Source organism: Lathamus discolor, chromosome 5 (genome assembly GCF_037157495.1).
Source record: "Lathamus discolor isolate bLatDis1 chromosome 5, bLatDis1.hap1, whole genome shotgun sequence".
Classification (NCBI taxonomy): Eukaryota; Metazoa; Chordata; class Aves; order Psittaciformes; family Psittacidae; genus Lathamus; species Lathamus discolor.
Genome location: NC_088888.1, coordinates 87099457 through 87225271, shown reverse-complemented (window position 1 = coordinate 87225271; position 125815 = coordinate 87099457). Strand labels below are relative to the sequence as shown.

The 125815-nt window shown below is 42.0% G+C and overlaps 3 protein-coding genes and 1 long non-coding RNA gene across 8 annotated transcripts; 2 read left to right on the top strand and 2 right to left on the bottom strand.

The window, feature by feature from the left end:
• Positions 1-6557: 6557 nt before the first annotated feature.
• Positions 6558-40966, bottom strand: GCLC (glutamate-cysteine ligase catalytic subunit). The gene is made up of 16 exons (XM_065681494.1): positions 40679-40966; positions 27354-27466; positions 25842-26024; positions 22963-23076; positions 22126-22184; positions 21906-22042; positions 18579-18653; positions 17587-17703; positions 16634-16772; positions 15983-16095; positions 15240-15332; positions 14407-14511; positions 12231-12312; positions 12031-12134; positions 11806-11926; positions 6558-8185 (listed from the first exon to the last, which is right to left on the bottom strand). The coding sequence occupies exons 1-16, from the start codon at positions 40826-40828 to the stop codon at positions 7980-7982; spliced, it is 1911 nt and encodes a 636-aa protein (XP_065537566.1). The 5' UTR covers positions 40829-40966; the 3' UTR covers positions 6558-7979.
• A 3366-nt stretch (positions 40967-44332) lies between these two features.
• Positions 44333-60294, top strand: LOC136015492 (uncharacterized). Of its 5 annotated transcripts, XR_010613239.1 has the most exons (6): positions 44333-44386; positions 44915-45031; positions 47961-48137; positions 49308-49363; positions 59142-59273; positions 60035-60294. It is a non-coding gene; the product is annotated as an uncharacterized LOC136015492 (long non-coding RNA). The 5 variants fall into 5 exon arrangements; XR_010613237.1 differs by lacking the exons at positions 59142-59273; positions 60035-60294 and adding an exon at positions 50478-52053; XR_010613235.1 differs by lacking the exons at positions 59142-59273; positions 60035-60294 and having other exon boundaries at positions 49308-52053.
• An 11585-nt stretch (positions 60295-71879) lies between these two features.
• On the bottom strand, positions 71880-78758 carry KLHL31 (kelch like family member 31). The gene is made up of 3 exons (XM_065681493.1): positions 78605-78758; positions 75083-76286; positions 71880-73414 (listed from the first exon to the last, which is right to left on the bottom strand). The coding sequence occupies exons 2-3, from the start codon at positions 76252-76254 to the stop codon at positions 72682-72684; spliced, it is 1905 nt and encodes a 634-aa protein (XP_065537565.1). The 5' UTR covers positions 76255-76286; positions 78605-78758; the 3' UTR covers positions 71880-72681.
• A 4972-nt stretch (positions 78759-83730) lies between these two features.
• Positions 83731-101861, top strand: LOC136014407 (elongin-A-like). The gene is made up of 11 exons (XM_065679168.1): positions 83731-83901; positions 91200-91256; positions 91999-92111; positions 93174-93873; positions 95280-95379; positions 96216-96389; positions 97017-97114; positions 97913-98093; positions 98585-98708; positions 101402-101517; positions 101642-101861. Exons 1-11 carry the CDS (start codon positions 83746-83748, stop codon positions 101701-101703), a joined length of 1881 nt encoding a protein of 626 aa, XP_065535240.1. The 5' UTR covers positions 83731-83745; the 3' UTR covers positions 101704-101861.
• The last annotated feature ends 23954 nt before the right edge of the window (positions 101862-125815 follow it).

The following is a 125815-nucleotide window of genomic DNA, read 5'->3' as shown; positions in this document are numbered from 1 at the left end:
TTTTTGATTTTACTGGTTAACCAAGAACAAAAACCCCACACACTTTTGTAGCTTGGGCACTCATTCCCCGTGTCCAAGCTGCCTAAGCCTTGTAGAGTCTTCTTTTGTAATGACAAGTAATGAGTCCTTTTAAGATGTCCATAGGGTGTCCCATGCCTGTGTCTGGCTCTTTACAGGTCTCTTCCACCCCTTAGGCAGTGGGAAGTAGGCACGGCCTCCCAGTTTGCATCCTTAGGGAGCAGGGTTGCTGGTGTGCAGCCGCAGAGGGGCAGGCAGCCTCCTTCCTCCAAGGCAGGCAGGGTAAAAGGAGACAGAGTTTATACAAGAGCAAAAGAAGCAGTTGATCAGGAGACTCAACCATGTCCTACCTGGGGAGCGAGGGGGAGAGTGGGGAGGTGTGCGTCCTGAAGGAGAAGGTAAGACTGGCAAAGAGGAAAGTAATGATGAAACTAGCTTTTTTTCCCTGAGAACCATCTTTGTGGCTCCTCTCAAATAGGTTTAGCTTTGCTTCTGGGAGCAAGCACAGCTTATGGGAGCAGTAGGACAGAGCAGCTGGGATTTGCTGGGCACACGTGTTTTTTTCTCCCATGCCTATCCCTAAGGAAATCGTCAGGCTGGTCACAAAACTGGGAATTTGGTGTTACTTCCCTCAGCCTTTCCTACCCCAACAAAAAGTTTTGGAAAGTAGCTGCTAAATCACCAGCCTCTGCTGTAGGACTTACTTATCACAGCAGCTGGTCTCCAACTGGAAGTATGCCATGAAGGCACAGCACTGGTATTTAGTGATTTCAGCACTGCCTGCAGTGTCCCCTGGGAGGGACATGCCACCTGTGGTGTCCCAGCACACAGCCCACTGCTGTCTTTTCATGGTAGGTATCATATAAACACACAAGTCTGGCTAATTACAGGTCCTCACTGCCAGTGGGCTCCACCAGTAAAAGTTGTTTAGAAGGAATTATCTAGTACAGGCAAATTTATTCATGCTCTGTGTTTGTCCATTACAAAAGCTGGGAAATGAGTGTGCAAGGCTGTCACTATGTCATCTCTGTCAAACCCTGGGCATGGCTGAGGAAATGTTCTAAAGACAGAGCAGTCTGAGAATAAAATTGATCATAATGCGTTTCACTTTAATTGTGATTAGAAAACCAGACTCAGCACAGCACATCAACCTGCGGGCTCTTCTAGGTCAGCATCATGCCTCTGATTGCCATACATCAACAGGAGGCTCTAACTGTGCAGTGTTGTGGCATGCCATTGCAGCAGCAAACACTCCTGACACCAACGTTTTCATACTAGAAAAGTCTGTTGGCTGCACTAGGACAAAAGGGAGATAAAACCTCCCTTTCAGGACGGAAGCTGAGCTGGAAGCAGAAACCAGCCCTGCTGATGTTCTGACTGGTGATGTGCCTGGCAAATCGTCCCCTTCAGGACACCATGGTCCTGGAGGATGTGCTCCTCTCCCCCAGAGAACAGCTTGCCCTGGTATATCTTGAACTGCATTACAGAGCTTTGTACGGTCGTGCGAGCACAGAAGGCAGCCACTGAAAAGCAGAGCAGCCTGCAGAGCTTTTTCCCTGTATACCCTTGTTGCACAGTTCGAATCTCCTGAGTTTCCTATTGTGCAGATTTTGCTTCCCTGAGGTATGATGAAAATTAAAGGCTTGTCCTAGTGCTGGGTTTGGATTCAGGGCAGCATCATTCTATGAGCTCATGGCAAGGCCAAAACACGCTGCATTGCTGGAAGCTGGAGTCACAGCCAGAGGACCCAGCCCACCCAGGCATGACACATCATCAAATCCTTGCAGCCTGCATGGGAATGGGCAGATAGCAATAACATCACATGTGCTGGGATGACTGCGAAGTGGGAAGTCAGAATGAGTTTCCAGAACACATGGACACTCCCTTCTGGAGCTTTGCTGTTCACCTGTGCCTCTGGAAATGCCCTATCCCTGTTCCGGCAGAAGCAACGGGATTCATGCCAGTCAAGCTGCAGCATAAGTAGAGGGGAAAGACAATCTGAAATGTGTTATTTTGTGCCATTCGCTGAGGAACCTGTTGTGGTTTAAGCCCACCTGGTAACTCAGAACCACGCAGCTGCTCGCTCACCCCCTCCTCTTTCCTCCATGGCCCCCCCCCCCCCCCCCCCCGCTCCCAGAGGGATTGCAAGGAGAATCAAGAGAATGTAACTCCCATGGGCTGAGATAGGAACAGCCCAGTAACTAAGGTATAACACAAATCACTGCTGCTGCCACCAATGATAATAATGATAAGGGAAATAACAAGGGGAGAGAATACAACCGCTCACCACCTGCCAACTGATACCTAGCCCGACCCTAGCACTGATCTCGCCCTTCCAGGTAACTGCCCCCAGTTTATATAGTAGGCCATGACGTGCTGTGGTATGGAATACCTCTTTGGTCAGTTTGGGTCAGCTGTCCTGTCTCTGCTTCCTCCCAGCTTCCCCTCCTCCCTGGCAGAGCATGAGGCTCAGAATGTCCTGGGTCAGAGTGAACATTACTAAGCAGCAACTAAAACCATCGGTGTTATCAGCGCTGTTCCCAGGCTGAAAGTCAAAAACACAGCACTGCACCAGCTACTGAGAAGGAGAAAAGTGACTGCTGCTGCTGAACCCAGGACAGAGACCCAGACAGATTTGGTTTTAAACAGTGAATGAAGTTTGTTGTCTAGAATCGGTTACTTTAAGAGCAAGACCTAACTGCATTTGAGAGGGGAATCCTCCTCTCCACCCCACATGGCTGCTCAGGATGTTTCATGTCTGACAGTGCCTGGATTTTGCACACTGTGATTCAGACAGTGGCAGTTTTGCTCCCAGCAGTGCAATTGTGCAGCTGAGCTGAACCTCTGCAAGGGACCGGCTGGCCTGTTTCCAGGCTGTGCTGTTGCATACCCGCTGAAGCACACGCCGGGTCTGCCATGCTCTGGGACGTTTGCACACCCCAGCACCCTGGAGGACTCTTGGCCAGGGTGTCTCTCCTCTCCCAGGGGGAAAGCAGCAGGGAGGGTGCATAGACACTGGGGCACCGGGACCTTCAGAGCTTTGCACCGGCCGCAGGGCCTGAAGCTAAGCCCAGGAGTAGGATCTTGGGCCAGAATGGGCAGAGGATTTGGACCTGAAATACTGCTGTGGCTCTGCCTCCTTTTTCTCATTACAACCCAGAGAACAGTTATTTTCCTTCTCCAGCTCGCTGCGCGGCTGCTTAACTTAGGAGGACACCTAGGGCTGGCCCTGGGCGTAGCAGTGAGCTTTTCCCTGCCTCATCCCTGCCTGTGCCACCGGCACGCCCCAGCGAGAGCCCTAGCTCGTTTTCCACTCTCCATTGCCGGGGTTATTGCTCTTTGCTGGCGATGTTAACACTGCTGCAGCTCATGGACCACATCAGAGTTTATATTGCACTGCTCTAGTTCACCCCGCAGCCGTGGGGAATTACAGACAGACGTCGTTTGTACCCAGGAGTCCAGTTTGTGTCCGAGACAAAGTACCACACAGACACATCTGCTCTCCAGCATCAGGGGGGTCTGGAGACCCAATTGCCAGCTTGCCCTCCTGCCAGTAACATCTGTCCTATTGGCATTTAAAATCAGATGTGCTGTAGCTGGTGCCAGAGGAATAAGTAACGCACAGGATCGCTGCAGGGTGGGGTGAAGGGATGAAATGTGGGTGATGCCAAGCCTTGCTCCCCGCAGTGGAAAGGGTTTCTTTCTGGGAGGTTTTCCTGTTTTTCATTAGGCAGCTGTGTGACAGACTCTGGGCAAGGAGTCCCAGTCCTCACACTGCCAAGGAGAATATTACAGGTTCTTGGCCTCTGAATGCCCATGCTGTGAGTCAACTGGCAGGGATTAGATGTCCAGCGCTGCCAGCTGGGAATGGATGGGAAGGCATATAGTCCAACCTAGTAAATGGTTAAAGGGAAAGAACAAACCTGAAGGTTTTAAAAGCTTGAGGTCATCTTGGCACAGCTGCTTCCCCAGCGCAAATCTGACAGTGGGGAGAAAGTGGGATAGGCTTCGCCCCTTTATGTGTTCTTCCCTGCTGCCCCCAGCCTCTTCTGAACATGACCTGCCAGAGAAACATACGCAGAGCAACTCCTTGCTTCCACACAGACTGGCTGTAGTCAGAGAGCAAGGCACTCTAAGATGCCTTCATCGAAGTCTGTACTCTTATAAAGAACTGCTTTGTTGTGATCTAATGCATTTAATAGGAGCTTGGACCTTCTCCAGGATAGTTGTTCTTGCTTACATATTTTATAAACTAGCAGTTTTCCAGCCAGAACACAAACTCTTGGAAGCCAGTGATGAGGAGCAGTCATGCACCAACACTTTCACTTGTGTTTTTTGAGCACAATGTGCCTCTGGGTATTACCCTCACTTTGCTTCACTGGGATCACTTTTAACCTTGTCGCTGCCATCCTGATTACAGCTTTCCCTTTAGGTCATGTAACAGGGGTAGCTGTAAGAGTACCTTTGAGATACATAACTAAAATCAATGGCTAAATTAACATACTGTATTCTAGGTTAGACTTAGAAAAGACTTCGTATCCATTTCTTGCTTAACATAAGCCATAGAATTTCACCCAGTTGTTTCATTTGTTGCCAGCACTTATGGACAGTCACACTTTTCTTCAGGAAAGGCATTGGATTGTTTAAAGGGCAATGAGATGCTGTCACTGCCATCTCGTAGCTCATGTGATAGGAACCACAAACTCGCTGTTCAGTCACCTGCCCACAGCAGAAGCCAGACTGTGCGCCTCTTCCATCAGGGTTTAAGTATGCTCATTGCAGAGGTCACAGTTCACAAATGTTGTTTCTCTACAAAGTGGCTTCAAGAAAGTTCCGAAGATGCATCAGGTCTTTCAGACCTTGGGAGCTTGGGTTTCTGCTGTAATGCTCAAAATGCATATTCTGGCTTCTGTTCTCTTGTAAAGCACAGGCTCTTGCACTGCTCAGCATTACAATCATCTTCCCATACCCCCTGCAGCAAGAGGAACTATTGTATTCCTGATCTCTATCTGCTCTTCTGGAATAGAGAACATCCACACTAGCCTGTTATTGCATGTTAATGTGCTGCTGTTTATCCTTAAGAGCCAGATAGAAGGTCCGGGGTCCTGGAAAGGGATTGCAGCAACCCTTTCCTGCTGAAATCCAGCTCACAACATACAGATAACTGCTGAAATAACCTCAGCTGTCACCTCTCCTCTGACCAGCTTCCCATGCAGGAGGAAGTCTCTCACAATTGGCTATCAGCACACCAAATATAATCCACTTCAAATACTAAACAAGGTTATTGCAAACAAAAGGTGAGGGAAAACCCAGTGCACCTCCTACAAGCTGTACGATGCTTGTTTCAGAGGTCAGACTGCTTTTGCAGGACGGAATTATCATACAAAGCTCTTGAAGCACCAGTCCCAGAAAGGCAAACCGCTCGCAGAGCTCTGCGCACACACAAAAAGAACCACATGTTCATGATTTAGGCCATGATAAAAGCATAGCTAAAATAATCCAGAAATAAAGGCACTCGTACTCAAGGAGTTTGACTCTCAGGGGAAACCCAGGTATCGGAGTACTGTTTATAGACCTCCGGAAATCCCAACAGGATCTTCTAGCTGAGAACTGAGTTGAAAGCATGAAGCAAATTACTGGCGTTGAGCTGGGGCCAACACATTCGTGATTACAGGAAGTGCCATGACTGACGCATTACTGAGGTCTTTGGGCAAGGAACAACCATGTTTCACCTCAGGTGCTCAGTGCTTCTTCCCTTCCCTTTGTTCAGGTGGCTGTTGGAAAGGTCACTTATTTCCGTGGAAAAACCTCATGACTGCAGGACCAGGAATCCTGAATTTACAACCCAAGGGAGCTTCTCATGCTCTCTGCAGAACGCTGTCCGGAGGCCCGGCCCAAGGCTTGCTGCTCCACCTCGGAGCAGGTGCTGATACCACACAGCCACTTCTAGGGCATATTCAGAACTAGTGGTAAAGCTTGCCCCTCCCTGCAGCAGCTCTGGTTTGCCCAGAGAGCCTTCACCATGCCAGACCATGGGGAACAGGCTGGAGCACATACCTTAACTCTTCACCTGGGGAATGTAAGCTCCTTAGACACTGCAACCACAGACACCTCAACAAATAAGCAGCAGCTTTGTGTTTGATCTTCCTCACCCTCTCCAAAATCACACATGCAAGAATTCACGAGGGAAACTTTCCAGCCACATCTCTCGGGCATTATGACAAAATTTGCCTTCACTTACAAGACACTTACTTGTAGCCACCTACTAGGTCAAGAAGGGTGACTTAATGTCAACTGAAAGGGAAACAGATTTGTTGATGCAGTAACAGCAGGAAGGCATTCAACTATTTTAGGGGTCTTCCAAGCACAGCAGCTAAGGCCATGCAATCAGACAGATGCTACCATGGCAATGGCAATGTTGCAGAGGTGGTAAACCATTTTAGTGTGAATGAAGTGAGTGTAGGTAAGATGAGCTGCACTTGCCAGGTACTGCAGTCCTCCTTCTTTCACTCTGAAAACATGGGCTCAAGTCATGCGAGTGACCAACACATACTGCAAATTTTATTTTTTATTTCCTTATTACAGAAACTAAATGAGCACAGGCCTACAGCTTGAGTAAAACAAATCCACCACAGCAGGAAAACAGCGCTCTTCTTATTCTCTAAAGCACACCTGTGAGCACAGAACAAAGGCTAATGTCAGTACATAAAAGCTTCTTAGTGCACCTCTCCATTGCAGCTTCTCCATTAGTTCTTTGTAAAAATTCATTACACCTTAGGCATTTCATGTGTGCTTGCATAAAGCTTTGCATTATCTACCCATAACGCAATTCACTTCTAGAAGTCAGTTAAGAAGCTAAATCAAAAAGGCCCCGTTAGGTTGCTTTATTTACAGTTGCAATGGCTAAATTTTAAATACTTTACAGTCACTCCCAGCACCGCCTCCCACTTCAAAGGAGTAGCTGTAATGTCTTTGTAACTATTTTCTAGAGGGGATTACATTGTCCATACCTACAGGACCTAAACATGCTGACAGAAGTATTTCTTATAATGAATGACAAATGAGAAACTCAACTTTCAGGAAGAATGAACAGATGTTTGGTTTTGGGCTGCACCACTGTTGCCTGTGGGAACAGCAGCAATGTGGGAGAATGAGCAGCGAAGGAGCGCTGAAGGCCAGAGCAGGGCTCTCTGGCTCCTCTGTAAGGAAAGCTTTATGTTCAGCTCTCATTTCCTCCTCTCTGCACCATGCCTGCGCTGTTACTGCTTTTTTGTTAAATCAGGCAAATTTCTGACCTGCAACAGTGTACACATTTACTTCAGCAGGGAGAAAAAATAACAATGCATCTGCAGGTTATTCAAATAAAGACAGATCTGCTCCTCTGAATTTTACAGTTGAAGGATGCAGGTCTTGTGGCAACTGAAAAAACTGCTGTAAAGATTAACAAATGAGATGCACGTGCATTTGTGTGTTCTTACATACTTTCAAAACCCAAATAGAAAGAAGAAGTATCTGCGATTCAGGTAGGTCCAGAAGATTTTTTCCTTTTTCTTACACAATAAGGTAGATTACTTAGCACATTCCAGGTTAAAAAAAATTACAGTAAACATTCAGTAACTGGAATGCATATAATATACAAGTACCATTACATTTACAAAGGACAATTTTTCTTTCTAGAATAGGCATAAAAAAGTTGCAAGCTAATTCACAATAACTTTAGATACAATGTTATTAAAATACATTGATGTTAATCATAAAAATATTTTACTATTTACATGTATATTGTATAAACCTTAAGAATATGCCCACTTTAGGATGCCTTAACGAATATTTAGGCAGATTGGCCCACTTTATAGTGCAGTATCCCTGTTTTGGTCTTCACACCATGAAACTGTACCAGATTCACAGTATCTTTGCTAGTGCTTTGCTAAAAGGCTTAAACTTTAAGAAACATAAATTCATTACAAAGAGCCGGTTTTGTTTCCACTTTGTTTCTTATTAAACCCTATCCCCAATAGTTCAGGGCACTCTGCCTGGCCTTGTGCGATTTGGTTGCATTTCCAAATAAGGCTGTAATTCATTTCATCTGTTATCACGCTGTCTTGCTTGTAGTCTGGATGCTGTGCGATAAATTCCCTCATCCATCGAGCAACTGTCATCAGTTCTCCTGTGGGCAAGGGGAAGTCAAATGTCACAGTTACACACTTCATTTAGCAGTATGACACCTCAAGTTCTATGCATTATGTACACAATTAATGAATGGAAATGCTTTAATGAAACACATTCCAGTAAGTATTTTTTTCCTGGATACAGCTAAACTGCAGTCATAAATAAGCTATTGCCGATATAGTCTAGAGCTCACTTATTTGGTGCGATCTTCAAATTTTCAGATGTTGTAATGAGAAAGTGCAGAGAAAAGTAGCAACAGGTGTTACCAACAGATTGTATAGCAAGAGGTTTTAAATATGCCATTTAACAATCTGGCTTAGATGAACAAGCAGACATCCCTACAAGAGCTACATATAAATATATATGTATATATAAAATAAGTTTGTAGTTGACCCATCTAACTCAGCTGCTAGTTTTGCTCTGTCTACCTTGACTTACTATTCTTTCTCCCTCTGGCAGCTCTCCTAGCAAAAACCAGGCAAGTTCACCGTTACACCAGCTCCTGGTTTGTTAACTGCGAGGTAAGAAGGGAGAGCAGCCCAGCTCTCACTAACACAGACACCTAGTGGTCAGGCAGACCAATCCCTCCCTATCCTTTGCAAAATCAGCCGTGTTGATGAGAAGTGAGTAGAGAAACATTATCCTACAATGTAGGAACTAGAAGGTATATCATGAAATAACTGTGAAGAGCATTTAAACACGCAAAACTACAGGAATTATTATATGCCCTTTGAAAAGATGGAAACTAGTATTTGTTGTTGTATGATGTTATGGTGACCAAAAGTGTAACTAACTGCTTGAAGAAGGGTAGGGCAACAATCACAGAATCACAGAATCACAGAATCCCAAGGGTTGGAAGGGACCTCAAAAGATCATCTAGTCCAACCCCCCTGCAAGAGCAGGGTAACCTACAGTACATCACACAGGAACTTGTCCAGGCGGGCCTTGAATATCTCCAGTGTAGGAGACTCCACAACCCCCCTGGGCAACCTGTTCCAGTGCTCTGTCACTCTTACAGTAAAGAAGTTCTTCCTGATGTTAACGTGGAACTTCCTATGTTCCAGTTTACACCCATTGCCCCTTGTCCTATCACTGGATATCACTGAAAAAAGCCTAGCTCCATCATCCTGACACCTACCCTTCACATATTTGTAAACATTGATGAGGTCACCCCTCAGTCTCCTCTTTTGCAGACTAAAGAGACCCAGCTCCCTCAGCCTCTCCTCATAAGGGAGATGTTCCACTCCCTTAATCATCTTTGTGGCTCTGCGCTGGACTCAGACCTCCTGATCAGGACGAAGGAGTTGATGAGGCTTTCTACAGGCAACTGGAAGTAGCCTCGCGACTACATGCCTTAGTTGTCGTGGGGGACTTTAATTACCCCGATATTTGCTGGAAGACTCACACAGCCAGTCATTCACAGTCTAGGAGGTTCCTCGAGTGCATTGATGATAACTTCTTAATGCAAATGGTGGACGTACCAACTAGGGGAGCAGCGCTGCTAGATTTAGTACTCGCCAACAAGGAGGGTTTGGTCGAAGTGGTGACGGTCAATGGCAGCCTTGGCTGCAGTGACCATGAGATGGTGGAGTTTAGGATCCTGTGTGGGAGGAATAGAATACCTAGCAAAGCCACAGTTCTGGATTTCCGAAGGGCCAACTTTGGCCTCTTCAGTCAACTGCTAAGGGAAGTCTCATGGGAAAGTGTACTAGGCGGTAAAGGGGCTCAAGATAGTTGGTTAGCATTCAAGGACCGCTTCTTCCAAGCTCAGGATCGGAGCGTCCCAATGAGTAGGAAGTCAAGTAAGGGATCTAGGAGACCGGCGTGGTTAAACAAGGAGCTGCTGGGCAAACTCAAGTGGAAAAGGAGAATCTATGGATTATGGAAGGAGGGGCTGGCCGCTTGGGAGGAATATCGGACAGTTGTTAGAGGATGTAGGGAGGCAATTAGGACAGCTAAGGCCTCCTTGGAACTCAATCTTGCTAGTCGGGTTAAAGACAATAGAAAGGGCTTCTTCAAATACATAGCAAATAAAACTAAAACAAGAGGCAATATAGGCCCACTGCTGAACGAACGAAGTCACATTTGTGAATGGTCAAACACTGCTATTATTGCACCATCTTTGGCCAAGAACACGCTGAAGATGTAGCCAGCCAGGAACCAGGAGAGCACATCAGGATTACTTGATGCTGCTGTCGTAATACTGCCTTCATTAATACTTAGTGGTGGTCAGCAGCTGCTGCCTGCCTACCAACCCACAGTATCACTGAGAGGTGTCAATCACGCACCAGCTAGACAAAGACCAAGAGGGCAATACCTAGCTGTGCTACAGGGGAAGATGCAACTGAAGAACAGATAAAACTGCATCAGAGCAATGTTAAAGCCACAGCAGCCAAGGTGCCAGTGTTTAACTCTGAGTGCTTTGTGTTCACCATGTGAGGAGAGAAATCTGAAAAATGGTCACTCTCGGTGGACATGTCTCATGCTAGAGACAGGCTGCAGTTCAGGAACATTTGATTTGAGATTGAGATTAAACTGGAATAATCCAAAACTCGTAACAGAGAAACATCAGCACAGTAATACAATACCTAATGCCTTTTGTTCTGGGAATTCTGGTTCTTAGAAGCATCATTTAAAAATCATTTCAGCTCACCAGAGTTAAGATACAGTAATTAAACCTTACTACCATTCTGAACTACTGCTGAAGTACTGAATTACCAGGCAAGAAAAGTCCTGATTTCTGCCTCAGCTTTAAAAAGGTCTTCTACAGCAATTTTCGAGAATTATAAAGGAATGCAACACTTTAGTTTAAGATTCGGGTGAGGTGTGGGAGGGAGTCCTGACTTATGAGGTAAAATCAATTGCCTAGCTAAATTTACAGCAAGGCAGGCACACACAGGATGTATACACAGAAAGGTACAAAGCTGCTGCAGACTTTGCTACATGCCCAGCTCTGAATTCCAGTTTAGCCTGCATCTTTTACTCATTACACTGCTGCACTTTAAAAAGGAGCATAAAGAGTCATTATACTGCCTGTCTTCAAAAACACTGCAGCATGTGGAAGAAGGGAGAAGCCTGGTTTGCTCTGCCTTGAAGGAATTTTGCTACTTATAGAAAGGCTTTCTTATCAGAGAGCTAAAGACAAGGTCCCATGCTCTACCATACCAGAATTTAGACTTATGAATGATTTGGAGTCATACCAGTAACATTAGGCTATTGGACCCAGTCCTACATACTCTTACAACATTCAAGTGACCAGCAAATAGGATTACTGTATGTGCAAACTACTACGCAGTGGAAAATACACTTGGAAAAGCAGCAGTAAGTGTTGAAAAGAGCAATCTTGGACTGGAGATACAATTACAGCTTAGAAGGTAATGTAACTGTACCAGCTACTCCTAATTTAAGTTCTAAAATGGATCACAAAACAATCGGAATTATACAGGACCAGATTTAAGCCAGAGAACACACTCCAGTCCTTTGCTCCTATAATTTAACACTAAACCAGACAGCCACAGCTGCTGCCAGGTTTACCCAACTGAAAACTATAAACCAGCCCAACTACCGTCCAAGTAGAAAAATGCCAGGAAAATCAATGTCCAACAGTGTCAAACATACCAGATGCTCTCTTTTTTATTAGCTTCAGGTAGTTTAGGATGGTGCACCTTGTGTCCACATCCACTTCCATGTTTTCAAGATAGGAATTCAAAATTGGGATCAAACCAGGAAACACTCCTTCCTGTGTAAGAGAACAGAGTCAGCATACAAAACATACTCAATCTGGTTTCTGGGAGAGCAGAACAGAGGGGAAAGTATTGTGCTCCAGGCAGAATTGGCTATGACCTTCCCATTGATAATTGTATCAATGCTCATTAAGGTGTACTCTTCAGCACTGGTGCCTGTCCCATTCTGTGCAGAGCTACATCCATCCACAACAGCGTTTCCACCTTCATGGATGACAAACAGAAAGGAAGAAATGGTTAGAAGGCAAGAGATGTACTTAACATCCACAAGAGTGTTAATCAGATTGCTTCTTTTCATACCTTTGCAGATATCTTTTCTAAAGTAAAACATTCCCTGACGGACAGCATCTCTTTTCTGGGCCACCTTCATGTTTTCATCCACCTGGCAAAAAGAAGTACTTCAGAGATTTGTGACATTTTTAGAATATCAGGATTCTCCCAAACCCTCCCATTTTGGTCTCATTAGTTGAAACATCTACTACTACTATTTCATCATACAAGGTTAAGCTGTGGAGGTAAGTTTTATTTCATTCTTCAGTGCTACTGGACAAAACCACAAAGAGATGACACTCTGTGTAACTGGGTCTCCAGCAGAAAAAGTAATGGTGCTACATTTCAACATGTTACACTAGTATTTTAAGTTTGGGTGAAAACACAGGAAAAGTTGTGATTAACAAATTGCATCCCACTTGGCAGACTTCTTGGCATATTTAGATGCCATCTGAATGAGTACAGGAGAAAATCGCCACTTCCCTAGCCACAGTTTGCTGCTTTTATTAACAATATCATTGAAGTCTTTAGAAGATCCATCACTGTATTAAACAAACTTACAGAAACAGAATTCCAGTGACTTTGTATGGGAATCGTATCTATTCCATACCCAAACAAACACAAACTTAGACTGCTAGTAAAGAATTCTAAATTGCAGGCTTCTCAAAAAGTCAAATTACAAAGCCCTGCTCATATGTTCTGCAAATAGCATAAGCACTGCTCTGTCTTTCTGAATAAAAGATTTTTGTCCAAATTCTTTGGTTGGTACGTTCTCATAGATTCAGCATCACACAGCTTTCAGACATTAGCTTTACTGTATTGTTTTCCAAAGAAGGGATATGATCTACTGAATTATTTGTCTGACCTTTTACTAAGGGCAATGCGAAACCTTCACTTCTTACCTTTCAAACCTTTGTTTGCAAAAGTGTTTTCATTCATTTGATATTATGAAACCTACTTACACAACAGGCTGTTTTGAAAGTTTGAAAGCACTGCAGTCCTAGTTGATGGGAGTACAACGCACTCAATCCGACAGCAAAGATTAGTGTGAGGTTAGCCCCATAAACCCATATTATTTACTTGAAAGAGGCAGGCTTACCAATGGTTGTACAATTCTGTGCTGCATTACCTGCCAAATTGCTTGGCAAGCTCAGTTCTATGCCCTCCCCAGCCCCCCGACTCTATTAATGTTTTCAGCACCTCATCTCTCTTTCAGCCTTACCAAGTATTCATTAGTTAAAAAATTTGTGCTTTTGAGGTACTCCAACTAACAACATAATTATACACTCTAAGTGCTAAATTGCTGCTCTGTTTATGAAGTCTGAACTTCCTGACATCAGGAAGAGAATTCCTCCTTTTAGAAATCATACCAACTGCATAGTATGATTACTGTTACTTTACAACTTCAGCATTTCTCCATTTTAATTAAAAACACTACGAAAAAACACAGGATATTATGGCTATGTGCTGGTAGTATTTTCTAGTATCTGGTCTGTTAAAAGCCTTCTCCACTGCAATTCTGCACTAATTTTACATATAACATTGCAGAGCTATCCATTTTAAAAGACATTTTCAGGTCAGGTGCCTCAGGAAGATGATGTGCAAGGACAGTTTCACACAAAACAGCTCAACAATTGTGAGAACAAGATTAAGGGAAAGGCACGTTTTGCATGGCTGATCTGCCTAAACACAAGACACAGCTCTGACCAGAATCAGTAGTATTTGTTTTCACTCAAATATACTGTAACACTAAGCACTGCTGAACTCCTCCTTTCCCTCTCCTTCTGATACAAGATAAATAAAGAGTAAGACATAGGCAACAGCCATGTTAAAATAAATACCTGAAGTTTTTATTTTGACCTCCACAGGGCATTTCCCCTCCCATGTGTAAAATGGTGGAAACATTCCCTTTCCCAGTCTCGTGACAATGGAATTTCTCAACATTTTTGCACTAGTCAGACACTGTTAGGCACCACAGAAATTCCAACAGTACTTGTCTGTAAGCTTAATTCCATGAGACAGCAGTAAAATATCCGTTTAACACTGCCGAGCTGAAATTGATTCGAAGTACTGGTACAGATAAAAACTCACTGAAAAATAAAATTGACTGTTCTGTAAGTACACAAGTGTTATTAGTTCCTAGCTTGCAGAGGATAAAAATCAGACCTTGCATTTAGCTCTAATAGATCTGATCTTTCACACCTACCTTGGACAAAGGAATGAGAAAATCCAGTTTGTATGACAGAATCACTCTGGTTAGCAACACCACAAACACAACATATGCAGAGTTTTCAAAGTCTGTTAACTGGACCTAGACGTGAAAGGATTAGAGATTAAATTAATTTAGTGAGAACACACTTATGGCAGTAAGTAAATACCTGGGAGAGTTTAAAACAATTTGACTTGAACATTCATGTTGGTACCTGTATTCACACACACTCTGCTAGCACAGATGGTGATGGACAAGCAGGAACCATCCAGTGACTTCAAATGCATAATACACATACACATCCATCAGCAATTAATCCAACACCAAAACACACTTGGGTTTCAAAAGACTAATAACTTCCATCTTCAGGTTCATTGTGTAATTACAAATGTACAATAGCTTTTAGATTTCATGTTTAAAAGGATTAAATTCGGAGAGCTCAGAAATAGACAGTTATAAAATAAAACCACTTGTGAAAAACAAAACAATGACAGTGGAATTATTCAGTACCAGGAAAAGTACTGGAGAAATACAGTCCCTGGAAGTTAAATGGGGATTTGTTTACTGTTGCTTTAATAAAAGCCTAATTCCTTTCCCCATTACTCAAAATCCATTAGCATGCTTTGCTGTGCTGCAGTGGATTCCCCTGTCAGTTACATTCCCACAGTCCATGTCTGATTAAACACTGCTGTCCATTTCACTTGCATCCAACAGTAAGAGGGGAGAAAACACTGCATAAGTAATAAGGGTTTGAGACTGGATAGCAAGATGCCTGGTACTTCTCCACTTAAAAGGAAATGTGCTTTTGTGTGTACTAGTGCCTTTCTTACCTCCATAGGTCTGAATTCCACTCTCCATCCAATATCTGAATTTGGAGGAGGTGGCTTAAACCTCATTGTCTGCCAGTTTGTAGACTGAATATTCTGCAAAGCACATGAAATAATCTGTCAGGATCAAGATATGCATCATTCTATAATATAATCAAAGAAAAAGCAGGTAACTAGAGCCCTAATATTTTCCCAGGAACAGCCAATCGAGTTAGAGAAGTGCTTCTAAACTAAGTGGCATGACTTCCTAAAAACCATAATATAACTACCCAACCTAGGAGCAAATACATTACACTTTCTCATGCTATTTTACTTGAGGATTACATATAAGATACTAGGGAGCTGAGATTCAGCTGACTTGATTAAATAAACTAAGGGTTGATGCATCCCAAACTAAAAATACCTAATATTACCATAGTAGTTATTTCATAAAGCTGTTCAAGAGACATTTATAGACAAATGTAATGCAAAACAGTTTTTAGGAAGCCATGAAAATAACATAGCTATAGTTTGGGCTCTTCATATTTTATTGGGTTTAAAGTATAAGCTACCACCTTCTCCTAAATAAATCATAAAACAAATAAATAAATAGTGATTATAACTGCAGTCCTATGCTAAAGAACTAGTTGAAGTGAAAAATCCAGGAGAAACCTTAGCTAATATAGCTATGCTCCAATTAAGCAGTACTATAAAGAATAAGCCATTTTATGTATATATGTATTAAATTCCTCTAAATCAGACACAACCTCAAAATGGTCGGATTCATTTGCATCATCTAGATGTATTTTCTCCTCAAACAAAGTCAATGGGTCTCGAATGAACAAGTGTGCAATATGCTGTGCCAAAAGGTGGTCAATACCTAAAAATGAAAATTCAAACAAACAATTCACACATAGCAAAGCAGGCTCTAGGAAATGGTTTGTTTTACAAGACTGAAAACATCCAACTCTGCAATGCTACCTCAACCCACCACATCCTGTTAAAGTTTAAACGATGACTTCGGGAAGGAAGGAAATGATTAAAGAGGAAAAAAGAAAAACCCAAAACAAAGCAGGTTCTTGTTTGGAAATGGCAGCTGAACGCTGGTGTGGCTGCCATTCTTCCTATTTTCCGATGCACCTCTGTGCCATGTTTCCTAAAGCAGTTCCACTCTCTCCACAAAGATAAAACATTAATGCTTCAAATACTGAGCTTCTCAAGCTGGAACTAGGGACAGTTTCTGTTACAAACGAATATTTTTTAAAGAACTCTCAAGACCATGCTACATAGATACTTCCTGAGTTGGAGTCACTGCGAGGGATGCACACGGATTGAAACAAACAAGAACAAAAACGTAAAATATCCCCGCACACTGCAAGCATAATTCTTAACCTGCTCATAATGAAGCAAACACTTACCTTCCTTTATTAGATGCTCGTAGATATCTTTGTCTATTGTCAAATCAATGTCATTGTATTTCTCACCACATTCAGATAGATAACTGTCTATGGAATCATATCTGGATTTACTGATTCTATAAAGGTTGTTCTTCAGTGGCTATATAATTTAAGAATACAATATTTTAACAGCTTGTTAGCAATGTTACCTAAGTTTTGCTCACTAATGACACTTATGTGAGATTTATTATCCTATTTAAAACCCTATAGCCTCAATTAAAATTATTCAAAGCACAAGTATTAAATAGGCTTACTAGAAAGCAATCCTGGAATTATGACTGTTTTGTTTGCAGATGTATGTATCTGAGCCAAAAAACAGTCATCACACAATGACTAGAGTTCTCTAGTGGAAAGCATTATTATACCTATTGCAAAACATATCAACACACAGTTTTACTATGCACATATTACTAGAGATGCTCTTCAAATTGGTAGTTCAAAAAATACTTCAAGTAGGTATTTTTATTATATTATTTTTTCTACAATTATGTAAGTTCCTTGAATCCCAATTCCTGCTTGGAGAGACTCCTTAAGTTCTGACAACTGATCTTCTCACATAGTTCTAGTTTCTATTACTGGGTTACTCATCAGCACATGCTATTTAATCCAAAGCAATTTTTGCTTTTTGAGCTCAAGCGCAGGCTGCAAAGTTTCATCACACGGGGACCTTTCCAGCAAGCTGTAGAGGAGTGAGTGGAATTCTACTGGGATTTCATACCTAACTAAAAATATATATTTGCTAATGTAAATTGTACAGCCAAGGCGAACGTTCATACCATCTCCTACATTTACCATGAAGACTGCCATGTTCCCTTGTTAGGGATTTTGATGAGCACAAGCAGAATTTGATACTAAAGGTGTTTTAACTTTGTTGACTGAAAGAAGTCAGACATCTGCTGCCTAACATTACTTACCTCTAGCCCCCTTTCTTCTCGTGTTCGATCATCTACAGATGCAGAGATTACTCCCCAGCGACAGTCAATATCAGACACATACCCTCTGTAGAATGGAGATGCAGCACTCAACGCCATCTAAAATAAAACAGCCTGATATGAAAACAAAGGACAAGCCAAAGAACCAAAAGCAAAATATAATCTCAGTGGAAGAGGAAACTTGGTGGTCCAGAAGCAATTCAAGCATGTACTTCAGTTCAACGCACAGCCAAAGCCATATAGCCACAAATCTCTTAACTGCTATCTCCAGAATATGCCCAGATGAAGGGTTAGTATTACTCAAAGAGCATTTGACTCTTCAAATTTATTATGTCCTCAGATCAGCATTTAAGAAATATGAAGATGATACAGGCAGAAGCAGTTTCACGATGAATCAGCAAGTATTCTGCTTGTGCACTTCCAAACTCCAAAAGCTCACCTGGCAACCATTTTGTTTATTTTTGTTTGGCCAAGGACCTTAGCAACAGTGCTGGAATACACCTTGCCTGGAGCACGATCTGCTCACCACTGAGCCCAGACCAGTACTTCATTTTCATAACACCTGTTTATGACCACATTCTTACAAAGGGAACAGATTTAAATGACTTAAGCTGAAAACCTTTGTAACGCCAGAGTTGACGCATTAAAAATTGTTTTAAGGAGTGAGTTTGTCTTATTCTTGTGAAAAACTGCCCCCAGTGTATTTCTAGAACTATTCAGCAAGAGTCTCATGCATGTGGGAAGGAGGGCAGAGGAGAGAAAAACCAGACATAATCCATTTTGTGGTGTCATTTGGACATTAAATAAGTCACACTGCTCTGGGGGAAGAGTCAGTCTCTTCCCCCAGGGTACCAAATTTGTGAGCAGCGTTCAAGTTTGGGGTTTTTTTTTTTTTACACTAGATTTTTTTTTCTTTTTACATGTAGCAGCTTTTGCACAATGCAGAGCTGATGTAATAGAAGTCCATTACTTACCACAATGGGACAGATCGTGGCCAGCTGATCATAGAGATACCTTGCTTCAGAAATGCTACAAGCTTGGAATGTTACCTGTTGGAAGAACAGCAACTCCTATCATAATGTCTACAATCATAGCACAAGCACGGTATTCCTAGATTCAGAATGTGTGATACAATAAAACAATTTAAATACCAAGACTTTTAAGGGGGTTTACATTTGGTTGGGTTTGGGTGTTGGTTTTGGGGTTTTCTGGGTTTTTTTTTTGTGGATTTCAAACCCCCAATTCCTGGACAAACTGTTTTCCCCATCTATCAGCAGCGTGTTTATCACAAACTTCTTCCTGCATCATTTCCATGTTCATTAGAAGTTTTCAGACCACACCACTTTGGCTGTGAGGCTAAACCACTTGTCAGAACCAAAGAAAACTGAGTTAACATCTACAATACATGTGGGTCAGTAACGTACCTTTAGGAACTAAGTCAGGAATCTACCTACTTCGAGCAACAGTCAGAAACTATTGTAAATGTGGTATTTATGTGATAGCTAATCCTGGTTTATAAGACATTTCAAAACTCCCTCTGATCTAGAAAAAATGCAAAAAATAAGCCTTAGTGTCTACTGCAACTTCTATTAAAAACCCCCAAAAGAGTTTTGCACGTTTTAGAGGCCAGGCCATAGCAAAAGATGGAATAAAAATTATTTGCAGAAGCCATTAATGATGTGGAAGCCCTACCACACGTGGGCCACTGCAAAATGTAACTCCTTTGCAACTTTTGGTGAAATTTGCTCAGAGGAGCATCGAACAGGAGATGCATTTCTAGTGGCAGGCCTTAGCTTCCAAGACTTCCCAAACCAACACTTCATGCAGTTTAAAAATGAAGAAGGGGATCAATCACCTCAAAACTGTTAAAAGATGCTAAACTGAAAGCCTTTCTCTCCTTCAGTTTACATATCCTAGATCAGATGATAACTTAGATAGGAGTGTACCCCTGTACCACTAGCATCCTATCATACTACAGGCTTCAGCTCTAAACCACTAAGCAATGCCTGCTGTCCAGAAGAATGCTAGCCAAACACACATTTTCCTTTTCCATGGACTGCAATTAGAGTCCCGCAAGACATACAGGTTCTTCTCAGTCTGCCACTGAAGCCAAATCTAACGCCCAGTAAGCCTTAAAAAAAACAACCCCAAAACAAAAAAAACCAACCCAACCACAAAACACCCAAACAACCCAAAACCTCCTGAGTTCACTGGTGGGCTCAGAGGTGGATTACTTTTGGGGGTGGGGTGGTGGTGAAGGAGGAGTATAGGATTTGTTTGAGTTTGTTTTGTTTGTCTTTTTAAATCTGCAGCCAACGTTCATTAAAACATCCTAAAAGGGTGGGTGGCCAAGAAAATATTTGTGTCTGTCCTTCAAGCAGCTATCAAAAAAGAAAACCTAACAAAACACACTTGGAAAAGACAAGATTATTTCTCTTGCAGAAAAGCAGCTAACTATGATTTCTCATCACTAATTTTGGATTTCCAGCACTAGGAAGCTTTCCTTGGGACGGAACGACAGGACACCTACACTCCTTCCCGACAGTGGTACGGAACTTTCCTTCCTATTTATGTTTATTTCAAATCACATTAAATCTGGGAATCAATCCAGTTCCTAGCCAAACACCCCATTACAGAGGAAAAGGGCGCAGCAGTCTTCTCCAAAGGAGGGCTGCAGGCAGCACAAGACTGCAGAGGCAGCACCTCGCACCCCACAGTTGCTGTGGGCTGTCCCAGGCCAGCTCATAAGGACATTATTTTTAACCTTGGAAGCGTATCAAAGTTGTAGCTTGGTGCATAGTGAGAAAAGAAAGTAAAAGGAAGTGCACATACTGCAAACTGCCTTACAGATAATAGGTGGGGAGCAGGTTTTCTTCTAGTCCTTTACCAAGAATTATTCATTGATACACAAGCAGTTGCTTATAACACCTGCCAGCCTTGTTTTCATTCTCCCTTTATGATAACAAGACTACAAAATTAGATCACTGATTACAAAAAGGGGAACAGTAAAACACTATTCCTTAAAAAGGATTGCAATATATTTTTAAGCGAGTTCTGAATAGTAAGGCTGTGTTTCTTTTATTGGTCTTAAAATAAGATAGTACAAAATACACCATACTAAACACCTTGTAAAACCACACTGTATTATGTATGCTTTACTACTACAACTACGTTTACTCTTAGCGACAAGAAATCGTACTCAAGGAGCTATCACGAACATTTCATCTATTCAGCTTTCGTAGTTTCTCAATCTCAAAGGGAAGCACTTTGAATGGAGTTATTTCTGCCACTGCTGTGAAACAAGAGATTGAAGAATTTCGTTTAATCCTCTAGAGACTTAGCACTAGCCACTTCCTAGCTCTGCTTCCAAGACCATGGTGGCAACAGACAGATTTTCTCAACAGTCAAATATACCACTACTACCTAAGGTATCAGCCCATAGCATCAGGTTACTATGGTAGGGAAACATTTAAAATAAACAGATATTGAAAGGATTAAAGCACAGCACTTCAACTTAAACAGAGGACACTATAAAACTGCAGTAACTCGGACAAATGAATGAAAACAATACAAAGCAGGCATGCAAAAATGGGAGAAAACAACCAAGAATGTCTCCCAGCACACAATAACAGAAGACAGCTACCCATGTGGATTTGGCAGCTTCATGGTACAAGCAGTGAGGAGACTTCTTAGCAGATTGCTAAATATATTTAAGAAGTTTTATACAGGAGTTACTGTGGTTTGTAAATAAAATGACACAAAAGAGAAAGCTCTCCTTCTGCAGGGGCACAGCCTGCCTCACTGTGGCTGCAGCAGAATCTCTGCTCTGGCACCTGGAGCACCTCCTGCATGGACCTTGGTGTCTGCAGAGCTGTTTCTGACACATACTCACTCCCCTTTCCAGCTGCAATTGCTCCTGGTGCAGTAACTTTTCCCCTTTCCCCTTTCTTAAATACATTATACCAGAGGTACATTTACCACCACCCCTAATGGGCTTGGCCACAGCCATCGGTGGGTCCATCTTGGAGCCGTCTGGTATTGGCTGTCCTGGACATTGACGAAACTTCTAGCAGCTTCTCATAGAAGCCATCGCTGTAGCCCTCCCACTACCAAATCCTTGCCATGCAAATCCTATACACCTGATTTTAAGACTAGATTACTAGGTGTAAGATTTAATTTGTTGTTTTATTCCCTATGTTGCCATTCTAAAAATGCGTCTGTTGAATTAAGCTGGAGGAATCAGACATAAGGCAAGCCTTTAGATGGGAAGAATTTAGGAAAGACACCTTGATGTATTTTACCTGAAGACAGCAGTTTCCCATTCCAAATCCCATAGCATCCATATATATGTAGTCTGGCTTAGCTGCCTTTGCTGCTTGCCCATCATCATCAGGAAATGTTTCGATAAATGGTGATGGCGTGTTCTTATCTTTAAAGACTGAGCAGAAAATGCAGGTACTCAGTTACCCAGAGCATTAGATTGACCAATTATTTTGAAAAAGAAGCAGACTGTTTACTTACTTGGCACATTTATCACAACCTTCTCTCCTCTTCGGTGCCGAATGTTTCTGGTCAGTGTACTACAACAAAAGCAGTTTGTTGAAATACCTGAAAGTTTCTCTTGCACTTAGTTTTTGCACTTAGTTTCTCAGCAATTCTCAAGGTTTCAGAATATCAACTTTCTACTTATTTTGAGCATTTCACTTTTGGACACATATTTTCCTAGTTTAAGATAGACCATAACAGATAAAATGCTGAATTTCTCTTCAGTAAAGCCAGTCTTACTTTAATGGACTTCACAGTACTATGCTGATAGAATAGGCAGAAGCAAAAGGCTACTGACATGAAGCATACAAAGGCAAGTGAAAACTGTATGTTTAGTTTCTAAATACAGTTTTCTTTCTCCAAAGTTTCACCTTACAATGAAAACTCCTCTCAGACTATAAAAGCAGCTTGACACCATGCTCCATTTCAGAGTTTCTAAGGCAAGTTAATGAGTACACTGAGATGTTGCTGTGACATACCTGAGTGAGAGCTGGATTAACTGTGATGGAAGCAGTTAGCAGTGGGATTTCAAAATGGAAACAGTTCTGCAGTAGCACAATCAATGTGAACTACTATACAATCAATGGCATCAACTGCTATGCAAAGTTACTTGAACTTAACAGTTTACTTTAAGTCACTTTGACAGCAAATACATGTCATCACAGCCATCTCTGTCCAAGTCCTTGTGGTATCTGCAGCAACAAGCCACATAGCTCTCTATTCCAGTAATGTAAAGAAGTTGCAGGTATGCTGATGATATTTAGGCACAGAAAAATATTCAGCTTCTCATTCTTACCCCCCAAACACTCTTACCTAAATCTAGGATGTTTATTGATGGCTTCATCTGGAAAAAACAGGGATTTTGAAGCTCCTCCTTCTACGGGTGTTGGCTTATATTCCGGCACTGTAAACCCAGGACACCCTAACCTATGTAACACAACAATGAGATCCAAACTGTAATGAAAACAGACTGCGATTCAAAAATGGTCAGATGATTGGAGATTAGGATTGTAGAAGACAAAGGCATCAAAATAGATTTTATCTTTTTTATTTTTTTAAACAATTACATGTACTGTATTTCTGAAGTGCTTTTCAAGACTGCTACCTATGCATGTGGAATTACCCGAAAGATATCTTAGAACGGTTCCCTTACAAGGTCTGTGTTTACCAACAACCTGCTTCCTGCTGGATGAAACGGACCCTATTCTTTTTTAACCACTTCCCTATTATCATTACACTGTAAACATGGACCTTTACAATAGCAGACGCAGGAAACTTCATAGTATTATGCAGAGTACACATGCATTCTTGTGTGTTAGCACCTGTTATTAATACTGACATGCAGCTGCATCCTAGAGGGTTCAGGCTAATGACTGCTGAAGTAATTTATCCCAACAATCTACCCCTGTTAAAAAAGATGTACCTAACCAACTTTGTAAGAATTAGAGATACTTTCAAAGTGATACACACATCCCAAGCCTCACATAGATTTGTGATTTTAGAACTCTGAAAAATCCCATGGGAGAAATGTAATAAGCAAAGAAAAAAGAAAGCTATTAGGTGTTAAATGCAGAGATATTTAATAAATTAGAATATAACCCTCCTCTCCGGAAACTCTGTTGTAAGTTTGAGAGTCATCGGAAACAAGAATAAGGAGGCTTTCAGTACAACTAAGACAAAGGAACACTAGAGAAGTTGGAGGTAGAGTTGTAGATTAATTCAGAAATATTAATTTCCCCATGCTGCACAGTATGAGGAGTGAGACTTGTGCCATTTCAAGAAGCTCTGGTACTTGGATGTATAAAAAGGGCTAGCTGATAAAACTACAATCAAACTATTCAAAATACCAGGAACATGCACATTTCTGGAAATACTATTTATGATCAACATATACTTCACTATTGTTTTCTTCTCCTTGGTTTAAGTATGCAAGCTGTCCTACAACATGTACACCCAACCTCATCACTTACATAAGAACATCGCAAACTTTATCACGCCTCAAGAAAGAAAATACCTTTCTGATCCAGTAGCAAGAGCTCACAAATTTAAGAACCTGGGATACTTGTTTAGCTCCTAAACTAACATTATTATTATTTTTTTAAATATTTAAGCATTTTCAGGTTTGTTCATTTTTAACTGAGTTACTCTAATTTGAATAAGCCTACCTCTTTACCTTTCTTCTATCAGCACTCTAACAAGTTTCTCATTTCAGATACACAGATTTGTTTTTATTATACACACATGTATATGCACAGATGCAGACAGGCATATGTACATACTGCTGCAGGGCGAAGGTAGCAAAAAAACCCGAACCCACAAAACTCCAGTCGAACCAACAGGGACTTGAGCAGCAAGACAGCAAAAGGCAGAAATAAAAAACTAAATAGGCTAGGGAGAGCAATCCCTGAAAGATGAAACTATGTTTGGGATGATCCACATGTAATAAGCTACCTTTTATTATTTACTGATTTTCACTTAAGTCCCATGTATTGCTCCTACAGTGATGCAGAAATTATTTATCTGTATTGACAAAGTGATGACCTCCTCCCTTTATTCCTTGTGAGACTAGGTCTGAAACATTTGTATACAGAATTTATTGACTGACAATCTATTTGTAAGGTTGTAGGGAGAAAAAAAACCCAACCCAATTCTGTAACACATTGAGAACTAATCATTAACCACTGGATTTTAAATAAGCTCTTATTAAAGATTTCTAGCACAGCTCTCATAAAGAGGAAGCGTATTTTGTCAAGACTGTTCTCAAAATAGCATTCATGGGACATAATGAAGGCATTTTGGTACCTGAACTTTGCTGCTAAGTCACATTTTGTACCACTCTTGCTCTCAGCAAGAATCTAGGGCCACTGTGTTCTGTACCATACAAGAAACCTGCTAGTAAGGCTGCTTCTCTTCTACTGCAGAGCAATTATTATTTTATTTTATTTTACTATTTTAAGCATAACTATCTTCATCCATTTGACTGACCAGGCTAGTGAGAGTGAACACAAATGCCTGCCTAGAATGACATTTGAAAGGAAGGTCACAGTACAGTTTCTCCCAGATAATGAAGCACATCCCAAATCTAACTTCAAGAGTCTCTTCACAACAGTAAAAATGAGGAAATCTATCCTTTGTAAGTGTGTTATGAAGCCAGGAGAGATGCTCTTCTTTCTAGATTCAGTAAGTACAGAATTATGGAAGTTTAAAGTCTTCATTTTGTAAGGATAATAACATTCCTGTTCTCCTGTGTGCTCCAAGCCACCAAAACAAGTTTGCATGTGCTTCAATGAAAAAGTAGTGTTAAAAAAAGAGACCGGGTTAGCCATGTTTTACAAAACTGCTATTTATAAAGATAAAAGCTTGCAAAACAGGTAAAAAGAAACCTTTAGTATATGATTTTTACGTATGAATTCAAGACGGCAGACTACTCTCTATACAGTACTTTTTACAAATATTCAGGTATTCCCTCCTAATACAAAATCACCACAGACCGCAAGTAACTTAAAAATATAAAAGATGCTTAACTGTTTGTCTTACTGCAGTAAAAATTTTAGGGAAAAATGACTGAAGCATTAAGTCAGCGTACTTTAATTGAATTGTGTTTTCCTCTGTTTCACTACACAGTGTGGCTATATACAATAAGGACAAGAAGAGTGTAAGAAGAATAGGAAACACTACAGCAAACATCTCACCTTGGAAACGATGTCACAGTGCAAATAGCCTCATTTTCTTTGAGAACAGAAGCGGCCTCTTGCCGTCTTTTCCTCATGTTGTCCTGCACAGTGTTGAATTCAGACATGGTTCCCCCATATGGCTGCCCAGGTGTCCCTTCAATCATATAGCTTCCATATTCTGGTCGCCAGAGTGTTGGGTGGCTATAATGAAAGAATAGCCTCGTTTAAATATTTCTGCAACTTCAAAAAAAAGAATGAATTATTTGTGAGAATTTCAGAAATGAATGCAACTTGCAAGAAAAATCTTCTAAATTTGATTATTCAATAGAGTAACACAATGCACTTTCTAATGTACCTCACTGCCAGGAGGTGGTGAAAAGAAATTAAAGCATAGTTTGGCAGTAGAAAGCATTGCTGTATAGTGTAGCAAGTAGGATTTGCTATGTCAGATTTCAGTCACTTTTAGTACCTGTCTCAAGCTTTGTTCCTCGGGGTCTTAACTGAAACTGGAAAATACAGAACGCTCAACTGCTTCCACAGTACAAAGCAAGGCAAAAGTTACGCCCAATTTATTCTTTCTACTGCCTGTGAATATCTGGTTTTGTTCCACAAATTTATGAGGTTAAGAAATTAAAAGAAGGTTGAGTGCACCTAGTCACCCCTGAAAAGTAATACCTTCCCATCCCCTTTGGGAAGCCATTCCACCTCTATGCAGTACACACTACAAAGAGAGTCACCTCTCCTCTGCTGTTTTTCTGGCAGTAGTAGTATTGAGCCTAAAAGCTAAGGGATTCCTTCTTGCAGGCAGTATCCCTCAATAGTACCCGTACTGAAGAAGACAGGGAAGCCTTACTGGAAGACAAGGCTAAGGCACATAGAAAGAAGCAGACAGGCCCACGGAACAAAAGCCTTTTGTTACTACAGCAGTTTCTATGCCCCTGTTAAGGTGTGACCTGCTTTGGCTTTCTTCAGCCAAAACACTTTGCTGCCTCTGGCTTTGTCTCTCTGTGGCTATCAGTTAAAAGGTAATTCACAGTTCTCTAGCTAGCTGAAATCTAACTATTCTCCACAGAAGAGGATGGGGAAGAATTGCCCTGCCATCCTTACATGTACCTTCCTAATTCTGCCAAAAATGAGCGAGTGCTCCTACAGACAACAGGCTTCCACACATAGCCCACACTTGCTTCTGTAGCCAAGGATATAGGGGCAAGTGCACACATGCATATGCTTTATGGGGCAGGGAAGGTCTAGTACCAAATTACTGTGTATACACAGACACTAAACCAGAGCAAGAAAAAACAAACACCAAACTGTAACTAACTTCTGTGGGTTCGCCATTACATCTTTCTTTCTTCCAAGGCATAACAAAACATGCACGGACTGCCTGCAAGTGTGATCAAATCTTTCACTTCCTGCACCCCAGATTTATGTAAAAATATAGTTTTAGTGACAGCAGACTTGAAAGTTAACACTTTATGTACAGTATCATAGCAAAAAAAGAAAAAGAAGAAACAGGAAGCAGGTACTCACTTGGGGTTTACCTTCTCCCCTTTGTCTTGCAGGGTTTGAAGAACTTCTTCACCACAGAGTGCCAAGCGCACTTTCTTATTCTCATGGTCAAATTTCACTAACATATATTCCACCTTGTAAATAATGAAAACAAAACCAATTAAATGGTCAGATTTTGTTCACAAACACGTTGGCACATAATTTTAAGGATTAAATAGAAAAACAAAATGGATGTCAGACTGAACCTTATGGAAGCTTGAAACCCATCATTAACTGAATGCAGTAAACAGTACTGGAGATGGCAGCAGCAGGCTTATTTTGTCTTGAATTAAGTACTACAATTCCTTGAAATCAGCCTTGAAATTTCCCCCCCCATTTCCAGTTGTGGATATTTTGCAAAAAGACTTCTGAATTTGTATTTGCCTCCATATTATTTTTCAGACAAAAAAAGAAATAAACCACCATGCAAGCCATGGGGGTTACCTACAAACACCTCTCTGTAACCCCGAGTTACAGTCTCTGCTACTGACAAAAAAACCCAGTCATTCTATAAACAAGACTCATTTACATTCATCACTTATTAGAGCTATTTAAGGCTAGCATGATGCCTCATGTACACCATGACTGTTACAGACAGCATCAGTCCTGCTATTAACACACTCCAGCTTTTATCACAGCATAGGGGGTTCCACCCCTTCTTGATTTCAGCTTTGCTGCCACCTTCTCTTTCCCTCCTGCCCAGCAGCACTCCTTGCCCCAGACCACTGCCTCCTTGTCCCTGTACCTGCTCCAGGGTACAAGCCACACTCAATCCAAGAAGTCACTAACAGCAGTGCTACGTCCCAGCATTGGCAAATAAGCTGTTTCCATAACAGCTTATCTGAAAGCAGCCAAACCTGGAACACCCTCATGTCAAACTTCCTAATCTCCATGCATACTTCCTATCAAAGCTCCCAAAAAGACTTTTAGAGTGCTACCCAGCATAGCAAGCCAACAGCTGCCTGCATCTTGTGACCTTTCAGTATTACCGATACCATCAATTTCCTAACACCTATTTGGCAGGGGATGCTTTGCACTGTTCTGGAAAATGTGAAAGACAAAACAGCCCCCAAGTGCAATGTGTTGCCTACCACGTGAAAGCAGAAGTCATACATGGAAATGCATCACAAGGGTACTGGTTTTGAAAACCCCTGGCTGGACCAGCAGTGATATACAGTGCCTTTTGTTGGAGGCTCTGAAACTGGTGCCTCCAAGACTTCCACAACTCATCTCTTACAAACAACTCCAAGACTTCCACAACTCATCTCTTGTTAAGAATTCGAGCTGCAGTTCCACAGCTAGAACCTGTCACAGATTTTGCACTGTGTTCCTCAGTTTGGTTTTCAGACACTGCCTAGAGCTGCATCCAGCAGTACTTAACCAAACACCACTGCTCCAGCCCCAGGAGCTCAGACTCGGGCAAGATGATGATGTTAAAGTTGCAGCATATCAACTCATGGCAACTTCTGTTTGGTACAGAAGTCTGATGCATACAGGGGAACAGCTTGCCAAAACACAGGGAACTTGTACGGTGCTTTCCAGCACACTGTAAGTGGATTTGTGGGCTTTGTGTTCTTTGGTTGCTTCCGTGTTCATGACAGAATTATTGCTTGCTACCGTGACAACAAATATAATCCTCTGTTGGGATTTGCGATTCAATCGCCAGCAGCATTATCCAAGAGTGTCTGTAATTCTACAGAATCTGAATAGACAGACACTCTGGAGGGACTCACTCAGCAGATACACTTGTTTTCTGTATTGTTTTAAGATCAAGTTTTAATCCCCTAAGGAAAAGCAGTGATTTCTAGTTTCTGTGCAAGACAGCATTTTGTGTGGTATTTTCTGGTTTGCATGTATTATTCCACAATAGTCTACTCGAAGTAAATACAGACTACAGTCAACCAGGACGCATTCCAGTACTGATTTAATTATTATCTATTACCAGTCTCTCCAGCCTGACCCATGATTATTGGAAAAAAATAGTGCTTACTCTCACACCTTCCAGTTTCCACCACGTTCAACATCATCTCTTCCTGCTTTGGAAAAGCACCCTCCTCACTCGGACCCAGCCTAAACTAGCGGAGGTACACAACCACACAGGCATCAAGCCCATCGCATGCCTGGCTTCGTACCATACCGTCCAACCGCACAACACCCACATGGATGGGCAGCAGAAGGGAAGGCAAAGGAACTGCAGCTGCCTTTGAGAGACCCCAAAGCTGAACATCTGTCCACCATTAGAGGAGTATGTTACTATGATTAGCCTCCTGTCTTAAAAAAACTCCCCAAATATAACTGCAATAAGCTGGTGGTGAGAACACTCTGCTTCTCTATAAACCGTCTTACAAGTTCCACAAAAGGAAATAAGCCAGAAGTGTAAAGAAGTATTAAGCCAAGAAGGTAAAACCAAAGAAATCAAGATGTTTCATAATCCAAGTGCCGTAGTGAATATATTGCATTTATGCATCTAGCTTTAGAAACAGCTACTACTCTTGCCTTCGGAAACACTGACTAATCTTCAAAGCTGTCTTAACACACAGAAGATCTGCCATTAATTTTAATGAGAAAAGAAAAAAAATCTTCAGACAGCTGCCAACAATTCCAAGCAACCCGCAGAGGACCTTGCCAACAGAGGGACTGCCTGAATGGACATCCTTAAAGAATTTAATTTAAGCTCATCAAAAGGTTTAGCCTGCAGCTAGAAAGAGAGAAACAAATTCAGAGTTCACACATTTTCACGTTTAACTTCAGCTCGTCATTCCCAGGCTTCTCACATGTTTTCTACCCACAATAAAGTTCTGAGGACTGCAGCCAAGTTGAAAGCATCAGCATGTCAGGCAGAGCTTCGAGTCTGAAAGCAAATATGTGGGGTTTCGCCTAGCATTTAGAATTCACCATTTTGTTCTTCTGAGTTAGCTTTTCTCCAATTTTAACTAGCCTCCCTAGCAAACATCCGCATACATGTCAGGTCAAATTATCGATGCAGACGGCTGACAAGCAGTCCTGCTGAGAGCCAGCTAGGAAAGCGCACCATACCATGGCAAGAAAGCTGGCCACTTTGGACCTGCATGCCCAGCCGGTGCTTGCACCCTGCAGCAAACCCTGTGCATCTCTGTCCTCTGGCTGGCACGTGCTGCAAGGCTGCTGACAAACCAGGAGGTGGACTCCCAGTTTCTCCTTGCAGACAGACATGCTCAGCACTGCTTCAGTGGGCCAACCTCTACAACCAGCCCAGAGAAGGAACATCAGTTTTGCCAGCAAGGTTGCAAAGCAAAAGCTGTAAATCCACATACCCACACAGAGCATGCCTGAAGAAATTGTTCAAAGTTAAATGCAGTAAAAAAAACAAATCTAAGTTAAAGCAAATAATAACAGTATAACAGACTGTGAGCCAACAAAAAAACCCTATTCTTTACAGGCTTCCTTCCTCTCAACTACCAACTTGCAATGTACCGCACCTTCAGAGTACTTCCACACCAGCTCTGCCCCACTGCCGTAAGAGTATGCACCATTAGTGCGCTCTGTCTTGCCAACAGGACAGCACCCCAAACAGCACTACTTCGCTTGTTATGATTACTTCTCACAGCCTGCTACCAAGGAAATTCTGGGCTTTTGGAAACTCTTCAGTGTTGCCTCTGTAAATACAACCACAAGTGAGTCCTTGAAGCCCCCCAGCTGGGGAGGATCCAAACCACTCTCCATGCATTAAGCCAAACAGTTGCGATGGACTTGCCCAGTGGCAAAGTGAAAGATGATTGTTCTCTGGAAATGGGTAAACATGCCTGAAATCGTACTTGAATGCCCAAGTTATTTGACCATAATTACACATATTGTTTCGCACTACTTAAAACTGAAGAAGTATCAGGTAAGTGACTCTTTAGTAGCAATTCTAAGGAACAAGGGGAACCAAAGTTGACACACATCCCACATAGTATCACTGTCCAAATCCTTGTCTTGGCAGTGGCCTGCTTTCTAGTATCAAAGCCCTTTCTCACATACTCAACACCATCATGCTAAGTACACTGGGAACAAAACCTATCTAATAGTTGAGAGTGAAGTCTCTGCTCTAGAGTTAATGTTAAAATCCTTTTGATGTTCCAAGTATTTGCCACAAGGTATTTCTGCCTATGCAAACACAAGCAAGCAGTCTGGACTTTGGTAAGCTCAGAAGGTGCTGAGATTACATAGCAGAGGAAAATATTTTAAGAATGATGATCCGTGATCTGAAGAGAAGTTTTCCTGAGAGGAAAGCAGCGCAAGTCTGTATGCTCTCTACATGTGAAAATCAGTTCCCCGAGTTTACCTGTTACCACACTCCTGGTCATCTATCTCAGCTGTGGATGGCCCATTACTGGAAGTGTTTAAGGCCACGTTGGATGGGGCTATTGAGCAGGGAAGTGGAAAATGTCACTGCCCACTGCAGGGGGCAGTCAGCTAGATGATCTTTAAGGTCTCTTACAACCCAAAGCATTCTGCAATTCCAAATGAGGCCTGATCACATGGGACTTATGTACCACTGTTGTTCCTCAAGGACAATCTTATTGACAGTTTCTCCTTCCACTGGACAACTATTGCCGCATATACCTGGGGCAATTATTAGCAGCCTCCTCATACGTACCCTTTTTCAGGAACTTCAAAAAGAAAGGAACTTTCTTCTTAACACCCAGTGAGGTCTCACAGCTTGTGTTTACTATTACCAAAAGTCACTACAACACTTAATATAAGTATTTTTATGCAGTATGCCTCATATTTATGTATATAGTAGAAAATGAGGTGAACTTTCTTCTCAAGAGCATCAAAGAAACAAAACCCTTTTCACTAGTTATTAAGCTTCATTATAGCAAAAATAAAACCCCTAGTTCCCACACACATTTATTGGTCAGCTAGTACACTATTAAAATATCCTATATCATTAAAATGATAGCCTACAGAAGAACAAAGTTTTAATAACCCAACTGTTCATTAAAGAACCTCTGCCACAAGTTTTGAGTGTTAAGATGGAGAAAGCGGTACACATAGGTACCTGTTCCACAGGTACACATAACTCTGATGAACATAAAGCATAACAGTAAAGATTTTTTTTTTTAAATACAGTTATTTTCTCACCACTGCTGTGTGAAATCATGGAGCCACAGGAATAACCAACTGGTACTGTACCTTTAATGACAGGTTTACTGGCCCACAAAGATGAGTGTAAGCCCTGAAGGAGCAGATTTTAGAGGAAAATAAGTCTGGAAGTGCCACAGAGGCCATTCCTATGCTTATAATGTGAGCTATTTCTATGCCTATGATGTGGCCATTCCTAGCCAGCACATCCCCAAACCACATACACTGGTGCATGGATGAGCCACTTTCATGCTCATAAGATTACTATGGGTGTTCTCTGCCACAAAACCAATTTAAAGTATCTGCCATAAACAGCAGAACCAAGGTTCAAATTTACTTCCCAAAGTTCTTAATTTTGATCAAGCAGATTGAACGGGGACAATCCAACGAACAAAGCGGCTTCCAGCTCCACATGAGAACGACTCCCAGAGACCATGCCCTAAAAACAAAACACAGCTGATGTTTCGTATTACATTGACAATAAGCAAAAAACTAAGAACTTCTATGCCACATTAAAGACAACCATAGATAAGGAAAAGGAGGAGGATGCAGGGGCTCTCATTGCAATGATGCACAGCCAGCCCCAGCTAAGTGCTCAGGCCTGCTCCCGCTCCCACTTGCCGATGTCAGGGTTGCAGATTTTCTTTTGCACATGACACAATGTGACTAGAGGATGTCCCGTGCCACGCATACCACAAACCAGGAAGCTGGATTATTAAAAGCTAGAATCTAGAGGTTATAACCATTTGCATGCATCTAAAGATGCGGCACATTAGAGAGCAGAGTGTCTCTGACTGCTGTACCATGTAACACCTAAGGTTAATAGTGTTTTTAAAAAAAAGATACTAGGGTAATGTTAACTTTAGATTTCTACAGCAAAGGCAACTTTGACACTCACTTATGAATGTTCATAGATTTAAAACAGAAAAGAACAGGAGTTTTTTGGCACAATGATATTTTCTGTTCCACACAGGCTAGATGTTCTTATGTACTATTAAAAGATCATTTGATCAACTGTGAAACAGGATGCTGCAAGCTTCCAAGCTGCCTCTTGCATCAGAAAGCAAGACCACAAAAACCATCCCAACACCAAACAAGCAACATCAACAACAATAAAAAACAAAAAAACACCACCAACAACAAAAAAATCATTCTTGCAACTCACCCCTTCTCACACTGTTAACTAAAATAAGGTGTCTGTACAGCAAGAACAGGAAGCCCTGTGGCAAAAGAAGAATTGCAATAGACAACAATGCCGTGACAAGACCATAGCAATTCACTTGACGTCCACAGAAAGATGTTCACTGTGAACAGAATATTTATCAGAAATATACAAACAGCAGATAATTTAAGCCTTGAGATCAGGAAGGAGGAAATCAATGCTTACAATGGGGATGGTTACTATTTACGACAAACTGCAACTTGTTTAGGAAAAAAACCCAACAACCAACCAAAGAAAAAACCCAAACAAACAAACAAAAAAATATCCTTTCTAAACTGCTTTCAACTGAATTACAAAACTAGCTTTTGAAAAAATCACCTCACTATAACTTACAGCAAGTCCTGCACTGTCATACACACAACACATCCATCAGCAAAGCTTACAGGTAGGTCAGGGGTGCTGCACTACAACCTCATCACCTGGCCATGGAAGAACAGAACTGAAGCAAAATAATCAGTTATTGGGGAGGTCACCACATCATGCACATTTTGAGAGCTAGAGGGTTTCGATGTAATTCAGTTTAGGTTTTCCCTGACACGAGGATTAAAGCCAGGGAGAAAAACTAGTTTCAGGATTGTCGGCCAAACCATCTAGTGAAGGAATAAACATGGAGACTCTTCAAGGGCACCCATCTTGTTCAAATCAAGATTTAAGGAGCTGCATTTGCATGCATGAGTGTACTCATTTGAGAGGTTGCATATATACACTCAAGGCTGTCAAGCAGCACGAGCTGACGCATTAACATCATACCTTCAGACCCTTCCCCAGAAATGCCACTATGATAAATAACAGGTGCAGCTACAAAACATTAAGAAAGCACTAAATCTATCTGTAAACAATCAATGCACTGTCCCTTTATTTAACCAAATAAAGCTCGGAGAGAGAGGGTGAACAGGCAGACATGCAACAATCAATCAGATGATTCATGAGTGCTGCTTCCCCACATGCGGTAAACAGGCGAGTACATCGATTAAGACAGCTCCCATTCAGATGCATCCACACATGCCATGTTTGGCAGGAGCCCTCACCAGGAATTTCTGCATGAAAGAAACTCAAAACTACATTCTGTTCAGGGAATTTTGCTGGGGGAGGAGGAGACTAAAAGTGATTGTCTTAAAATAACAAGAGCTCAGATGTAAAAAACAATTTTGGAAAGCATCAGGCTACGTTTGCTTTATTATAATTATGAGATTCCCATAAAAACCTTTAAAATACAACAATTTCTGCATTCCATATATTGCAGCAATTTGTACAAAGTGAGAACGCGAAATCACCAGAATACTGATGATGACTTTGTATAATGACTTGGCTGATATTTCTTTTCAATAAGATCTATTATCAACAGCCAGGAAAATACAACAACTATTTTTGGTGATTCTATTTTATAACACATACAGTAAAAAGCTAGTTAGAAAGTTTCAGATGAACATTAAAGAAACCCCATGAGTCACTTGACAATTATCTCAGTGGTTTGGATAGAGGGACATATATCTTGCAGCACGTGGAGTTTAAAGAAACCACAATAGGTTGTCTGTTCTTGTTTCCCATGTAAGTGTGTCTCTCTGCTTCAAAGCTATCATGCAGTATCTTGTCCCACAGAACATCTAAGCTTTGTAAAGTAAGAAATTATCTTAAAGGGACATCTGCTGCCTCTCTGTTCTATCAAGGTTAGCTAAATTTCTTGCAAAATGAGAAAAGGACATCACCTTTCCTGTACACCACAATGCTCCCTGAACCTACCGCTTCTCTTAACAGTCATGGCCCTTTCTTACCTCTGCTTGACCTTTTCCACATGCATACGTGTCTTTCACCAAGCCTCACTGTCGTATTTTAGCAGAGAGATGACCAAACCTTCACCTGTGTATATCAGGGACAGTAGCTGTACTTATTTTATGCTGCTGGTGAGCTAGATTCACCACTGTTATAAAATGCCCTAGACTTCATTCCTGGTTTTAAATGGCTAACAAAGAGGAGACTCAAACTGTGTGTATCTGAACCCAAACTCATTTCCTTAAGATGTAGCCTGTTATTTTGCCATTTTGAAGTTCTGCAGACTGTAACGCAACATCACTGACAATATTATTTACACATCGCTACTGCTCTGGAAAAAAAAGAAGGCAAAAAGCAAAACAAAACCATGCAGGCTGTAAAGTGCAGCAAGACATTAATACAATAGCTAGGTACCTGGCAAGAATCATTCAAAATGAAAAGCAGCTTTTTTCACAGCCCAGCCTTTCATTAGGAAAAAGGAAAAGGCTTGAAAGAGTCTTGCATCTTCTAATCAGAGGTCACACCTTCAGAACATTCTAGTAAAAAACCTCTGGCCTCTCGTAGAATCTGAGAGGGGCTGCTTTGCTTCTTGCGTGAGTAACGGCTGAACAGCTAATGTTCATTTTAGTTCTTATTTAACTTATTTATAAGGTATGATTAAAATACTAACGGATAAGGAAGGGAACGAACCTAAAGTAGAGAAGAAAGACCAAAAGAAGTTCTTAAAAAAAAAAATAAGAAAGCACTAACAGACAAGCAGTGCAGCGGCACATTTTTCATGCTCCCTCATACAATTTATTATCAAATCCATTTTAAAGGCCTCCAAATTTCACTTTAAGTTTCCATGAAGAGAACAACTTTCTAAAAGCTGAAGATGCTTATTACGTGCTATGTCCCAACACTGACAGGAACAGTCTGATACACAACAAAAGGGTCATTATGTTCAATTCCACTAAACAAGGCTGGGCAAGTCATTTACATATACTTTCAAATAAAACTGTCATGTTTTGCCCATGCTTGCTTTCTACACTCCCCCTTCTGAGCAGATCTCCCTCCAGCATCCCCTTCTCAACATTTTCCTCCTTATTCTTTATTGTTTCTTTGTCCCTGTCAATTTTCCTTTTTCAGCTCTTCTTGCTTTTATTGTTTCTTCCCAGTCCACGCAAGTGTCCAGCCCAGAAAACAACCAACCTGTCCCATTCAGCAGCAAAACAGACTGCAGAAGGCAAGCATTACATACACGTATGAACACATATGTATAGGTAGTTATGCATGAAGTGTCACAATTCATACACTTGTGTGCATGCTCAGCACAAAGCAATGACAGTGAGCCTAGCCAAGGGCCAATCATTCCACTTGTCTGAACCGAGCGTCCGCATTAGGCTGCGAAGTGAAATTTAAGCAACATCCGTCAGCTAGAGGAATGTAATCAGCAGACAAGAGGCACTGAACAGCACAGGAGACTGGTAATGTGCTGGCAGAGAAGAGGGGTTTTTGGGACAAAAGCTGGGAAGCAGCAGAATAGGCTCTGCCTTACTCTCAAAACCCCTTTAAACTCTTTTGGTTCCACTAACATCTGCCAAGCTGCACAAACAAATTGTTTCACATAATACCTACTAACTCTACTGGAGTTTTAAAAGCCAGTACAGAAAAAGTGCAGATTTTTGCATCTGCTGCACAAAATACTAGCAATGACCGCTACTCTGCAAATATAAACGTAAGCGTACATTGTTGGATGGGATAGGATGATGAAAACACAAGGAGACTGTGAGACCGTACTGGTTAGTGTGATGGGGTCTTATCAGCAGATCTAACTGTTGCCCAACTTTTGTAGGCATTAAGGCAAGGATAATAAGGAAGGGCTTGCTGAGGGATAATGAGACAGTTCCACGGTCAGGAGAAGCCAAGCATAAACAGGGAGGCCAACTGTCAGTTTTAAATGAGGCAGAAGTATGATTAAGATACAAAAGACCTTTACAGCAAATGCAGCTTCAAAGAGACCTTTAGAAAGATTTGATTTTTTTAACCAAGTCTTATTCTCTGCTACACTCACATCTGTAGGTTTTGGGTTTTGTTGTGTTTTTGGGTTTTTTACCATTGCAAAGGCTTCATGGTTGCGGAAAACAGAGTAAAAAAACTGCCCCCAGGAAAGGCAACAGCTCTTGGTTCTACTAACCCTGAAAGCAAGAAGACAGCTGACTTTTCAAGAGGCAACAGAACCACTGTTTTGACCTTTCCAGTTCTTAGTCAAGAGAATATGGGAGCACTAGGGAATGCTGCCCTGCTATGCAAGGTGTGATGCTGCCTTGCTTTCTTGAAAACAAATGCCACCATCCTGCTAACACTTTTAAGCCTCAACAATTTTGCCTAGCACCCAAGAAACAGAAAGTATATGATCATTCCCCACAGTTTCATTCCCTGGGACCACAGGGAAAGTTATAAGCACCCCAAAGGACCGTCACAGTTCTATAATGAGTCTTACAACACACACTGAAAAGTGGAGACCTGTTGAAAAACAGATCCAAAGAAAAAGCTTGGTTTATACTCTAAAGCAAACACAGGATTTCTTCTTCACAATGGCATCAGCTAGATGGGGACAATCTTTACAGATTCACACATGTGCCCTGAAAGACAAACTCAGGATGTGCTGAGAAATTTGAAGCAGTCCTTAAAGTTAAAAAAAAACCCAAAACAAAACCTTTCACCAGTGTCTCAGAAACATCTCTTGAACACAAAAGTAATTGTTAATTCTGATTTAATCTCTACCATTATACGAGGGCTATCATCTTCATTCTTGATGTCTATCTTCAAGAGGTTTTTAAAACAACAAAACACCCTCAGGCTGTGACTTCATACACGAAGGTCAAAGTACACAAAAGGCTTTTAATGAAAATTGTCCAATTAGTTGATCCGTCTAAGCTGCATGTAAATGTGGCGCCACTTTCTAATAACTAGGAATTTGAGAGGAAAAAACAGAAAACAACTTTACCTCTTTCCCCACTTGCCTGTCTACAGCACAGCTGAAATAAGTTACGGAGACAGGTATGCTTTTGTGTTTGCACAAAAAGAGCAGGCTGGCAGCAAGTATGTGATACACTAACACACTCCTAAACACTGTGTTACATAAAAAAAATAAAATTGCATAATACAGTATAATAAAAATAAGCAGCCATGCCTGAGTTTATTCCCATTTGCTAAAATCAGAGATAGGCGATAAACTGGGTTACCTCTCAATGTTCACAGGCATTTCAAATATGGCTCTTACCTTCTTATCAGAACTGTGGCTGTAATCATAGTAATCATACTGGTCTTAAAATTCTGCCTCTTGCCATACTGGGCATGACAGAAGAAAACTGAATCTCCTTAAACATAACACACCACCATTCACCAGCCAGTTCTGCTTACCCCTTTCCTCCACATACCCCTGCTACCATCTTCACATTAAGCAGAACTTGCTGAATCTCACAGTGAAGCAGAGGAAGCTCTGAGTAAACAAACCACCCTAGAAAACTGAATGGGAGAAGAGTCTTCTGCTGGGTTAAGTTCTTGAACTCACAGACAGTATCGATGCAAGGAAGGCAGAAGAAACACGAGCCTGGGGCAAGAAAAGGGAAGCTGAACCTGCTTGCTTGCGGATCAGCCCTAGCTATCTTGTGAAATCTCACCCTGAGAAAGCAAGGACAACTAGAAAGTAATGCCCATTGAAAAATGAGTATCCCATCTTAAAGATTAATGAGAAAACCCCCAAGCTAAGTCTCAGAGCAACAGGAAGGCTCTGCTCCATCTATATTCCTGACAAATAGGACTATTTGCGAGGCTCGTCTATCAGCATAACTTCAGTCATACAAGAGATGAAGGGACATAGAGAAGTCAGATATGGATTTAAACTTCCTGAGCGCACATCATTGACTGCAAAGCCCTCCAGTGCAGAATAGACATGCTGGCAGCATTAGTCCCTTTACAGGACACATTTTTAGTAGCCAAGGCCTTACTCAGTCCTCTTGAAAGCAGCTCCTGTGCTCCAATGCTTGCCTTGTTAAGTTGTGCGAGATATGACATCAGTTCCTTAAAAGAAGAACAAACTTTAATAATCAAGGTCTCTCAGGGTGCTCAATGGAACAGCATTTTTCTCTGGCAAAGAGCATCTGTGAAAACCTGTTGTTACCCCTGGATAAAGTTTTTTCAGAAATGCCTTTGCCATTCAGAAAGGAAATGGAGCACAAAACAGAGATGCACAGAGAAGCCCCCATGTTGTGCACTTCCCACTCTGCTCTGTGAACTCCCCTGCAGTCACATCACAAACACCTCAAAGTGACAAGCTGCACCACACCAGCACCATGATGAAGAAAGGCTACTAGTGCAGCACATCCAAAGCTACTCGCTGTCTCCAGGGAAAGCCGGGACCCTTGGGAAATCCTGATCAACAGAGGAGGGAGCTTCTGCTCCTCACTGAGTGCTGTCAGTCTGGGACGCAATTCAGTACAGGCTTGCATGGCTAAGACCTGCAGATAAAGTTACGGTCCTCGGGCACAAAGCACGTGCAACGAAGTTCAAGTCATGACCTGAGTGACTGTCCTCATCCTTGCTCCAAAGGCAGGCTTACTTGCGCCAGACGCCTGGAAGACTTAAGTAATACAAAGGTTTGGCAGATCCCTTTCCACAGGGGCAAGCCAGGACCACAGAGGAACCTGGTGTGCGGTGAGAGGGGTGGTGCTGCTGAGCCCACCTGCCCACCTCCTGTCCCTGCTTCCCTTGCTCCCCTTCCAAGACCAAGGCACTACCCTGAAGTTTAGACATACACATGCTTTAACCAGACCTCACTGCAGAGAAAACAAACAAGCGCACGGGAACGAGCAAGTGCTGGCAGACATCACCGCTCACAGCAATACACCTCCCGAGGTGTACCATCGGGTTTACCAGCGCCCGACGGCGGCGCTGGAAGTTGTGTGAACGTTCAGAAATCACCAGGTAGCACCGGGGCAGCCGTGCTGCGCAGCCAGAGGCGGCGAGCGAGCGACAGCGTGTGCGTTGGAAACAAAGCCCCGGCGGGCAGCCTCAGCGCTCCCTTTCCGCCGAGAGCCGCGGCCGAGCGGCCAGATCCCCTGCTCCCGGGCAGGGCCCGGGCCGCAGCCGCGGCGGCACCTGCACCCGGGCGGCGGAGGCCGCATCAGGCCGTGCGGGTCCGGTGCGGTGCGCGCCGGGGTCTCACCTCGTCACCCCACTTGAGGACGTCCTTGTGCCGGTCGCGCAGGGCGCGGTAGATGTGGAGGAACTGGAGGATGCCGTGCTTCCGCACGTGCTCCGCGTACCGCCGCGTCTCCTCCCAGCTCAGCGGAGAGCCCTGCGACAGCAGACCCATGCCGGCCCGCGGAGCGGCGGCGCACGGAGGGCGAGCGGAAGAGACGAGCGCAGCCTACGCAGCGCGGGGTGCGCTCTGCGCCCCGGCGGCAGCGGGAGCTGAGCCCGGCGCCACACGTGACGGCACAGCGCGTCAGGCCGTGACTCAGCACTTTCCGCTGCAGGCCCCGCCCCGGCCCGGCCGGGGCTGGCTGGGGGCAGGCTGAAGCGGTGCCCTGCGGCCGCGGCGCTGCTGCTGGCTTGGCGGCCGGGGGCGGCTCTATCGCAACGTGCCCGGGACTGGGGAAGAGGGAGGCGCCTCGGGGAAAGCAGCCGCCGGGGCAGCTGCCGGTTCGCCGCGCTCGTGTGCGTGTTGCTGCCCCGCTCGCTCCCCGGCGCACGCCCCGAGCGCAGGGGGAAGCGTCCCTTTGCCTCCTGCGGAGGGCCTGCTGAAATGGCGGCGGGGAGATGTCCGCTCCGGCGGGCCTGCCCGCGGCCAAGGGTGCAGGAGCGGCGGGTCAGGCCGGCTGGGCTGGCCTGGATGGGGTTCCTGGTAGAAAAGGGCCCAGGTGTGGCTAAAAGTGCCTAAATACAGGTCCTAAAATACGGACGGTGGAGTGAAGGGTGTTGTAGATTTATTATAGATCAGAGCGCACGTCTCAGAAAGAAAGGACAGGTTGACTGGGGCTGTGAGCAGCCTGGTCTGGTGGACTGCCCTTCACACGGCAGGGGGTTGGAACTAGATGAGCTTTAAGGGCCCTGCCTATCCATACTATTCAATGATTCTATGGATCCGGTGCCTACGGATGCTTCAGGTGGGTGGAGTGAGACTCCATGGAGACACCTCAAGAGAGACATGTCTGCTTTGGCTGTAAGGCCCACATCCTGCTCTGCCAACTAAGGAAGATGTCAGGGATGGGTTAGTTACCTCAGAATTGTCCTCAAGGGCATTGGAACAGCAGTCAGCTCAGGAAAGGGGAAGCAGGGGTATGTCAGAGTGTGTGATGTTTGATACAAGACAGAAGGAAGGCCTATCAGTGCTACTTGAAGTGTTTGCTAAGTGAGGAGAGAGAAATAAGGAATTAAACATTAAAATGAAGAGAAAGGCTCTCACTTCTGAGAAGCTGGACCCTTGGTTTTATTACACTCACTGAAGTCTTTCTTTACAGTCCTTGAAGACGAGCATAGCTGGTATGCAGTAGGATTGCATAGCTAAGGATTTAAGAATTAGTAGACTATTTAAATTGTGGTATAGCCCACTAATGGATGATCTGTATTATTAGATATTTCATTAACTGAATGACTGTATTGACAGGAACTGACTAATTGTCTTTCTTCCAGGATATGAGGTTCCTCAGGGGTAGGACAAGCTCCCAACACAGTAGAATAATAAATTTGAAATGCATTAGTGGAAGATACCAAACATTAAAATCATTCAAAAGTAAAAGGTTTTGAATCTTGGTTATTTTTTTAATTACCTAGGTTTGCACACAAAGGGCAGCGTTGACAGAATAAGAACAAACAGTGTATGTGCTGGTTTTAGGGGCTCATGACTTTTTCAGCGTAATGTTTTTCACTAAAATTATAATGGCTGATCTAACTGAAATCAGTGCTGAAGGGTTAGTTTGAGGAAGAAGAAAACAATCTTTAAGTTTAAATCTCTTTTAAAGGATTTAAAAGATTAAAATGTTTTTAATTTTTGAAAAATCAGGACATCAGAATATCTTGCACTTGGCAGTGGGAGTCAGATGAGGCGTATCCCTCATGTGAAAGCCAAGTTGTACTGTTATTTCAGATCTGAGAGGACAAAGAGACTTAATACACCACCCTGCATATTTGAGGACAGTTGCACCAAAAGATCAAGATTCAGCATTGCTGCCACCCAGCTTCAGGTTTTCCATGGCTTTAACTTCAAGCTGGAACACCTGAGGAACACCAGCAGTGACCAAGTGGCAGCTAATGTCTTTTCTGCCATCTGTTTTAGCCTCTTTTGTTCTCTTGGGGCAGTCGAGCTTGGATTTGGTTGGAGCAAACGCTGGTATATCAGAGCAAACTTAACATTGTCATCTTATGAATTTGGGCTAACCTTTTCGTGTTACTTAGGATCCATGCTCCCAGCTGACTTGGCTGATGTGAGAGCACTGTGGTGCTGAGAGATGTTTTTGAAAGAACTGGGTATTTGGTGTGATCCCAGCTGCTTGAGTGTGCTGCTGTTTATAACTGAGGGTAAACATTTCCAGCAACATACACAGCATTTCCAAGCTCAGATCAGCTTTATGATAATGCAGCCTGCTATTATGCAGTCCATACCACTGACCACTGATGCTACTCTTTGACCTGAAATTCAAGAGCACATTTTCAGTGTCTTTTTCCACGTTTAAACTCAGCTCATTGTTGCATTATGTCAGTTCCATTATCTGCTCTGTTTCCAGTCCTGTGTGCTTAATCATATCAACTATAGAGTGAGGACATTGTTTATAAGAGAAATCCAAGATATTTTCCTTCTGCACTAGTAAAACTGGTAAAAATGTAAACTGTTTTTTCACATTGTAATCTTTAGCATAACAGCATGGCAGGTCAGCTCTGTTTATGAGGTGTCTACTATCTTCACTTGCAGCCTTTTTCGCTTCAGTTCTAGTGTATGTGTTCTAGCAGTGCAGGGCTGTCTGTAGTCCTTTTCCTTTGCAGAGACTGTGGCATGGAGGAGGACTATAAAGCATCCTAAGGCTGACAGAATGCAGAAGCGTTCATATGCTGATCACAAAATATGACTTCAAGACAAACCACCATTGTATAATATCTGCCTACCTGCATAATGTTGTGTAATTATTTCCAGTACACTTAGTATCATGTATAATTACTTCCAGTACACTTAGCAGGAAAAAAAACCTTCTCTAAACATGCAGGCATTACTTCGGATGTTGTTATTTAGCTCTGTACCAATATTCCCAGCCCCAAGACTTAGCTAGTTTCTCTGGACAGTTCAAAGGAAAATCTTATGGAATAAACCTGGAAATAAAAAAAAAAGGAAAAGAAAAAAAGAAAGTTTGCTAGAAAAGCGTTCTGTGGAGAAGAAATACGTTCTCCTGAAAAACATCCTTTGCCTAAACTCAGCAACATGGAATTTTTTGTAAGAGTAGACCCAGCCCAAATTCCCCTTAAACCCTCCTTTAGCTCCAAGATCTGTTTTATAACACTTTGTTATTTCATTATCTCTTGAGTAGCTGATTTCAGTCCCAGATAGGGACTGGTCCTCATTCCTGAAGTATTGTCCTGGGTTCAGCTGTAACAGTCATTTTTTCTCCTTCTTAGTAGCTAGTGCAGTGCTATGTTTTCGTTTTTTGGCCTGGGAACAGTGCTGATAACGCTGATGTTTTCAGTTGCTGCTCAAATGTTTGGTCTGGCCAAGGACTTTCTGAGTCTCATGCTCTGCCAGGGAGGAGGGGAGGCCGGGAGGAAGCAGAGACAGGACACCTGACCCAAACTGACCAAAGAGGTATTCCATACCACAGCACGTCATGCCCAGGGAGGTAACTGGGAGTTACCCCGGAAAGGCTAGTGGACTGCAGGGTTGGACGAGGTATCTGTCGGTGCTCGGCTGGGGGGAGTGGGGCGAGTTATTGGTCGGCTGGTGTTGAGGTGTTGTATTCTTTCCTCTTGTTGTTTCCTTTATCATTATTATTATTGGTGGTAGCAGTAGTGGTTTGTGTTATACCTTAGTTACTAAACTGTTCTTATCTCAACCCGTGGGAGTTGCATTCTTTCCGATTCTCCTCTCCATCCCTCCAGGAGCAGGGGGAGGGCAAGAAGCGGGGGCAGGGGGCGGGAGTGAGTGAACGAGGTTTGTGGTTGGGTTTAAACCACGACAAGGATCCACTGATTACAGAGCAAATTAGCATTTATTTGGGGAATGTGACCAGGGAGTGTGACTTTAGTATATTTTCAATATGTTGTTTGGTTTTTTGTGTGTTTGGTTGTTTGGTATTTGTGTTTTAAAAAAACTGTGTGTTCAGCTGTAAGCAATTACAATAATTGCTTTAAGCAACTTGTATGTCAAGTTAACCACATACCAGCTTTTTGTTTTGTTCCTTTCCCTTCTCTGTTGTAGAACAGAAACTTACTGGAGGAGCCTTTGCTTGTATGAAAAGGAGCATGAGTTGTCTGCATCAAGTTGTAAAAAGGAAACTTTGTTTATTTTTTACAGAGATGGAAACTTTGTTTCCAGGTGAGATTCAGCTATTTGTTTATGATTGTGTTGATGCAGCATGACAACATTCATTCCCTTGTACAGATCCAGAAATGTCTGTACAAAGGAATGAACATATTTTAATGTCACCTGCAAGAGTGGGGAGCTGTCTTTAAGGTTCACATGTGCCTGCTTTCCTTCACAGAGGATAACTCACTTTGTGTTTTGTATATCTGCAAAGCTATTCAAATCAGCTAAATCTAAGTAGAGTTTAAACAGAGCTTGTCACTTTGAGAATATACCCGCTGGGAGAGATGAAAGATATGTAGACTCATGGGTGAGACCACTCCTACAGAATTCTTTCTTTTACTGGCTGTCATTAGAAGTAATAAGTAAAAAGTAGATGTCTTGTGATGAGGCTGTTATTACATGGAAGAACGAAAGTGTTATTTTTCTTCATGAATCATCTCTGAGAAGTTTTTAAGGTAGCATTATTTGAGGTGACTGTCGAGCTCACATTGCTGAATATTGTGTTATTCTCTGAATAAAGCGGAAAGACTTCAGATGGAACAGTCCACTTTGAACGTTTTGGAATGTTATGCTTGGTAGAAAAAAAGATAATTGTATTTTTTTTTTAATCAATTTTTTTATGCTTCCAAGTCTATAATTTATGATGTGCACCTCTGTCCAGTATAATTGACTTGAGGTGAGCACCAGATGTAATAACTGCTTCCTTTTGAGCAAGGAGGCCTCCAAGCATTTCCTGAGGCACTGGAGAGATCTGTGCTCAGGCAATTATTTCTTGATGCAGAAAGTCTTGCTGACTAGCAACTTGGATTAAATAAACTGTTTGAGGGGAAGAGGGGAGCCACAACATGGGAAAGATTCAAACAAAGGATTTTATGAAGGACCAACAAGTGAAGGTATTCCTGCTCTGCAGTGAGGAAGATGTCTCACAGACTTATTCCAGTCAAAGGCAGAATGCCTGAAGCTAATTTCTCAATTAGCGTATGAAGGCCATGGTTGTGACTTCTCAGTATTGCTTTAAAACTTCTTTTTCTTGCTGTCACCTGATGTGTGGAAATGACTGTAGTAGGATTAAGTTATATCATGAGTCTGAGTGGTGCCATTCTAGTTTTTTTTGTGGGATTTCTCATTCATACAATTGGTTTTGAGGGTTGAAGGTTTTTACTTCAGTAAGGATGAATTGTGTATTTCAATCTATAAAGTATCACGAGTTTATGTCAAAGTGAAAATCATCACATTTTTTCATCACTTTGGTCTGTATCAGCATGTTCCTTTTGCAAAGAACTTAAATTTCTCATTTCTCAGTAGCCCACATACTCTTTTGCTGTGACTGTGGTCCATACATGATTATGATGCCTTGATTGAGTCTGGCATATCTAGTCATGTCATGAATGCTGCTGATGGTAACAGCAGAGGTTGTAGTGTATGAGTTACTCTGTGTGCAAATTGCTGAGCCACTACCTGCTAGAGGAGTTTAGTGTGGTGACTGATGCCTGTTGCATCCTGTTCACCTTGGAGATTCTCTCTCCTACCAGTTTACCTGCCACTGTGTCCTAATCTCTTCTAAAGAGGCTTTTCTTTGGTAATGCCCACGAGATACAAAGTACTTCCAAAGAAAGTAGGAACTTCTGAATTTTTTTTTCCCCAGTTTATATTCTTTCCAGCATTTTCTAAGCTGGAGAATCTGTACTACAAAGTTATCTTTATACTCTTTACCACAGGCTGACCTAATAATTTCTTTTTTTCTGACTAGGTGACAACTGTTTACTTCCATGCATTCAGGTCAGGTCCAGCTCAAGATACTAAACTGCTACAGTATTAAATCTGCAAAGCTGGAAATACCACAAGTTTTCCAAGACAGAATCTGTCCTACCCCTCCCTGCCCACTGAGTCTTTGTTCATTGCGTGGCAGCTTTTTGTGCATTGTAGTTCTGTCTGCTTTCATCATTCAATATTGTTACTGCAGTATAAGTTATGGTGGATTGATTTCTGGTGGGAGTAGTCAATATTTACAGGATCGCTCATCCTGTAGGCTTTTAGTTGTATAACTGAACCAAATGGGAATAATCCTCTTGTGTTTTAGCTGGCTGAACATACAGGTGTTCATGTCTTAGGTAAAACAACAGCGGGAGATGACCTAACCTCCAGAAAGAAGATGAAATAGCAGAGTAGGTTTTGATAAGAGTTTTTAAAAAACTATAGCAAAAGTTTTCTAAGCCCCTAAGAAGTCCAGAGTCTCAAAAAAAATGATCTGATTTGAACACTTAATCTTTTTGTCAGTTCAAAGCAGGGATGGTTATACGGGATTACATGTAGCTTTTCTTCTACTGGTATTTATCCAAAATACTAAGTCCCAGACAGTAGCTTAGTATCAAGAACTGCATCTAGTTAGTTAAAGGCATAGGCAGTCAGCAAATACCTTTTGGTATTTTTCTAATAACCAGGAAATCATTTTCTGTAAACACTAATCCACTCTTCACATGGCAAGAAAAATAGATTTTTGTATAATAGTGCTACTTAGCAGCGGTCATTATAAAAGTATTGAATGGCAATCACAAACTTCTGTTGAGTGCCATACCTTATTCCTCTTGCTGTTGATGGCTAGTGGAGACTAATCTATTCTCAGGCATAATATTAGACTAAAGTATTTTTTTCAGGAACATAGTGAAAAAGAGGATACATTAAGTAGCAGGAATGGAGAAAATAATCCACTAGTAATCACACACTGAATAGTCTCTAGAGATCAATTATGCCTCCTCAATTGCAAGTTTATCTCCAAATCTTTAATTACAAAGGATTTTCATCTTGTCTACTTCATATTGTATACTGTGTAAAATCCACTTCATGTGAAGGATAAAGCCGTACTGAAAACTTGAAAATTATTGGAAATGCATTCTCCTTCTCTTTGATGAAATTGGGTTTTTTTTTTTTGATTTTCTAGATGGTTTAAACAGAGATGGGTGCCAAATCTAACTAGAAGAAGCAGCCTTGAAAAGGAGAACACTGGGAGAAAAACCTCAGTATTTCTTCTACATATTATTTGTAGGTAACTTACCACCATTCATACCTCCCACGTATTTCCATGAGACAAGTACCTCTCAAGGTCTCTCTTCCAGAGGTAAGTTAAAAATGTATTGGAGACTCTATTTCAAAGCGAAGTCAAACAGAAGGTGTTGAAAAATGCCCATTGTGAAATTTCTCCAAGTTGACTACTTGATGCAATTAAAGAAGTTGGCCTAGTAGTTAGATTTGTAGCACTTTTTAATATATTGTTGTTACTTATAGCACTTCTGAGGAACTGGCAAGTGGTCTAGTGGTAGACAAGCTGAAGAGCATAGAGGTCAAGCTGCTTTGGGTGAGATCCAGGATGCAGAAATACCTAGAATTGTTGTTTACCTTACTCATAGGCCCCCAGCTCTAGGGATTGATCCAGTTATCTTTGAGTAAGAGCCTCAGTTTCCCATAAAATCTGCCACAAAATTAGTGCATAAGAAAGAGTAGTGACAGCCTACCATCGGTGCTGGTAGTGGAGGGTGACAAGCCTGCCTGTGAGGAGGCAGCCTGCAGGATGCCAAGCGTTCAACAGCAGGGTGCACAGCTTCTTTCCGTGTCATGCTCCTCCACCATATCTCCCTTCCAGCAGGGACTCCCAGGCAGTGAACTGGGCAGTGGTTTGGCAGACACGGTTTCTCATCCTGCTCTCTCCCATCCTCTCTGCTTGTATCTGCATAGCTAACAGGAGTCAGGGACTGGCTAGTGGCATCCCTGCCCTGTGCCCTGTCCTTTAGCACTCATGAAACTGTGTCCTTGGTGGACTGTTGCTCAGAAAAGAGTTTAACACAGAAGTACTAGTGACTGGGAAGTGGAGGGGAGAGCACTGGGTCAGAGAGGACTGTTGAAAACATCAGGGCTACTGAGGCACCCGTTGGTCTGAGCTGTGTATTCCCTGCCAAACCTCTGATGTGGGACTTGAAGAGGGCTTGTGACCTACTAATCTCCCTGTGCAGAAGGTGGGAGGAGCAGGTAGGTGAAATGTGTACTGTCCTCACCCCTTCTCAGACTCACTCCCTTGGGAGGGTTGACAAACCATATTATTCTGGCCATTCAACAGCTGATACTAAAGCTATGATCATAAAATAATAAAGATATGCAAAAAGCTTTTAAGATAGTGGTACATCTTTATATAATCAAGTCTGTGTTTATAACCTGGCTTTGCACAAAGTTTAACTTCCAGTTGTTCTTATTCCCTGTTTCAGCTCAGGCTCTGTTATATATATATGCCTTTCAGGTGGTGTTCAGGAAGATTTTTCCTGAAAGTATGAAGAAACAGTTAAAGCTGATCAGGTGAGGTAAGAGTTGGAACCCAAGCCATGCTTCGCATTGCTAAATCTCCCAAGGCTCCTTTGTTCTAGTATTTGAGGTTTATAGAAAATAACTGCCTGGTTTCTCTCTTATGCCTGTAAATGATTATATGCCTCACATTTCTAACCCTTGCTTATACTGCCAGTAACAGTAATACAGCCTCCATGTGGTAACCCAGTTGCTCACATCCATATATTCTTTAATCTTTGTCCAAATCCCCATTTCTGCCAAAGAATGCATCAGACACCAAGATAAGACTAGAGGAAATATAACCCTTGCCCCAAATAACCTGTAATATACTGTAATGTTTTATTACAAGAACTGTACTTTGCACAGTTGTGTAAAAAAGCAACCACGTGCCTGCCAAACCTGCAGCGCTCCCACGCTCCGTCGCATTGACATCAGGATTCCCAGGTTTTGCCCATGGAATTAGCTGCTGCCATCTAGTTCTTTCCAAAACTAGGGTCATAGAGTAGCAGTGCCAGAGCAGTGCTGCAACCATGCATGGTGCAAAGGGGCAGAGAAGGCTGCAAGGTTTGTTCAGTGCAGGCTGTTCTAGTTGTATAGCAGCAGAGCTAGAAAGGAAGAACAACAGATATAGCCAAAAGACTGTATTTGAAATAATTCAGTTTAATGCTACTTATTTTCTTAATGGGCTTTGATACAGGAATTATGGTACCTCCCTTTCAGTGGATGCATGTGTGCAGTTTTTGGTCATATGGCTATGTCAGACCTTTGTTCATCTCCAGTTCCAGCAATCTGCTCTAATCTTCCTTTTCATAAGAGCTGTATACTTCTGTGGCACTCCACCAAGGAAAAGGCTTTAACTAAATCATGAAGCAATTGTTCAAAATCCTAAGTAGAAACCTGTTTATTTCTATATGTAGCTGAAGATTAAATTTGTTAATAAGCCTAAGCATGTTCAAGGCATCTCAAGAGTAAACCACAGTATTACCTAGCTCAGCAAATACTAACAAAGCTGAAATGCCAATCTGCAAATAGACCAACTGTATAAAAAATTGAGAACATTTGCCTCCCATTTAGTAGTTCAGCCACTCAAATAATTTTATGTACAACTTGTACCTTTCTTTGGCAGCTCGTATTCCTGGATAGAGCTGCAGGTCCTGAAGAATGGGTGTAATAGGAGCTCAATAGCTCTGCTTTCTCCCTGTGAGAAAACGTGTTGTGTGAGGGAGCAGCTTTACTGGCTGCTGTCTCACCACTGCTCCCATACTCTGCATAAACACTGCTGTCGGAAGCTGCCATGGACCATGGGCTGCATGGTCTTTGGTGGTGTTACCATACTTGTTTCTGGGACTGTGTTGTAGAGAGCAAGACACAGTCCTAAATGAAAAAGGAAGTCGTGTGGAAGTGAGGGCCAGGGTCTTGAAGACAAAGATGCTATAACTATAAAGACATGCACAGCTCTGCAGGGATAGCTCAGTCCTTTGGAAACTCAGTAGGTGGCCTCTAAACACATTTAATATCTGGTTTACAAGACAGTTTTCTTTTAGAGTTCTTTATGTTCACCATATATCACTTCATTGCTCAATCCTCTGAACTGGGCTATATAATTACTGACAGGCTGCGGATGGCTGTTAAGACAAGTCTACAGAGCACATAACAACAAATTAAAATGTCTGCAGTGAAGCTGCCACAGGTGGAGTTACACGTTTGGGCTTGAGATTGTCTTAACAGCTTATTTCCACATAAAGAAGTTTTGTGCCCTTCTCCCTGTTCTCCTCCTGTCTTGGCCCTCCTCCCCTCACATGCACTGACTTGTGTTTTCTGACCCCACACCAAGTCAATTCAGTTTATTGGAATCAAGAAGATATTAAATTGGAAAAAAGGTGAATCGTTTGTCATGTCATATGGAGTTGACTCAAAGTATGAACATACTGAAGAGCACCAAAGCTAATGCAAAGGCTGGGGTAGGATTGTGTGACCAGGTCTGTGTCTAAGGAAAGGAAGTGAAGGAAGAAGAAACAAGATCTTTATAGCAGTGGAAAGCTGGTTAATCCATTTTGTGGTAAAGTGCCACTACCCTTGAATAACAAATGACTAAGTTCTTTTTATGCACAGTCCACCTTCAGCACCATCCTGCATATACATATTATTTTTATTTGTCATTATGGGTTTGTCTTTCACAGAATGGGTATAAGTGGATAAAGCTGGGACTGCAATATGACAGATTAGCCAGTGAGATAGCAGCAACAAGCCTTTGCTCTAAGGAAGATGGTCAATAAAATCTGCATATTTTGTAAGCTTATCTCTCAGCTCCCTTCAAGAGATAACTGCAGTCTCCCATCTCCATAGGACCTAGGTAGGCTCTCTTTCTCTCTTTTTTGTTTGTTTGTTTAGCTGGGCTTTTTGCTATCATATATTCTGGAAACAGATCAGCTTTTCATCTTCCTCTCAAAAATCTGTAGAGAATCTATGAAGGTAGACAGCAAATAAATAAATGGTAATGAAATGTACTGCTCATAAAAGATTTAACGTAGTCGGATAAAAAGGAGGAAAAAATAGGATTGGCAGCAACTAGTAATCACTCTGGTGTTTCAGAGTTTTTGCAGATTAACTCAAGACATTTTCTGTTGTTGTTGAAGTCAAAGACAATATTTCCATTGGCTGCGGTTGGAGCAGTTTTGAACAGTTGTGTTTTTCAATCTAAAATAATAAAGTATGGTATTATTTTAAAACTGAGTCAGTTATCTGATGTGTGGATTCATCGTTCGTTTTAGCACTCATCTGACTGTTTGCTCATTCTTCTGCTGAGGTTAGTTTAAAACAAAAGGCACCTCCCAAGATATCCTCCCTTGAAAGTTAATCTGTAGCTTGCTTTTCCATGTTTGAAGCTCTGTGGGAAGTGCAGCTTTAGCCCCATTAAAAACAAACCACAGCCAGAACAACCCAGGTTCCTCATGCAACAGCGTCTTGGGGTGAATGCCGCAATGACTCACTGTTGCCTTTGGCACCCTGCTTTGGCTGGGCAGGTGCAGCTGGCAGGTATGTCGGAGGATTGGGTGCATGGCAGCAAACCAGCGATGCATGCCAGAACACTGACAACATCAGTTGTCAGGGAGACGGCTGATGCCTGGACATAAGCTACAGAGAGTAGCAAACACATCTACAAAGTGCTGCAGATATAGCATAGGACCTATTGGGCCCACATGCCCTCTGTGTTGGTGGCTGGAGGCTGAGCAGGGTATCCTAAAGTACTCAAAAGGGCATCTACATATGGAAACCTGCATTTTCCTTGAAGATCCCCTGGAGCTGGTATGTTAAGAAGTCAAGGGGTAAAAGCACTAACTCATACAGAGAGCATACTTACTAGTTTTCATGAACAGTTTCCCATCTGAAACCTTTAAATGGATTATGGGTTTCCACTTCAGTTTTTTTTTTTAAGAAACAGGCTATTTGTGCTGGTTTTTTTTCCATTGGCATATTGTATTAGACCTCTTGGCAGTCTGAAGGTGGAGGCTCCCATGGTGCAGTTGTCACTGCCTTAGAGGCAGCTCTAATCCCAGTGCTCCTGGTGCCACAAATGCTTTCCAGTGTTGTCTCCTGGGAAACAAGAGGGATGGATTTGCTTTATTCTGTGAGTGTTGGTCAGTCTGTCCACTTTGAGGATCCTTTGAAGAGAGGAGTCCATTCTTCTGTGTGTGTGCATGTAGGCATTGGATATAGTAGTCAGTTCTGGGAGAGGTGAGAAGGAATTCCAGGTTTTCCAACTACACATTTCCCTATGATATTTTCAAGTATTTTGTAAGGTTCTGTACTGTGCCAATGTATCTGTCAGTCAGTCAGCCTGAGGACATTGGTGTAACTGTGCAGCAAGAGTAAAAGATATATATTTTCTGGAGTTAGGCTGAAACATACTGCCTTCTGAAAGGTCCCTGTTGTTTGCTGCAGAATGTGGTGAGCTCTTGGGGTCGAGTGGGGAACTGTCAAGGAGAGTAGGAGTAGTGCCATAGTGAATGCAGCTGGACATGGCTGTGTCACACAAGCTGCGGGACACAAGACCTGAAAACTAGGTTTTCACAGCTTGCTTGGTCTGCATGTTTTAGTTCCCTATCTTAGACTACTGAGTCTTAGCGCTCAGCTACAGTTGAGCTGAACTTTCAGGATAATGACATAAAATAATACTTTTAAAATTTTCTATTCAGAGCTGTACTGGGAACAACTTCAGTAAGCAAAAGAGGGTGCAGAAGGACAGTGCTAATAAAAATCCTGCTTAGATTTCCATTAAGAAATCTCAGCTGTTGTGTATTGAATGAAGCAGGGATCTCTTGAAAGGAGCATGATGCAGTTGTATCATTAAAAAAGTGTATCATAATACATACAAAACAAGATGCTGCATCAAAGGCAAGCTTAATTCTGGCTTTTTGTGACATTAGAGGGACTAACTGTGCAAAACCAGAGTTCTTTCAGTACAAGCTCATTTTAACTGGGAGTGTGTGTGTGAATAACCTCCTAGGTTTACACAAGAGAAGATGAAAATGCAGACCTCCTATGTCTACACCATGCATGTTGACATTTACGCATTCATCAGCAAGTTAAGATGTTTTTGATTCACAACACTGACCTCTCCCCTTTGAACTTGTGCACTAAGAGATAGGCTGTCCTCCCCAGCGAGTCAGTCCCAAAAGGATGCTAGGACAAGTGTATTCCCACTGCCTTTCATAGATGATATACTGATGAAAAAACCTATTTATTCCTACCTCCAGAAAAGGAGGTTCATCTCAAGATGAACCGAACACAACACTGTCCAGCTATTTGCTTTTCATCATTTGTAGTGTGTATCTTCTGCTGGTCTGTTGGCTCCTTGGCTGATCCTTGCCTTGGAGCCTTGGATGCTGCATGGGGATGACACATCTGTCAGACCCCCCTGATTTCAGAAACCCTCTCCACAGACTGGAATAGCAGGATCTTCTGGGCACTTCCAACTTATATTTGTTGCGTGCTTGGAAGTTGAGGAGTTTCTCATATACTGCAACTCCACCTCTCCAAATGGGAAGTTCTCCATCAAATTCATAGGTACCAAAGAGCTTTCTGAAGGATCAACTATGGTTTTGTTAACCTAGAAAACATGGCATGTTTCCCACACATTCACATTCTCAACAGCGACTGAACCCCCCAGAAAGAAGGTGTATTTCATGTCTTGTCTTATTCTCAGCAAAGGCAACCATTTTTGTCAACATTTTGTAATGACGGGCACTCTTAGTGATACCAAGGGTGAAAACTTCAGCTGTATGAAAGTTTTGCATAGTCAAATGAGCACCTGCAGATGGGAACTCCTGGACACTGCTTCCTCTAAATGTGGTTGTCAGTTCTGTGTACAGTACCAGTTAGAAAACACTAAACAGAACTCAGAAATTGTTGGTTTCTGTCCTGATTTTATCATTGAAATGTTCCTTAAGGTATATCACTTCATTTTCTTCACTGTAAACTACAGATAATAGCTGCTATTCAATAGCATATTACACTTGTATTTGTAAAGGAAGCAAGTTTATGCATCTCAGATTTTAGTAACCTGCCCCACTTCCATACTGATTTCTCCAAGTCCCATAGAGCCAATCAGTAGTAGAATCTGAAATAGAATTAAAACTGAGAGAGGAATCAGAAGACAGAAACTGCCCTAGTTGATGGAGATGTGTTTGTTTGACTGCACTAAGGATGCAGTCTATTTAAAATATTCTCAATCCTTTTGAAATACTAAGAGTTCTACAAGAAGAAACTGCAACTTTGAAATGGGACATTTTTATTTGTGCCAAATCGGGTAATTGCCAAAAATCAACAGAAATATGCAGTTGTTTTCTGGCGAGCACTGACCAAATAGAGGAGCTCTCCTGAATCAAGCTGTGCTTTAATTACTGACCCATGAGAAGGAGCTTTGCTTCTGAAAGTTTTAACACCACTTTTCATAGCAATCCCATAAGCTGCTCTCTTTTAGTAAAGACTACTGACCATGCTCCCTGTTACTTCTGGCAACCTGACTAATGCTTCCATCTCAGACCACTTGGAGTTGAAAACAAAACTCTGGATGCATTCCTTTGTGGTAGTTGTTTGGACATACTATGTTTATATATAAGCAATATGATGTGTTCATCATAGTAAGCTACATCACTACGTGGTAGCTGTGCTGTGAAAATCAGGTCTCCATAGTAGTCAGAGGCCCAAAATGATGCCATTTGGAATTGCCTAAAGGGATCAAATCTTCTTTATGGAAACAAATGAGCAGACCCTTTTTACCAGTTCTTTTTGGTTTTCTACTGATGTATCACCAAATGATACCAGAAATATATGGACTTCTTTTGGGAGGAAATAGATCCATTTCTTATCTTTGTAAAACTTTGGCTGGTTTCCATCATTGAGCAATGCCATTTTATTTCTCTGAGCTACTAATAATGATTAGTGACTCAGCATCTGTAGTGTGTGATTCAATATCAGGTGAAAAGTTTGAACAGCATCCCAACATTTCATCCTGTGTTGATGTATTATCTTCAGGAGAGTCCAAAGAACAGCCTTCTGCAATACAAATAAATTAATACCTTTAGCCTTAATAATTTTTAAGCTCTCTGCTCATTTGGATTGATAGATAAAATTTGCCACTTTCTTTGCCACTTTCCTACCCAAGAGTGGTAGGAAACAATCTAAAACAGAAAAAAAGCATAATTGTGACAACTGATATTTTCTCTTCTGGCTGGTGAGTTGGTTTAGTTTAATCCTCTACACTATGAATTATTTCCTAAAGTTTCAAGTGGAAAATGCAGGTTTAAACAGGATCTTGGTACTTCCAGGAGTATAGCTTGCACGATAATTGTAGGAGAAAAAATGGCTGAGGAAATTGAACTCAGGTGTCTTTCTTTTAGTAGCCTGTCCCTCTGTGGGAAGAAGGGGTGGCAGCAGCTTTCGAAGTGCATGCAGAGAGATCAGTGTAGCAGGATCTTGAGTTCCCCAGCACAGGGCCAGGCTGGCCTGGGAGCCTTCTCAGGGAGAGAGCAGCTTCTCTGGGTCTCTCCTGCCCGTGTCAATGAGAAGCACACATGGAGGTGGCCTTTACATGTGTAATGGTAAGACACAACCCAAATTTACTAATTCATTTTGCAGGGGGGAAATGAGACTCTGTCAAGTTGCTTAGTCACTACCAATTTGAGGCATATTTAAAATACTGGAGCAAAAAGCTCTGTATGGTGTTATGCATGTAATAATAATCTTCTAAACAAATCAGGATAACTTAAATATGAAAACATAATTTGTTTGTAACATGATTCCAGATTTGCTGAATCTAGTCCCTGGTCTCAGGCTATGCTGTGTCTCATCTCTTCTATAATGTGAAAGGTCCCCATAGTTTCTGTCCAGTCATCCTCTGTTGGCCCTGTTTCACCTGAGCAAACCTGCTAGCAAACCAGTAACTTTGTGTTTACATGATACACTGAGTATGGGACGCCTGGAGCCACGTGGCGCTGGGACAGACCGTTGTTACCTAACTCTGCTGTGCTGTCAACAGAAGAAAGCTGACAGTCTCACAAGGCTAACAGGAAACAGTACCAAAGACATTGGAGAAAGTTAGTTTTATTAAACTGCATGTCTTTCTAACACAGTATAACGCATGCACATTCATTGTTTTACATTTTGTTTCAGTTTAAACTTCTTGGAATCCTTAATCTCAACTGCCACAAAATTGGCAGTTTTCTGCAACTCTGAGTGGACCCAGCAACTTGAACTGGATTTCTGTGGGCCAGTTCCTGGGGATTTAGAAGCTGCTCCTTTGGCAGTGTGATGCTGGAGAGTCACTGAAGGTTTTCCTCTCCTGTTCATCCCTCCATGAGCAGAAACCCTGGCCTCTGCCTGCCTGTCCCACCATAGAACAGCCCATGTGCACTGGGGCCTGCCAGGCAGCTACTTTGTTCAGCCTTTCAGACAACGAGTGGCTTTTCTGAAGCAGATCCTTTCAGGGTCTCCTCTCCTGGCATTTTCAGCTTGCATTCCAGTTCAAAACAGCCGCTGCTATTTGCAAACTGTGACTTGTGAGGCCCAGTTACAGAAGCAGTCATGTGCCCTCCACATTCATAGAGAAAAGGCTGCAAAGGACTGCTCTGATAGGGCTGAGAAGTTGGTTCACAGCTAGGAATTAAATGTTTAAGCTGACATTAGCCAGAGTCAGCGCTAAAAGATTTAGCTCTCCCCCACCTCAGCAGCTCATTCCTACCCTCTCAAGGCCTTGAGTTTGTACAAGCCTCGTCTGAATGGCAAAGGAAATGATCCAGCTGAGCTCTCAGCCAACAGGAACAAAACCAGAAGCTGTTATCTGGCTTGGGGTTGTGATACAGTTTTGGATCCCACCACGTGGACGAATGTGCCTATGGAGGCAGAGCTGGAGGGAAGGGAGAGAGCTACTTTGGGGGGGACCATGAAGAAAGACGGAAGGTTTCTTGTGCTGGCTCTGGGGGCTTGTGCTTCCTCACAGGGTGGGGTTATGTGAAGTGGCTGTTACCTGTGTTTAGTGACACCCAGCTCCACCAGAACTTCATGATCATCTCTTGTGGGGATGGCCCACACAGGAGCTCAGAGCCCCACCGCGCAGCGCGCTGCGGCAGGGTGCAGCACTGGAGCAGCAGCACGGTGCCCCTGAGCAAGAGCCCTCAGAGGGGACTTCCCAGGCAGTCACCAAACCTGAGGAGGTGGGCATGAGGCAACCTGGGCTGAGGATGAGAAAAGGTGTGTAGGAGGCACTGGAAGTGCCCTCGCCCCAGTTGTCCTGGGATTGCACTCACGAGGTAAGTGGTGAGCATTTACTGTACGTGGTGTGTTTCAGGGCGCTTTTTCACAATGAAATTGCACAAAACAGTTTTTTTTTTGTGTGTGTTGAGAAACCAGTTCAGAGTTGTGGAGCACTTCTGAATCTACACAGTAGCACATGGTGGGGATTTTGCAGCCTAGCTTCAGGCTTGGAGAAACAGAGGCATGTGGAAACTCGGGCTGTCCTCAAAAGGGGGCATGCAAGAGAATGTTTCAAAGTCCCTGATGAGTCAATAACTGTTTCTTCTGATTTCCAACGCAGAACAGCTAAATATTCTCATCTTGTCAGAACCCATACATTTTTTGTGTGCATTTTCTATCATCCTTCCTTCATCACCTTCCTTCTTTATGACTGGAAAAAATACATGTTAATTCCTCAAAAAGCTTGCAAATGAAAAAAGGTAACTAACTTCACCTTTGCAGAACAGGTCAACTTGTTGGTACTTGCTGTCAAACAATGTGTGGTGGTTTTAGCTGCTGGGAAGACGGTGGTGACATCAGCACTGGGCTGCCTGGCTGTAACCACTCACACGCATACAGGGGCTGTTGAGCAGATGGAGAGAGCTCAGAAAGTGGAAGAGAATGGCTTGAAGACTGAAAAACCTGGTATATAGAAGCTCTTATTTTTGTTTGGTTTTAAGCTGTTAAAGGGATAAATGTAATTTACTGTATTTTTTTTTTCCAAAGAAAAATGGTTTCCATTTGAGTTTTGCTGTCTTTTTATGTATATTCTCTGTTTTAGTGAACAGCTGTGGATTTCATGTAGGAACTATTCGGTGCTTCTTTATGAAGTTTATTAGGTGGGAGATCAGACCTTAGATATCAGCCATAAAATCTAGAACAGACTGGGTCATACAACAAATAAATTATTCACTGAATATAGCACCTTCCTCTGTGCAAATATGCATAGATATATTTTTATTTTCTCACTTTTCCCCAATACTTTTTGGTTTTTCAGCCCAGCACCCAGACAAAGGAAGGCTTCAGTGATCACCATATCCATCCGTCTGTTCCACTCTAATAACTTTTAAACCAACTGCCACACTTCAACATCATGCAGTACTGTGACATGCAGCTCAAAGGCATTAGGGTAGGATTCATTTCACCTAAGTTTAGACTTCTATGGTATCAGTGTCTTCATCTGCGATAGTCACCTTAGGTTGTCCTTACAGTTAGTGGAGACCAGTTGGCGCTTTTAACCAGAATTCAAGTGACCTGATTTAGATGACTATTTTGGGATGGGATGACTCAGGGACTAAGAGTGCCTTTCTTTCTTCACTGCTTAGTTAGGATGATCGGCTGAAGTGAAGAACAGTGGAATAGTGGAATTTTTCATGTGACTTCCAAAGGCCGGCTCTGTATCAGAAAAGAAATGTAATCAGTCAAAAGCTGAAGTGTGTGCTCACCAGCAGTGGTGGGCCAGTCAGTGTGGGTATCGGGCTGCCAGCCAGCACATGCCCCTTGTTGGGAAGCACAGGGAGTTCACATTGCCTTTCACCTAGCTGGTATGTAGAGGATGTGAGAAGATGAGTGTTCTGCTGGAATGAGGAGAAAGTCATACAGAGCTCTGGGTCAGGAGAGCTGCCAGCATTATTGTGTTGGGTGGGTAAGAAAATGAGACACTAGCTCAAAATAAACAAGCCTTCACTGGATTTACTGCTCAGAGAATTAATTGCTTATTCCCATGAACACAAGACAACTCTGCATGCTGTTACTGCTCAGATAAAACAACTTCTAAAGTAACCCTTTTGGCATTTGGAGGTCAAGCCCTATCTCTGATCAGTTTATGATGCAGATTTCCATTTCCAACTCGGTAATTTTCAAACAAGCACTTGTGGTGTTTTTCTCCAGAGCCACTCTCTGTTCTCTGAAGTCATTATAAACATCTCAAAACAACCTCCTCCTTTTTCCTGAGAGCCCTCTGACCTCCTAAAGCTCGGATGATGGGTGAGCAGCTGCTCTGCTGAGACTTCTGCCTAGGATGGATTGACTCTGTGTCCTGCTGCTTTCCACCTGATGGCTCCCAGTCCAAGTTCTTTGGTTCAGAGCATTTCTTTGTTGTGCACAGTAAACCTGAGTCTGTAAAATTTATGGTAATGCAAGTAAATAAAAGAGAATACGTTACTGGTTCTGTCCTGAACGTGTGAATGGTGGTATTCATTTTAAAATGAAGGGTCTGGGAGTTGTTATGACAATATCTCTAATATATACTCCCCACTAGAAGGTTGCCTAGTTAAGCTCAGTCACTTGGTTGTTTGTGGAAGGAGACTGAGAAGCAGGACGTAGCTGTACCTGCAGGAGGGGCAGCCACATACAACAATAGCAGGAGGATACAAAGACCCAGAAAGGGCCATGTGTTCTGCTGATTCCTGCGATATCATTGCATGAAAAGTCATCATCACCTTAATAACTGTGGTAACACTTTGTGCTTTGTCATGGTGACTCTCAGTGTTTCATAAGGTAGGGCATTATTCAAGACTGGCCTTAGTGAAAATGCGGTTACTCCCACAAGCATGTTCTCATCTTAGGATCACTTGTTAATGCATATTTATTTAGCAATTTACTTTCTGGGAACAATTCCATTCGTGTTCACTTTTTCATTATCAGCAAAGCGTAACTCATTGCCCTGTTTTTCAGAAGGCACAACTGAGATAACCAGTGAGCTAGTTGCTTGCTCAAAGCCGTGGAGTGGGGCAGTGACTCATCAGCAGAGCAGTGAAAAAGGCAAGCAGGTTTTGTTTGTGTTTCATTCCAGGAAAAACAAAACAAGTAATGCAGGCCGGGAGAAAAGCTTCGAAACAAATCAGCTGGAACAATCACTCCCAAGCTGATGCGTTTGGTTCACAGTTCTACACTGAATGACTTCATTTGAAAAGCTTCATTCTCCGTAAATCCCTAGCAAGTTTTCTGCCTTTTGTCCATGATTCCTCTTTTTGCGTATCTTTATCTTCCTGGAGAGAGAGCAGAAAGAAGCATGGCACATGTGACATCCTTGTTGCCATCTCCTGCTGAAGGAGCACAGGCCTTCTGGTCATAATGTAAATGAACAACTCATTCCTCAGAATCTTCCAGTCTGACTGCTTCTATTCATATCCTCAGTTATCAATACTGACCATTCCTTTGTCCTCACTTTTTTTTTCTGGTGCTTTTTCTGATGCTCTCACATACTTTAATTCCTGTTTCTCTCATAACTACCCAGCTATTTTCTGTCTCTGTACTCTGAAGGAGGGCCATAGGGCTGCTTTCCAGGGACTTTCTTGCAAAACACAAGTAAGCCAGAGTTAGGAAGGTTCGAAAGCAGTCTCTAAATGCTGAGCTACCTGCATGCACATGTATTTGTTCTGCACCAGCCTGCTAAGCCTTAAGAACATGAACTATTACTGAACAGTATCTCAGGTGAGGGAAACAAAGTATGACAACTTCTACAATTAAAAGACACAACAGCCTCAAAACAAAACTTCAAGCCAATGAAATCTTCAAGAGCACAGAAAGGTAACATCTAGAGTGGAATTCAATTTAAGGTGAAAGCCTCTAAATGAATGTGTCTACAGTAGGTATCTATGAAAGTATACTTGCTGTCTATGTGTTGACTATGTAGGTCAATGACCCAGTGGAGACCAGTGTCTTGATTCAGCTGCCTAAATGTTGGTGCCATCTGAAGGATTTCAGAAGTCTGATACATGTAGCTAGCACTTACAGCACAAGGGAAACCCATGTTCTTTTAAGATGGCTGGGTGCCAGACAGGGCACCTTCCCAGTGTTCAGGTAGTGCTGGACATCCATGTGTGACTCTTGTCTCTAGGCAATGCAGTCAGTAAAGCCTGAGGAGCAACACCAGTCATCCTGAAGCAGGATCTGGTGGGTGACTGAATAAATCACATTTGTATGCCTGTACTGGCCGATATTGTACCTTTGGCTGTATTGCCTATAACTAGAGGTTTAACATCTAGTGCATATGTAGATGCCTAAATTTATGCTTCCTGACCTTGAGTCACCCTTTGGTGTTTCAAAGGAGCAGGGTCAGACATGAAAACGTGTAGATTACCCAGCAGCTAATGCCTGCAACTACTCAGTTTCATGACTTGCATGACTGATCAGGCCTTTTTTAAGTGGTCTGCCCTTCCAAAGAGATATGTTCATAAGGGAATTCCTTGAACACTTATTTCTCATATGGATGGATCCAATTTCTGGTAGTGTAACCCAAACTGACATACCTTCCTTCTCTGCTTCTGCTGGGTGAACCAGTCTCTTTTATGTGATTCCCTGCAACAGTTTCAGTCCAGGAGATAGGCATGTCTTTGGTTTCAAAGGGTGGTTGATAAAGAAGTATTCGAGCTGCTGCTAACAGCTTGGGGTGTTATTTATGACTCACATAACACCACAAGAGAGCTCTACATGATTTATGATACCCACTTTCTTCTTTTCCCCCCATCTTTTGCTAAGATTCCTTTGCAGTGTAAGTGCTTTGCTGTTCACGTGGCCCAGCACATCTGTTTCTCCTGCAGAAGAGCCGATCTGTTACTTACGACATTGTGACCAAAGTGTCCTTTTGCCAGAACCTTAGACACCAGCAATGAAGCAAAAAGACCCTGAAATGTCACTGACAGCCGTGTCGGCTGCTTTGGTGCATTTGCTATTGTTCCAGCAACTGTGATCTAATGGAAAGGAGAATATTCTTATTATAGCAAGCTATAATTCACTGGCTGAACTCTCAAGGTATGCAGCGACCAGTGTAACAGCTTCAGAGCAGCAGCTGGGCCAGGAATCCGTTGGCTGCACCATTCTCTCAGCAACATAGGAAATAATTTGTTTTCCCATCTGCTAAAGTTCAGTAAAATGCTGCACTGAGATTAAAGCGAAAAGTGTTCTGGCAAGAGCTTGTACTGAGCTGAGATACCAGCATTTAGGACACTGGTTTGCAAGGCTGAAAAGAAATCTATTCACCATCCTTCTGCAAGGGTGGTAGATACTAAATCATTTATTCGAGCTGGAACAGCTCTGACAGAGGAGACTAAGACAGAAACTTTCAAAGAGGCTGGTGGTGAGATCACATGTCTGGAACATGCAAGCAAAGTTCCTGGTGCAAGCGGAAAAGATGAAAGACATCTGTCCTCCCCGGTCAAGGCCGAGTGTCCTTTCCACTGCGATTGCAGGGATGATGCTCTCTTGTGGTGATCATAGATTCATCCTGGATGTGAGGAGCCTCTTCCTCATGAAAATGGTGTCAAACCTCGTGTGCTGCTGTTCACCTTTTTTAGTGATCTGGAATTTTTCAGCTTCTCGTTGAATTACACCCTGCTTTTCTCAGATCACTGTACCAGCCTCTTAGGATGCTCCCAAAACCATGACAAGTGCAAGGTCCTACACCTGGGTCGGAGCAATCCCAGGCACAGCTACAGGTTGGGCAAAGAAGAGACTCAGAGTGGCCCTGCAGAGAAGGACTTGGGGGTGCTGGTCGATGAGAAAATGAACATGAGCCGGCTTCAGTGTGCGCTCGCAGCCCAGAAAGCCAACCGTATCCTGGGCTGCATCAAAAGGAGTGTGACCAGCAGGTCGAAGGAGGTGATCCTGCCCCTCTACTCTGCTCTTGTGAGACCTCACCTGGAGTATTGTGTGCAGTTCTGGTGTCCTCAACATAAAAAGGACATGGAACTGTTGGAACAAGTCCAGAGGAGGGCCACGAGGATGATCAGGGGACTGGAGCACCTCCCGTATGAAGACAGGCTGAGGAAGCTGGGTCTGTTCAGCCTGGAGAAGAGAAGGCTGCGTGGGGACTTCATAGCAGCCTTCCAGTGTCTGAAGGGGGCCTATAGGGACGCTGAGGAGGGACTCTTCATCAGGGACTGTAGTGACAGGACAAGGGGTAATGGGTTAAAACTTAAACAGGGGAAGTTTAGATTGGATATAAGGAGGAAATTCTTTCTTGTTAGGGTGGTGAGGCACTGGAGTGCTCCATCCCTGGAAGTGTTCAAGGCCAGGTTGGATGAAGCCTTGTGTGGGATGGTTTAGTGTGAGGTGTCCCTGCCCATGGCAGGGGGTTGGAACTAGATGATCTTGAGGTCCTTTCCAACCCTACCTATTCTATGATTCTAAAAGTTTGTGGTCAGTAGGTGCGCACAAGACGCAAGAAAGTGGGCGGATCACTGCTGAAATACACTTTTTTACATGTGTAACTGTTGCCTTTGATGTTCTTCCTCTCTTTCACCCCTTCACCTCTGCCACCAGCATTGCTGGCTGACATAAGTGATTTATGGCCTTCTCTCCGCCTTCCCCCGTTACTGCCCTTAGCTGCCCACCGGCACATGCTTCCCCCCACGGCCACGGCGCAGCGTGGCACCCTGCTCACGCCGTGGGACACGCTTTTACCGTGACTGCTTCCGCAGGGCACGGTCCCCGGCTGCCCGGAACCCGCCCCCCGCCCCGGCTGCCTGCTGCCCGTGTCCGGAGTCTGCCAGAGCCGTCCCTCTGGTGCCCTCCAGCGTCTCCTTCCCGAAACGACTCAGCAGAGCGAAGCCCTGCGCCGGTGATGCTCCACTGGGAGCGTGAGGGACAGGCGCCGAGTCTGAATGTAATTCACTGAGTGAACAGCGTGTGCCTGACTAAAGGCAAGAAACCAACCTCGGCTGAGAAAAACAAGCTTTGTTACGGTCAGGAAAGCAGCGCGGCGTTCATATCCGAGTAGCTGTTCAGAGCGCTGCCTAATCAAGAATGTTCCCTGTGGAACCATTTGCACCATAGTTAAAAGGTGGGATTACCAAACACAGAATGAAGAGTCCTGATTTATTCTGTTGCCAGTTTGATACAGACTACAATACTTTTATTCTGAATTCTTCTCTTTGTTTAGTGTCCTGGTCTCAGCTGGGATAGAGTTAATTTGCTTCCTAGTAGCTGGTGCAGTGCTGTGTTTTGGTTTCAGTCTGAGAACAATGCTGATAGCACACCAGTGTTTTAGTTGTTGCTCAGCAGAGTTTATCCTAAATCAAGGACTTTTCAGTCTCATGCTCTGCCACTGAGGAAGGGCACAAGAAGCCAGGAGGAAGCAGACAGGACACCTGAACCAAAGTAGCCAAAGGGTATTCCATAACAGAGCATGTCATGCCCAGTATGTAAACTGAGCGGAGTTACGTGGAAGGGCAAATCTCTGCTCGGGCTGGGCTGGGTATCAGTTGGTGTGAGGTGAGCAACTGTATTGTGCATCACTTGTGTTTTCTGAATTTTATTCCTCCTTCTCTCTCTCTTTTTTTTTTTAATTATTATTATTGTTACTTTTATTTCTATTGTTATTATATTTTACTTAATTTCAATTATTAAACTGTTCTTACATCAACCCACAGGTTTTACCTTCTTTTGATTCTTCTCCCCATCCCACCAGGGGTTAAGGTAGTGAGTGCACGGCTGTGTGGTACTTAGTTGCCGGCTGGGGTTAAACCATGACATTTGGATAAGTAACTTCAACAGATTCACTGTTTGGCTCAGAATAATCCCATACATAAATAACACAAAAATAACATAGACTGTTCTTGTACATAGCTCTTTCTACAGTTTGTGCCTCCATGCAGATTTCTTTGTGCCAAGCAAAGCAACACTGTCTTTTTTTTTCTGGCAACAGCATTAGCCACATGAAAGGACACGTCTGAGACAATGAAATTTTCAAGTCCAGAGTTTGAGGATTGCTGGGAAATGATTTACTGATACACCTCAACACTTCGTGCTTGCTGGGCGGAAGTTCGGAACCCATGTTCCCGAAATAGTTTGCTTTCTGAGTCACGCCTCTACCAGGTGAAATACAAGCTGCAGTCTCTAGAGATACATTTGTTCCCCAAGAACTGTTTTCACCACTGTCTTTGCAGTGGTAAATTACCAACTAGCAATCACAGAACGGCTGAGGTCAGCAGGGCCCTCCAGGACATCTCGTCCAAACCTCGTGCTCAAACACTGCCACCTAAAGCCGGTTGCCCAGAACCGTGTCCAAATGGGTTTTGAATATCTCCAAGGGTGGAGTCACTTTGTTAACCTTTACAGTAGCTTTATTACCCACGGGTGTATGTGCTAGAGGTGATTTCTGCGGTTGCATACTTGCTAGGGGTGATTTCTGTGGTATTTGTGTTAATCTGTAATAGGGAAGTTTAGAGGATAAAGCCTCTGTGTCCTACGTGTTACAGGATCCTAGGAACCCATGGTCATTATCCATGATTTCTGCACAGCAGGTTTGTGCTGTTTTCTGCATGTTGTGACATTTGCAAATACCAAATCACCCTCTGAACCAAGACCTTGATGTCAAAACACAGGGAATGCTTTTTGGCACCTCAGACCTTCTCATCTATGGCACAACTTAATTACTCTTCAGAATTCAGATTATTTTTTTCCTTGAAATGTCGATGTTTTTATTTCCAATACTGTTACTCATACAATCCAAAATAAAACATGTTCAATTGCTCATCAGACATCTGATTTGACATAATTTCTTGTTAGGCATTTTGATTGCAACAAATGACTGTGAAATCCATCATTAAAAAGCAAGTCGTTGTCCTTGTACTAAAATGAAAAAGATAAAAGCGGCTCCAGTGTCACACGGTGTAGCTTATTGTGAAGGTGGTTTGACAGCCTGGCTGCCACAAACATTCCAGTTGGCTGATATGAAAACAAAGATCAGCACGGGGCTCAGAAAACAAAGCATATTTCAACTGCAACCAGGCGTTTGTCAGAAGAGAGTCTCGCAGTTTCCAACTGCTTTTACATTAAGAATAATTTGTTTGCAGTGTGTGTCAACACTTTCATTTAAAGCATACAATGAAAAATACCGGCATGCTGTTACTCCTCTCAATGACAACTGCTGCACTGTAGATTTTAACTTTTAAGAAGTGACATTCTCACATTACACTTACAGACTTTTTTTTTTCTGTTGAAATATGTTCCCTTGTGTTATCACAGTCCATCCTTAAAGTGTATGACTAGAAAACCTATCTGTATAAGTAATACGTCTAACGCTTACAAGCCAGGGAAATGCTTTATACAAGTAAGTTATGTCCTTAACTTTTCCCTTTGACAAAAAAAACTGCCAAGGCAGCAACTAGTGTAACAACCAATGTATCTAAATGTGCGTGTTCCCGTTCTTACAGACAGAAATTGACTATGTATTCCTCAGAAGTTTACTAACTGCCTATTTTTTTTATTGAAAATGTATTTTTCATTGAGACAACAATGAACTCGTACTAGTCTTTTGCATGGCAAAACTCATCTGGTATTAACTGAATCTCTCACACAAGCTATACAGAATTGCATGTATTTTTCTTTATTCTTTAGGGAGCTTCTGGGAACAGAGCTCTGAGTAGCGTCACACTTGCAAATGAGCAGCAGCAACTCATTTTTCAACTCTTTTTTTCCCAGCAGGCATTCCAGAATGTCCCATTTTCCTTATTGTGGCCACCAATGATGAGATTTTTTGAATTATATTCACAGATGAGCCGTGATACACTGTTCACATCTGTGCATCTTCTTTGGTGCCCTGTAAGTCAATCAGTTATAGGTAAGAAAATCAATTAAAGGAACAAGAGATCTTCCTCTTGCATTGACGAGTCAAAGTATAAATCTGTGCATTACAGTGTTTTTGATTACTTATACAGAGTGGGTCTTTAACGAAAGGGTGAGATTTATTGCAGAAGGGCCAAGAGACCATGGTAGGACTATTGGTTTCAATTGCATTCTCCAAGAAGGTAGATTCAGACTTCAAAAAAGGTCTCCCAGCTTGGTAAGCCCAGGTTAAAACAGATTGAAAATTCAGTTCAACTGAGAATTTAACTTAGAGGCAATTTAAAATTGAGCCTTGCTTTTCGTAAGAAAGGCTGGCCCATCTCAGTTATGGAATGTAAGCAAAGCTGCTTATGGAAAGGTGTGTGTTGCAGTGTAGAAGCAGGTGCTTCTTTCCAGCACATACTTCTCAAACATCCTTGAGAACTAGGAACAAAATCTCAAGTCTACTGACTGTTCTAAGGGGCTCCATCTTCCCCTTTCTGCTATCTGGGGGACTCTACCATGTGTGCTGCACAGAATCCCTTGGATCATACACAGGATTTCACTGAGCATCTGTCACCAAGGAAATAATACTTAGAGGGAAATCAGGTCTTAAAAAAATTTCATATGCCTGCATGGTAAGTGGGTAGTTGAATGGTGATATTGGGGATCAATCTAATACCTTGATGTTGGCTTTCATTAGATGTTTGTCTATTCATGGATTTAGTTCCTGTATTTTAATTTTCCAAACTTAAACCCGTGAGAGCATATAGGAGAAGTCCCACTGAATTCAAGAAGGTATGCAAGCTCATACAACTATTTGTGTGACTGTGGGGTTTGCAACCAGAATTACCAAACCCAGCTGCTACTAGGGAAAAACTATTCCTAAACCCAGCAGAGTTAAAACTGTAAGATCAACTAATCTAGGTTTCAGGATAATATAAACCATAGCCTTATTCAGTCATTTCAGTCGTTTATCATGTACTTTTTCCCACAAGGCTTTAAAATCTCAACACAGAGCACTTTTCAACACCTCATAGCTTTGGTTGAAGCTAAGTTTGCCCTCTTCCTCCTCTGACCAGCTAGAAGTTAGCACTTACGCTTACTGGATTCTTCACTGATCCACGGATCATTTTGTGGGTTAACTGCAGGAAGAGACTAAATGATCATAATTTCACCTTGATTAAGAGCTAAGCACAACATCTTCCTTTCAGTGTAACTTTCCAACAGGAAATTCCTCCCTCACAACCTTGTAACACACTCTCCCATACACCTACACAAGCATGAATAAACAAGAAAACAAAACGTTATCAAATGCTCTCACTCACAGACTGAAGAAAGCTTATTTTCAGATCTGAATTCCCTGCTGACTATAAAATACATGGACATAAGGAACTTCAAAGACAACAGCATATCTATCTATCTATCTATCTATCTATCTATCTATCTATCTATCTATCTATCTATCTATCTTTTTTACTATTAGTATAGCATTAAAGAAGATCCCTGTAGTATTTTAACAATCTGCATCTTGTACAGTTGGAAGCCCTTTATTATACTTGATATTACCATATCCAGAACTTCCTAAACTGCATTTCAAAATTTATTTTTGGGATACACAATGTTTCAAGTTCAACTGAGATGTTGTTATTCAAACACCCGGAGATTGCAAATACTGTACCGGACAATAAAACACAACACACAAACCATTTTTCACAGTTCTAACAAAACAAGATTGTACATAAAAATGTCACAAATAGCTGAATACATTGGTATGATCAAAATAATACTAAGTCCAGCTCATATTGTCACATATTGAGGGCCAAATCCTGGCTCAATGTGCAGCTGAAGCCTAAACAGGTGTTTAGAGAAAATAATAAAAAGTCACCCTAAAGTGCTGTACTGATAACAATACCATTTATTAACCTACGTACAATTTTTGGCCTGAAGTGTGTGCCTAATTTGTGCTATGGAAAGAGCACATAGCCAGTGTTAGTTGGCTCCTGTCCTAGGACAAGTCTTTATGGATTTGTCATGGCCAAGGGCAGTAGAGGCTGTACAGCAGTCTTCCTTCTGCGTATGACACTTTTGGCAGGCATCTATACCTACTGTTCTGCCAGAATTTGGCCAAGAGTTTGAAATCCTGTACACCTTATTCAGTAGTCCCACTGAAGTCAATGGAACTTTTTTCTGAGTGAGATGAAAAGGATTTGGCCCCCAATGCTTTTAACCCTTTAAGTAGTAAGAGAGTAGTTTCATTGCACTTAGCCTATCACTCACAAATAACTTTCTACTTAAAACCAGAAGATGGTTGTTGATGCATAGGAAGTGTTGGCTCACAAAGAAGAGAGTGTACAGCACTGTTTGACTACTCATATAATTTTGGAACTGAATTCCTAAAGGGAAAAAGAGACACTTGTGTATGACAAATTCATCCAAGGATATTTGAGGCCAAAATAATTGTTTCTTCAGTTCCTAAATACCATCTCATGGGTACCTTGAAACACTAAATAGCTGGAGTATGTATACAGTTATAATTGGATATGTGTATAGGTGTCTACATTGGACTGACTGGATAAGCTACTTCATGTAATAGTATTAAAATTTCACAAAAGAAGAAAAGGAGCAGATGGATTTTTCAAAGAGCTTCCTAAATATTTTTATATGGAACACATGGGCACAGCTTTGGGAAAAGAGAGGTTTTGTTCTCATCCACAGGAAGCTTTTGGTGACTGGAATGGGGAAGAACAGCATATTCATATTAACCCCAAAGTAATCTTACTCTGTTACATAATTCCATGTTTTCTTCTCTGATTGTGGGTTTGAATTATTATTCATTTGAATTCAATGGGATAAAGGATAACTGTATGCTAATTAAAATAAACAAAACTATATGCCAGTGCCACTCTGACCAAAAGTCATTGCTTTGCATTATATTGTAATAACATGCAGCACTCAAAAACAGAATGTAGGATTTAAAATTGTGTAGTCAGGATGCAGATATGAACACTAAGTTAAAACTGGAAAACAGGATCGTGTACCATGGAGTTTAATCTCAACTGACAGAGTGAATTACTTCATCTCTAATGCTGTGTCACGCTCATGCTGATGCTCAATATGTAGCTGTGACAAAGCTACAAAGAGCAGACCATGAGTCCTGAAGATGCTTGCCTCAACAACATCTGTGTTTACAGACAATTTTATAGCATTCCCCTCTTGCAAATGAGATAAAAATTTGGCTGCCTTATAAATATTGCTAAAAGCATGCCTTCTCATTGACACCAGGGCCTGGAGGAATCAATGATAATATGATGAAACTGCATGTGAAGCCTCTATGAATAAATTAAGGACAGTGAACTTCTACCCTTTTACTTATATTAAATCATTATAGTTCCTTGTATTGCTTCTTTCCTTCCCAAACAGAAGGATGTAGGCATTTTGTGCTGAGAGCAGTCCTTCGGTATCAGATTCTCAAGGGACATTACAAGTTGCGTATCTCTTTGGCTAAGGGAATAGGATTAGGTTTCATGCTTAATTCCCCCACTACATGCTGAATGTAGGAAGAAAAGTTCTTGGAAAGTAATCTAAGTTGAGCAAAGACTTCTCTGTACTCCCTGGGAGAACTTCACAGACTTTAACAGGCATAGAATTAGTCTAGCCTTTGGATAAATGTGAATAAAACCTGAAGGCTTCAAAAGGAGATACATACTGGTATGCTTAGGAGGAGGTTACTTTGGGTGATGTAGTGCCTACACCTGGTAAGAAAGGTGTTAAGGTATCTCTTTGCTCCTGTTAAGGAAAGTCTATTTAACTTAATCCAGTTTTCACATGATTTTCTGTTTCCCACACATATCCTATTCTTAAAGGCAAACCCTGCAGTCTTTATTCCATCTTTGTTCTTCATTCTACTGTTATTTGCCAGAATAACACTGGCTATTTGTGCATCTGCTCTAAGCCCAGACACCATTAACCCTTGGTGCCTACTGGTATGAACTCAGCTTCCAGGTTTTGCCTCTGCTGTGGCAGCTCCTAGCTCCTTGCATTGGTGAGGACCTCCCCAGAGGAGAAGAAAAGCCACAGGTACATTCCTACATAGATGAGAAGAGTAGGAACGGGAGAAGACATACTGAACACATACTGACATGCCTTCCACCTGTAATGACAGGAAAGTCTGCCTGGCATGAGGAGAAGGTGATCTGTTCCTTGATGTACACATGGAGGTCAAGAGAGCAGTCTGGCACCTAAGGCAGCTGTTGGGGCTGGCCCATAGCGCTTTCATGAGCTAAGGTGGATTTTGTTAGATTCAGATCTTGAAAGTCATGACACAGTATTAGATATGAGAATTAAATGCTTTCGTGGCAGAATCTCATGGGATCTAACTTTCGAAAGAGAAAATGTTTTGAGAAATTTCTTGTGAATACCACTGGCCAGGGAGGAAAGTAGGCACATGCCATATGCTATTTTTTTTCCTTCCATTTGTCAAAATAGAAGATGTCTGGAAAAGAACAAACCTGATCAATTTCATGAAGACATGGCACATTTCTGATGTATGTTGAGATTTATTACTAGTAATATTTGACTTCCATTTGGGGTTCTGAAAGCACTGAAAACTCAGTATTAAAAAAGCCTCGCAGCAATTCTCTGAAGCAAGTTTATCTCTATTTTACAAGTGAGGAAACCAAGGCACAAAGAAATTAAATGATTTGCCACAGATAGTACAGTAAGTCAGTGGTAAAGTCAGGAAGAGAATGAAAATCTGCACTTATGGGCTTATAGGTTAACTCTCTCTTCCTGATAAGAAATTAATCTTAACCCTAATATGCTGTTTCATACCACCTGCATGATCACGAAGACTTGTCAATTTGCACTGTTAAAACTTTTGCAAAGCCAATTATTCTTTTCCATGTAAGCATAAAAAAGCTACTTAAAGGGTTAATTATACTGCTGTGCTGGTAAACATTGTTACATATTGCTGGTTAGACCCGTATTTAAATACTGACTGGGACAGAAGAGACTGAGCTGGCCCTGGACTCCCTGGTCTTGGTGCTGGGCATGGATATGGTACAACAGGATACACCCACAGTGGCCTCGGGCAGCTCATCTTCCTCTGTCCATTCATTGAGATCTGGGTTATAGCACTGAATGCACTTCTTATATTTTTTCTCAATTTCATTCCAGCCACCCACTAAGTAAATTTTCCCGTTAAGGATGGAGGCGCCAGCCGTACTAACTCCAGTTTGAAGTGGCGCCACATAACTCCACTGCCCTGTGTAAGGACTGTAACACTCCACAGGGAGTACATCGACCCTTTCAGCTCGGCCCCCCAGCTGAGACCCTCCCATGACATAGACCCTCTCCAGAAGGGACACTGCGCAGTGCCACCCCCTTGGGGTGCTGAGGCTGGACTTATCCTGCCAGCTATCTTTGCTGGGGTCATACATGCACACCGAGCGAGAGTAAGCATTATTAATGTAACCTCCTGTGACCAGGATCCGACCATCCACCACTGCACTGGCATGGCAGCACCTGGGCACCTCCAGGGGTGCCTTCATCTGCCACTGGTTAGTTGCAGGCACGTAGCACTCAATCGAGAAGAGGCACCCCTCAGAGTTGCGGCCACCTACTGCATAAAGGAGGCCATTGAACACATTCAGGCTAAAGTGGGTGCGTCGCTGATTCATGTTTGCCAGGTGAATCCAGGTGTTGAAACGAGGGTCATATCTGAAAGCATTAAAAAAAGAAGATAACTGTCTCTTACACATGCTCTGCTAAATTCTCCAGCCCCATCTCGGCCCCAGTACTGCTGCAAATGCAAAGTTGCTAAAATAGTATTTAGTTATTCAACCTATTAGAAGCCAGTGGAATGAAACAGGTATTCCTAGTTAAATTTCCAAATACATTAATTTTTTTTAATTGGGGGAAAAAATCTGTATAATTCAAACCTGTTATTATTTCAGTTAAGTAAATCTGACTCTTCTGTAATTTGATTTTGTACAATAACCTCATCAGAATACTGGGAAGAGATACTTTCAACATACAACAGAGATTTTAGAGGGTTTTTTTTGCAGTTGAAACTTGCAGCAAAAATGACAAATTTAAGTCAAAGAGTTATAAAAAAAAGTTAGATATTAGGGCAACCTGATCTAGTTGAAGATGTCTCTGCTTACTGTGGCAGGGTAGGACTAGACGACCTTTGAGGGTCTCTTTCAATCTAAACTATTCTATGAGCCTATGATTTATACTTGAATCTTTTTAGTACTTTCTAAATGGTAAGTGTTCTTTCCTTGCCACTCATATGGAATAAGATTTAAGTAGAAAGAACATCTTTGCTTTCTAACACCATTCCTACCTGAAATAACATTCTCTGACCTTGACATTTACATAAGCAATTAGCTTATTTAATAAGAAATAGCAAATTATAACTCCTGAAAAAGCTGAGTGACGTACATTAGTAGGCCAGTATATTTCTCCTGTTGCATACTGAGAGGACCAGAGAATCACACAAGAAAAAGACTATGAGAAAGTAAATTCTAATTGTTAGCTGTCATTCAGCATAGTCATCTGCAGCTCTGAAAGCGAATCCACAGACATACTGATGTGTCTTGACATGCTCGAGGTTAATGGCAGAACAGGGAGCAGAACCCACTCAGCCATGGACCATGAGGATTCCCCCACCTCCTCTCCATAACCAAGGCGTGCACCAAGCCACATCTCTTTCTGAGATTGTGACAGATTAAACACAGAGGATGGGGAAAGCAACAGCATAATCTCCTTTATGTGACATATTTTTCTGATAAAGTAGATGACATGGTAAATTTCATCTAGAGAAGGTTCTTAATTCATTACCTTTGTATGACTATAGATAGGAACTGCAATATTTCAGATGTGTGCTATTATTTGGAGTACACTTTAGAAAAGAAACATAGCCTTCAAGAGACAATGACATTGTTTCTAATCTCTTGATAAATAAAAAGGATAGAGGATATAAAATGCATTATAAAAGCTGTTCATAATATAGTGGATAGTGCATAGGAAGGCAGGATTACAACACCTAAAAGTTGTTTTTCAGAATTTTCTGTGAGGCATCAGAAGAACTTGACATTTAAAATGTCCCACCTTGTCTGATTAGGTACCTTAGAACATCCCAGAACTTCCTATTTATGTTCCTATTTACTTCCTCCACTCAGAGTAAGTTTTCTTGGTTTTCCTCACTTCTCACTGTGCATGTGCAACCATAGTTTTTGCATAACTTCAGCTGAGTATTTCTGTCCATTCAAACTTTAATATAGAATAGCATACATACCTCCCCCAAACAACCCCATCTCGATCTGTCTACCTGCATTGTGTGGAATAGATCTCTCCATCCCTTTTAAAGAAATAACCAGTTACCTGCAGAAATTGCTGACTGCATGCTTGGCTTGGTTCCTGGCATCATTCTGGTCTTCCCCACCAGCCACATAAAGAAATCCGTCCATCACTGTGACACACTGATTAAAACTTTTAGCTGGCATTTCACTCAGCTTCTTCCATCCATTTTCAGGATCTCTGTATAAGATGTCTCTGCTAAGAGACTTTTCTGTTAGAGCAGGACGCCCCCCAACAGTAACTAAGACTCTGAAACCTCCACGGATCCTTGTTCTTCTGGACTGAAGTGTATTCTGGTGATAGGGAAGCAAATGATAGTTCATGGCATCCACTAGGAGCTTATGGCAGTCTGCATCTTGCATCATTCTTGGCACAGTTTGAACATAGTTGACAAGATCTTGGGCTGAGATGGTACCAAAACGGATGTTACTTAAGAGATCGGCAGCATACTTTACTCTTTTTTGGTCAAATTCCAGCCATTTTATTGCAATCTGGAATGCAACAATTTCAGAAGGCAACTGCAAGTCATCATCTGCAAGAAGTTCGTTAATCTGATCAAAGGTGAGCTTTAAGAACTGATCCGTTTCTGAAAATTCAATGAAGTTGTCTCTAATGAATTTGTGCGCAGCTTCCTTGGTTGCTTTTAGTCCGTATGTTTCTGCAATATTGGCAACGTACATACAATTCTCAACACTGATTTCTTGAATTAGAAAATCACAGCACATCTTTACAAGGGTGTGAATCTGCAGATAAATTGCTGTGGAAATAATACTACCTATTGTATAAAGTGAGAGAGTAAGCTTTCCTGTGTAAGCATAGGTGATAACAGTAGCTAGACCCAATGGGGATACATCATTGAGGTCCACTCTTTGAGTGGATGGATCTTTCTTTAAGATGTTGTGAAAGTAGTCACTGCTTGAAGCCATCACGACCTTATGAACGCTGAAGGATTTTGTTTTGGTACTGATAGTCAAGTCACAAAGAAAATTTTCTTGTCTCATTCTGCTTAGACCTTCCAAGAGATTTGGGCTATATAATGGGTCAGAAACTTCAGATGAAATGCAGCTGAAACCATTTCCTCCATCTAAGAGTCCATTCAAGCCATTTAGTTTACTGAGGGGGCCATCTTCCACAATGATAGTCATTTCATTGATATCTGCTTTGTTCTTTTTCACATTCTTCTTCTTAGGGGCCATGACTGCAATGAAATATTACAGCCAAGAGCTTGCTAAAAATAAAGTTAAAACGTTTAGGGCTCCACTGCAGTTGTGAAATTTAATAGCTATCCGATTATGCAACAAATCTAACCTTTGTCAATACATATAAACCAAAACACACAGGATAATCTCTTACTAAAAACTATTACACTGTCCTAGATTGTAGTGTGGCTACTTCTTCCTAACAATCAATACTCACATTGTGAAGGATGCACCTACAAGTAATTTATTTTTAAAAAAAAAAACAAGGTCATAAATTAACATTCACCTGTTATCACCACATCCAAAGAGTTAAATACTAAAAATGAGCTTGCCAGAGGGTAAAATGATGTAAATATATGTCTAAATCAGCCAGGTTCATTCATTTAACAGGGCTGAATTCTTTAGTCTGAAACACAGGAAAGATAGGGACCCCCGACTTTGTTCGGCCTTACTCCAGGGCCAGTACTGACTTACAGCCGAGTTCAGAATTTGACCTGAAAATATTAAAAGTGTGAGACATGCTTAAAGAAAAAAAAAGAAAAAAGAAAAGCAAGATAAGACAGGAAGAGAAAGCAAATTTCAGTATGATGTCCCCTTGATTTTAGATATAGGATCTGCTCCACATCGCTTCCAGCTTTTTGTGAGTTTTTATTATGTAGACTGATGATATTCTGTTTCCCACGTCAGATTCACAAATACTTTCTGCTTATAGAGCACTTTGTTTGCTTTTCAGTATCAGTAATTTGAAATTATTAGTCTTACTTTAGGATTTTGCGGAGGCCTAGGGAGATGTCTAACTTGTATTTAAAAAATGCCATGCAAACTCTAGCAGGACGTCCTATGTTAAACAAGTTCCTTATGTGTGAAGATAAGAATTACTCTTCTACAGTTATGTTAGAACAGATACTTGAATTACATGTATCAACTCTAGGCAAGTTCCAACTCTTGCTGAAATGAAAAGCCACATTTTTGTCAAATGCAATCTGAGGTGGCCCCTCAGTAGTTTTCAAAGGTGCTATTTCTAACAAATAAATGTATATGGAAATATACACTGATCTTCAATAACACAGTTACAACAAAATTGCTGAGATCAGTATTCAAATAGTTTCAAGTATAGCATTTATTCCAGTATACGCATTGGTTTTAAAACAATTTATACATGCTAATTTTCTTCGTTATCTTTGCACTCACAAAAATGAGAATGTGAAGGAATGCTACTTGATGATAAAACAAATGTCAGGATGATTTTAGATGACTTAATAAAAAGACTTCAGTAATATGTCAGTCTAGAAGCTCAGCACATCGTTTTTTTCTTTAAGCACACAACACATAACAAAATGATAATTTAATTTTAGAAAGGAATGGTTGCTGCCTATGAGCACCAGGACTTTTTTTTTGCTGCTGCTGCTGGGTGATGACCATGTGCAGAGCAGGCTGGGGAGAAGGCCATGTGTGCCATAAGTGTCAGTGTCAACCCGCGCTGACGTGAGCTGTGATCCCCGAAATGTCTGTATGCCAGAGTAGGGGTCAGCTGCTGCCTGGCTCCCCCCACTCCGGCTGCATTCCAGGAGCTGCATCTGTTGAGACCTATCAGAGTCACCTCCCAGAATAGCAACCTCCTAGCAGCTTGCCATTTTAAGACAGGTTCAATTGAAGATACAGCTGGTGTTTTAGTATACTTCGGTGTTTAACACAACATTTGTTGAAAAAAACCTATGCTACTGCAAGTGTGGTGTATATTTGTTGGCACAGAATAAAGCAAAACATCAGCTTTTGGGGTGTCTTTGCATGCTATCCACACAGTTACAGCTTTGCATATTAATAGCCACAACTTTATAGCTGGCAAAGACATATTTTTTTGGCAGTCATATTTGTGGTTCTAAATAGTTTTAGAGACCCATAACTTAAAAAGTTTAATACATGCGGCACTTAATGTTTATTGGCTCACTGTGTCATTGCATAGCTCGTTTCAATACATGACATTTTAAGCTCTCTGTTCAAAAGTGTCCACTCTCCACAGTTTTTTCCTGAAATGCACTTTTCCATCAGCAGAAATGTCACCAGCTAGTTTAGTGTACAAGCACACAAGTGACAGGACATGCAAAAACTGTGAAACAAATCAAATGACCCTGTAATAAATTCAAGTTACTGAACTTCGAAAACCCTAGATGATTTGGTTTTCTATAGCAGTTTGTTTTCATCTAATTTATTTTAGCTTAAGCACAACCCAAGACAAAGGACACTCGAGGTCCCAAACCAGTATATTGAAATGATTAACCTCTCCCCCCTCCCTTAAAATGTTATGTCTTCTAAACACTAGCAAAGTGAGGAGTTAAAAACCCCTTACCCTCCTCAGAAAAATGTTGTCCCAGAGCTGTTCAAGAAGCTGTCAGTGAAAATGCCTCCTCCTTGGAAAATGATAAGACAAAAAGAGAGGAAATGTGGTAAAAAAAGACCAGAGGCCACTTGGTAAGTCCCAGCGTGTGGTTTCCAGTGTCACGCTTTGCTGTCACAGTGAGCAAAAGAGACCGGAGCCTGCACTTGGGTGCTCTTTAAAATGACCCCTCCTCTCTGTGCCTCACTCCGTGTCTCTGCCCCGCTAGAGGAGCTCAGCTTCCCTGGGCTGCCTGGCCTCTGAAAACCGGGGAAACAAGCTTGGACCCTCCAAATGCACAGGTATGGGGGAGGAAAGGGAAGGTGAAGAACATAGATCCACAGCAGGTAATAACTGTCCCAGGTAAGTGCAGGGTGGACTACTGGCTTCCCGGCCTCAAAGCTGGGTGCCTGGGTGAAAGCCAGTATTTTCAAGGAGGGGGACAGGTTTAGATTGGACATAAGGTAGACATTTTTTACGGTGAGGGTGGTGAGACACTGCCACAAGTTGCCCAGAGAAGTTGTGGCTGCCCCATCCCTGGAAGGGTTCAAAGTCAGAATGGATGGGGCTTTGAGCAATGTAGTCTAGTGGAAGGTGTCCTGTGGCAAGAGGGTTGGACTGGATGATCTCTGAAGATCCCTTCCAACCCAAGATATTCTGTGATTATACTATTCTATGATGTAAAATAACCAGCAGGAAATACCAATGAAAAGCTGGCACTTTAGTTTCACTTTTCTAGGATTTCAGTGCTTAACTCTGGGCAGAGGGAAGGAGACCAGCTGATGGGGATTCACAGCCATGTCCTATTTATTGGATTTAGGTCACTGCTTCCATAAAGACTTGCGCTGGCTTTCAAGGATACTGACTCACATCCCCTGATGTATTTGCAGAGAGATGTGAACTCCAATCTTCTGTCTTGCAAGAATACCCTAACTTGTGAGTTATATCATACACCAGAATAACCACCACCTCTTGCCTGTGAACCTCAGGAATAATATAAAGCCAAACTTCCACATCACAGGAGAATTTCACCCTATGGGAGAGATAAAAGGGGTGTGAGTGACTGCACGGGAAGGGAAGGATATTGGAAATGAATGAAGGAGAGGAATGTAAAGCCAAGCCTTCCCAAAAGCATGAAAAATAGGGTCACAGCTGTGAAAAATTAAGGACAAAGCCTTAGAAACCAGGGAGGTTGTGAGTGCTCCATCCCTGGCAGTGTTCAAGGCCAGGTTGGACGAAGCCTTGGGTGGGATGGTTTAGTGTGAGGTGTCCCTGCCCATGGTGGGGGGGTTGGAACTAGATGATCTTGAGGTCCTTTCCAACCCTAACTATTCTATGATTCTATGATAAACTTCTCCTGAATATACAATGTATTTTTTTTTCTCATGTGCAGATTCCTACTGCCTAAAATATACAACTCAATACACTACCAATTTGATACGTAGAATGGCATCTATCGTCATCTTAACACATTTCAATATATTTCAATTTAACAGTTCAACCTAATTGTAAAATTCCTTGCATGGGACACTTAACTTTTTTTGAAGCTGCAGTGATTTTTACACAAAGAATATTCGCTGCTGTGCTTCATGAGTTTTAAGAACTTGCAAAAACTACTTTTTGTAGATAGATCAGACATATTTCTAATACAGGACTCCCAAACACACACATACCAGTGAACCCGAGTTACTCAGTGTTCCCTTTTCATGCCTGAAATAAATTACTATAAAACATTTTGATATTGAAGTTCTTAGGATTGCTTTTATGAATTTTTATAATTTTAAGATGTCCTAAAAAGCCAACATTTTTCGGAAAAAGATTTATTTTCTTTTCTTAATAAAGGGGACACTAGTTCTACAGAATGAATATACTTCCATGATCTGTAAAAAATAAAAGATTATTCTAAGTCTCATATCATACCTTTAAGATTTACTAGCACACTGTAAAATAAATGTAAGTTGTAGGCAGTTTCTACAAAGCTGTTTCAACATCCGTATATGATTCATTGTTGAAAAAACCCACACAAATGACAATGAGAATATATCCCCACTGAAAATACAAAACTAGTATCTAATTTCCAGAAACCACTGAACATGCTTTGAGCTACGCAGTATAGCGATGACGATCTTGTGGGGCACGTCCCAACATCTCAATGCACTAACACTGACGCAACCTCTGCCATAGTTCTCAAACATCTGCCATAATTCTCAAATTTTGTCTGTATGCTAGGGAAAAAACCCATTGAACCTTTAGTTACTTCATCTTCAAGATCAGAGGAAAACTGATAGCGCACTTGGCATTATGTGGCATGCAAGCTGATCTTGGAACTAGTCATACCATTTTCCATTAATTTGTACACAACAAAGTCTTTCAGAAAATAACCAGTACCAGGATTAGCTGCATATCATGACACATTTTTAGAAATCAAATGTTGATTTAATACGTTTTTTAATTTTCAGATTTTCTTAACATTGCTTCCGTTATATTTTGAAAATAAACTCTTGCATTTCTGCTTATTTCTTTTCCAATTTAATTGAAATTAATTACTATAAAACATTTTGATATCGATTTAAGTTCTTGGAATGACATTATGAATTATCCTCTCTGTTACAAGAGGGAATAGTACTTTTTGCCTCTCTGGCTGTATTGTTTTTGGTATGAGTGAATCTTGGGGAAAAAATATGTAATTTGCTCCATAATCAACTGGTCTATGTGAGTGACTAAGCACAATATGATCAATCCATGCAGCAGTAGCAGGTCATGCAGTAATGTTTTAACATTTTTAGGGGGAAAAAGTCAGAATGAGCAATAGGAAAAGTTCTCATATCAGCACAGACAGGCTTTAAGGCAATTGTGACCACGTTTTACAATCCATGCACAATAGTTACTGCACTTTTTCTGGAAAATGTAAAGACTTTTTTTTTAAGCCAGCATGCTTCGAATTGCTGGTGGAATGCAAGCATCACAGCATGGCCACATGGAGACCTTACCTTGGTCAACTGAAAATGTTTACAAAACTCATGCTCAGCTTTAGATCATGACTACTTTGTTTGCTCTAAGCCCTTTGTGTACACTCAGCCAAAGACTATGCAGTAGTGCATGTCAAAGACCCTAGGATAGTCCTGACAGGAGTCCCACATTGATGCCAAACAAATTCTAAAAATCAGCATTGGACAGCACTTTTGAAGAACAAGTAAACTTGGAGTTCTTTCCTCTGCCAGTTATGATAGACAAGAAGAAAAATACTGCAGTTAGATCTGGGCTAGAAACACTTTTCTTGTAGGAAAGTTTTTCAGACTTTTTTTTCTTCACTAGCAAGAAATCATGGTATTTCAGAAAAACTGGGCAGAATTGCAGCAAAGAGATTTTTCTCATCTCAGAAAACCCAGTAACTTTATAATTAAGGCTTTCAAACAATTTATGGGAAACCCAGCTTCAATTACATAATCCATATGACAGTCTAAGCCTCAACTTCCCTACTCAAAGCTTACTTTAACCATAATGATGGTGTGGGCTTCTCCACTAGCAGTGAAATCTTCCAAGATTTCTTCTGCATAAATGCCACTCTGTGGAAGTAATTTCACGCTATTAGGGACAGAAAACTAAAGAAAACGTAACTGGTTGTGGATGGCTGATTTTAGGATAGGGTTGATGAAGTCTTTACACACTGTGAAGATGAGTTAATTACTTCTGTAAAATCGAAAGACGAGCATGAAAACTGGAGAACCAGTCTGCAACAAGGACCTGGATTTGTTTTTTCTATATCCAGCCTGAGCGCTCTACCTACTGTATTGCCCTACCAGCTATTTTGGTTTCTCTACTGATAAATTTGCTATACACCGTGCCAAACTGTAATAAGATCTATTTTGCAAGGGTAGTAACTCTAACATGCAAACACCAGAATTTGGCCTACTTAAAAGTCCCCTGTAATTCAGACTGGATAGGTTCTTTTTAATGCTTCCCCCAAACACTGCTTTAGAGAGTGAAAGGTGTCTATATACCTATTTTAATTGTATCTACACTAACTTCCAAAGAAATACTAAAAACCGCATGGATTTCTTCTAGGAGGGACTCAATGATCTTGGAGTCCTTGACACGCTCACCCTCAGCAACCTCCATGGCAGAGATCCTGTTTCAGTTGAGCAGTTCACACAGCACCAAAGACCAATTCCCTGTCTTACATTTTTTGTGACCTTAAGAAATGACAGAGAAGCCATGCTGGAAGTTGCAGGGCCTGAAAGTGCTTTCGCCATCAGACTCTAAATAAGGTAGAACAAACACAAAACAAATGATGTCCTCTTCAGCCTGAGTGCTGCTTTCACCTGCATGTTAGGACTGCAGTAGGGTGCCTGCCAGCCATGTCTTCAGAGGCTTGGCCTCGCTATTGCTATGCAAGCCATAGTGCTTACGCGCCACTAAGCAGCCTTACAGCCACGCACAGACAACAGAAGCGCCACAGACCTTACCCGTAACTGAACAAGTTTGCACACGCAAACGCGTATGACTGGTGCTAACGGTGTGCCACCTACCACCTGCACCACTCGGTGCACCCCGGGTGCAAAGACCTTTCATGGCAGCTTCTCCTGAGGCTGGCAAGTCTGTAGCGATGGACATGCCTTGCTGCTCTTGCAGGGCAAAGAGTATGTGCCGCGCCATGCCATCCCTTGGTGCAGCCTGCTGTTGCCCACCTCCGCACCCCCGACTCATCTCCATGGTGCTACTTCAACTATAGCTGTGCTTGGTCAGTACCACACTGCGTATTATTAAGTCGACAGAGGCAGAACGAAGAAAATCCTGCAGCCTTTATCAGTGCAGTTTGGTAGCGAACACCAGGTCAGCCGCAGCTCCCTGCGAACAGCCCAGCAGCGCTGAGCCACCTCGGACCGCTGCCTGCCGCCGGAGCCTGCCTCCGCGAGACCTGCCCAGAGCCCCGGCCCGCACCGCCTCTCGGCTGGGCCTGACCCCCGCCCGTAAGCCCCAGGGGAAGCTCGGGCGTAGGCACGGGGCGGCTCGGAGGGCCCGGCCGGGCGCACAGGGCACAGCGGGGAGCTGAGGAAAAGGTGGGCACCGCCGACCCCCTCGAGGGCACGGCCGGGCGAGCCTCCAGACCGCCAATGGCGCGGCGGCCGCTCCTACAAGAGGGGCGAGGCCGGGCAGAGAGAGCCGGCCGCGGCAGGGAGGGCGCCGTTGCCATGGCCGAGGGGCGGAGCGCCGCGCGGCGGGTGCTGGAGCTGAAGCGGCGGCTGGGGGGCGCGCGGGAGCCCAGCCAGGTACCCGCGGCTGCGGCCGGGGTGCGCGCACGGGGCGCCGGGGCTGCCCCGCTTTCCGCGTGCCCGCTCAACGCGAGCGGCGGCGGGCGCGGCGCTGCCGCTGGCGGACGGAGCCCCGGCGGGGGGGGCGGCCCGAGGCCGCTGGCAGGCGCCGCGCTGAGACGCGGGGGCCCGGCCCGGCCCGCTTCGGCGTTGGCTGCTGGCCCTGCCGAGCAAGGAGAGGGGTGGGCGCGCCCAGCGCGGCGGCCCGGGCCACCGCGGGGGGGTCCCTGCGTGAGTCATGGCCCGGGGCGCCGTTTTGTTTCCGTCCCCCGTTGTGACGAGGAGGGGCTGAAGGAGGGCAGGTGGCTGTCGGGTCGTGCGTGGTTATTTCCTGGGTGAGGGCTGAGGCTGGCTGTGGGTGGTCAAGAGGCCATGCGTGCAGTCAGGGGATGAAGGAAAATGAGGCTGCGTTCTTGTATCTAACCTCTTAGATGTTCTTACATCTAACAGCACTGGCTGCGTGAAGTCTTGTCGGCTTGGCCAGAAGGTGAAAATGCAACAGCAAAGGTGCTAACTTTTGCGTTCATAAGGGCTTTTCTTGGCGAAATAGGTATCTCTGCTTTGTTCTAATGGTGTGCAGCAAGAGGAGTGGGAGCTGTAACGCCCTGCGTTCTTATTCCTGGTGCTCAAGACCAAAGCTGCTCTTATCTCTGGGGAAAAAAAATAAGATCAAGTAATCTCTGTAGGGTAGTAGTAGCTGCAAGGACTAGATAAGGAGTACTTGAAGCAAGCACACATCAGTGGGGAGATGGATCAGAGCAGCCTGTGGAAGTTGTGCTTGACACTCTTGAAGTACAGAGGCAGATGGGGAGATAAGCGCAGGCTACAGGGCAGCTGAGGTGGGAAGAAGACGCCCTCATTCTCTGAGCTGCAGCCTGGACCCTGAAGGGAATGGAAGCAGAGTGGTATGTGCCAGATTGGCCTCAATGTATTGCGAAGTAATTAATCACATTTGACTGAAGAAGGTGTATTTAAAAGGGTGGGTTTTCTTTGAGGATTGAATTCCATTTGAAAGTACAGAATGCATTTGCTGTGATAGATTTCTAAGACACTAAAATTGGATACAAGTTTGTAGAAGTATTTGGATCTGAAGGATGGCAGCGAAATGTAATCTGTGATGCATTTGGTAGTTAATGAATTTGAGAAGAAGCTTAGTTATTAAACATACCTACTGTGTCTTTTCAAAGTGTGTGTATGTATGCATATATAGAAAATACTGATTCTCCTAGCCAGTAGTGGCTTATCTTTCTGAATGACAATGCTGTAGGTTTTATCTGTGCAAAATGCAAATATCTGTGCAGGTGCTGCTTCTGATGTTTCAATTTGCAGTTCAGTAGACTTAAAATCCCTTGTGCAACAGAAGTTATCAGATGTTACAGTCTTTGACTTTTTTTAATGCCTGGGGTTGGTGTTGATACACTGTTTTGAACAAGAGATTGAAAGGGAAAAGACAAACAGTTCTAGAAGCAATTAATTTTTAAGTGATCCCAAGCCGATAAGCTTCAAAACACATTCAACTCAAGTGAAAAAATGTGAATAGCCCCATAGATGGGTTCCGTTAAGGAAGGAGATGCGCAGTTTTTGTAGCATGACTTCAAGCAGGTGCTGCATAAAATGAGACTAATGGTGGTGCTGCAGCACTTCTGCTGTCCCTGGAGAAGCTGTCTACTGAAACAGAAATACTTGCAAATAACAGGGACTAAGGAGTCGCTGGGGAAGTGAGAAACTCATAGCCATGTATTGGCACTCATGAATTGCACTGCTTGTAGAAGGTAAATCTAGTAATAGAAAATGTGATTATCATGTTTAAAGGCAAAGAGGAAAATTTTAGGTATGTGTGTCAGCATTACCTATGTGTGTGTCCAAGTGTTGGTGGTGTCAGATATTTCTGTACTGGAGAATAATATTTCTTGGCACTTCTTAATACTTGCTGAATACTTATTGATCTGATAGTGATCAGAGAAGATGCAGAACATCAATTGTTCATGTCAAAGGCTTCTTAATGTGTGAGGTTTTATAGCTACCCCAGTGAGTTTTCAGAGAATTGACCAAAGAATGAACAAAACAAATGATTTAGGTATTGAATGATGCTCAAGGTGCTACACAATTTCAGCAGGAGAGGAAAAAAAAGTACTGTGCTTTTGTTTATACAGGTAAATGAAATCATCTTCATTGAGATTGATCATGGAGGAACGAGAACAGCTGCATGATGGTGCATATAAGATGTACCTTACATAGAATTAAAGGATGGTGCCATGATCCATGCCACTTTATGAGACTTTATGTAGATATGTCCTGCCAAATTTATCTCAAATTATATTCAACTGACACCAGCTGTCATAAATATATGCAAATCTCTTAAGGCATTTGACTTGCTTCTGTATGGTGCTGATTACAGTAGCAGTGATATGGACCTGATGTAATACATAAAATGGATTTCAGTTGTACTTACCAAAAATAAGTGCTAGACCTCATGAAAAAACAATATGCATTGGGGTGAGAGCTGTTTATGCATCTGTTCTGGACATGCTGCTACTCAAATCTGTCTTAATTTAGAAGACAGCACGTGGAGTCAGGAAATGCTACAAATACTGGAGTAATTTGTGGTGAATGAAGGGAGACCCTTCTAGAAACCAGCTCTGGTCATGTGCTAGGCTACATTCGTTTGAACAGCATGCATTTTAACATGGCTCAGTAGAAAGTCACAGCTAGGAGCTATGAATGTAGGTCACTCGGGATAGGAAACTGTATTTTGGAAAGCATTGACTCATAAAATGATTCGGAGCTCTGATGTATTACCAGTTGAGCATGAAATTGCAGCACAATGCAGTGGCTTATGGAGTAAATGCTATCTTTGGGTAGCTTAGCAGGGTTATGTTATTACGGCTATATAGTATTAGAGGGACAATTACAGGAATATTATGTCCTGTTCTGGGGACTGTTTTTAAAAACAACACTGCCAAGCTGGAAAGATAGGCAGCCAGAGAATGGCTATAGGTCTGGCTAGCATAACTTGCTGAAACTGAAAAACCAAGGTAAAGTATGTGATTAGTGTTTACGTTTGTATTGTATAAGATGTTTGAAAGAAACATTTCATTAGCAGAAAGAGATCATTAGATTCAGTAGCTGGAAACAAAACTAGACACATTTTTTTAGCAAACAGTTGTGGTGCTGTGTTTTGGTGGGGGGTGTGTGGATTTGATGGAGGGCAGAGAAATAACTTGGGAATGTGCTGGGTTTCCTAGCGTGTTGTCTTCAAAGTCTTGGTGACCTTTCACATGAGGGGTCTAGCTCAGCCAGACGTTATGGACTTGATGAAATTCCATGGGCTATGTTACAGATCAGCATGAGCTAATCATGGGGGTTCTTCAGAGAGAGAGAGATGCAGCTAGTGGGCAAGGAGGGAAGGAGAGGAAGCAGGAAAAAGCTACTGGGGTGAAATGTTGAGCCAGTCCCTTGACCACAGAAGGTCTGGGGGTCTGTTAGTTCGTCCCATCCTTTCTGAGGGTCCAGGCTCATGTAGAAAAAAAAAAAATGAGGAGATTGTACAACACTTGTATAAGGGATAATGGCACAACACTGGTGCAGTGGGAAGAGGTCAAACTTGGCACAGTTGGGATCTGCTGTTATCATCACTTTCAGTTTTGACTCTGAAAAATTTTGTTTGCTCACATGCTTCTTACCCACTGCTCATTACCATTGCTCTCTGTTTTCCAGTGTCTTCCTGCTTTCCCTCCTTCCCTTCATTTTTAGCTTCCTCTTGCTCCTGTTGTCACCTTTGTTTTTGTCTCAGAGCAGTATGAGTGTGCCAACTCTTGTTTGTCCACGAGGCTCTGCTTCTGTTGTTTGTTGCATGAAGATCTGTGTCTTGGGCTTGCTTAGAATGCTGTTTATTGTAAAAACAACAATCCTAGAAGCTTTGGATCATTCTTTAGAAATCAGTATTTAGGAATTACATCGAATAGTTCAGGAATTGTATGTAGAGATAACATCTATGTTCTTTGTAATTTATGATTTTTTAATAAACTTTACCTTCCGTGAAGTTTACCATCTCTTTTAAAGTCAATAGAGTTTTTCCATAAGGGTGTAGCTGGTAGTGGTATGAAAGGTAAAATAGTCTGAAAACCAGTGTAAGGTTACTTATGTGTTGTGTACATATGGAAGAACTTGGAGGAAGAGAAGTTACTGAGTACAGTCCAGTGAGGTGAGAGCCAGATGGGCTACAAATGCTTCAGTGAAAGGTATGGTTAGAGCAAGGCACTTGAATGGTCAATCTTCATCTTGTTCTTGAAGGCCTGCTCAGAACAAACTTAAGATAAATGCTTTCTCTTTTTGTCTTATTTTCATAGAATCATAGAATGGTTTGCATGGAAGCTACCTTAAAGATGATCAAGTTCAATCCCCATGCCATGAGCAGGGATGCCTTCTACTAGACCATGTTGCTCAAAGCACCATCATACAATAATTGTAATGTTCTACCATATAAATATAATGACACCAAAGTTTGTTTCTAACAAACTTTAGTTTCAGTTACAGGCTTTACTCTGTCCTGTGCATCACAGTATATGTTTCTGTGGCCTTCGCTAAAGTCTGATAGATATTGGAGCTTGGCGTATTTGCTTTAAAAAGCAAACATCCATGCTTAGTCTGATAAATAAATTGGAGCTCTTTAGCAAACAGGATAAATATACACAAAGTTTCTCTGCCATACTAATGTTCTCCACAAATTAAATTTGCTGATTGTGTTTGTAAATATGTTTGGTTTTAAGTGCCAACAGCTTGGAGATGGGTAATGCCCACTGGCAGGCTGGAAGCTGCCATTTACATTGCCAAGTTACAGTACAAGGCAAATGGCGCTCTCTTTCCTTTGGTGGTTCTGTGCCTATATAGCTGCTGATGTCACTGTGTCTTGAGTAGTTCCCTGCTTTCAAGAGATCAGGATCACTTCTAAAAGGCTTGTCAGAATGTTTGATCAATGCTTTCTGTTTTCTTCTTAATGAAACCCTTTTGTGTGTCTTAATTTGCCAAATGTGAAACACATTTCAAGTAAGCAAAATGAACAGTGTGGTCTTTGGTTTAGAAAACATAGAAGGTTTTGTCTTTCATTAAAATGTGTTGACTGCTTTTGGACATACATGTCATCTAGGTGCTTTTGTAATTTAACCTGCTGGATTGAAGTTGTATGAATAGGAATTGCCTTCTTCCTGAATCTGTTCTTCTGAAATAAATTCTCTTTATGAATTAACATAGCCCGAAGCCCATCCAAGAGGGAACAGTCAAACCCCCTGTGCTTTTTTTGTAACTTGATGGAAAAATATCTTCCAGTGTTCTTCCATGTGCAGATGTGTCTCTTGTCTGTGGGATTTATTCCCAGGGGTTTACACTGCTTCAGTCATCCTGTATAGCACAATATAACCTGTCAGCAATGGGTTACTGCAAAATTAATAAATAGGGATATATTTTTAAATTAAATTAAACCAAACAAAACACCAACCTAATTTGACACTGATAACACAGTTTGTAATGCTTGTAATTAACATTGCAAGCGATTACTATGTGGTTTTTTTTTTTCTACTTAAGCATCTTTGCCACACATTTTTTCCCTTGTGGGACTATTTAGATGTCTTCAGGTCTTTAAATGTGTAGCCTATACCTGTGATGCATCTGGAAACAAGTTCAATGTTAAGCTTGTATTCTTCTCAGAAGGAAGAATAGCTCTCTTGCGATGCAAAATTCTTTTTAACTTCATTATATGTAGTCTTAAACACAACTTGCTGGCTCATGGAGTGTCTTAAACAGGAGGTAATCAAAGCTTCACATGGCTTTTGTACCAGTTCTGAAGTCTTGCTCAGCAAGCTTTTTTTTGTAGGTGTCCTGCCATTTTCTACTTAAGTGGGAGAGGGTTGATTTGCTGCCTCTGGTTTTAGGTGTATGTCTTACCATTACAGCTTCTCTCATGTTTTCCTGGGCTATGAAGCATTTCTCCTGTATTTCTCTAGGTCTCAAACACTGTTAACAAGGTGGATGATTTGCAGTAAGAACTGCATATCAGGCATGTGGATAGAGCCCACAGTACACAGTGAAATTCAGTGTCAAATGTATGATTACATTACTAATGCATTATAGGAACAATGGAACTTAAAAGAGTAGAGAAAAATATCCCCCATTGCAATTTGTAAATTGCTGCTTCAAGTTAGCTACTTGCTTATTGTAGTACCTCTTTTGCCTCCTGCAGCACCATTTCAGAAGCAATGTCTGATATGATAAATGACAGCTCATTGGTTATTTAAGTTAGCATAGCTATTACTGTCATTAAAGGTTTCTGGTAGTTTTCTGGGTAGTCTGTTTTGCATTCCTGCAAGTTCCTGCCATTGCATTTAAAAGGCAATGATCTGAACAACTTCAGGCTTTGTGAAAGCCCTAAGAAATGCTGTTAGTGCAATTGCACATTAATTCTGTCATCTACATAACATAGCTCCATGGAAGATTGTGCAAGATAAGGCAAGTTGAATCTGACTCTGGGGGTGCTGTATACCCATTGCCCAAGGAATTGATTATATTGCCAAAGAAATTTATACTCTGCTTATGAATGAGACTTTTGTGTTATTAAAACACTTCTCATAGGAATATGAGCGTTTTGTATTTAAAAAATTCTTTTTTGTTTTGATGGAAAACACTGAACTTTGTAGCAGGTGCGCATTTTATCAGTGTGAAACAAAACAGCTGTTGTAGCTTGAGCTTGGTTTTTTAATGTACAAAGTGCAGTTAAGCTTTCAAAACCTTATTTTTTGCCAAATGGGCTCCCACCTACTCCATAGGCGTTTCTTGGCCTGGGTGGGTGGAAAAGTGGTGCTACTGACTGGGAGACTTGCTGATTTTTGCGTGGTGGTTCTGCATAATGCAGCTTTTCTATTGGTTCTGTGGCAGATAAGGGTCACTGCTACCCAAGGAGTGTGGGCATGTGTAGGTAGCCTGTTCTACAGGTGTACTACTGTATTATTGATCTTTTAATATGATCTATGGTAAATTCATACCTACTGGATTTTCTGCTGTTACTGAAATTGAGGGGTTGGCAGAACTATCTTGGTTCATAGTTCAGACTTCAGACACAGCCCTGCTGTGCAGTAAAGGAGTACTTACATGTTCCTGGAGTTCCTTGGTATTCCTTTTAACACTATTGAGTAGTTTTGGATTAAATGTGTGAGTCAGAATGAGAAAAATAGAATAGAATTTATGAATCTGATGCTTTCTTCCAGATTATAGAAACACTTGAGGCACTACACAATTTGGATATATCACTGGATATTCTAGTGGTAAGTGACCAATAATACATTACTCTTCCATAGTGACTTACAGTGTGAATGTCAGCAGTCTGCAATCGTAGAAGCAGAGAATGTGTTACATTCTGTAATTTGAAAGCCTTCAAGTCAGTTAGGGGAAAGAGATGTTTTACAGCTGGGGACTCCACATATTTTTAATGCATTTGAAGAACATAAATAGGCTAAATGCTAATGTGAAAATAATTGTACTGGGGAAAACAGAAAATGACAGGTTTTAAATATCCTTTTTTATTTCCCCTGTGGCTGAAACTGAGACTGAGATAGTCATATGAACTCTGCTTCTCTAACTCCTCTACTACTGTTGTGGTTAAGATGCATTTTGCATTATAATACATCTGTCATATGGCCTCTCTAGTATGTTAAAAGGTACCTGCATAAGCCTAAAGGGAATTTGAATTGATAAACCTAATTCACTGGAGCAGTATGGATTTTGTGGGCATAAGCATTTGAACCAAGTGTAATTACTGAAATAAATACAGTTAATGGAAGAAAATGACTTCTTAGTTTTATGTATTAAACCTGCATTTTGTTCCCCATATTTATAAAATATCTACCTTCAGTTCTGTTTGTGGCATAAAAAGTGTGTTTATTTTTCAGCTTCCATAAGACTACTCTGACTACTATGTTGATACTGTTTGTAGTGGTTTTAGAGAAGATTTTTTTGGGGATGTTGTTTGCTTTATTCTGACCATCTTTCTTGCACTATCTTCAACAGGAAACTGGCATAGGCAAAACAGTTAACAGTTTTAGGAAACATGCCACTGCTGGGAATATAGCTAAAACCCTGGTGAAACAATGGAAGAAACTTATTCCTTCTGAAAAGAAAAGGTAGGTGAGCTAACTTTTTTCTGAAAATTAATTATACTGTAGTGTAACTTTATAAAATGCAGCTTGGAAAGCTTAGGAAAGTGTTTGAAATGACAAGTAAGCATTAGGACAAATGCATAAATTGAGTGGAAGAAATGAATTTTGCTTTTATAAAAAATCAGCAGACAAATCAGAGTAACCAGTATTGGTTAAGTAGCCATCCAGCACTCTCAGTTCAACTTCTTCTTTTGACTGGCACAAGTTAAGTCCCAGCTGATGCAAGTGGGACTAAGACAGTGGTGGGCACTGCTCTTCAGTGCAGTAGGAAGCTTGCTCTTTCTTCCCACAGGTGGTGGTTAAATGAAGTAGCTCTCCAGTGGTTTGGCTCTGTAGAGGGCTTTCCTATAATGCTGTTAAAGTGGACTGAGAGAGGCTTCCAGTACTGGAGGAGTCACACTGAAGAGGTGTTACTACTTCAGAATGAAGCAGCCACCACCATCATGTCCAGACTAACTATGCTTCAGATGTTTTGCAGACCTGACATTTTGAGGCAGTTGAGCTGAGAAAGCCAGAGGTTTAGATTAAATAGTGCATTTTAAGTCTGAAGTTGTTCAAACAATGGGAAAGTGGAATACCAGAAACTGTGATAAGCAGGCTGACCTGTTGTAATCTTTATTGCCTCCAGAGTATGTCATAAATTCTGTCTCTTCTTTATTTCAAGTACCATGTCTGTGTTATAAAGCATGCAGCAAAGCTTGTGTAAAAAGTGGTATCCAACACCCTGTAAGCATTTCAGGCATGTTTTCCTACTGACAGTTATTATTGTACCCCCAGCTTGTCTTGCTGTCAATTCGTGTTGCAGTATTAGTGGTGCTGGACCCAGGAGCTGCTGCTTTGGGGTTCTATACTGATAACAGAAGAATAAGAGCACAGCAGAGCACAGGTCTGGGGCTTCTAAAATTATGATGCATGGTGTGATTTTAATGCTTCTAGTTTTATTAATATAGGTGAAAAGATTGGTTGTTCAGGAATTTAGCATCTGGTGTAGCATGGAATGTGTTTGTTTTTTTTTTAATGTTTCAGCACTCACAGAGAAAGAAAACAAAATACTGAAAAAGATGAGACAAAATCTTCTGTTTCCAAGGAGGCTACACCTTCAGAGAAGTTCAGAGCATCTGTACCGACCTCCAGAAGTTCTGACAGTGCTCCCAATTCAAAAAAGTTGAATAAGCATCATACTTGTAGTGAAAAGATCCACCAAGGTAGAGATTCTGAGTCTCAAAAAGAATGTGATAATAAAGAATGTAGCAACGGTGATTATGACCATGCGTCTCAGGGTACCAGTCCTCAAGCTAAAGAAAGTGACTTCAAAGAGAGAACCTCTACAGAGAGCAAGAATTTTTCAAAAGAGCAGCATTCCTCTGTAGCCAATAAAGACTTACCGCAGCTGAAGGAAAAGCCTAGAAGGGATGCTTCCAAAAAGAGGAATCCTAAGCATGTGAAGAAACCAAAACAAAAACTTGTCCTAAAAAGCAAAGCCAAATTATCTAGTGATGAGGAATTTGAGCCCCCTACTATGTCTTTTGAATCTTACCTTACTTATGATCAGGTTACAAAGAAAAGAAAGAGGAAGGCTTATTCTACAGGTGCACAGCCAAAAAAGTGCTCTGAACAGAAAGACAGCTTATTACTACAAAAGACTTCAAACTTTTCCTCTGTGAAAGAGGGAGGGGAAGATGTAAAAAAATGTGAGGATGCTCAATTGGAAACTCCCAATAAAAAGGTAAACCATTGCATGATTGAGATAATAGTAAATAAACTGAAGATGAGTAATGCTTTGGACCCCTTTTCAGTGAAATTCAGCTGTATCTATTTTCAGCAACAGCTTGCTTGGCTCTGACATGATGGTTGTATTGCAGTTGCTAATAATTGCAATAATTGGGGTGTACCCCTCTCCCTCCCCCTCCTGATTTATTGCATACTGGCAGTTTACAATTGACTTGTCTTGTATTTTTAAGATGATTTCCAATGTGGCAATAGTCTTTGATCTCCATAAGCTAATCTTCTGTTTACCTGCAAAGTAAAGGTGCTTACTTTTGGAAAGATATCCCCTTCTTCCGTTCTTGACCAGCCTGGCTTGTGACTACAGCAGTCATTTGTGTATAGCACAGTCATTTTGTCAGATGCTGTAGTTTGTAATAGTGAATGTTAAGATACATGGTAAAATTGATCTTTCTTTTAAGGCATTGAAGTAAACCACAATACAGCATCTAAAAATAGCTTATATGTTTGTAAATTGAAATATCCTAGTCCTTGCGGGAGATGAGGCTTAAACAGCTCCTCTGAGACAAAGTAGATCTAAATTGTGTATTGGACCTTTTAAATGAAGCCCTTTTGTGCACTGGGAATTAAGAGATACCTTCAGTCTTTACTGTGATGTGAAAGCTCCAGGCTTTACCTGTTGTGGTAGATCTGCAATCTGAATGTGATATCTTCTGTCCAAATAGAGAAATACTAATGTTGAGGCTTGTGTATGATACTCTAGCATAAACTGAGGAAAAATCTTGTATGTTCAAGCAGTTGTGAAAAGTTATTAAAGATACTGAGATGAAGTTCAGGGTGATGTAAGTTTTGGGCTGTGCCTAGTTTACAATTGGAGTACACCTAAAACCCCATTTAGATGTTCATATGATGCCAAGCATTTGTAGGGACCTGTACTTGCCAGATTGCAGTATCTTTAAACTCCTTTTTAAGGGGTTATCTGTGGAAAACAAATAGGCTAATCAGTTTATCCAGTGCAATATAGGAGACTTAGTTTGCCTTTAAACATTTAATTGTGGTTTTGTCATCTTGTGGTTTTGTCTCATTCACTGCATGCCTCTAACCTCAATAGTGATTTATCTGAAACCCTGTTAGCTGAACATATATTCTCTGTTCTTTAATCCTTTTTTTATGCACTAATTGCAAATATCCCCCTAAGATCCTTTTGTGATGTAGTCTTGGTAAGTAAGATATGAAAGGGTGTGCTGAAAAGTAATCCGGTGACTAGATTTTAGTGCAGAAAAGCAGTTATTCTAGTTATCATAGTTAACTTAATGATTTGCTTAAGGGCTGTTTTTGTAGCTTATTTTAAGCCTCAGTAAACCCAGATTTGTAATATTGAAGCAATGTTTCCTTGTCTGTGCACAGGCCAAGGTGGCATCCCTCCAAGATCTTCTTAATACTCCACTGCCTAAATTTCTGACAGACATCTCAATCTCATCTCCCCCATATGCTGAAGACTTTAAAGGTAAGTGATATGCAAGGCTGATAAATGTGAAATAGTGGAGGTTTTTACAGCTCTATGTGGAGACATTTTTATCCCTTTTTCTAATTAAACTATATTAGATCATCTGTCCATGGCAAAGAAATGCCGTGCCTTCACTTTCTCATCTGTAGAAATCATGTTGAAGCTGAAGGGAGTTATAAAGGCTCTTACGGCTTGCTGAATAAAGAAATACTGTTGAAGGTTATCACAGATGTAGAGGAGGCATTGATCAGGTGGTAGTTCTACAGGCTCCATTTGTCTTTACTCCTGTCCATACCTTACAATAGGCAAAGCCTTAGTAGGTACTACCTAAGATAAAACAAATATAAGAAACTCTAGGTCCACCTTCAGCACAGGAACTTTCTAAGACCTTTATAGGTCAGTGACACAAAGTGCTGGTGGTTCCCCTAGCATCTTTTGTGAGATTTCAGTGGTTTCGTATCCATCTGGTCTTGAAACATCACTGCTACTGCAGCTTCTGGGTTCTGTAGGGTAGCTCAGGAAGATCAGTAATGTGCTGCTGACTGATAACAGAGTAATCTAGATGTGAATACAGCTCACATAAACCTGGGCTAAATTACATAAGGCTGGTTTGAGTTGATGCAGCTCACTTGCAATGTGCATGCTGGGTTGGTGTTAGACTTCTGTAACACGTAATAATACATGTAAGGGCCCCAAAACTAGTGTGGTAGTGTTGTATTTCAAGAAAAATGAATATGTGTGTATCCTACCAGCTGTGTTTCTCTCAGAGCTGAATGTTTAAAGTATTTTAAAATGTCAGGAGATAAAGGAATCCCTGTCTGATGTTTTGTTTGCAGCTTCCATAGCACCTGTTGTAGAAGCACCCCAGCAAGTCAGTGAAACAGTTCAATTCACAGGACGGAGACTGAACTCTAAAATGCAAGTTTACTCTGGCTCTAAACCAGCCTGTCTTTCAAAGATGCTTACGCTGTATGAACAGTGCATTCGTGTGCTTCAAAATAATATTGATTGTGAGTACTTTTAGGGATTTGTAGCAGACTGTGCCTGAAAGTGTATCAGATTTCTTATTTCTCCATTGCTTATATCTCCAGCAACTGGCCTGCTAAAAGATACTGCCTCTCCCTGTAAATGGTGCCTTGGAGCAGGTTGAAAGGCGTGTAAATAAAGTGGATTTACAGCGATGCTAAAATGTACCTTTGTTTTGAAAGCTTACCTTCTCTTAAAGCTCCGTTTTTTTTTGGGTTTTTTTTTTTTTAGTTAAAATATAATGTCCTGTGGGTTATAAGCCAGAAAGCCTGCTGATATTTTTTTTTTTTTTCTCCTCAGAGACGGTTGCTTACATAAATAAGAATGGGTGATCAAGAAATTGTTTATTCCCTTGTGTAGGCAGAGAGCAGTGATGCACATAGGTAAAGACAGGGCAATAGCTATTCAAAGATGCTTCCTCCATCCTCAAATACAACTGCCAGTTGGTATGGATCTGCTGATTTATAAGTGTTTTCATAGCCTGACTTCAAAACATGTGTTCTGTCAGTGCATGCTATAATTAACCTGTATTCTTATTTTTTAAGTGTTTGAGTGGTGTTACCCACTGAGTAAAATAAATGAGATACTAAAAGTACTGTCCTCTTTTGTAGCACTGCATGAAGTAGGAGGTGTGCCCTTTGAAATTCTTGAGCCTGTGCTAACACGTTGCACACCAGAGCAGTTGCTTCGAATAGAGGAATGTAATCCGGTAATTTCTGCCTTGTTAAAATCAGGGGACCATGGAGGACATGAGGCATCTGTTTCTGCCTTCCTTGTACCTTTTGTGATAAAGTTTCTCCATGGGTTATACTGGTTTTCTTTTTTCAGTACTAATGTCTTTGAATTTAGCTGTCATTATCAAGCTTTCCTTTCTCAAGTGTTAGGATTTAAAGCATTTTGTAGAATTATTATTCATGACTAAGTGAAAGCCAGTGTGGGTAGAGAAGTGGTTTTGTTTCCAAGAATAAGGAAAAAGAGAATTCTGTGTTTACTGCTGATGTAGCTGCGAAAGTTGTTATAGAACCAGCTGTTTCCAAGTTAAACTGTTAAGGCTGAAAAGCATGCCAATTGGGAATTATCTGGGATGAGACTTCATGTGTGGTAGATTTATCTACACTGTTAGGACTTTGGCTCTGTGGTGCATTTGGACATGGAGTGTTCAGCACTGCATAGCGTAAGTTGGCCATTTTTCTGCATGGCTGAAGTTGAGATCTGAGGTGGCCTGAGCCTGTGCTGGAAACACAACTGTGGCTTGTGAGCATAACTCACTAACTCAAGTGTAGAGATCTACTTTATGAAGCTATGTGATTTCTAGACTGAAGTCAGTATCTCAGCATGGTGTTTTCACTCTCCATCTTGGGGATACCTGTGGCAGCATGTGTGGTGGGATTTGTTCTGCATCTTTCTCCACCAGGGGATTGGAATTTGTCTACAGGCTCAGCTAACAGGTATTCTTAAAAATACTATTTTTAAGTCTTTGACTTAAGATACCTTGTGTTCAAATTAGACATTTACAGAAGAATGTGACCACTTGTGGAAGAAACACTGCCAGAGAGATTTTAAAAGCAAGAGCCTCCTGGAGTATGAGTCTTGGCGTGAAATGTACTTGAGACTGTTTAATCAGAGAGAAGAAAAACTGAAGACACTTACAAAAAATATTATTTCAGCTCAGTCTGAGAAACCAAAAGGTAAAATCTGTGGCTAGCTTTTACACTTAAAAAACTCGGTTTCTTCTGCTATCCTTGACGCTTTATATATAGGTTTTAGTGATTTGTTTTCACTGAGCACTAGTGCTGTACCTCTAAGAGAAGACATCAAGGAAGAACTGTTCCTTTTATCTTACAAGTTACTCTAAAAATATGCATGCAATAATACAATACATAACTGCATAATACTTGCAGCATGCAGTAGACAATCTTGCCTTACTGGTTAGAATGTGGATTCTAAGCAGCAATGCAAAGATTGCAAATGTAATTACAAATAGCAATGTTAAAAAGAAGTACTGCATGCAGTCTATATATGATTTGCCATGGGTCAGTTACTACTTTGATACCAGATTCTGCTTTCCTGAATTAGTTTTTCCTAAATTTAAACCTAGAAATTGCCACACAACTATATTATCAACTGAACTTTGACCATAAAGGGCAAAAGAAGTCACATATCCTCTTTTCTGTATTAGGCAGGCAAGTAAAAATGGCTTATATGACCAGTGCAGCAAAACCACCAAGGAACATTCGCAGGCAGCAAGAAATCCATGGGACAGCAGGACCTGTCACCCAACTTCATCCCATAGAGAAGTGCAAGTAAGTGTTCTGTACTATGCTTTTAATTTTAGATGTCTTTTGTCAGTGCAAAAGCTTGCTGGCAAAATATTTTTGAAGTTATAAATGGCTTTCCACTTTCTTTTTTTAAGCAGCTAGTGAATAGAAACTAACTTGCTTTTTAAGCCTTTTACACTCCTGCTGCATATGTGTTGCCATCACATGTTTCTCCAAAGTGCCGATGATGAATTCACCATTCCAATGGGAGAGTGAGTGGATGCTCCTGTTTTTCTCCACATTACACTAATGCTGTTTGACATCCTGGGGGGATTTCAGTGTTGATGTTCTGTGTTTATAAACCTGTCCAGTAGCCTCACATGTTCTCTTGCTTTCATAAAATCCCAGTCAGCTGCCTGGAGTGATATAGCTGACTCAGTGAATCTCTGCAGCTTTTAATAGTCCTGATGGCAAGTTTCTGCTTTGGCGGCTTAAAGGAATGTTTGGAACAGTCAGGCTGTACTAGTAGTAAACACTAGTCACTGGTGGAACAAAGAACTGGGATTCCACAAATGTTTCCTTTGCACAGCACAAAGCCAACATTTCTTTGTGACACTTTGCTTCAGAGTAGTTCAACAGCCACAGAAGCCAAAGCCGAGATGTGGTGTTTGTCCTACTGTTCCTGCCAGCCTAATGAACCCTCTCATATCCGAGAGTATGGCTGCAACAGGGAGATAAAACCTGTAGTACCAGCATCTACTTCTTAACTATGTGGAGACAGACTACTGTCTTTTACTGCTTAAATATCTGTTCTTGTATGGAAGAAAAAATCAACAGTTTGATTCTGAAGCACCCCATGAGTTGACGAGTCCATGTACCAGCAGCTGGACCATAAAAGCTATGAAGAGTGTTCATACTGTCTGAATGTGGGTATCTTAAGCTGTGGTCACTCACTGCTGTTGCTGCTGGTGAGCATGGTGCACTCCCTTGTCCTCACTGCCTGTGGTTTTTCTCATGTCAGCATAACTGCTCTTCAGCTAGCTCTTTCAAAAAAGTTGTCCCTTTTGGAACTGACAGGTGGAACACTTCTTATTAACCTGAATATGGGAACAGTTATGCAGGTTGATAAATAAATTAGTCATAGATATCTGGGAACAGGGAGGATAAAACTCAAGCTGCTGCAGATGTGATGCAAGACTGACTTATAGCTGAACACATCAGGAGAGTGATTTTAAGTTGTTGCTGTTATGATACTGCAGTGCCTGTGGTTGTGCTGAGTAATTGACTGTTCTTGGGCACATGAACAAGATAACTGAACTGTGCTGAGCTTAAGGAGCATGGGTGGGGGGATGACCTAAAAAACCATGGGAAAGTGTGCTTTTTGTGAATTTCAGGAACTTGGCTTAGCGGAGCAGCCTTGACTTTACTGCTCAAGACGGTGGTGGTATGGAGCAGGATTGACAGCTTGGATATAGAAATTTCTTAAAATCAGCTTTTGCACCAGATACAATGTTTTTATAGCTGCACCTTTAGCTGATGAGCTTGGAAACCTTTTTTTCCATAATGTTGCTGTTTTCAAGGGAAAGATAGCTCTCCACCAAGGCAGTAGGCTAAGGCACTTCAAGCTAGGTGTTTGCTTTCAGCTGCACTGTGTGATGTTGTCTCTCTATTGTGACAGACCAGCCTTCCAATTTAGGTGCTTCAAGTGCAGTAGTGTAAATGTCCTTTTTGCTCCAGTAATCTCTGGAGCAGTAGCTGAATGATGTACTCAAAGTCCTACACGCTTTTTTTACTCAGGCAGGATAAATTAGGAAGACCTGCTGTTGTGTGAAAGAAACTGTAAGAGTGTCATTGCTTTGTCGTCTTCAGAAAACAAGACCTTGTTTAGGCACAATAAGTTTGACTTTATTGCTTTGACCATGTCCTCTGAACACCTATTGGTTTTGCAAGTTGTAGAATTTTTACAGATGAAATCTTCACTTAAGAAGCTGATCTTGCAGGACATAAAAAGGTCCTGTGGCAGACATGCAGATCCCTAGCAAGCCGCTGTTTGCGGTTCAGTGTGCAGTGGTGTATATGTGTGTGTGTGTGTGTGTGTGTATATATATATAACTGGCAGCAGATGTCAGTGACTGGCTCTGAGGTGCACAAGGCTGCACAGATTGGTGACGTCATGCTGACACTTGCTTTAATACTGCATTGGCTTGACTGTCTTAAGAGTAGACATCAGCTCTGTATCTGTGTCTGCCTCAGTTCTTGTCCTGTTGAGGATCCTAACATAATATTTAGGGTGAGTTACTGTGCCTTTTGCTAGACATTCCTACTTGTAGGGGAAAAAAAAAAGGAAAGGCTGTGTAAATTTGCCCTCATTTTCTGTCAGAGAGGTAGTTAGCAGTTCACCTGTGTTCCAAGAGAAAAATTAACACAGAGAGCAAACCGTAACACAGGGTATTATGAATCACAATGGCATTGCTAAATGTTTTAATCTGTCACAAAGTCCAATAATTTAATTTTAAAGATTAGTAAGATGCATCAAATCTAATAAATGGAAAATTTGTGCAAGAATGGAAATGGACTAGGTGACCAGTGAGATCCCTTTTAATTTAAAATATCCTGATTTTTACATGTCTTAAATGTTTCTGATCAGTTGTTTGCTTTTTGTTTTCCTTCTTTTCCCAAAATGAGCCAAAGCAAATAGTAGTTTGATATCAAACACTTTTTTTTTTTTTCTTTTAAAGAACAAAGATTCCAGAAAGCAGAAATAGAAGGAACACATCAGATCCAATCCCTGCTGGCAGCAATGGAAGCTGTAGCTCAAGTGTAATGACTCAGGATGGAAAGAAGCCTATCAAAAGTAAATGGAATTTACTAAGATCATAAAGCTGTCTGTTAATATATGCTTAATATTATGCTAGTATAACTTTAAGTCTCTTACAGCTGTAATCCTAACTGGTCTCTTTGTTTTGCTGTTATTGAAGAAATCGCACCAATCATGAAGAAAACTTTGAAAGCATTGAAGAGTAGAGCTGGACGACGATAAAATGAGGCTACATATTTGAAGTCTGAGTGACTATTTGTATATCATGCTACAGCTAATGCAAGTAATGTTAATGCAAACATTCTTCACTTCGCCTTAGTTAAAATAGGTATGAAATACTGCAGGGGCAAATGATTTGCAATAAAAATTGAAACATCTGAGTTCCTTCATCTGCTGCTTTCTTATTCATAAATGAGGAAGACTGAACTGAAATAAGGTCAGTACATGCTAATGACAAATAAGTTTATGTGGACTTTTATAGATGCTGTTTTTGTCAGTTTATGTACACATTGGATAAGCTTTTCATGGAAGCAGTTAAGCTGTAGGTATATTTTGCCAGGTCTAAAGCTAGCTTGTAGTGTACTTAATTACAATTGCAAAGAGGTCTTGTCAGCTCTTGCACAAAAGGGTATTACAAATATTGCTTGTCTCACTAAAGCTTTCCTAAAGAGACTTTCATATTTTTCTTATGAAAACAACATTATTTGACTGGATTTTAGTTTCTCCTCTTCCAGAAACAGAAGACTGATTATAAGACAGTCCTGGAGCTGACCTTCTGACCTGCTGGAATGGGGCTGTGAGACATCCTCAGGGCACCACATGTTTTTCAGCCCTTTTTACTTAAGCAATGACCTTTTAAAGGAGAGGTAGAAGACAATGTTTAAATTTAAATTGCCTTTTTTTTTTTTAAAGCAGGATTTATATACTACTAGGGTAAATAGGGCAGGCCATGACAGTAAGTTAATGAAAAAGAATGTTACTTATGAGCTCTGTCTAGTTGGGACATTTTTGGTACAATAATTAAAACCAGACCTGTCATTGTGTGATACAGTCTAAAGGCATTAAGCTCTTGTATGGGAGATAGCATTTTAGGAACAAGCAGAACAAAGAGAAACCAAGAATGTAATCAGTTTTATGCTATGGTCATCTTTCAGAGCTTGTGAAGAGCACTTCATTTAAGTTTGGAGATGAGGGAAAACTTGCGTTATACTCTGATCTGCTGCTCTCAGCCTGTCATGAAGAGGCCTAGCTCACAACCTTGAATGAGCCTTGTGTGTTCAAAGTGAAAAAGCCATTTGGTATTGAATAGCTATCCTTTCAAGAGTTGTGCTGCTGCAGTTTGGGGTTGGTCTGTGAATGGGTTTGCTTTTAGAAATTAGATATTTCTTTGTAGTTGCTTCATCTAAACCAGTTCACTTGCACAAATTGTGAGTCTGACTTTCCCTTGAAGGCATGGCTTACAAATGGAGGAACTCTTTCTATAGACTGCAGTCAGTACCTGCAAATAGGTCTTGTGTTGTACTTCTATGGGATTTAGCATCCTAGAGTTCCTCCTGAAGCACAGGGTAAGATCATCATGGAAATGGTTGCTGTCTCTTACTCCAGACACCTTATGTGTGAATTTTCTCACCATCCTATAAATATTCAGGTAGACTACAAAAATACTGCTACTAAAAATGGCTTTTACAGTCAGTTAACATAGTTGCCTATACATAACAGCTTGTGCAAATGCCCTATTTATAGAAGGATTTTAAGTCAGCAGGTGTGCTACTGTGTTTTTTCTTTTTTTCTACATCCATTATAGTTACGCTAAAAAGAATGAAAGAAGAAAACAAGGGTGTTGACCTGGAAATTCTGTAGGGAGCTTTCTCCATCTCTGGGATCAAAACAAGCATTAACTAGTAGGAGAGTTAAGAGCAGTGTCTGTCGTACACATGTGACAAATCCTTCTGGGAGGAGCTATTCAAGACTGAAACCTAGCTGAATGGCCAGAGTACCACACCACCCTTTATCCATTAATCAGCTCTGGTCATCATCTAGTTGCTCATCAGTTTAATTCGGCTGGAGGTTTATATGAACTGTAGTATGAATGGTTCAAGAATTCTATTTGGCTTTTTTTGATAGATTACTTTTATTTGCACTAGCTGTTGATGGTATCCTTTTATGTAAGGAAAGACAATGCCATAACTAAACCTTTTGATGGACTCTGGCATTAAGCAAACACAGCTGTAACCATTCAGAGCTGCTATTCATGACAGGAGTGTCCCCTTGGGAGATTAAAAAATAAATAGTTGTATTAACTAGTAGACTTTCATTGTTAATTGGAGTAGGAAAACTCTTTTCCTGTCCTTGACATTGATGGCAGAGCTGTGTGAAGGGTAAATTTGACTTCAAGATTGTGACTCTTCTTGCTTTTTCTCACTTCAAAGGCTGTCAATGTTTCTGATAGGAGGTATGTAGAGAGTACCCATGGGATCAGATTGTTTACCTGATGGTTTCTACATTGGAAAATACTGTGACAAGCAAATCTATTTACAAGAAAGTAGTTGGTGCTACACACACTTTTGGCTAGGGTTCTTCTTTCACTTCAGATGTGCTGTGGTGTGTTCCTGTGGACTGAATGCCCACCTGAGGCTGCATTGGATAAGGGATGTTCTGGAAATGCATCTCCCAGCTCAGTTATGAGGAATGTGGTTTTGTTGTTTGACACTGCTTCATGACACAATTCAAAGCATATGTGGAAGTAAATTTGAAGCTTGCTTTAAAATCGCACCCTTTTAATCTGAATGAGAACACTAATATAGATGCTTCTGCAGTCTCCTGCCTTCCATCCCTGTGTGCAGTTACTCTGGTAAAGAGGGGTTCTTGCTAGGCCTGTATGTTCTTGGCATCTGACTTACCTAATAATACATGGTATTGGAGTATATTATCATAGAATCAACTAGGTTGGAAAAGACCTTTTAAGATAAAGTCCAGGCTTTACCTGAGGATTTCCAAGTCCAACACTAAACCATGTGTCATGGTTTAAACTCAGTCAGCCACACAGTCCTGCTCACTCACTCGAACCCCCCCCCCCCACTTTCTCACCCCTGGCCCCTGAAAGGATGGGGAAGAGAATTGAAAGCATGTATCTTCCACGGGTTGAGATAAGAGCAGTCCAGTAACTAAGTATAACACAAACCACTGCTGCTACTACCAATAATAATAATGATAAGGGAAATAAGGAAAGAGAATACAATACCACCTGCTGACTGATAATACCCAGCCCAACCGAGCAGTGAACTAGCCCTTCTGGGTAATTCTCAGTTTTACATCCTGGGCATGATGTGCTGTGGTATGGAATGCCTCTTTGGTCAGTTTGGGACAGCTGTCCTGCCTCTGCTTCCTCCCAGCTTCCCCTTCTCCCTGGCAGAGCATGAGGTTCAGAAAGTCCTTGGTCGGACTAAACATTTGAGCAGTAACCAGGTTGAAAGTTCCCAGGTTGAAAGTCAAAACCACAACACTGCACCAGCTACTAAGAAGGAGAAGAATGACTGCTACTGCTGAATCCAGGATACCATGTCATGAAGGGCCTCATCTATGTTTTTCGAACACTTCCAGGGATGGTGATTCCACCACTTCCTTGGCAAACCTGTTCCAATACTTGATCACCCTTTCTCTGGTAGTTGCAGAGAGCAGTAACATCCTCCCCTGAGCCTTCTTTTCTCCAAACTAAACAACTCCAGTTCCCTCAGCTGTTCTTCATCAGACTTGTGCTCCAGACCCTTCACCAGCTTTGTTGCCCTTTTCTGGGCCTTCTCCAGCAATTCAATGCTCCTGTTATAGTGAGGGGCCCAGAACTGAACACAGGATTTGAGGTGTGACCTCACCAGCCCTGAGTACATACTGACCTGAGGCAGATTCCTTTCCTTCTGGTGGATATGTGGAAAGGCTGTTGGTTGGTTTTGTTACGTACTCCCCAGACTGGTTGCCACATCCCTCTTCTTGATACATCCTGTATCTCCCTCTTGTGTTTGACCAGTTCTGTGTTCTAGCTGGCTGTCTCTGAGCTCCCTGGAGGATTGCTGAGCCTGACTTGGGGCAGCTTGGAGAAAACCTGTGATACTTCTCAAGTAAATGGGTATTTTCACACAAAAAGCCTTCTTTTCCTTAGAAACACATTGCAGCCCCTACTCCTCCTGCTCTATCTCTGGAGCCTTTCATTCCAGCAGCACAATTCTTTTCCTTCTAGTTGATGAGCAAGTTTGTTTATTTCCAGCAAATCGAATAAGTAATGGGAGAAAAATATGCCCACAAAAGGAAAACCTTGCTGTTGTGGAAAAGACCACAAATGGAGAATATTTCTCTTCTTGAACTGTCCATTTCGTGCATAGAAACCACTTTCCACTTCCTGCTAGTGTTTGTTTTGTAGCATTCAGGAACATTTTCCATCCTGTTAGTGACTGAGCCCAAGAAAGCTCAGCCAGACTGCTATTCCACTTAAAGATGTATGATCTTGCACATTTAAACAGTCCCTGTGGCAGGAGAAGAAAACATTGTTTTGAGGTGATGCGTTTGTCCTTAGGATACTATGCTCAGAAGGCATGCGAGGTTCCAGGAGCTAAGCGCTTCCTGGGGACCATGTAGGCGTTCAAATGCTAGGTTAAGTCATGGGCTAAAGCCAGGAAGGGGTTTTGGGTTTGGCATGATCCTTCTGGAAGTATTTGGAGACCTCGGTGAACTGTCCTATGCATGCTGTTGCCAGTTATTGCTGTTCCAGGCATCAGTATTGAAGCTGCTGCCAAAGCAAGGCACAACTGGGAACCCTGTCAGCAGGGAGGATGCTACAGCTCTGAGCCTGATGCTGTTGGCTGCCTGGTACCTGGGGATTTCTGAGGATTTCTGGTAGTCATAGCATAATCCCAGCAGAGGGAAAAGAAATCCCTTCACACAGTGTGACTCCCAGACTTTCCATCTGTGGATGGCAAATCCTGGCCTGTGTGTGCCAGGATTTAAAAAGTGTTAATGGGATGAGTAAGAAGGCATTCCTGAATGTACTGCTTTTTGGATGGGAAAAAAAACGCATACAAAATACCATCCATGGAAAAACCAGAGCAACTGATGAGGGTTGCCCCATACTTTTACTTGTATTTTTTTCCTTCTCTGCCCTTCCTGTAAAGATAGGAAAGATCTTTGAGTGGGTGATTGAAGGCTTTGGTCAGTCTACTGTCTGCCCTCGTAGCCATCCAGCCACAGAGCAGAGGTTTTCCTCCTCCCACAGACCTGCTAAAAGCAGTGTCCACAGCAGAATTTATCAAGATCCTCTTCCTGCAGTTGTAACTACTTATTGCCACCAGACAAACAAGTCTAGTTCTCTCCAGATTTGTAATGTCTGCTTGTGGTGAGCTTAATCCCACCCGGAAAGGGAGGAAGGAGGAGTATCTTGAAGGAGTAGTTTGCTCTCCTGGTTCACCATCTTGGGAGAAATGGCTTTTCATGTTTCTTTACAGGCTGAACATACTGTGATTTATTTTTTTTTCTTTTTTAGCAATTTCCATGTGAGCAATTCTTCCCTCCAGTTCCCAAAGCATTTCCTTTCTAATCTGCTGAATCAGTCTGCGGTGGGTGGGGTGGAGGGAAGAAGGGTGATGTGTCCTCATGACCTCATGATCAGTCAGATTTGGCCTACTGTAGGGGCTGGGTTCAGCATTTCGTGGTAAGATCATTTGCCTCCAGTTTTCAATGTGTTTCTGTTTTGGGTACCGTTGTTTAGCACTGAAACTCTCCGGGAAAGTGGTAAAATCACTCTGTGCAGTTGTGCTGCTTGGCATGGGGATGGAAATCCTGCTTAATGGAAGTGATGTGCATGGGATAATAGAGGTTTATTATCCTCCTCCTCTCAAAATTTCTAGTAAACATTTTTTAATGTGTTCTTTTAACTCTGTTTTGCTCACTTGAACTGCATTCTTACACAACTATTGGGCCTTCTCCCTCAATTTCTTCACAGACCTGAACAATGCTTTATTCTGTGGTATAGTCATTTCCTATGGTTACATGTCTTGGGTTGTTTTTAAAACTTTAGCAAAAAGGGGCTTCTGTGACTACACATGGCAGAATTGCAGGCTTTTTTAGAAAATGAATATAATTCGTGGAGAGGTGGGATCAAAAACATTTAAAAAAATAAAAATCCCAGATGAAAACCAAGCATTCCAAATGTGCAGGGGAATGTACTAATCTCAGGAAACTTAAGACTGTTTCTGGAGATGGGCATATCAAGTCAAAGTCTCTCATGGTCTAGAACCATAAAGGTAAGGAGAATCTGTGTTCTCAAGGATGGAGCATCCTGGAATCTGAGATCTAATGGTCCTGTGCATTGAACCCTCCTCAACTTCCTCACCAGTGTGGCCCTAGACAAAAATGATAATTAAAAATGGAGCTTGGGATTGCCAGGATTGTAGAATTAAATACATGATGAAGCTGTCACAGTTTTTTCAGAAATGAAGTATCAATTATTTGGGAAATGAACAAGTATTTGAATGTATAGAAATTGGGTTTCAGAGTCCAAGTGTCTCTATCAGATTCAGAAGAACCTAAGAGATATTCAGGTCAAGATAGTGAGGAAGGTTGGGGCTTTTTTGTGTTTGTGTGGGGTTTTGGTTTGTGTGTCTTCTGTGTCTTTCCCCTCAGATTGCAAGACTCTAAATCCCTGCTTTAAATGGGAAACTACAAAGTCACAAATGTCATCTTTATAGCTTAAGGCCTGCAATGTGCGCTTCCTGTGGGAAGTGCTGCTGGAAGCCTCTAGCAGTGTATGTTTTGTGAACTCCGTTTACGGAGAAGTTGCCTCTTCTTATTCCTGGTGACAGACCTAAAAATGGCACTTGTTCAGGGAGAGGGCTGAATAGCTCTGGAGAATCTTTAGTATCTGTCCTCCTACAGAACTGCAAGTGGGTACCAAGCAGTAGACAAAGCTCTTTACCTCTCCTGCAGCCCCCATCCCTTAATGTTTGTGGAATTGTTGAGGCTGCAGAAGAAGGGGTGCTGCTTGCTGAAGCCTTTGGAAGCCGGAAAACAAGCTGTTCAGACAGGAATGAGGATGAGTGAGTTGCTGCTTGCCTCTGGAAGAAGGGAAGTCTACTCTGCGAGAGGGAGGAAAGCTACTGAGAGCTGACTGGGGGGAAAAAAATTCCTCTTGTCAAGATGCTGACACCTCTGAGGGGAAAGTCAAAGAACTGTCCTCCTGCCACCTTGTTCCTTGTATTTCGTAAGTTTCTTTCACCAGACAAGGCACTTTCTCTACTACAAGGCACTTCACAATGCTCAGCTTTTCTCTCCCATGGATGTGCTATAGCCAGCTCTCTGCAAAATGCATTTTCCCAGTTACCTGTGTTGATGTGCTTTTCAATGCTTTCAGGCCTTTCAGCCTGAAAGTTAGATAATTAGTCTGTCTGAAATTTAGATAAGCACTAAAGTGGCACATTAAAGTATGACTCCTCAGAGCATTAGTAGTATTCTTGGAGCAGTGCTAACAGCTGAGTTCTGGGCTTAGGCATTTAGAAAAGCATGGAGTGAATGACATGTTGTAGAGAAGTCCCAAAAGTTGATGCATGAAATGGCTTCTCTTGGTTTCTAGAAAATCTGAGATCTGAGTTTCTTTCTGCAACTGAGGGATGAACACTACAGTCCCTGAGCAGAGGTGCTGATATCTCTACCTTTCCAGGGAAGGAGAGAAATTCTCTATGTGGCTCTGAATGCCAAATCAAGATGTTGGGGACCTTACTGTAACAAGGAGCTCTCTGCCCTGAGCTGCAAGGTTTTGTTGTGATCTGGATGTTGATCACTGGCTGATTAATTGACTGGCATTGTTTCAAATTCCTTTGGTAAGGGGGCACTGCATCATGAGGAGGCTGACAGCCTCCCTGACCGCTGTTACCATAGCAAAAATTATTTAGTGTGTTAACAAGGGGAGAAACACATGAGGAAATAAGGCTTATGTTGCCTCTTGGACTTCATCTACTCTTCTCTTTGGGCCTAATAAACTGGGGAAGAGTGTGTTTTTCTGAAATCTGTTTTCCCAGTGACTACTTGGACAGCAGTTTTAGAACCTTTTAGAACAGACAGAAACTGGAAAGAGTAAGACATTGCTTTATTCTAGAAGTCACAGTAGGTTCTTAATGGCCTTTAGAAGATGCTAACGTTCTCAGAAAGGTATGGGTCCCTAAAAAGGAAAATGTCCCCAGACTCTACTGAATGTCTTGCCCAGAAGTTTCCTGATCTGGAGAGATGCATAAGCTGTATTTGTGTTTTCTCTGCTGCTTGGTACAGTGTGTTTTTCATTACTGGTGGCTCAGATTTCTTTGGCCTGCCTAGCAAGAGAGGCTTAGGGAAGAGTTTCCTCAAGAAAACCTTGCTGGAGGTCTACTATGAAGTAATTTAATCATTCAGTGTTATCAAAACTTTCAACACTAAGATGACAGCATATCTTGATTTTTCTATAATCTGTGAAAAGAGCTTTGTGGAAGAGCTCATGCATAATGTATGAAGCATTTGTCTCAGTTGTTTCAGTAAGACTGAGCTATATTTTGCACTTAAGTCAGTGTTAAACATTGAAAACACAGTATAATTTCCTCAAATATGGCACTTACAGGGCAGCAAGAGTTTTTCTGAGCATTTGGGGGAAAAACCAAGGATGTGACAGACTGAGTTTTTGGTGCTTCTCTGACTAGCATAGTGGTTTACATTCTTCTTAGCTCTCAAGTAGTTAAAACTCACTGAGATCCTGAGCTTGTAGGGCACAAGACAGCCATTCTTCCTACCAATATTCTTCTCTTTGCTCTGAAACAGGAAGCTTCATCTCTTGTCTGTCATTTATAATAATTTGAATTATATTAAAAATAATGCCTTCTGAGGATGAATTGCTGTAATTCTCAGAGAGTGACAGTTTCCAATGGCACTACTGTTTCCATAGAAAAGAAGACACATTTGCTTGGGTGCTGATCCTCCTACTGATGCCTATCCATTATTCCCTGCCTCCTCCCAGCAGTGCCTGGCTCCCATCTCACTGAGGAGACAGCAGTGGGCAGGTACCTCCTGCTTACCAAAATTTAAAGGTTATTTGTCTTTAAAATGGTTATAGTGTGGTTTCCAGGTAAGGGAATTTGTCAAGAATTTTGAGAGCAGAAAGATAAGTGTCACCGTAAGAATGCAGTCTTGAGAGTAATAGGGAGTCAGGCAGGTGCTGGGCATCCTGCCTCCTGCCCTTCTTGAAGCATAGTGCCTGCCTCTGCTCATCCATCCTTCCTGGCAGCTGCTCTGTGGCCCAGGAGGGATTGTAACAGAGGGGTTCAAGTGCTCCAAGAAGTGGCTGTGAGAACTAGGTCCCTGTTTCCTCCTGGAAAGTTACTCCTAACTCCTCCAGGCAATTATGAAAATTATGGTCTAGGTCATTTCCTCTTAACAGCCCCTTTCCAAGCACACTGGCTTGCAGCTTAGAGGCTTTTTTTTCTTTCTCAAGGTAGATGCCAAACCAAAAGCATGGGCAGCCTTAAAAAATCGGAGAAAAGTCAGGCTAATCCCCAACTGCAAGAAGGATAGACCTTTTTCTTCTTTTTTTTTTTTCTTTTTTTTCTCTTCAGTCTGTCATCCAAAATGCTAATGTAACTTTTGCTAGTTGCTTTTTGCTAACGTCTGCCTTGCCAGCTCTCCCAGTAATGTTGTGTAGGGTGATTCTTAGTTCTATCTCTCTTCTGCCCAAAGCCTGCTGGCATTTCCAGCCTCTCAGAAATGAAATGCGGTGTCCTTATCTCCACCCCAGCACCTCCTCTGTCAGCCCAGCTCTTGCAGTCTGTCTGCCTCTCCTTTTTATCTCAACCCTTCTTCCTTCAGCTCCTGATGCAATACAAAGCAATACGACACAAAGGAACACCTCTGTGAGATGCCCTGGTGTATATTCTGCCTTCCTAATGTTGCACAAGTGTGCTTTTCTTTTCTCTCATTTTCAAGGGTGTAATAATTCAGAATGTTGTTGATGTGCTCAAAAATGAGGATGTATTTGCTGTCTTTAACTGTTTGTTCATACTTTTTCAGGCTGCTAAAGTTGTTTTCTTCACTTTGGGTTGCCAATTTGTTGCTAAGTGTGAAATAGGTGCTTGTGTTCCTGAAAGCAGATGCTTCAAATTCAGGTTTAGAAAATCCAGTTTTTATGCCATGTGTTTGAAAATGTGACTTTTAAAAAACAAAACTTTCTCTGTACCAGAAAACTGCCTTACTCTTGGTGTTGCTCATCCGCAGCTCTGCTTTCAGCCTCACATGACAAGTGGCCTGTACCTGTTTGAAAGTGAGTAGAGAAACACCCTGCCATCTGCTCACCTGACTCTGGCTCTAGTGTCTTTTGGCAGCTTTTTGAAAAGACTGTTGGGGGTGGGTTTTGTGTGTGTGTTTGTGTGGGGGTTTTTGTTTTGTTTCGTTTTTGTTGTGTTTTGGGGTTTTTTTTTTTGTCTTTTCACAGGAAAAGCTCTGTGCTATTTTATCTAGGGGAGACAAGATAGGTTGGAGCAGCAGTATCTGTGCTGCTCTCTATGCAAGACTACACATGGCTCAGTTGTTTGGAGGCCTGGTGGCCTTGGCATCTCAGCCTATGAAGACCAGAGATCAGTGTCCGAGCTTGCATCGTTAATCAAATGTCACTTCTTGTCATCATTAAATAAGAGGGGGATTTGCTAGAGGGAAGACTTCAAGTGCCTTCCAAAAGCTCTATTGTTTTACATCTGGGCTAGGTAAAATACATCTCCTTGTCACATCTGCCCCTGTTGTACAGCCTGGTGGCTAGCAGCATAGCTGCAGCAGGCAGCAAACCTCTGGGTTTCATCTGGGGTGAGTTAGCAATTCTCATGAATGTGCTGCTAATGGCCTGCCACTTCTCACTATGGAAAATTAAGTGCAAAAGGATGAAGGAGAGTGACATTTCTTTCAAGATATGCCTCAGCGCATTTGTGTACAGACTATGAAGCTTGCTGCTGCTCTTTGTGGGAAGTGCCATCAGCTCTCTATACTCATCCTCTGTTTACCTGCAGACATCATTTAAAAATCTCTTGCTTGCATGAAACAATTAATACGACAAAATAGGTGATTCATAAAGTTAGAGAAACCCAGTGCTGCCATGGCAAAGAGGTGGTAATGCTTACTTCATGGAATTTGAGTGGGGATGTTGACTCTATTGCAGTGGATGGGTGGGAAGGGCATGCTGGATTGAAGTCAGAAAGACTAATTTTCCATTGGTTGGATAATCCCTTCAAAGTCTGTTTTCTGAGCAGCAGGGTGAGATCCTGTCTTTATTAATGCCTTTGTAGCGCCTGTGTTTGAGCAGGATAGGTATCAGCGGATGAGTAGCCATGGCAAATGCAAAGGTTGTTTCCATACCCAGTCACTGATCGATAGCTGTGAAGTGGAACCATTTAAATCTGTGCTAATATTCAACACTTGGGATTTATTCTAGAAGATTTGTGATGGAACTTTAGAAATACAGAAATACAGTGGCAATATTCACTCAAACTATCAGACAAATTGCAGTATTCACAGTCCATTAAGTCCACCAGTAAAAATTCACTATCACCAGAGTGGAAAAACAAAGCCCTGCAATATACAGCTGTTACTTTTCAATACAGTAAGCAAAGCTGTATTCAGGACGTAAAAATTGCAAGCCACTCTGGTTCGATGAATCTCTTCCAAATGCAGTATATGTTGCCTCACTGTTTTCAAATCTCAGCAAGAAACAGCTAGCAATTCTCTGCCTTAAATTTTCTGTCTTGTTACAGACAGCTGGGTTTGATCCAGATCACTGGCTCAGGCTGAAGCAGAGAAAATGATGATGTTGTAGCATCTAGCTTTTTGAAAAGGGAGAATATGGATTTTCAGGTTTTTTAATCTGTGGAGGATGCAGTATAGGTACTACGGAACTTTTTGAGTGTTTTTAACTGAACAGTTTTGATGCCATACAAAGTGAAGGGAGGGGGAGTATTTAGTCATCTCCATAGACATCTGAGGCTGATTCAACTGTCAATAATGGCTATGTAAATTTTGTCCTATTGGAAAATCAAAATACGTATTTGCTGTTGTTTTTTCACTTGCAGTGCTTACGCACACAATTTTTCCCCCTTAAAAGTGAAGTAGAAAGGAGGGGAATATTTTTGCCTTTATGCCTCTCAGCCGAAAACAGGCATTGGAAAGCGAATGAGACATAAGAAGGAACTAATGCGGTTGTTTTGTCATTTTCAGCCTGCATACAGTGGGGTTTCTGTCTTTGATGGGCTGGTGAAAGGAACAGAAGGATGAATTGCTTGTCACCATATAATCTGTCAATATATAATTTGTCAACATATAATCTGAGGCAGCCTCTGGAGAAATAAGTACACGCTTTGTGGTAGCTTTCATAATGAATTCAATGAAATGCACATACCTTGTATAAAGGCAGGACAATTTAGCCATAAGACTAAGCTAATTGAAAAGATCTCAGTAATTTCAGGATGAAGTTCTCATGAGCTGATAGGGGCTCTATGTCAAAAACATATCACATTTCTGTTGTAGAAAGCCCTGAAGCCCCTGGTATTGGTGATACTCTCAGTTGCTTTGCCAATTCTCTTGTGTTACAGCACAGGTTGCAACACCCCTTGGAGCTCCAAGCCACTTTTCCCCACCTGTCCCTGCCTGCTGTCTGTAATTTAGCTGCTCCTCATGAAGTTTATGTAATTAAAATCACATTTGCGGAGGAACAAAGAGGGAAGTCAGGTAATGCAGTTTGACTGGCAACCTTGACTGGACTTTGCTTAGCGCGATGATTTAAACATCTGTTCCTAAAACATTGTAACCTTTACCAATAAATAAAATCAAAAAAGTAGCTAAGTATGACACATATGATACTAGAGAAGCAGAGACATCAGGGGTAATGGGGAGGGGGGAACCAACCTGAATTTCTCACACACTCTGCTTCTACATTGCAACATGCAACACATGGCAGGAATTTATATGCTGTTGGCCAACAGGCATGGGCACTCCAGACACTGCCTATCATACAAGAGCTTTTAATATAAGGGTGCAGAGATCCATGATGGGATTCTCATTCTGCTCTTCATAAACCCCAAGCCAGAGCAGAAAAACATGTTTTAATCCTAGAAGAGTCAGTTCTTGAAAACTACAGCTCTTCAAAGACAGTAGGTTCCTGGAACTGCTCAGCATGCTCTTTGCTCACCATGGTTTTGGTTTGGTTTGGTTTTGGTTGGGTTTTTTTGTGGGATTTTTTTTGGTTGGTTTGTTTGTTTGGTTTTTGGTTGTTTTTTGTTTTTTTTTTTTGTTTAGCTTTAGATATAGTTCCCAAATGATAAAGTTGAAAATTCTTCAAGTATGATACATCAATGTCAGCTGATCAAAACTGCCCTTGACACAGTCTCTCTCTCTTCTCTTGCTATATGTTCCCAGCCTGTTCTTTGCAGCAATATGAGTGTTGTTCTGACTTAGCAGTGAGCCAGATTGGCAAAAATAGACTCCTAAACTGCTGACCATGCATCCTTTCTTGTAGTATATGCTGTGTTTATTCAGCATTCAAAGCCCCTGAAATGAAAACCTTGTCTCTGTGTTTTTCATACTGGCTTGGTTTCCCACAGGATCAAGCTTGGTCTTACTCCACTGCTGCAACCAATGCACAGGAGAGCTTGCAGAAGAAGAGGCAAAAAGCCAGCAGTACTTATGGTTTTGGTTTTTTTCAGTAGAAGCCCACGACTTCAGCGGTTTAGGCTGAAGAGTGGCTTAGGGTAGCCAAAAGTGACATGAAGCTTTCTGAAAGGTGGTCCAGCTTGTGCTCAGCTGCAAAAGCTCTGGCAAAGCAAGAGAGAATTGTCTTGCAGGGGAGTTTCAGGGCTACACAGTCTCCTTTACTGATTGCAATGGCGTTGGATTCTGTTTCTGACACAGTGGTATAAGTCTAATTTAACTTACTGTCTAGTGGTTTAAGCTTAAACTGAGAGCGTAGCCTCAGAGTCTAAAGCCATTAGGGTGCGTAGGTGCAGTCCTAAGTAACACTAGTTCAAATCAACTTTTGACGAAGGTAAGGGCTTTTCTACTCAACGGTGTACGTGGCACAGTTCTCCAATTCTCAGCTGCCAATTTCAGTGCCTAACATTGTGTGGGATATAATTTATTGCAGACAGTGATATTTGTATGGCCATTCTCCAGGGGAAATTATGGCCTGTAAACATGCAAAAGCTGCAGTGGCCCGTTTCCTTTAGATGTGACTCTTGATTTTTACGTATTTTCCATTCTGTTTCTGCTGTGGCTCACGGCACAATATTCTTGTCCTGGCATGTTACATTGTTGAGTTATCACGTGCTGCAGTTTCGTGGCAGGAAAGCATGAGGTTTGATCTCTTAAGATTTTAGTTCCTCTCCTACAGTGTGTGTCTGGAAATGTGATTTATTGCTGCAGTTGGTCTTAAAATATTATAGTAGTACAGGAGATAGGTGTAAATATTCAAACTGATGCATCTAAGGCTAAATTACTAAAAGCATGGTATGCAGTGCTTGCTGTACTGATTTGTTCCAGAGGGACTGATTAGGTGGTAAGGGTTTTTGAAGTACGCAACCGTGTTTACTCTCTGTAACTAAATAAGAGACTTAGAAGCGAAACTTGAAATGTGATGGGATTTGAAAGCTTTTTTATATAGATATATAAATAAAAGCATGAGCCTATGATCACAGGGAAGCAGAGAAAGAAAGGTGAAGCAATATTCTAGGTATTACTGGGTGATACTTACTGAGCCTGCCTTAAACAGTCTGTTACAACCATGAGCCCTTTAATTAAGTGGAGTTTATCCCAGCGCTGAGGGCTTCTGTAAAAGCCTTTACTCCACACGTGACCTATTTCAGGTTTCTGTGAAAGGCAGAAATTTGGCATAACTGGTGAGGTTCTGCCCCAGACACAAGTCCTTGATGAAAATCCCAGTTATAACTTTCAGCCACTGGATGTCCTCAGTTTCAAAGGTCTGCAAAGGTTGATCAGCTGGAAAGCCACGTTGTTGACAGTTTGCAGAGCATTGCGTAAAAATATTGTGTGTATTGGGTATTGCCAAACTCCAAGCTTACCACCCATAAAGCAGTGGAATCAGTTTCACCTCTCAGGGTAATTAAACTCCTCCTAGATGCAGAACGTGTATTTAATCCGCTCCTTTCTTAATCTCTCTTTTTTTGATGACTTAGCTTTAATTTATGTAAGAGCTTGCTTTGCAGGACTCCCGCATTCCTAAACGCAGGGAAGTTCACTACATTTCTTTCTTTTTTCCAGTGCTTGTTTTGCTGGAGTTTATGGCAGTTTTTACTGTTGATTCCGCCTGCAGCTTGGTTTTTCAAAGTTCCTATGAATTCCCAAGGACGCATCCTTCTGCTCACAGGAGTCCTGATCTGGTCCCACAAAGACTTTGTCAGTGATAGGTAATCACATCGTGTGCATAGCTACACCTGCCCAGAGAGCTTCACTTTGGTTTTCCTCGGAAGGCCTGCTTTTTCCTGCCGCTCATGAGCCATTGCCACCCACCTTTCCTTTGCTGCAGGCTGCCCTGACTGCACCATCATGGAGGGCATTTCTCAGCCCAGTCTTCCCCTGGAGCTAAAGCTCTCATCCAGCCTCCTTGCTGTTGCAGCTCTAATGGCATCATCCTCATTGCTAAACATTCCTGTCTGATTATGATTTGACATTGCTTTTCAGATGCTCTCCAACAACTTATAAAAATCTGAGCTGGCAGAGAGAATGGCAAAGGGCTTTCTGTAGCTGCACGTGGATTTCATGTTTGTTCACACAATGTGGAAAACATGTTTATGAAAATGTGTTGTGCTTTTTTGGGTGTTTTTTGTTTTTTACAGTCTGAACTTTCAAGGAAAACAAATTCTCTTCTAGCTTTCTGCCTTTTGATTTCTCTAATTTAAGCTGCTGCTAAGCCACTTTGTCTTTCCAACAAGGGGCAGCTTGTGCTTTGTAAACACTTGTTGGAAATTGTGAAATCAGGTTTTGCCAGAGGACAAATTCAGTAGAAAAATGAAGGCTAGACTTCTTTCCTTCATAAAGCAAACTCATCTTCTGGTGTAAATAGGCATACTTACACTAGATATGTGTACTTCATGTACCAGTATGGTACTTTCATCCCTACCATGCTGATGCATGAGGCATATCTCCAGCAGGAATCAGCCTCTGTAGCTGATGAAGTCTCCTAAGACAACTGGGGACAGGTATGTGTTTATTTATCTGCTTGCTAACGTCTCTTTTCAGTGGCTCAGCATTGGCTAAGTGCTTCAGGAAGAGAGGAACATGTTATCTTTCCACACACAGCTCTGCAGGATTAGTAGATACTCATGGAAACTCACTTACCCCCTGTGCATCCCATTGTGCCTGCTATGGAATGGGAGGCATGCCCAGGTGGGCAGAAACCTGGGATGCTCCTGTTAGGACTCTGAATCCTGGGATTTGCTCCTAGCTCAGTAACCATGCTGTTTTGCAGACTCTGAACCAAACCTAACATTCATTCAAGTGAGTTGGGAGAAAGATTTGGAAGATGGGAGAACAGTTAGAATCACCATGGGTTGATATGGATGATATGATGCTTGTCACCCTGTTGTTATCTTAACCTCAAGTATGTACTGATATTTCTGTAACAGGGAAAGTAGCAGGATGTGATGGAGCAGACTGCTTTGCAGTCACAGGGAGAAGCTAAGAGAGGCTTCAGAAGAGGACATCTGTTGCAGGAATCCTCCCATCCTGGAGGTGCTGTCAGCCCAGAAGCCAGCCATGGACTGGTAATGAACTCTCTCTGCTCCTTGTGCAAGACTAACCAGGCTGTGGGAGCACATTAAATACAGTGTTCCTGCCCTAGAAACTGTGATACTGCTGTAAAAGTTGCTTGCCTTAGGGTGATGACGCTGATGGTGGATCTAAACTATCATCTCTCAGAAAATTCAGCTTCTAAACTGCTTAGGAACTGGTGACAGCCTGTGGTTTGCCCAGCCTTTGCTGTCTTGGAGGAAAAGACTTACCCTTTTCTGTCACTCTGAAGGGTGGGTATTGTGGTCCACACTAACAGTGATGGCAAATAGAGATGAGGAAGAAATGGGGCTGGAGTCCAACATCTATGTTCTGAATTTGGATGCTGCAGCTTCCCGCTGGTGTTCATGGTCATCCCTGGAGAGCTGGAATTCATTGAGATTTTGGGGGGGGTTTACCTATTCTTTCTTCTCATGGCTTTTAAAGAGCCCTTTAGAAAATGTGGGGTGCTGCTTTTAGTTATTGCAAAACTGGAGATAGGACTTGGAATGCTGAAAAGAGTTTAAAGGTTTTGCAAGCAGCAGACCTGGGATTTACAGCAAACAGGATTTTGCTTTCTTGGTACAAAAGCCCAAATGCAGCTCAAATTAAAATCAATAATTGATCTGCATCCATTTACAGATACATCTGCATTCATGTAGGCTGGGAAACCATATCCCTGTGAGCACATTTTCCTTTGAAGCAGCTTGTACTCAGGCTCGCTGCAAATAATTTGCTCATCCACTGGGCAATGCTTGGCCCCTTCTAGGAATGAGCTGGGGCCATTTTTTTGTTGCTGGGTGCCAAGAGGAGGACTGACAAGATAGATGGAAGCTGCTGAACTGTTGCACAGCTTGTTAGAGAAGTACAGAGCCCTTTAAAACTCAGGGTGCAGCCAGGATTTACCTCTTGAGAAATGGCAGCAGTCCCCGCAGTAAATAGCATATATGGGCAACAAATCTGACCCAAAATAAGCAGCGTGGATGCAGCCTGTAAGGCTGAACTGAAAATAAACTGTTTTTTTTGGCTTATAATATGGAACAAGCTGAGCAAACATATTGTGATTCTCTCCTGTTTGATGCTCTGTGTCCCAGATCACTGCCTGCAGCCTCTCCAGGCTACAAGTCATATGCCTTTATTCCCTATATAGAGAAAATTCCTGCTATGTTAGCAACAGACCTGTGAGGAATTTCGGTTTTGCCTCAGCTGGTTAATGAGCTGGAGTCTTGCTCTAGCCAGTGCTTGCAGGCAGCCCACTGGAAGGGCTTTTTTGCTCCAGCACTCTGCTGGTGAGATGTCCCTGCAGCAGAGGGTATCCCATAACCTGGGGCATGGCCCAGCTGCAGTATCATGCTTGGACCCTGCTGTTGAGAAGGGCCCTGGGATGTGCCCCAGCATGTCATCTGCTGCTGGAAACCTGGTTCTCAGGGTGGCAGCCCCCACTGCCGTCAGCAGACCCAGGTCATCCCCTCCCCCAGGGAGGAATTGCTGATGTCCACCTTGGGGTGCAGCTTTGGAGGGTGCTTTGGGGTCTGTGCCACTGGAGACTGCTGCCATCTTTCACTGCCCTCCTGTCTTTCACTCCTCTGCTGCTGCCTCCTCTGGTGTGTGTTCCTTGCTTCACCTTGCATCGTGCCCAACCCTCAGCAGAAGCAGCCCATTTCTCCCACTGCACCAGCATGGACAGCCAGGGCCTCCAGCTACTCTTGGGGGACACGTGGGCAGCATGAGGCAGATCTGACTGAGTCCATGGAGGATTTGGGGGATTTTTAGCTGCTAAACCTTAGGGCTGTTAGGTGCATGTGCTGCTGAGCCCATGTGAACTGAGTTTATTTTTTCAGAGGAATCTTGGACAAGTTTCATGGCTGTGGCAGCAAAAGGCACACTGGTGACAAGAGGCTGAGCTCTCTGCTTAGTGGCCCTTTCTGCTAAAAGGACTCTTCTTGTTTCTTCCAAAGAAAATGATCAGAGTAACAAAATTCCTGTGTGTCTTTCCATGGTACAGCAGAGAATGCTTTCTGGTGTGTTCTTAAAACCAGCTGGTTGTTTTAGCTGAAACTCTCTTAAAAATCCCTGAACCTAAGTCAGATGTGTTAAGTAGAAAATTATCCTGACAGTTGGAGTCTGGGGAAGTTGCAAGCAAGTAGAAACTAGATCTCACAAAAGGAAGTACTGGGCCAGCAAACGATGGAGATTATCAGCTCTTCCCATCACTCCTGATGACAGAAGGAGAATAGGTGCCCTTCTGCTTCCTAGGGAGGTTTCCAAATGTAAAGAAAAGGGCTTTGTTTGTGGTCTGGGGGGGATTTCAGCTGAGGAAAGTTAGCAGGGAAACAAAGATAGGAAACCTGCAGCAGTTGGGCATTGTGTGTGAGAAGAGCTGCCCATTTGCTATTTACAGTGTGTTTCCAGGAGCTAAAATGGGCAAAATGCTTTTATTTTTCACTTAATTTGTAGCTGTTGCGTTCTCGCAACTTCCCTTCTTTTCAGCTTGTAGCCACAAGATTAATCCAGAATATAACATAGAGCTTTCCGCCTTCTAGAAAATAAATCTCATGATCTCATGTGAGTCTCGTGAGGAGACAGGGAGATCCAGCCAGATCTGCATTAGGCCCAACTTCTTTATTGTGGTATCAGATTTCTGATGAGATTTTGCTTGAGGGCAGCTTGTCCTTCCTGCTGGAAGAGACTTTGCCATAGGATGAGCATGGCTGTGTTGAGGAAGTTGAGGGAAAAGCAATATGTAAGAAAGGGGATCCGGGGTGGGCTCTGTTTCTGCAGGGGAGCCCATGTCCCAGCAGCATTTCCACCTGAGAGCAGCTCCATCTCTATGGATCCTAAACCTGAAAGCAGTGATGTATCTCAGTGGCCTAAACCAAGTGAGTTCATGACAAGGACTGGGATTTCAGGTGGATGAGAAGTCAAACCTGTGTCATGAGCCTGTGCGCAGCAGGAGGTATGGATGCAGGAGGCTGCAGAATTACAAGCTGCTTCTTTCCAACTGTGTGGCTGCAATGAGCATGCTGAAGCAAACTGGGATTCCCTTTTGCCCTTGTCTGGCCTCCTGTTAGGTTGGACCACTGCAGGGTGTCTGGATGAAGTGCTAAAAACTGGAAATAATGAAAAATGTGAATAACACATCCAGGCTCAGGATCTGTTTTTGTATGCTGGCTGAAGAATTAGAGGGCATTCATAATGAAAGCCAAGCAGTATCCACAGAGGGTGATGGTACTTCCATGTGAGGATTCCCACAGATGGGCAGGACCAGATATATATTGCACAACTGGTGTCAGGTGGAAGAAGCCTGTTTTGGGAGTTTGTGTCCAACAGAATCACCACACCACATTGCTTTCTGATCCACACATTTTCCAGTGTTTGCAGACATCTCAGATCTTTGCATAATCAAATTACTTTCAATAGTCTCTTCAAATACCAAACAATCTTAACTGAGCACATTGGCACCTGGTGAGACCTCTTCTCATAAAAAGACCAAAGATAGGATAATGTAGACTAGTTCAGTTGGAAGAGACCTTGGCTGGTCGTTAGTCTGAGTGCTGGACTGGTAGAAGTTCCTTACAGTTGGGAGTTCACTAAAGTCATGCCAGAGTCATGCTCCAGCCCATTTTGCTTTCCATTCACTCCTTCTGTGGGCGTGCAGAGCTTCAGAGGTGCCTGCATGAACATCCCTGTTCACCGCAGTATGTCTGTTTGCCAGGTGTTTACTTGACCTAAATTCTTTTGAAAACCATCATCTGTGACAAGTAGTGCAGCCTTTACAGAACTGGGTAGCTGGTTAATAAATGTTGTGACCTGGACACGGAGGCTCTGCCATTTTGTTATCAACAGGATAGGCAGTTATTTTTCAATTTCATTTATTTCATAGTGTTAGCTGCTTTCTTAAACTATGTATTTTTTTTTTCTAACTAGAAGATTGAGCTGTTGCATGAATGTCCTGGATTGGTAGTTTACATTTTGGTCCTCAGCATAGCATCTCTTCAGAAAGGTATTTAATTCTAAAGACGGCGGTGCTTCTCACCTAATAGTTATATCACACTTGGTAACCCACTGGGTTCAGGTGTCTGCTTTTAATACCAATTGTTACTGTGACACAAAGGCAGAAAAAAAGTTTTACCTGATGCAGCTGCTGGCTGCCATTATTATTATAATAATTATATATTAATATAATAACTATTATACATTCCAGTTCTATTTCCTTTAATAAGTAACTTTCACAGTTTATCAGCTCCTCTTGCTCAAAGGAGAAATATCTGAAATTTTCTCATTCTTTTTCCTGAAGATCAGTATTAATTTTCCAACATGGTATTTTATAACTTAAGGGAAAACATCACTGAAGTACAATTAATGTGCATTATATGAACTAGATAAATAAATCGGTGGAAAATAGACTCAACATTCAACTTGCATGGAACAAGAAGTGTGGGATTGCATGTGTATGTAATTGTAGGTAAGACCTCATTTGACTAAGGGCATTAAGGTTCCCTTCCAGCTAAGATGAAAGAAAGAAGGAAATTAGGAGTCACATGGGAAAAAAAAAAAAAAAAAGGAAAAAATTATGAGCTAGTCAAAATATTTTTCGCTGTTGCCAAATTCATGCTAGCACCAGTGCTAGCTGCTTTAATTTCCCAATGCTAAAACATTCTCCAGGTCCATCAATCAGTACATGAAATGACAGACCGTAAGGATGCTCCTGATGCAAGCTCTTGACATGCAGAGTGATGCTCCTCACTGCTGCCCTTGCACTGGTGCAACCCTGCACCAGCCCAGCTTCCTGAACAAAGATAGTGTCTTCTGCGCCTTGTGATGCTGAATGCAACCTGGCTCAGAATCTGCCGGAAGCTTGGGGTCTCTCATCAGCTGGACTATAAAGATCATGAAACGGCATGAAATGAAGGTGTGGCTTAATACCTACCAGAATCCCCAGTCTGGGCTGAGGCAGGGTGACCTGCCTTGTGCCGGTATCTGCCTTTTCATTTCATGCCAAATCCAGCAGCATGGCTGTCTGTTGGCCATGGGAAATAGAGCACGCAGTCAAGTGGTGTTTAGCTACATCGTGATGCTGATTTGAAAAAATAAACACAGACCTGAATTCATGTATCTGCTTGTTCTCTTCACAGTGGCTGGAGAAGCAAAATTTGCTATGAGAGGTTGCATCTGGTTGTACTGGACCAGCTGAAACCAGCAAAAACCTGGACAAATTGTTGGGGCTCAGAATCTATGCACTAGCTGTGATGGCCAGCCCAGCAATTGGGAGGGAAAGAAGGGAAAAACCCCATCCCAACCACCAGAATATCTCTTCTTCTTGTCTGCCAGAACCTGCAGCTTTGTTCTTCTGGCCAAAGATGAGGGGTGTCAGCCCTTGAAAGTTGGTGCGAAATAAGAAACCATTGGACACAGTGCAACCAGATATTACTGGCCACTCCTTGCAAGCCAAACTGAAGCAAATAGGATTAAATCGGAGTAATACTTCACATGATTACAGCTCATTGTGTTTGAATAAAAGCTGACGTTATTGCGAGTGATTTGTTTGGGGATGGGGGTGGAGAGGAGAAGAGATGCTACAGCTTTTGCTCACAGTGATTGCTATTTATAGCACTAAAACCACAGTGAATGTGTTAAATGCACATGCCACTCAAGTTTTGTGTTATGGCCATAATAATTCATTGTGACTCTTAGATGTGCCTTTATATTAATCATATGTTAATATTGTGTCACTTATTTCAGATGGAAAAAAAACCAACCAAGCCAACTTTGTAGATGTGGCACTTGTGACAATGTAACCATAATTTGTAACAGCATTTGCAGCTCTGCAATCAATATGGGAACAGTTTATAGTCACATCTACCTGCTGCTTTTACAACCCCCTTCTGAACAATTTGAATAGTGAGTGTGACCGGAGTCCTCAGCCTGCAGAACTGAGAGAAGTATGTCAGTGCTAATTAATCCAGCACCCTGCCTGGCCTGGCTCTCAGCACCTCTGCAGGCTGCACTATGGTTGCTGCGGGTTCAGTACTATTCCCATTTAATTTGTTCAGAGGGGTTGAGTAACTACTCTTACAGCAGCAATCAAGTGCTGGTTAGATTATTATCCCCAAAGCTGGTCCTATTGCCTCTAGTACTCTTTGTACCTTGCTTGTTTTGCCTCGGCTTCCCTGTGCTCTGTAACTGCATCTCTTTGTCTCTAATGAGGCTGAGGAAATCTGACTGGGGGAGGGAAGAAGTCCCAAACGCAGAAGAGGCTTCAGGAACTTGGCCTGCTTTGCTTCTATTATTATTTACTGTATTTTTCCTAGAGTAAATTTAAGTGGGTTTTGCACTATGAGCTTTACGAACTACTTAAACTATGCTGATTCAAAATGTTTTTCCATCCATTCGTTTTTTCTCTCCCCCACACTGTACTTTTACACTTAAGTTCTGATTATTCTGAATGTTACTTCTTCCTTTGTAGCAGCACTAACCTCCTCCTCACTCACCCAAACCCATGTATATTCTTGCTTTGGGGCTTTTAATAAGAATCTCAACTTAAAACTTGTTGGTGTTTGCTTGAACTGCATTTTGACAAGCCAGAAAGCAATTGTGTCTGAGCTGCGCTGAGGAGGGAGAGCTGCAGACTGACCTTGCTTGTGCTTTTTTCAAGCAATAACTTCCATGAATACTCCTGAGATCACCCCTGCTTTATCTGTAATTTACATTTCATTGTCTGGGTTCCTTAAAAGTCACATAAACCTAATTTGTTGTTCAGGATCACACAGATGATGGTATCTAGAAAGAGAAATTCAAGATTGGTAGTGACTGAAGGATGGCTGTTTGTTTGATAGACTATAAGACATTATTTTTTAGGCCACCACCTGCCTCATGAATTTCAGCTATGATGTGACTGTATGGGGAACTGGTACCGTCATTGTTGTTCCCAACAGAAAGCCCTGGAAGGACTGACTGGTTCATCAAGGCAAACCCTTGCACGCAACACATCCGTGCTGGCAATCCCGTGCAGGAGGGCTTCTCCAGCTGTATATGAGCTGTGAATTACTGGGGGTGCAACCTTTGCTTATATACGCCTTAACACTGTTTAACAGGACAACAGTGACTGCCACAAAACCTGATGTGGGTGGCCTGATTGCAGTGTGAATGGCTGAAAGAAATGGGAACTGTGGTACCACAGTTGAGAGCAGACTTCATCTCTTTCCTGCCAAAGCAGAGTTGGTAGAAGTCTGACCTTGTCCCGAAGAAAGTGGCCTATCAGGAAAGAAGCACAAGGCTACTCTCTACACTCCTTCACTGCTCACTCCTCGCAAAAGAGGTAGTGGCATTACTCTTTTTACAGATTTCATACAGCTCAAAGGCTTCTGGCATCGCTGGGAGAGACTTAAACATAATATTAATTTGTCCCAAGGAACGAAAATTCAGCCAATCAATATATAAAAGTACTAAAGTACTGAAATAATTTTAGAAGTACTAAAAGGGGAGGAGGGGCAGTAGAAATTGAAAGATCTAAATAACAAAG

Bases quoted from the DNA above. Each gene is read 5' to 3' on its own strand.
- GCLC (XM_065681494.1), bottom strand. From the start codon at position 40,828: ATGGGTCTGCTGTCGCAGGGCTCTCCGCTGAGCTGGGAGGAGACGCGG. The intron at 22,043-22,125 runs GTAAGTAAACAG...TTTTCTGCTCAG, and splicing joins GGTTGTGATAAATGTGCCAA to TCTTTAAAGATAAGAACACG. The intron at 12,135-12,230 runs GTATGAAAAGAA...TCATCCATGAAG, and splicing joins TAGAAAAGATATCTGCAAAG to GTGGAAACGCTGTTGTGGAT.
- KLHL31 (XM_065681493.1), bottom strand. From the start codon at position 76,254: ATGGCCCCTAAGAAGAAGAATGTGAAAAAGAACAAAGCAGATATCAAT. The intron at 73,415-75,082 runs GTAACTGGTTAT...TAATGCTTTCAG, and splicing joins GCAGTCAGCAATTTCTGCAG to ATATGACCCTCGTTTCAACA.
- LOC136014407 (XM_065679168.1), top strand. From the start codon at position 83,746: ATGGCGCGGCGGCCGCTCCTACAAGAGGGGCGAGGCCGGGCAGAGAGA. The intron at 95,380-96,215 runs GTAAGTGATATG...TTTTGTTTGCAG, and splicing joins ATATGCTGAAGACTTTAAAG to CTTCCATAGCACCTGTTGTA. The intron at 98,709-101,401 runs GTAAGTGTTCTG...TTTCTTTTAAAG, and splicing joins CATCCCATAGAGAAGTGCAA to AACAAAGATTCCAGAAAGCA.